This window comes from Peromyscus californicus, unplaced genomic scaffold (genome assembly GCF_007827085.1).
Source record: "Peromyscus californicus insignis strain IS unplaced genomic scaffold, ASM782708v3 Scaffold_12__1_contigs__length_115047231, whole genome shotgun sequence".
Classification (NCBI taxonomy): Eukaryota; Metazoa; Chordata; class Mammalia; order Rodentia; family Cricetidae; genus Peromyscus; species Peromyscus californicus.
Window position 1 is genome coordinate 44,209,874 of NW_026294413.1, and position 135,220 is coordinate 44,345,093.

At 40.4% G+C, this 135,220-nt stretch overlaps 2 protein-coding genes across 8 annotated transcripts; both read right to left on the reverse strand.

The window, feature by feature from the left end:
* Positions 1–3,480: 3,480 nt before the first annotated feature.
* Positions 3,481–47,211, reverse strand: Sugt1 (SGT1 homolog, MIS12 kinetochore complex assembly cochaperone). The gene is made up of 14 exons (XM_052732651.1): positions 46,969–47,211; positions 46,824–46,881; positions 39,540–39,630; positions 37,874–37,943; positions 37,247–37,317; positions 29,238–29,291; positions 28,803–28,819; positions 28,296–28,307; positions 25,662–25,672; positions 22,918–23,014; positions 21,221–21,328; positions 12,763–12,853; positions 7,586–7,767; positions 3,481–3,606 (listed from the first exon to the last, which is right to left on the reverse strand). Exons 1-14 carry the CDS (start codon positions 47,004–47,006, stop codon positions 3,505–3,507), a joined length of 1,002 nt encoding a protein of 333 aa, XP_052588611.1. The 5' UTR covers positions 47,007–47,211; the 3' UTR covers positions 3,481–3,504.
* Positions 47,212–50,725: 3,514 nt separating this feature from the next.
* Positions 50,726–111,133, reverse strand: Elf1 (E74 like ETS transcription factor 1). 7 transcript variants are annotated; one of them, XM_052732640.1, is made up of 9 exons: positions 111,019–111,133; positions 88,524–88,817; positions 73,191–73,371; positions 66,185–66,292; positions 64,287–64,382; positions 61,985–62,068; positions 60,818–61,010; positions 58,212–58,661; positions 50,726–52,840 (listed from the first exon to the last, which is right to left on the reverse strand). In XM_052732640.1, the coding sequence occupies exons 2-9, from the start codon at positions 88,593–88,595 to the stop codon at positions 52,258–52,260; spliced, it is 1,767 nt and encodes a 588-aa protein (XP_052588600.1). In that variant the 5' UTR covers positions 88,596–88,817; positions 111,019–111,133; the 3' UTR covers positions 50,726–52,257. The 7 variants fall into 7 exon arrangements, with proteins under 7 accessions (XP_052588600.1, XP_052588599.1, XP_052588596.1 ...); XM_052732639.1 differs by having other exon boundaries at positions 64,287–64,451; XM_052732636.1 differs by having other exon boundaries at positions 64,287–64,454.
* Positions 111,134–135,220: the final 24,087 nt, after the last annotated feature.

A 135,220-nucleotide genomic window follows, 5' to 3' on the forward strand; every position in this document is an offset into this window, starting at 1 on the left:
TCTTAGCAGATGGCCCATAAAAATGTGTTCTGCTGATCTGGTTTTAACAAAACCATTAAATATAAAATCTTATACCACATTTATCCTTAAGGCCCTGTTCACAACCAGTAAATCCATGTAATCCAATCTCATCTCCATATTTATTCTGCTATAACTGTACTTACATCCAAAACAACTGCTTTGGTAAGCAAAGATTACAATAATGTGATGTAACTTGTAATTTGGTGTGTAGGGAAGAAAGGGCAGAAATAAGATGAATACTAGATTGAGAGTTTACTGAAAATACACCATGCAAATTAATTCACATCTATATCATCAGGGTATTCACAGTAAAATTACACTGCAGTACAAATTCTAATTTGTATTCCATCTGTCACGTGTTAACATTTAATGTCATTCCAAACACTTTTTGTACTGATACTTGGGAGTGTGTGTGTGTGTGTGTGTGTGTGTGTGTGTGTGTGTTGTGTGTGTAGCACGGAATCTATGGGCCTCATTCTCTTTTCAGTATGTGGCAAACCCATCAGGCAACCTCCAGCTCTAGGACCTGTGCTCCAATGCCAGATGCCGTGTAACCCAGGCTGGCTTGGAAATCCCAGATTCTCTGCAATCCCTGTGCTCAGAAGACTGAGGCACGGGAGTTGCAGCAAGTTCAAGGCTAGCCTGTACTCCATAAGAAGATCCTACCTGGGAGAGGAAGAGAAGAGGGGAGACCAAGTCTACACTAACAGCATACACTCTACCACTCAGCTCCACCTCCAGCATCAAACCTGTTCATCTTGCCATTGTCTTGGGTGTATAACTTAGGTCTTCTGCCAATTAATCTTGCCTGTCTTTAATTATGTGTAAATTTGAACATCTTTTCACATTCTAAATCATTTGTGTATTGCTTCCCCTTATTCAGTTCCACACTGCTTCACTACAAATATATTTTCTAGTTTATCATTTTAGACTAATATGTTTTAGAAGGATTTAGAGCAAAAGATATTCTCTAAATAACCCAAGGCTTATCAGAAAATTCAGAACACCATAGTACTTCATTCGCTAAGCTCTGAGAGAGAAAAGGGGGAGGGGACAGCGTGCATCAGATGTGGTAATAGCAGCTCTTGGAAGGTAGAGGAGGACTGGAGTCCAAGGTGACAGTATATTTGACGCTAATTTAGGACACTAAAAGAAGCAAAACATGAGGAATAAACAGGGAAGTCTAAAAAGACAAAGCAATGACTAGGTCCACTGAGAGTAGAAAATAAAGACGTCAGTGAAAGACTCTTACTTAGAATTCTGTGGAAACTTACAAGCTTCCAGGATCTGGACCAGGGAAACAGGAGCAGCACTCTGGAATGGGCACTTTGGGGTAAATCTGGCCTATTTCTCAAAATTCCTCTGACAGATAAATCGAATGTACTTAGGTACATTTTATAATGCTTTTAGTCATACATTAGGAAATCTATTTACTCTAACAAAATCCTGAATCTCAACAATGTAAAGCAAATATAGCTAATGAAAAAGCATCTCTATATAATATAGCTTTAAAAATAAATGCAAAAATAATACCAAATATAAAAAGCTCTTAAAGCTGAATGGTAAAAATGATTTATTTATATTCACAAAATATTCGTTATAATTTCTAAGATGCTAGACATTATTTAATAAAGGAATTAAGACATAACAGGCTTAAAACTGGGTGGCTCAGGCATTAAGACACTTGTCAATCTTACAGACCCCAGGTTTGGTTCCCAGCACCCACATGGAGGCTCACAAGTGTCTGGACCTCCATTTCCAGAGGATCTTACACCCTTTCTGGCCTCTGTGGCACTGGATGTGCACACTCACACACAAACATACTGTACATACATTCATGCAAACATACATACACACAAAATACAAATAAATTTGTTGGGGAAAAAGGCTAAACTCTTGAAAATTAGGAAGTGAGAGAGATTTGGACTTGGAATCTTGTGCAGTATCCTGGCTTATTAAATAGTCTCTGTAGCCAGCCTCCCTTCCACTTAGGATCAACAACACTGAGGAAATTTAACATTAGAACACAATCCAAAGGAGAGACTATCAGAACTCCACTCTAACAAGTAGTCACTTCCACCTTCCCTTTGGCCCTCAAGAACATGGTAGCAGCCTGTGACTTTATGTGGGCAAAAGGACAGATCAAGACTCCAGCATGTGACACCGACAAAACAAGGCAAATATGGTGTGTGGTCCCGTAATACCAGCAGCCAGCACACCGCACACTGGAAGGAGAGGCGGGAGCCTCAGGAATGCAGAGGCAGCTCTCCTATGCTCCAGCGTGCTTCCACAAGCCATTAACAAAGGACCTGGAACCTACTCGCTGAAACTGTATCAACTCTCTTAATACGTCATATCGAACGGCTAAAAGGAAGGAGCCCAAGCCCTACACCTTTACAGCTGAATGAAATGCTTGCCAACATGTTTCTCACTCAGTTCACCGTCAGCTCTGAGGAAACAAGAGAATGCCTTGCCACAAAAATGTCAGTGACACCTAACAGAACATAGACCCACCACTAGGCTATAAAGGCTGTGAAAATGATCCCCAATCTGCAAGTTGACTGTGGTATATATGTACATTTTTTGGTTTGAAAACTCTTTAGTCCAACATTCAACCATTTTGTAACTTTTTCCTAAACAGGTTTCTCTCAGCTCTATTATAAACTCTAAAGTTAATGATGTTTATTCATTTTTATTATCCTCAAAGAATCTACAGATTTCAGGCACAAAATACTAAACACATGCATATTAATTTACACTCAAAGTAGCAAAACACTCAAGTACTGAAGCCAGAGCAGTCCCGGCACAGACGGAAGCAGGACCTGAGCCGCCTGCGCTTTTCTTGGCCTCTGCTACACATTACCTTTAAAACAGCTAAATCTGTGGGTTGTTAAACTCCAGAACCTATGCTTTATTCTGGAATTTGGAAGGCAGAACCAAAATCTTGGTGCAATTACAAATACTTCTCATAAAAACCAAATGAGGAAATTCTCTGTAGTACTTTCTCAATGTTCTCAGTAAAAACTTAAGAGAAAGGTAAATAAACCAACCTTCATAGAAAAATTGTCTTTATAACTCATTCAAAAGTAGCTCTTAAAAGTAAATACAACACTAAAGTTGAAAAATGTATGCCCACAAAAAGTTGCCAGGTCTAATAAATTATTAACAGAATATTGCATCAAAAATAAGGCAATTACCCAAGATGTTATTAAAGATTCTCTACTCCCATAACTAGACAGAGCTGATCTATCTAGGAACAGATGACATTTCATTTGGTTTCAGGACGTGTGAAATCCTTATGGACAGAAGTGATAAGATGTGATCATCACTCTTTAGAATACTTGTAGGAAAGTCATTTCTAAAGCACAAAGAGGCAAAGGGTTTAATCTTTCAAAAAGATATTGTTCAAAATTCAAGAATGTGATAAAGCACACAATGGGCACTCGTGAACAAACGCAATACTGTGATAGCAAATTGATTTATTTAGTACTGTTTCCATTCCATATCATCAGGAGGGTTGATTTCAACTTTTCTTTTACCTACATCAGACCAGTTGGTACTCAAGACTGTACCACCAGACTCCATCTGCAATAAAAAAAAAAAAGAAAAGAAAAGGTTCATTCCTGCCTTCTATATCAAAATGCAACATTTTCCTTAAAATGAACCAAATATACTCTCCCAAACATAGGGACTAAAATAACTCAATACAAACTCAACATTCTTATTTAATCATAGGCTTGCCAGAGAGGTTAACAATTTCAGACACCTGACAAAAGACAACTCTAGAGTAATTAGGTAGGCACATCATGTGCATATACACTGCCATACTAAAGACCATGGACTTGCTAATTAGTAGAGGCATTGTGTGGAAAACTCACCTTAAATGAAAATAAAATTCCTTCCTCTCAAAATGACATAATCTTTTTTTGATGAAGACAGTAAAAGCCAGGCAAAATAAACTTTTACACCAGTTAAACAGAATTTTAAGGGTCCCCATTTAATGCTCCCTCATTGCCAAACACACTCTAGTATACTCTGAATTTTTCTTTTTTTAATTAAGGCACATACAGCAGAGGTACACAGGCCAACATCCTGTGCACTGGTTGTCTACTTATAAGGCAGTGAATATGCAACTCCCCAACAATCCTAACATGTGCATAGAGTCACGCACTTCATTAAAATGTTTTAGTCAGCAATGAACTGCTCTTACAATATTGATGTCATAAGACTACAACACAGCTGAAGAATTCTGGCTGCCTAGTGATAGTGTAGCCATTAATAATAGCCACAATACAGTACACAACTCTAGTTCAAACTCATTGAGCTGCCAGCCATATGAAAGGACAGCTCATACAATTATATACAGTACATAATATTTAACAACAATTAGTTTGACTATTTACTAAGCTAGATTTTTTGTTGTAATTTTAGAATACACACACACACACACACACACACACACACACACACACACACATTCTACTCTAAGAATATTCTGTTACATCTGCAGCAGCCTCAAACATCTTCTATTTACCAAAACGCTTGATAATACCGAGTAGTTCTATTAAGCTGTGGGTACAGGTCAATAGGACAGCATATGCCTGATTTGTATAAACACACTCAATGGTGTTACCTAATAATGAAAATTACCCAACAGATTTCTCAGAATATGGCCAAGTGTCAAGCAATACATAGTATTATTAAAAACTTGAACTGGAGAGACAGTGCATCTGTTAAAGGCTAAAGTTCACACTTCGAAAGAAATACAACTTCCATGCATTTATTATGATAAAAATTCACTGACATGGATCATAGAAGAGTATAATGTGAATTCCTGAAATCTACAATCTTTTAATTGGCTGTATTACTAACAAACACAGGAAGCTATATATCCTTTGAACTGGAAACTCAAGATAACCAATGCCTTTTGCAAAACTCCTTTGAGTTCCTTTGCGTGGGGTGCTATTGTCTTCCTGTTTTTAGATCTTTATTTATCTTCCAAACATGAATGCCAGCACCTCTTGGTGGTCTTTGACTCTTATTTTTAAATTACACTTAGTGTATGTGCATGTACATATGTTTAAAGGCATGGGCATGCCGTGGCACACATTAGAGGCCAGAGGACAACTAGTGGAAGCCAGATCTCTCCCTCCACCACAGAGGACCCAAGAATTGAACTCAGGTGATCAGATTTGGCAGCAAGCACCCTACCCATTCAGCCACCTTGCCAGCCAACTTTCTTTCTTTCTTTCTTTCTTTTTTTTTTTTTTAAGTTTTTGAGATGGAGTTTCTCTGTGAAATAGCCTTAGCTGTCCTGAACTCACTTTGTAGACCAGGCTGGCCTCAAACTCAGAGATCCACCTGCCTCTGCTTCCTGAATGCTGGAATTAAAGGTGTGCACCGCCACACCTGACTCAACCAGTCAACTTTGTTAAGACTCTTAATTACCAGGCTGTATTCTCATACAATCAGTCTTCTATGTAACTACCATTAATACACACTGCACCTTTGCAATTTAAGGACTGCCTCCTTTCCTTTTCTTGTTTGTTTTTGAGACAGTCTTCCTATGCAGCTCAGACTGACCTTGAACTCACAACTCTCCTGTCTCAGCACCCTAAGTACTAGGATTACCATCACATCCACTTAGGAGTTTCTCCTTAAGTCTACTTCTCATTGATGACTAGAACTAAAGAACAGAGTCCTTCAAAGACATGGACTATATTTTACCAACATAAATATCCCTTGGCATCTACAGAGAGTTCAGGCATACCCTTGCATCACACACTACAGTATCTGCAGATGCTACAAGTCTCTAATATAAAATGGCACAGAATTTGCATATAACTTAGGTATACTTTTCCACTACACTACAAATCATGTCTAGAGTACCCATAATATCCAATACTAGGTATTATCAGGGAGCTTATCATGTAGTATCATTTGGGAAATAACAAGAAAAAGTCTGTATAATAGGTACTCAATACAAACAACTCTTCCCCCTAATACTTTCCAATCACAAGCTAGTTGAACCCACAAATGTGGGACCCATGCAAAGATAGACGAATGTAGTTACACTGTAGTCCTAATCATGGTGGCCTGGCACATGGCAGGCTTCATATAAAATGAGTGAATTAAATGTGACAAGCCTTTAAAATCAGCTACTCCTAAGAGGACTCTCAGAAAACTCACAGAAGTGACTTTAGTTTATAATCTGGTCATATTCACTGACCACAATCTTCCCTTCTCTCCATATAGAAGGCAGAATACTGTACGACTTAGAATCTCCTCCTCATTATTTAGTATGTTGGTCTCATACAATTATACTGAACAACCATAAAGGACAGTCCGTTCTGTCTTCCTACAGAGACAGAAGCAAACTCCGCATTTAAGGTCAATGTTGCCACACAGATGGCTTACTTTATGGATGTATATTACTCATTTAACTATCAATTTTCTGTATGATATGGATGCAGATTCTGTAATGTGTCTTTGACCTGGCATACAGCTAGTCTCTCTAGCACACTTTTGAAGTCAATAGTAAGGGTGAGTGTCTTGCCTGAGAAGATTTGAGTAGACAATATTTTTCTTGGCAAAATTCATGATTATATCTTTAAGAAAAATAATTGCTTGGTAGGGTAGTACATGGGTACTTGGGAGATAGAAGCAGGAGGATCAAGAGTTCAAGGCCATCTATGGCCTTGCAGCAAATCTAAGACCAGCCTGGACTGCAGAAGAGTTCAGTTCCCAACACCCACATGACAGCTGACAACTGCCTGTAATTCTAATTCCAGCAGATCCAACCCCCTCTTCTGACCTCCATAGGCATGAGGGGCACATACATGCATATATGCAAAACAAGCACACACAAATTTCTTTTAAGTCTAAATAAATAAACAATTTATACAGTTTTATAGCAGTGAATTGTCAATTAAACCTCAGAACTGGAGACCTGATTCAGGTGATATTTAGCCTGAATTTTCTTAATCAATTGAGAAATTAAGTCATTGAATAATAGATACTTTCTACTAGCCCATACGGTTCTGTGAATTCCCCTTCATTTTATTTTTTTATTTTATTTTTATTTATTTATTTATTTATTTATTTTGGTTTTTTGAGACAGGGTTTCTCTGTGTAGCTTTGCGCCTTTCCTGGGACTCACTTGTCCCCTTCATTTTAAAAGAAGAAAATAATGTATGTATGATTCTACAAGATAAACCAGCGGAAGCTCACTGAGCTACTGGGACAAATTCAACTAAAAATAAATTCCCATTAATGGCTGCAGTCTTAGAATTTCTTAGCCTTCCAACTCCTAACTCCCAAGTGAGTTACAATAAACCACTGTTTCTATTTCTCATCTCTTCTGTAAGTTTTGAACTTCTCCAACCACTACTCTAAGTCTGGAGCAAGAAGAAATGAATGTTCAGCAAAAGTCTACCCAAAAACTCTCCCAGCTATCCAGGTCATACAATGTGGCCCCAAATTCACTACTTAATCTTGCTTTAAGAGTCTAAACTTCACTGTCATAATTAAAAAATATTTGAAAACTGTTCATATTCTTTCTTACAAATGATTTGTTCATGGCCCGTTTCACTTCATCGGAACCATCTGAGTAGATCTGCTGAAATAACTTGTTTAAAGCTGCGTCACCCTCCAGCTTCTCATTCTTCTCTTCCTCTTTGATCTCACCGACCAGCTTATCCCAGTTCCTGGTATAATGAGATGATGATGGATACAGGTTCTTCACATCTACAAAGTGAAAAAGACAGAAGTGATTTATCAGCACGTTTGATTATGTCAAGAAATATGTAAATGCTGTGACCACGGTGCACGGAACATCTTAGCAAGTAGTTTAGGTCACTGAATTTCAAGTTTGCAGTTAGTGTCTCTTTGCTATGTACATCAATAATTAGATCTACATTTCAAAAACTGAATCAGTTAGCATACTGCAAAATGTAGGACTTCCTCTGAGCAAAATAATTCAATAAAGCGTATGCTTTTGATATAATATACAAAATCAGACTAAAAACATTCTGGATGCTAATCACATGGGAAGTGGGTTAAGCATACAGAATGTCTTATATGGAAAGTAAAGGTACTCAAACTGAAGGAAGGGGCTGGAGAGATGGCTCAGTGGTTAAGAGCACTGACTGCTCTTCCAGACGACCTGGTTCAATTCCCAGCACCCATGTGGCAACTCACAACTGTCTGTAATTCCAGTTCCACAGTAAAACACCAATACACATAAAATGAAAATAAAGAAAAAACCTGCAACTTTAAAGAAAAAGAAAAAAGAAGCTGAAGTAAGATCCTAATTCAGACACCACACTGGACTACATGGTTATGGGTAAGGCCAGACTGTGAGAACTGTCTCAAGAAAAAGGAAATAACAGGAAAGAAGGAAAATTAGATGGAAGAGAGAAGAAAACTAACGGTGGTTGAGAGACAGCTGAGCAGCTGTGCAAGCCTAATAAGCCGAGTTCAATTGGCAGAACCTATGAAAAGATAGCAGAGAATGGACGCCACGTCGTTGTCCTCTTACCTCCAAATGCATGCCATAGCATTCAAGCCCTCCCTAATAATTATTCTTTAGAAAAGAAGCAAAGGTTTGAAAAAAAGACAGTATTGGGCCAGAAAACATGGCTCAATGGTTAAGAGTACTTGTTCTGGGCAGGAGAGATGGCTCAGCACTTAAAGAGTACTGGATGCTTTTCCAAAGGACCTGAGTTCAATTCCCAGCACCCACGTGGTGTGGTGACTCACAATCTACACTGGGATCTGATGCCCTCTTCTGGCATACAGTCTATAAAGCACTCATATACATAAAATAAAGAAATAAATTTTTAAAAAGAGTACTTGTTCTTACACAGGATCTGGGTTCTTCTCCCAGTACATAAAGGGCAGCTCAAAACCATTCATAACTCTAGTTTCAAAGCCCACTTCTGACCTCTGAGGGCACTGGGCACACATACGTACATGGGCATATCTGTGAGCAAAACACTCACACACATCAGATTAAAAAAATAAATCTTTTTAAAAGACAGTACAGATAATTATAAAAATACCAGTGTATACACACACACTTTTTAGGATGCTCCATTAGAGGCAATGGCAAAATGCTTGCCTCTCATGTGCAAGGTTTTTACACCAATTCCAAATACTACCCAAAAGCACACCTCATTTTTCAATCTCTAAACCATTTTTAAAATTTTTATTTTATGTGTGTACCTGAGTGTTACAGATGTGCACCCTGTGAATACAAGTGCCTGAGCTAGAAGGTGTCAGAGCCCCTGGACTGGAGTTACAGGTAGTTGTGAGCTGCCTGATGTGAGTCTTCTGTGAGAACAGCCAGTATGTTAAACCACTGAACCCTCTCTCCAGTCCATCTCTCAAGATTTTAATACTGGAAGTATAACTTTTCTATGCAACGATACTCACGTATCTTTCAAAGTAGAAATGCTCTGAAAATAAAATCAACTGCTACACAGTGAGTTAGTTAATGCTCCATCTCCTACACACACACACACACACACACACACACACACGTTAGATTACTTCAATTACTTCAATAGAAAATAGTAAGTAACTCCATGGGACTGCACATAAAATGGGGGGGAAAAGGGGAAAATATACGTAACTCCTGAATGCTGAAAAATAATCCACTTATCCACATCTTAATACACTATCTGAAAATAACAACACATAAACTTATCTACATAACATAGAAAACAACAGAATTGGTGTATCTATTTGGATAGAGGCTATTTGCATAGAAAAACTACTAGCCCAGCAGCTCAAGGAATGCCCTAAGACCAAGGAAATGAAGATCTTGACACATAAATAATTTGAAAATAGACAAACAAAATGACCCAGTAGGTCTAAGAATAGCTCTGTTTAACTATCTAATTAAACTATAATAACAGCCAGAAATGTAAGCCACATACATGATTTAACAGTTTTAGTACTAGGTTATTAAAGGAACTGAGATACACTTTAATTTCGTTTTTAAAACTACCTCTATTGGAGACTGGAGAGATAGTTCAGCAGTTAACAGCACTTGCTGCTACTGCAAAGGACCTGGGTTTAGTTTCCAGCACACATATGGCAGCTCACAACTGTCCTAACTCCAGTTAAAGGGGACACAATACATTCTGCTGACCTCCACATCTACCAGGTACACACGTGCTACACATACAAACATGTAACAAAACCCCATACACATAAAATACAAAATAAATCATTTTAAAAATTACATGTATTTATTTACTTGGGGGAGGTGGTCCTTAGAATTAAACTTGTGTCGTTAGGTTCGGCAACAAGCACCTTCACCTGCCGAGCCATTTCGCTAGCCCCTGGGCTCCTAGGGGCTCCCAGAGACTGAACACAACCAGGGAGCCTGCATGGGACTGACCTAGTCACTGCATATATGTGACAGTTGTGTAGCTTGGTCTTCTTGTGGCACTCCTAACAGTGGGAGCAGGGGCTGTCTCTGACTCTTGTACTAGCTTTTGGGAGCTAATCCTCATACTGGGTCACCTTGTCTAGCCTTAATACATGGGGAGGTGCTTAGTCTTACTGCAACAAAGATATGCCATGTTTTGTTGATACTTCTGGGAGACCTGCCCTTTCCTAGACAGAAATGAAGGGGGAGTGGATTGGGGGCGGGAAGGAAGGGGTGAGGGGAAGAGACTGGAAGGAGAGGAGGGAGGGGAAACTGCGGCTGGGATGTAAAATAAATAAATTTATTAAATCGACACAGAATTTACAAAGAACTCTCTCCCATTTACACACTGAAGATTTTTTTATCTTAATGAAGAGGGTGGTAAGGGACAGAATTTGTATTATCAGAAGTGAATTGTTTAGTTTCCTGAAGGAAAATGGAAAGTGTCTAAATACATACTGGAACCCAGTAACACTAATCCACTAATCTAAATGTTCCTTGTCTAGTAATGTCTTTCTACATCCCTTTTCTAAAAATAGTTGAGAAACTACTAAACATTCATTCTGTTTCTTATGCCTTCATTTCACCAGTAAATAAAAAAATAAACCTACTTTTCATTTACTCATCCTTCATCAAAACAAAACCCAGGAAGACCTGGCAGTTTTATTCAGGGTGTGTGTGTGTGTGTATGTGTGTGTGTGTGTGTGTGTGTGTATTGCTTTAAATATCCTAAATGTCACTTCCCTCTACTGGAAATGCTGTCTTTGTACATTTTCACGTATGACACGGTTAAGGAGCTGGGAACACGAATTTAATTAATTCTAATGGTAACTCCCAGGAAGAATGGGAATGAAGTTTTAATCTCTCTCTACAGATAAGAATGCTGGCCCAGATAGGTTAAGTGACTTGCCCTTATCTACAGTTTCCAGCTTGCAGTACACAGGATCTGACAAGCATATTAATTCCTCACAAAACACAACAGGACAGAAGGGAAAGCATCTTGAATTTCTAAGGGATTCAGTTTAGAAAAACCCTACATACACACACACACACACACACACACACACACACACACACACACACACACACACTATTCAATCTCAGAACAACGTGAATAATTGGACATGGTAGGTGAACTATACTGAGAGTAATCTAAGTTTCTTGCTCACTACTTTCTTTATCAGACAAGTGTGAGAGCAGAGATCATCTCCACTGTTGGTGAATGTGTCCCACAGGAAGCAGCAAGTTACCAGAAACACACCCACACTCTGCAGCCCTGCATTTTAGTCCCACAAATCCACTAGGTGATCCTAGACTATAAAAAGGAAGAAATAATACTGGGCTGCCTATTACATGAGCACTGTATTATACAGTTGGTCACTATATAAACCTCACCCCCCTCACTTCTGGGACTCAGTCTCAAGAGACAGTCTTTGAAGCAGCAACAAGAAATCACCTGTCGCTGTCTCTCCTGGTTTTGCTATCTTTGCTACAGATTAGTTAAAATTCTATTACTGGGTGAAGAAACACTTTTAGTCTTGCAACTTCTATACATACATGAAACTAATTCACACACACACATGCACGCTGGATCTGCTCATAACTGACTTCCTAAATGTTACAAGCAAATGTGTTTTCTACTATAAAAGCGGTAAAAACCTGAAAATAGCTGAGATACATTGTTGGCTTGTTTCAGCCATCAGATCAGAGTATTAAATAACAAAAAGAAATTTCTCCCTATTCAGTAACGAGGCAATTACACTAAGATACAATCTTAGTATCCCCCAGATTAATTATTCCACTAGTAAAAGATGCCTGACTGCTGGCTATATGTGCTTAAAACGGACTTCGACATATAAAGGGCTATATAAAACCAACCCCAGTTGTCTCCACTTCTAGGTATTCCTTTACTGGTTTGTGCCATCTCTATATTAGTAACAGAAATAGTCCAAATGCCCTACTCTGTGAAGTTCTGAAATTCGAGGAAATCATAGATGAGAAATCAGTTGGAGAAACAAAGGAATAAAGGCAGAATAGGGAAGGAAGGAGATGCTCAGCCATGCAAACTACCTTACCATACACTAGGCAGCTCACAAACAACTGTCAATTCACAGACTGACACAGTAAACAACTCCAACTCCTCTTGCCAACATTTGTCTGTGTTCAAGCTTCAGAAATTACAATAACTTTACTATAATCAAAGTATCTTCTCTTCATAAATAATGAAGTAGGAAGAATGCTCATTATTATTTAATTTCACCTACAAAATGAACTTAAAACCTCAGCAAGGCCAAAACACAAACCTGCTGTGAACTGCTTTGGTGTGGTCTCATCTCCTTGCCCCTCTAGCTTTTCCCATCTCACAGCCTCTGGCTTTTTCATTTTAATTTCAATCTGAAAGAAAGACCAAATAAAATCCATTACTCAATGTAAGATACACAAAACAGTAAAAATGCAATTTTCTTTAGTCTCAAAGTTTTATAAGAATTAATAGTGTCTTTGACAGTTTGCCTAAATTATACAAAGTTAAATCTGAAGAATTATGAAACATTTATTTTGTTTCTACTCTTAAAATTTTACCCTTTAAAAAAACAACACACATATCATATAAGCTACAATTAAGTCTTGAAATTCGGGCCAATGAGAGGGCCCAGTGGTAATGGTGTGTGCTGTTAAGCCTGAGAGTCCATGGAACCCACATGGAGGACAGAATTAACTTCTGAGGTTATCCTCTGACCTCCATATGCATGTGTGAGCATGTGTGTGCATGTGCTTGCTCTCTCCAAATCATTTTTGGGGGGGGGGGGGGTGTCTTGAAATCTAAATGCTTTATTGTTCTTCTACAAAAGTGTTCTTAATTATTCCACTAGTAAAAGATGCCTGACTTTAATTTATTGTCAAATTCTGCCATTCCAGGCACATTTGACAATAGCAATAGAAACTGATATTTGATCCAAGGTTGGTCAATGAAAGGGATACAGACTTGGGAAGTCTAACAAACCCTGCAATAGATTCAGACAGAGCAAATGTCTGCAATGCCACCTCTGAGACACCCTGTTCTCAACCCTACATTCACACGTGTGTTTCACTTGCTTCAGAGGAACTTACTCCATTGTCTAAAACCAGTACAACTAATGCTGACAACTGTATAATCACCCATTAAACAAATCATTTCAAGTTGAGAGTCTATTTGTTGAAAAGCTTGGGACAAGAAAAGGTTCAGATTTTAGACCTATTTTTTAAGGGTTTTTGCTTTTAAATAATGTCTTGGGATTAGGGCAAAAGCTAAAACAGATTCACTTATGTTTAGATAATAATTATAGACACACAGCTCCCAAATCATTTTATACAATATATAATAATAGCTTTAGGGTGCATACATTTAAAAATTTTACTTTTATTTCTTAGTTTTGTGTGTGCGTGCATAGTGCATGCATAATGCATGCGTGTGTGCAGTGCTTGCAGGACAGAAGAGAAGAAAGCCTTGTCCCCAGGCAGTTGTGAGCAGCCCGGTAGGGGTGCTGGGTACCAAACACAGGCACAGAGGTTACGAGTACTGGTCGCTCTTTTCTCTAGTCGAGGCTGGGCTTCAGAACTCATCTCTTACTCCTGACAAACTAAATGCTGCCTTGTACAACTCTTCCTGAGGAGACATAAACAAATGCCTACTGACTTCAACAGGGCACTGTGGGACCAAAGATTGCATACAAGTCTAGCTTGGTGAACTAACAACTCCCATTAAATACATGTACCAATTCCTAGTTTCACCTGAAAAACAGCACATACTAGCACTCACATTTACTGAAAGCTACTGTAACTTGAGCATTTGTGGGTATGAACAAAGAGGTCTTTATAAAGCCAAATCTCTTAGCAACATCCTAAAACAAGCTGACCTGAACTTGAGGTTATACTTCATCCATCACTAAGACAGCAGCATGCATGCAATAAACTATTTAAGGCAAGTTGGGGGACAACTAATTTTCTATGAATTCCTTTTTACACTTACTTCAGTTTGTACATACTTATAGTGATATTTTATTTGTGCTGAAATGTGATTTTATTTGTATGTTAATAAATAAAGTTACCTGGGGCTCAGAGCTAATAGCAAGTCATTTAGCAGAAGTCTGGCAGTGGTAGCACACGCCTTTAATCTGATCATATGGCAGGCAGAGTCTGTGTGTTTAAGGACATAGCCAGCTTGGTGACACACGCCTTTAATCCAAGTACCAACCATATAGACAGGCAGTGATGAAGAAGTCATGTGGTTGGGTTTAGAACCAATGAGAAGGCAGAACAGAAAGTCAATAAAAAGAAAGACACACAGGAAATAGGTCTCTTTCTCAGGGGAAGGATGGCAGCGGCTGGTAAGCTAAAGGCTATTCACTAATGCTCTGACCTCTTGGGCTTTTAACTCTTTATTTGGCTCTGTGTTTCTCATTTAATAAGACCGTTTAGAATTACATCTACATTCATACTTTTTAAAATGAAAATGTACAAGTCTTGAGGATTCCAGGAGATACTTTCTAGAATTACTTGCCTGCTCTCAGAAACATTTTCATTGTAACCATTAATAAGCTAACTTATTTTTATTTAAGTAAAATTTCCTTAAAGTTTGAGAAAATGCTGGGCAGTGGTGGCACATGCCGGACACATGCTTTAATCCTAGCATTCAGGAGGCAGAGGCAGACAGATCTCTGTGTTTGAGGCCATCCTGGTCTACAAAGTGAGTTCCAGGAAAGCCACAGCTGTTACAGAGGAATTCTGTCTCAAAAAACAACAAAAGAAGAAGAAGAAGAAGAAGAAGAAGAAGAAGAAGAAGAAGAAGAAGGAGAAGGAGAAGGAGAAGGAGAAGGAGAAGGAGAAGGAGAAGGAGAAGGAGAAGGAGAAGGAGAAGGAGAAGGAGAAGGAGAAGGAGAAGGAGAAGAAGAAGAAAAAACAAAAGTTTTGAGAAGATGGCTTAGGTGGTAAGATGCTTGTCCTCCAAGTCTAAGATCCCCAGCACCACGTACACAGCTGGCATGGAAGCATATGCTTGTAACCCCAGAGCTAAGGAGATAGAAACGGGAAGTGGATCCTGGAGGTTTGCTGGCCAACTAATCTAGCCTATCAATGAGCTCCAGGTTCAGTGAGAGACCCTCCCCATCTGAAAAAGGTGAGTTGAGGAAGACACCAGATGCTGACTTGGCCTTCACACAATGCACACACATACACGTGCATGCACCCTACCCCACCAAACACAATTATCCTAAAACTTTGGTCATCTACTTAAATATTATTCTCTAGAATAGGCTTTCAAGATATCATTATATCTGAACACAGTAACTCTAAGTCATCTGTAAGAACCCATACTGTGCTGGGTCATCAATTCTTAGCATTAAATACCACCATCCACCTCTAAGGACTCTCTGTATAAGAGAACTTATTAATTCTTCCCAATGAAAGACAATTCCTCCAGCACTACTCCTAAGCAATCATGACATTCAGATACTGCCTTCTTAAGAAGCAGTAAGGTCCCTCTCACCAACTACTACAAGCTGGTGGTAGATCTTTCTCAGGGCCTGATGAGCTGTGGCTGTTTCCTGGCAACCTTTTGCAAACCACTGCTTCATAGTTTCATTTAGCAACTAGTTCTCTGTCTTGAGGACAAGCCTTCCCAGCAGTCAATTGGTGTATCAAATCCCTTTGTGTTGGAGCAGTAGCTCAGGCCCCCTGTGAGTAGACTCAAAAATCTACCCTTATTCTTACACTGAATCAATTAATAATCACTTCTTCTTTACATTTTAGTTTTGCTTCTTTTGTGTGTGGTGGGGTGTGCATAGCCATGCACACAGGTCAGAGGACAATTTACAGGAAGCTGCTTCTCCCCACCTCTTCTAACTGCTTAATTTTAATATTTACTGAGTGATAAGAAAGACTGAGTCAGGGCAACATGTCATATGACAAATCTTTGGTTCTTCCCTTCGTTATAAATTATGACTTACCACCAAAATCTTTATTTCATATTACTCTTCTTGAAGACTGCCTTAGAGCAACAACATTCCAGTGTACATTATGCACACTGAGAAATAGTTGGTTATTCAGAAGAATGCATGCTAAAATGTCATCAGTGACTATGGTACATGTTCTGTTGGAAAGATCTTGGAAACACGCTAAAATGTCATCAATGACCTTCTCAGTGCCTTTGTATACTTCTCCATATTTCCTATGGTCTACATGTATTGTTTCACAGCTACAATAAAAAATCTGAATTACGAGGGTAAATAGTAGCATTCACTTAGCATTCACTATGTGCTTAGTGTATTACATATGCCAGCTTACTTAACAGAACCACCTAAGGTTACTATCTAGATTTTATATATATTTGCATGCAGTGTATGTGTATGCGCACACACAAAAGATGATATCAGGTGTCTTGTCCATCACTCTCCACTTTCTATCTGGAGGGGGAGTCTCTCTCTGAACCCAGAGCACAGCATTTTAGCTAGTCTGACAAGCCAGCTTGCTCTGAGGATCCCTACCTCCACCTCCTGTACACTGAGAATCATAAGCAGTCACCACACCCACCTGATTCTATGTAGATTCTAGAAATTTACATGTGGGCCCTCACATTTGTGTGGCAAGCTCTTTACCCACTGAACCATCTTCCTAGCATTACTATCTATAACACTGCCTCCCTCTGCTGTTTGAAAAGGGAAATGATCAAAGATGTCACCATTTGTTTCCCTGAAGATATATAATTCGATTTATTTTCTGTAAAACACAGTAATCTAATGGTTATATATGCTGTTGATATATAACATGTTGATTCCAGGATCAAAACACAACTTCTAACTGTAGGTCTCTCAACCCCGTATCCAGCTGTGTAACTGAATCCAGGAGCCACAAAAGCTTTGGAAACAGCAATGCACAACAACCAAAAGTTAATTCAAAACCAAATGTGTAATAAGCCCAAGGCATTTGGGCGGCCCTGGCCAATACTGCATTGCACAGCATCACTGGAGCCTTGGCTTTAAACACACAACATGCATACTCTGTCTGCCCTGTGCATGCTGTCATAACATGCTACATCAACTGAACACTGCCTGAAACACCTCAGCTGAGATTCAAGAGTATAGTGTATGTTATAACCTGCAGTAATTTTTTTACTGCACACACATTTTATGATCTTAAAAAACAAAAACATAATGGCTTAACTACAGAAAACAAAGACTTTAATACATTCCTACTGTCATACCTCAGCATGTAGTATCAAAAGACTCTATCTTTGGATTTTATTGTTAAATTGCTGTTTGAGTTGCTAACTTGAGTTTCATAAAAACAAACAAACAAATAAATAAATCATTCAATTAATTTTGGCTTGGGATCAGGACAGAATTGCAACCCTTTCTTAAAGGGCCCTAAAAGTACTAGTCATTTTGTAGTATGTATTGATGTGAAGCAGCATTCTCAGAACTGATGATTACAAAAACCAAACCATCAAACAACTCTAGAAAATTTCTAAGATGCTCTATGCATCAAGTAACAACCAAGCTTAATTCTTCATGCAAAAACAAACAAAAACACCTACCTTAAATTTGTTTTTATCTTTAATAAATGGCAAGAGTCTATGTATAACCAAAGAATTGTTTTTAAATACATTTCTTTAAAACTTATTGCTTGCCGGGCGGTGGTGGCGCACGCCTTTAATCCCAGCACTCGGGAGGCAGAGCCAGGCGGATCTCTGTGAGTTCGAGGCCAGCCTGGTCCAGAGAGCGAGATCCAGGAAAGGCGCAAAGCTACACAGAGAAACCCTGTCTCAAAAAACCAAAAAAAAAAAAATAAAAAAATAAAATAAATAAATAAATAAATAAATAAATAAATAAATAAAAAAACTTATTGCTTGAATTATATACCTATATATACACAGGGTCACCCAATATTTTCTCAAGCAAAATGGTTTTAAAAGCCCTGCTTTAGAATACAGTGTTAGAATCTTAAGTTCTTCCATTCAGAACAAAGAAAACTCTAAGTAAAGAAGCACTAGCCTTAGCTGGCAGTCAGAATTAAAATATGCATCCTGGGCCAATACAAACAATTATTGTTTGTTTGAAACAAGGTCTCTCTACATAATCCTGGCTGTCCTGGAACTCACTATGTAAACCAGGCTGTCCTCAAACTAACAGAGATCCACCTGCCTCAGCCTGGGATAGGCATGTGATACTGCTACCCAGTGAACAATTAGTTACTGTAGTGTAAATTTGAGGAAAGCATTTAAGCCTATGAGCTTGTTTTCTTTCTCTATGTAAAACTAAGAATAAACCATTTACTCCATCAATTCCACAGGGTTAACCAGACTCTAATTTAGATTCTTCCATTACACAAGTATCACTGAGCACTACATACACAGGGGGAGGATTACCAAATTTAGCAATAGTGTGAGCATATTCATGCTAAAAAATTATTCAGTTTACCAGAAATACAAACTGTATTGATGTGTCACATATGTGAAATACAAGTTCTTGAGTCATTCATCTCTTCACAAAATCATTCTTACTTAAATTACTTCAAGTGGACATGCAGTGAGAATCTCACGGGCTGGGAACACACCTAAGTAGAGTATTTGTGAGGTTTAACAAGACCCCCGGATCAATGGCTAGCAAAGGTGGGGGTGGGGGGCACAACAACAAAGGACAATATTTGAATTTCAGCTTCTAAAGGCCAAGGCAGGAGGATGACAACTTTGAGGTCAGCCTTGAACTTAAAAACCAAAACCACTAAAAACCAATTAACAAAAAATGCACAATGCCAAACTCAACACTTCCTCACCTGCCTCTCTCATATCTCCCCAGTTTTGTGACTGACTGCTCAAAATTCTATTATTAAACAAATTTAACTCTGTGGATAGGACCAACAACTGAAATACTGGCTGACCCCTCTTCTCACCCTGCATCACCCCACAGAGCACGCTGTCTTGTAGCTGCCTCATAATTAACCAGCTTTGTTCCTGATACGTGAGACAGGTTTTAAAGGACAAATCATTTGGGTCATACAAGTCACATGTTTTACTGTATTTTTCTTTTCTCTTTTTTCTTTTTTTGTTTGTTTGTGTTTTTTTTGTTTTTTGGTTTTTCGAGACAGGGTTTCTCTATGTAGCTTTGCGCCTTTTCCTGGAACTCACTTGGTAGCCCAGGCTGGCCTCGAACTCACAGAGATCCGCCTGGCTCTGCCTCCCGAGTGCTGGGATTAAAGGCGTGCGCCACCACCGCCCGGCTGCTTTCTTTTTTTTAAAGGTAGGGTCTCACTCCTAACCCATGCTGACCTGAAAATCACTCTGTAGCCCAGGCTTGCCTCAAGCTCACATCAATCCTCTCACCCTAGCTTCCTGGATGCTGGGATTACACATATGAGCCACCATATCCTGTAATTTTTATTTTTAATTTTATATTCTCTACTAAGTTATACTATTACCTTCCTCTTTGGAATATTTAAAATACTCTAAAAACTAATTCCATTGTGTATTGTTTTTAAAACATACAGGAATCTAAACTATATAAACAAATTATAATTCAAATATATTCATCATTTCATCTTAATAAAAATAACCTAAATTCAGATTAACTAATAAAATTTAAAAATGCAGATTCATCCTTGTAGTACTTTGTTATAAACTGTATGAGACTGAGTATTTGTATATCAAAACAGACCACACTGAGAAATTCAAATAAGTATCAGATTAAGAAGCTGGTTAGAACTGGAGAGATGGCTCAGTGGCAAAAAGTAGTAAATAAAAACCATTCTTGCAGATACTTCCAGCGCCCACACTAGGTGGCTCACAACTACCTGCAACTCCAGGTGTGAGCAACACACACACACACACACACACACACACACACACACACACACACACACACACACGTGCACGATTTTAAAAATAAAAATAAATTGTAAGGTGTTTGCCCTGCATGCATGGAGACCCGAGCTTAGATTCCCATCACCCATAGACAATGCAGCTGTGTCATTTGGCCTCAATCCCAGAGCTGGTAGGGCAGAAACAGGCAGATTCCAGAGGCTCGCTGGCCTGCCAATCTAAATAAACTAGGGAGCTGTGGTACAGTCAAAGACACTACTACAACAAATAAGGTGAAGGTCAATTGAAAAAGAAGATACCTCACCTCAGTCTCTACACACACATGCTCAGGACAGCATCACACACAATAACTAAATTGGCGGAGGAATATGTCTATTAAATAGAATCCTTTCCTTAAGAGTATTAATCTACATTAATAGGCATGTCAATAACCACATAAGCTAAGTGGATTGTTGTATTAAGTAAAACAACAACAAACTACACCTAATACTCAAAAGTCATTGCTCTTGGGCCAGTGAGATGACTCAGCCAGTAAAGGCACCTGCCTCCAAGCCTGGCAACCTAAGCTTGACCCCCTGGACCCACATGGTAAAAGAGAACGAATTCCCACAAGTTGTCCTACGATCTCCACCCAACCACCATGGCATTCACATATCCACACACACACAAAATTAAAAATCTTTAATGTAATTTTAATATTTAGGGAAAAAAACCCTTTGTTCTTATTTACTTATCCCTTTTAACTTAATGGTATGTGTCTTAAAAGGAGCTACAAGGCCTAGGATGTAGACTTGTGAGTGAGTACTTGCCTAGCATACACAAGTACAAGCCTATTATGTCTAGACGATTACGTCCACCAGTATTTGTTTTGCAGACATTACCTTTTTTATATTACATTTTTTCAACTTGCTTACCTTTGTTGAAAGTACTTTAAACGTGCTCTGCTCCGGCACTACAGGGTGAAGCAACCTCAGTTTCAAATTGTAATCTTCTCCAGAAGGGAGTTTCACCACAGCAGACAACTAGGGAAAACAAAGTGGGCATCAGATTTGTAAATATACATAAAAGGCTAAGTATTTAATAGAAATACAAATCTCAGCAATGCTGCAGATTAAGTGTTTTACATATAAAGTCAGATTTGTGTGCTGTGGGATGTTCTGTATGGCAAATGTGTTGCTGATTAGTCAATAAATAAAACACTGATTGGCCATTGGCTAAGCAGGAAGTGGAGGCGGGACAAGGAGGAGAATAAAGCTGGGAAGTGGAAGGCTGAGGCAGAGAGACACTGCCAGCCTCCATGATGACAAACAGCATGAGAAGATGCCAGTAAGCCACGAGCCATGTGGCAAGGTATAGATTTATAGAAATGGATTAATTTAAGCTGTAAGAACAGTTAGCAAGAAGCCTGCCACGGCCATACAGTTTGTAACCAATATAAGTCTCTGTGTTTACTTGGTCGGGTCTGAGCGGTTGTGGGACTGGCAGGTGAGAGAGATTTGTCCTGACTGTGGGTCAGGCAGGAAAACTTTAGCTACATTTGTGTGTTTTGTTTTAGTGTGTGCTCGTGAGCGCTCATCCTCCTACACCTGCCACATCATGTGGAGGTCACATGACAGGCTTCAGGCGTCTGCTCTCTCCCTTCACTATGTGGAACCCCAGGACTGAGCTCAGATTGTCAGGCCTGGCAAAAGGGGCCTTTACCCACTAAGCCATTTCACCATCTCTGGAATGTCAGATTTAGGTACTTCAAAAGTGTATTAGTTACAGATCTAATCACATATACTTAATATTCAAATGAAGAAAACAATACACAAGAACAAAGTAATAGAGCACATAGTTTTAAAAATGCCTACTCATGTGTAAATTATGTTAATTCTACCACACTACTGCTCTTAAGTATCTATCATGAGGAAGAAAAAGATATTAAATCATATTCATTTGATTTAGTTAAATAGTTAATATGCTGAGTAGTTAATATATTTTAAGACATGTATAAATCTCATACAACTAAACTTTTTTTGTGTGTGGTGGTGGATGGGTGGGTGGGTGGTGGCGGTGGTAAACTAAACCTTTTTAAAAGTAACATATCCCAGAAAGTTTAACCAAAGCATGGATCTTAATTATGTCGACCCAGTTCTGCTTTACCCTGCAAATCTAGCCGAAGATGCACATAAGCCAGTGATAGTGGCGTAAGTTCACCATGTACAGTAAGTGCACAGTGACATGCACTCCAGAGTCAGAGGCAGGAGGATTACAGCAGGTTCAAGACCAGTCACGGTGACATAGTTCAAATGTTAAAAAACTTCAAATGAGTTGGGCAGTGTGGTCTGGCCCTTACCTATAAACCCAGCACTTGGGAGGCAGAGGCAGATGGATCTCCATGAGTTCCAGGCCAGCCTGTTCTACAAAGTGAGTTCCAAGACAACTAGAGAAACCCTGTCTCAAAGAAAAATAATTAAAATGAATGCTTCCAATTTTATTCATTATTTTCCATATTATCTCAAGAAAAAATGGAATATATCTAATAAACTGGTATAAACTATTCTGCAATATACTAAACTTATAAATAGTATTTAACCTCCATATAATAGATGGTTCAAAGATTCATTACCTCTTTTTCTGAAAATTCCACATTTACATCATTCTTCTGAATATTCTTGATCATAAGTGTAATGATTACTTGAGATTCCGTTTGATACCAGTCATACCTATTTAAAGGAATATAGTCATATAATTTCTGATTTTCTTAAAGTTGTTTGTCAAATTAATAGACTGTTAAGTAACAAGAGCTCCACCTTGAGGAAGACAGTAACAAAGCAGCTGTAAACAATGAGGAAAACTAAATTCCTGTCACCTACATCGGCAGAAGAGAGTGGGAGGCAGAGGATCCAAACCTTTCCAGCAGGTACAGACCCTCTCATTTCCTAATTATGCTGTGCTTAAGCTAATACAGAAGAGGAAACTTGAACAGTTACCAGTTCTCTCATTTCCGCCTAACGCTAACATTTTAAAAACAGACTGAGCTAGGCGGCGGTGGCGCACGCCTTTAATCCCAGCACTCGGGAGGCAGAGCCAGGAGGATCTCTGTGAGTTCAAGGCCAGCCTGGTCTACAGAGTGAGTTCCAGGACAGGCTCCAAAACTACACAGAGAAACCCTGTCTCGAAAAACCAAAAACAACAAAAAAAAAACCAAAACCAAAAACAAAAAAACAGATTGAGAATGCTAGCTCAGAAAAATGAAGTGATCAGCTTCTGAATCAATCAGCAGCATTGAGACAAGGGACACAGGTCAACCTGAGTCAACACTCTAAGCTCTGTTCACCCCAAGAGGGGAGCAGATACAAAGAGGAGACACAACTGAGTATAAATTACATAGATCCCCCACAATGCCAGCAAATTATACTCCTTTCTCTTTCACTCAAGTTTTGAGGAAAGACCACTGTGTCTAAAGAGTCATATTTTACATGTCCTCCCACAACAAAAGCTCTGAAAATGTAGGCGTTGTCACTTCCAAACTAGAGTAGACTATAATCTCCCAGAGGGCAAAGCTGTTTATCCTGCATTATTATATGTCTAAATCAAGGGAAGTGCCTGCTTCACAGTATACTTATAAACTGTTTTGAACTGCCACCTCAGCTACTTAGATTACAATAAAAGCATGTTGATTAAAGAAGCGCACTTCAGTAGTCTCAGCAAACACCTCCACAACTCAGTGATAGTGCACAGTTCTACAGCAAACCATCAGGTGTTTCTGTTATCATCTTAAGAACACAAGTTCTTTAACCAGGACTCACAGAGACTGAACCAACACCCAGGGAGCCTACATGGGACTGACCTAGGCCCTCTGCATATATGTGACAGTTGTGTAACTTAGTCCTCTTGTGGAACTCCTAACATGGGAGCAGGGGCTGTCTCTGACTCTTTGCCAGCTTTTGGGACCCCTTTCCTCATGCTGGGTTGCCCCATCCAGCCTTAACATGAGTGGAGGTGTCTAGTCTTACTGCAACTTAATGCCACATCCGGTTGATATCCATGGGAGGCCTGCCCTTTCCTGAATATAAAAGGAGGAGTGGATGGGCAGTGGGGGGGGGGGGTTTGGAGCAGAGGGACAGTGAGGGAGGAGCTGGGAGGAGAGGAGGGAGAGGAAAATGCAGCTGGGATGTAAAAAAAAAAAAAAAAAAAAGATAATAAAAAAATATTTTCTCAATAAAAAAATTAAAAAAGAACACAAGTTGTTTACATGGCTAGTGGATAATTTTTGTGTATGTTTTGTGCATGTATGCATGTGGCTGAGTGTATGCTTGTATGTGTGTGTTGGCCAGTGGTTGGGTGTCTTCCTCAACTGTTTCCTACCTTATTTTTTGAAATGGGTTTATCACTGAACCTGGAGTTCACTAAATGGCTAGGCAAGCTGGCTGGCCAGTGAGCTCCAGGGATCCACTTTTCTCCACCTACCCAGCACTTGGATTACAGACGTGTGCTGCCGTGACCAGTCTTTTTGTTTGTTTGTTGTTGTTTTGTTTTTATGTGGGTAATAGGGATCCAAACTCATGTGCTCAAGCTTGCAGGGTAAGCACTTTACTGACTAAGCTTTGCTATTCACTATTGTGACTGCAGTACTAACTTTGAACTCATGTAGAACATTCCTATGAAAAACTGATTCATATATAAGAGGCAGGACAAGGGCCTTATATTTGTCCTGCCTCTTATACTGTGAACAACAACTCACCTACATGGCACTTGCCTAGCATGCATGAGGCTTTTGCTGGTTCAATCTTCAGCACCACTATCATGCATGTGCATGTGCATGCACATGTACACACACACACACATACTTCACCACCACCAGCATGGCAAATTTCAATTCTGTGTAGCCTACTGCTTCTTTACATGTTTAACAGTATCAACTTAACTGGAAGCAGCTCTCCTTAATACACAGAAAGGCAACATAATATGGAACCAAGCAAAGCAAGTTTAGAGATGAGAGCTATTTGAATTATTTGTTAATACTAATTAGTAGACAGCCTTAAAATGTTATTTTTCATAAAGACCTAACACAACTTTTTTTTTTTTTTTTTTTTGGTTTTTCGAGACAGGGTTTCTCTGTGTAGCTTTGCGCCTTTCCTGGAACTCGCTTTGGAGACCAGGCTGGCCTCGAACTCACAGAGATCTGCCTGGCTCTGCCTCCCGAGTGCTGGGATTAAAGGCGTGCGCCACCACCGCCCGGCCTAACACAACTTTTAAAAATAGAAAATATTTAAAATTACACAGTACACTCTGCCTTCTGTGAAACCAGAGTTTTCTTCTCTTTAAGCACATTACCAGGCACTGCTTTATAAAAAAAGAAACACTTACTTGATTTTTGACTGAGTTCTCTGAGATGCAGACTGATTTGGGCAAGGTGAAAGAGAAAGATTTTTACACGTTAGTTCAGCAGCTATATTAAAAAATTCAAATATTATTAATTCACTTAGGCCTATGGTTCTTTAATGTGGAAAAAGTACAGTGTACAATCTTAAAGCTTGGTAGGCTGCTTGGAAGGAGGAGCAGGAGTTCCAGGCCAGCCTTACACATTGAGACCCTGCCACAAACAACAACAAAACTTTCTATGAAGTATGACTGGGAGAACTGACTTGTGTAGTCTATCCAGTCATAAGATACGGAACTCAGAACTGATCGGGTTAGCATTTGGAAAACCATTTTCAGCCTGATGTGGTAGCAGTACACCCTCTATCCCAGCACTTGGGAGCTAGGGACAAGAGGAGCAGGAGGTCAGGCTCATCCTCAGTGACAAAGCAAGTTCAAGACTAGCACAGGATACATGAGATTCTGTCTCAAGAAAGAAAAATCATTTTTAAGAGACAGTATAACCTCAGGCTTAATTACGATATCAAATGCTGCTCTAAAAACCGGAAAGGACCATCTCAATGGTTAGCTTCAGAAGAACATTTTACTCTATTTAAGGTATCTCTACAACACACCCCGACCATGAGGAAATAAACTGACTTTTACTTCACGCAGTCTCATTCATAGCCTAAGCTGGCTGAACTCCTGATCCTCCTGCCTCTGCCTCTTAAGTATTAAAAGGATGAGACACCATTCCCAGCCATGGCAATGAGAATTCCCTAATCCACATAGCACTGATAAACTATATGTCCACTAGTTAAGGCATGGAATGGTAAAGATGATGCCCAGAGTTATGGGTGGCCTCTGCATTGTCCCTAAATGAAAAAAGAAGCAACCAAAGTGAGCAAAACCATTCCAGAGGTGTGAAGAGAACTCGGAGTTCCAGTTTGCACACAGGAAACAATTACAATTTAGGTTGGAACCAGGACAAAAGTAGACTAAATCAGGGCAGAAGAGATGGCTCAGCAGTTAAAAAAGTACTGACCACTCTCTAAAAGACCCAGGTTCAGTTTGCAGCACCAACGTGACAGCCCACAACCACCTATAACTCCAGTTCCAGGAGATCCAATGCCCACTTCTGTTCATCCAAGGGTACATGTGGTGTGTATACACGTACATTTAGGGAAAACACTCAAGACACATTTTAAAAAAATTCTTAAAAAAAGATAGATGGACAGATGGATAAATGATGGACAGATGAATAGATGATAGATAGACGGACAGACAGACCAGATGATAGATAGACGGACAGACAGACCGACAGACCAAACCACAGCACGACAGAACACACTAAAGCTCTGTATCCTTTACTACTGGACAAATGGAGTTTTGTTATGCAAATACCATTCTGTTGTTCACAGACTGAACAGTTTAGATACAAAGTATCCTCAGATCCCAAAGGTTACATGTAGTAGATGGTACCATTGCAAGAAGCAGGGCTGGCTGGAGGAAAGTCACTGGGGATGAATGCTTTTGAAGGTTACATTGGGTACCCAGGCTGCTCCCTTTTTCTGTACTTCCTGGTCCCCCTGATGTAAGCAGCTGTTTTGACTGATCTCCCTAACCAGATGAGTGACACTGAGTCAAAAATAAACCTTCTTTTTCCCTTTAAGTTGCTTTTCTCAGCTCACAGTACTTCAAGAGCCTGGCCCATACACAAACCCCACCACAAACCTAGCCTAAGGCCTGAACAAAGAACTATCAACAGGTGAATTAGGAAGCCAACCTGTCAAGACCTCTTCAATCAGTTCCTCATTTACTGCCCGGGCACCTAGGATTAAGCGGTGAGCACAGGTGGACAGAGATGGTTGAACAGGGCTTCAATTTTGTTGAAAGTTGTTCTAAACTTTACCTATACACATGCATTGCCTAATGCTCCCAGGGAAATCTGTCTAAAGCAGATTAGTTCTGTTAGACACACTTCATACATGAATACATCTCGCAGAATAAGTTGTTTTCTCAATGTCACAATGTAATTTTGGAAACTTGAGATGGAAATCTTCCTTAAAAGACGAATGAGCATCTCAAAAAGGTAATTATCCATAAAATGAGTTCTACACACATTTCCCAACTCCTTGTGATTTTCTTTCTTGACTATGTATGTGACAACTACTCCTAAGACAGTATGTCATAATTTAACTGCATTATATGAAAGTCTAAACTGATAAAAAAAAAAACCATGGGGCTTGGAAAGATGGCTCAGTAGTTAAAAGCACTGACTTGCCCTTCCAGAGGACCCAGGTTCGATTCCTAGTACCCAATGGAAGCTCACAACCACCTGACAACTCCAGTTCCAGGAATCTGATGTCCTCTTCTGATTTCCACACATACCACACACATATATATTGTACACAGATATACACACAGGCAAAACACTCATACACATAAAAGAAATTAAAAAAAATTAAGTTCACCATATTGTTACTTTTCCTTACAATTACACAATAATTTTTTAAAGATCTGTTCATTTTTTATTTCTGTGTATGTGTGCCTGCCTAAGTGTCTGTTCATGTGAACAGTGTACTAGAAAGCCAGAGGGCGTCAAATACCCTGAAATTAGAGTTACAAGTGGTTGTGAGCTACTTGATGTAGATACTGGGAACTGAACCTGAGTGCTAGGAAGAGCAACGAGTGCTTTCAACTACTGAGTCAGCTCTGCAGCCTTGGCACTGTAATTTAAGATTCTCATGTCCAAAACATTAACAAGTATTAAGAATGAATCAGACAAGTAAAAGCATTTCCAGTGTACTTTACACCTACGGTGTAAAACAAAAACAAAAACAAAAAAAGCCCTATATGATGACAACTATTTAACCTAATAAGTTGTAGACATTGGCAAGGAACAGATAGGAAATAATCACACTAAAACCCCATCAGCTTAGATTACACACTAACTTCATTAAGACAACCCAGTACTTTACATGATTAAAACTTGTAGTTTTATTTCAACAAAATGAATTATTTCAGATAACTAATATTTAAATGGAATTGTTTAATATTTATGAGAGCTCATCCCAAACCCTGGCTTAAATATATTTGATTCATTAAGTTTAACATGACTAAATAAACATGAGGGGTGAATGGACTTACCACTTCAGATTCTGATCCTACAAAACATAAAAAAGGAAGCATTTTCAGATAACAGTATGTTTGTAGGCAAGGCTACAGACATGATTTCTACAACAAACACATCAAGAAAGCTAATTCTATATATTTCAAATGAAGCAAATTGTTTCTATTGAAGCAAATTGTTCTATTTTGCATCTAGGAGTTTAACTTTAGATTCCTTGATTACCTTTTACTGGTAATAACATAATACTTTTGGCAAAAGAAAACCATTAAATTTTCCTTCTGACATAAGAAAGACTAAAACTGAGGGTCAATCAGAAGCAGTCTATTACTGGGGCTGGGGTGTAACTTAATGGTGGAGCACGACTTGCCCAGCATGTACAAGGCCATGGGTTTGACCCCCAGAACCAAGAAAGGTTAAAAAACAAGACTGTGGAACCCACCCAACATACTTACTATTCTGAGTCTCCTGGCACCTTTGAATCCAGATTGCAAAGTTTGCATCTGCACCTGGAACAAAAAAACAAAAACAAAAAACTTGACTGTCAAATTCCTCATGTGAACAATGTAACAGATTCATTCAACCAATATTACTAGCAGCCTACTATTGACTGAAATAGTGCAGGCACTGGGAACTGAGAAGTCTATTAATAAAATAGATACTGCCTGCCCAGAGAGCACAGCAAGCACACTGCTAAAGCTCTAATGCAACCATGGGTTGACCACTGAGTTCTGTTCAACCAGTTCTAACCCCAGTCAGTCTCACTAGTTCCTCAGATGTTTATAATCTACATTTCCTGCATCTACCCCGATCTTAAAGGAACTCTCTCATAAGGCAAAGGAAGCTTGAATGAGATGCCCAAATGAGTTCTCATCCCTTCATCTTGCTCTATCTACCATTTCCTCTGTGATTTTGTCTATCTTCAATACTTTAGGAAACAGTCACATCTCCAAGTTACATGATATCCAAGAAAGTGAACATACATAGTAAACTACATATTTAGAGAACAGAAATGTAAATGAAATCAACAAATTATTTACCTCTGAAGATCTGGAACAATATCTAAATAGTTACTATGCCTAGTAAACAGTGCTAAATATTAAGTGATCAAAACAGGGTTTCTCTGTGTAGCCCTGGCTGTCCCGGATCTAGTGCTGTAGACCAGGCTGGCCTTGAACTCACAAAAATCCACCTGCCTCTGCCTCCCAAGTACTGAGATTAAAGGCATGTGCTGCCACTGCCCAGTCATACAACATTTCAAAACTGCCTGATTTATAAGAAGAATTAAACTAGTCATGTCTTATCAAAATGTTAGTTAGGCACACATGCACTATATTCTTTCTTCTGGGGAACTATTATGTTCAAACACTAGTCTTAAATAACCTATTATTCACACAACCAGTAAAAGCCTCTTACCATACAAGGGGGAAGAAGGCACAAAGCAAAGGATACAGAATATAGAATGCCTCACATCACAAAAATTAGAAAACTAGATTCTTTAGATTTGCAAAGAGCAAATCAACAGCTATAGAATCCATGTGCCCAAACTACGGCAAACAAATTGAAGTATTACTGTTTCCTAGATAACCACCTTCCTAAGTTATTGCTTCTATTTGCATACTGGAGCCTAAAGTCCTTTCTTCTGAGAAATTATGTACAAGAGCAATGACAAAGCACTACAAAGTAAATTTTTAAAACATGTAGCACTTTAGGAGCAGGGCTTGTCAATTTCATCATTACTGACATTTTGGACCAGATACCTCTCATGGGAACAATCATGTGCACTACAAGATGCTACTCAAAGTTTATCTTCAGTAGCCCCCTTCCACTAGTTATGACTATCAACAATCTCTTCAGACACTGACAAAAGTCCCCCTGAAGTAAAACTGTTTCCAGTTAAGAACCTCTGTTTTAAAGAACTGCAGTAACATTCAACCACAGGAAAGAAATTAAATAACACAATTTGGATTATGAAGTTTCCTATAATTTTCTATAAGATTATTTATAAAATCTACCTTTTGGTAGCTTTCCAGCACTCACTTTCTCTATGTAACTAGATCCTGGTTCATACACACTTGCTGTGGAACAATCCTTTTCTACACTATGAATATGTATCACTCTCACTAGTTAATAAAAAGCTGACAGGCTGGTAGTTGGGGAGGAAGTTAGGCAGGAAAACCAAACAGAGAATGATGGGAAGAAGGAGGGCTGAGTCAGGAGGGATACCAACTAGCCAGTCAGCCAGCCACCAAGCAAGCAGGATGTGTAGAAAAAAATGAAGTGCATGAAGGACGTGAAGTAACTAGCCATGAGCCATGTGGCAATGCATAAATAGAAATATGGGTTAACTTAAGTGTAAGTGTTAGCTAGTAACAAGCCTGAGCTATCCATCGAACATTTATAATTCATATTTAGCCTCTGAGTCAGTTATTTGGGACCAGGAAGTCAAGACAGGAAATGTCCATTTATAGTACTTCTCAAAATCATGGTAATTTGAAGAAGCATAATACTCTCAAAACTATTTGTGCCTGAGAATATAGCTGTGTGTCTACAGGAAGCCCTGGATTTGATCCCCAGCACTAACTACATAAACTGGGTACAATGGTGCCTGTCAGTAATGCTAGCACTCCAGATGTAATGGCAGGAAGGTCACAAGGTCAAGGTCATCCTCAGCTCCATAATGAGCTCAACATCAGTCTAGGTTACATGACACTGCCATAAACGGGAAGAACCTGTATCTCACAAGGTTCTCAGACTTAACCCTTTACTTGTCCATACAAAGACTCTGCTGTCGAACCTCCTCTTTTAGCAACCTAACTTAGAATGGACATTCAGTTTTTTAAATTTTATTATTTTATGTGTGAGTGCTCTGTGTACATGTATGGATGTATGTCTGTACACCCTAGCTGTGTCTGGTGGCCTCACAGGCCAGAAGAGGGTGTGGGATTCCCTGGAACTGAGGATACAGGCAATTGTGTATGCTGGATCCCCTGGAAGAGCAGCCAGTGCTCTTAACCTGAGCCATATCCAGCCCCATTAACTCACTTCTGAACAAGAAATCAAATTAAATTTTCACTTTTCCAGTAGAAGAAAACACAGCCAGGCTCTGGGAGAGACTAGTTGCCAAACAAGCAGAAGGACTTCAGTGTGACCTCCAGCATTCATGTAAAAAGCCAGGTGTGACGGTGTGAGCTTGGAATACCAGCAGTGGAGCTCATTGGCCAGGCAGGCTAGCCTAACAGAGCAAGGCTCCAGTCCCATCTCAAAAAACAAAGACAGTTCCTAAGGAATGCTACCTGAGATTAATTACTGGTCAACACATGCACTCAACAAATATTCATGCACATGCCAGGAGGGCAGCTAGATTAAACAGCAAAGAAAGCACATTATTGTGGAATATTATTTTAAGATGTGTTACATTTGTTTATACTGTGTAACGTTTGTTTAATGATGCAAAGATATATTGCATTCTTTTATGTTGCATTTGTTTAACTCTGTGAAGCTGTGTTACTGAGCCTGTCTAAAACACCTGATTTGTCTAATAAAGAGCTGAATGGCCAACAGCAAGGCAGGAGAAATGATAGGTGAGGCTGTCAGGCAGAGAGAATAAATAGAAGGAGAAATCTGGGAGGAAAGGATTGAGGAGTGAGAAAAGGAGAGAGGACCACAGGGGCCAGCCATAGAGCAAGCTATGGAGTAAGAAGGAAAGAAAAGATTTACAGAAATAGAGAAAGATAAAAGCCCAGAGGCAAAAGGTAGATGGGATAATTTAAGAAAAGCTGCAAGAAACAAGCCAAGCTAAGGCCAGGCATTCATAAGAAAGAATAAGCCTCTGTGTGATTTATTTGGGAGCTGTGTGGTGGGCCCCCCCCAAAAGACTAAAAAGCTAAAAGAGTAAATAACAAAACAAACACACAAAACTACATTTTGGCATACCAACGTGAGGCTCTCAAATTTCCACAGGGCCTGAGAAAACTTGAAGGAAAAAAGAAAGACACAGCTCCTTTAAAGAGAAGTGCCCTACAGCAGAGCACTTACACAGCCTTTTTCATGCTAAATAGAACAAAAAACCTAAGTAAAAAAAAAAAAAAAAAAAAAAAAAAAAAAAGGCCTGCCATAGTGCAGGGCACTGGCATTCCATACATGGGAGGCTGAATGCAGTTCTTGGTCACGCACCTCTGACCAAGCCTCAAGCCTTAGGCTTGGCTCTCATGACCCCAAAAGCAGCGGAGCCAGCTGATAGAGTGTCTGGAGGACCTAGCGGTAGCTTAGCAGTTTAAAATTTACTCAGATGGTCAAAAAAAACTAGAGGTATGCAGTAAAAGAGATCCAGACAGAAAAAAAAACCTTTAAACAGGTTCCAGTGTGTTTTACAATGTGTACAGGTGTAAGAAAGAATATAGATATATATAGTCATAGAAAGAGTTTAAAAAATAATAAAGTCTTTAAAGAGACAGTGAAAGTAATATAAAAGAAAAAAGGCACGTAAGATGGGAAACACACAGGGAGTCTAGATCCTATGTAATATTGTGTTGATTTTGAATTTTTTTTGAATGCTGATAAGCAACAACAGCTGCTAAGAGACATGAGACTGAAAGAGGGACTGATGAAATAAACAGGCCTAGATAGTTTAAGAATGCCTTAACTTTAAAATGGAAGTCAAAAAATGTATTTGTAAAATGGAACTTAAAAGATGCATTACTTTGGAGAAGCAGTTTTGCTTCGTTCCAGGTTAATATGGATCAGGTTTGATCAAAGGAGACTTCCTGAAATTTGGCAGGTGATATCTATCAACAAAGGCTATAGATGGTCTTTCCAGGACTTGGCCATTATCTCAGATCTTCTCAGGGACCTCTAAAGGTGTTTCACCCACAGAAAACAGGGAGCAGTCTAGAGAAAACAACATCCACATTCCCAAGAGTTGGGTTGTGGGAGGCTTTTGGTTATTTGGTGGGTCATGGATGTTTGCTATCATTTAAGGAACTATAGGAATATAGGATAAAAAGACAACTACTAATCTCTGATATGTTGCATTGGCATGGATTGTTATATTGATACAAATTTAAGGTTATTTTTGTTATACTGTATATATGTTGCTACTCTTGTTTGTGCTTATGCAGCTCATTTAAAAATGCAATGTATAATTAAGAAATGAGGTTATAATCAAACTTATAGTCAACATTAGGTATGTTTTCAAGGTAAAAAGGTATGCCGGGCGGTGGTGGCGCACGCCTTTAATCCCAGCACTCGGGAGGCAGAGCCAGGCGGATCTCTGTGAGTTCGAGGCCAGCCTGGACTACCAAGTGAGTTCCAGGAAAGGCGCAAAGCTACACAGAGAAACCCTGTCTCGAAAAACCAAACAAACAAACAAACAAAAAAAAAAAAAAAAAAAAAAAAAAGGTATTATTTTAGACAAATGATTTTCAAACACTTCAAAGAACTACAGAATATAGCATTTAAAACGTTTAATAACCTAAGGTTTTTCATGACAATGATACACATCTGCTCCTGGCAGCACCAATTTACTTCATAAAAGAAAATGATGGGCATCAAAGAAACTCCATAGGAGTTTGCTTTCTGTGTGGCAAGATGAGGCATTTGGGTAAGACACTGCTTTTGCCTTGACTGCTTGACATATGTTTTATAAACTGAATATGTAGGACCACAGGAAAGTGACTAAACTTTGCCAAAACAAGGCAGGATGGTCTTTCAGGGTTCCTGCTTCACAGAAGAGTCTTCCAGACATTCTGCAGGACAAAGAGGAAAGGTTCACTGAAAAGTCTGCCAGATACTCTAGGCCTATAGGCTGAAGATGAATGCCCCAACTATGTAGAGGAACTTTGGGTGACTGTCCAGGCAGCCAGATCTCTCTGTCATTTCTTATTTTTGGAAATTGCTTGCAATGAACTTCCTGTTTACTCAGATGATACTATATCCTTCTGGGGCCTTTGATGGAGTTGAAGACTAGATAATAATAATTGCAGTTTTCCTTAGTTATGATAGAAAGTAAGTTAGTTATAAACTTTGGATTCACTAAGAAAGAATAGATAATGGAGTATTTTCTCAGAATATGTGAAATACAAATGGACTGAATATTGTAAATAATTCTTCCTTGATAACTGTTTTCATTGTATGTAGTTTTACTATGTTAAAGTTAAAATCTTTCATTTTTATTTAGACAAAAAGGTTATTTTGGTTAGAACATACTGTATATACGTTTCTACTCTTGTTCAAAGTTTTATACCTATACAGCTCATTTAACAGTATAATGTAAATTTCTAGTCCTTGAAAGCTATTATTACAAACTATTTAGGATAACAAAGAAATGCAGGTTAGTGGTTAGTCACCTATTACAATCAAACTTGTAGTCATGTTAAGTATGTTTTCAAGGTCAAACAGATATATTTTAGATAGATAGGTGGTCTTCAAACACTTCAGAGACCTACTGAATATGGCATTTAAGATGTTTTAATAGCATAAGGTTCTTTTTGTTTATGACAATAAGACATGGCTGCTCCTGGTAGCACCAGTCAACTTCAGAGAAGATGATGGGCATCAAAGAAATTCCATATGGAGTTTACTTTCTGTGTGGCAAAAGTTAGCCACTGGGCAAGAAAGTGTCCTTGCTTCAACTGCTGACAGCATGCTGTCCAAATTGGACAAGCAGAGTATGAAAGAAAGTGACTGCCAAGTCTTGCCAAGACAAGGTAAGTAAGTCCTTCAAAAACCCTCCTTCACAAATGTCTGTCAGATATTTCTAGGCCTGCAGGCTGAAGATGGATGCCCCAACATTACAGAGGAACCTTGGGTGACTGTCCAGGCAGCCAGCTGTTTCTGTCATTCTTAGTTTTGAAAGTTGTTTGCTCTGCACTTCCTGTTTACTCAGGTAATATTATATCCTTCTAATGTTTCTAATGAAGTTGAATACTAGACAGTTATAGTTTTCCTTGTTACCAAATTCAGAAAAGAAACTCACGAAAGAGGTTTAACGTGTATAAGGCTGAGAGACATAAAAAGATAGTTTTGGGTTGGTAATGCAAGCTAGGATAGAAAGAGAATTAGATACAACACGTTGGATTCACCAAAACAGGATAGATAAATGTACTATTTTCTCTGAATCTGTCAAATGCTATGGACTGGACATTGTTAATGTAATTACTGCCTACATATATTTGTATATAGTTATACTTTGCATAGTTTTTCTATGTTAGTTAAAACCTTTGCTTTTTATTTAGACAAAAAGGGGGAAATCTGATATTTTGTTTGTGTTCTGACAAATAAAGCTAGCTTGGAGTCAGAGGGCAGAGCTAGTCACTAGTTAACCATAGAAGTCTGGACAGAGAGGAGACAGGAAGCAATAATGTGGGGCAGAGACAGGATCTAGGTCTTTTTGGTCAGAGGAACTGGAAAGGTAGGAAGCAACTATGGCTGCTCCCCTGCTCCTCTGATCTTTCAGGTTTTTACCCTGATATCTGAGTCCTGATTCTTTATTGATAAGATTAATTAGATTTATGCATCATTACTTCATCTATCTAAAAGATCTGATTGGTCTAATAAAGAGTTGAATGGCCAACAGCAAGGCAGGAGGAAGGACAAAAAGAGGGAAGGAGAAGGAAGAAAAAGAGAGGAGGACATCAGGAGCATTGACCCAGCCACAGAGCAAGCCAGGAAGTGAGAGTAAAGAAAGGTATGTAGGATAAAGTTAAGGCCAGAGGCAAAAGGTAGACAGGATAAGTTAAGAAAAGTTGCGTAGAAATAAGCCACGCTAAGGCTGGGCATTCATAAGTAATAAGTCTCCATGGTTATTTATCTGGGAACAGGGTAGCAGGCCCCCAAAGAGCAAAGAGTAAAAGGAGTAAAAAAAAAAAATCAACCAACTAAAGCACATTGAGAGTTTGCACATAGTTTTTGGCTTCTTCCCTTCCTTCCCCTTTCTTTTCATGTATGTGTGTATAGCACGCCAGAACATGTATGTGCATGTTTGGAGGTCTGAACCGATGTCATCAACCTTTCTCCACTGCTCTTCCTCCTATTCTCTGAGGCAAGTCCTCTCGATCACAGAGGTCACTATTTGGCTAGTCTGGATAGCCAACTTGCTCCAGGAACCCTCTGCCCCAGCCTCCTCAGGCTGAAACTCAAGCAAGCCGCCACCCCATCTGGCACTCACAAGGGTGCTAAGGACCCAAACTCCAGTCCTCTTGCTTGCACACCACGTGCTTTAATGGCTAACCACTGGCCAGACCCTAACTTTAGTTGTTAATGGCAAAGTTTACCTGTGATTGAAATGCTAAAGAAAGGTCAATTTAATCAAACTTTAAATGAATTCAAATTCTAAAATCAACATGAAATAATGAAGAAAAAGGGTATTGGGTTTCTGGGACAATAAGATTTTAACAAAATTTAGATATGGTATTTAAGATCCAAAAAGGATATTCATTTCTGAAAACGTAATTCTGATACTTACTATCTAATTTCTGTCCTTCTGCAAAAGTGTCTAAAGCAGAAGCATAGTCTTTTTCATGGTACTCACACATCCTGTATGAGAACATTAAAGACAAATTAATACACACACATGAATCATGCAAAATAGCCTTCTTTCTAAATAAAGACACTTTTTACTTTCATATGCTGAAAGAGAATTTCAAGTGTATGCTAATAAGCCAGAAGGATTATTTTAGATACTATAATATCATAAAACTCAGTTTTAATACTCAGTTGAAGAATCTGATTTTAATTGTACAAATATATCAATTTCAAAACAATTATATAAAAGAATTAGTTTCTCAGTTAACTAAGTCATTCTTATGAAAATAAGCACTGCTTAAATACAAACAAAACTGACAAGTTTTTGTTTATTACTCCTTGTGGCTATCTAGCTTTGTTGACAGAGAACATCCATCAGTTCCAGCCACACTTTGCAGTTACTTCAGTCATCATTACTTTAAAACCATACATTATCTCATTCTTCAGTTAACATAGTTACATAAGTTAGTATTGTATGGTTACAACATATATAAATAGCTTATAACAAATTTACTCAACAAATCCACACCTACTAGCTATAGTCCAAACCCATGAGTTAATTACATACCCTTTCCTCAGGAAAGCAGTAGGATTATTTGGATTGAGTTCAAGAGACTTCTTTACATCAGCAATACCATCTATATATAAAAAGGTAAGGTTGTTTAGTCAGATATTTACAGATCCAGCATATACTGCACACAAACGTGAATCAGGGCCAGCACAATGGTTCAGCAGAAAGAATACTTGTCATCAAACTTGACAATCTAAATTCAATGCCGAGAACTCACATGGCAGAATGAGAATGGACTCCAAGTTGTCCTCTGCCCTCAATGTGTACTGTGGCATATACAAGCTGGCATACACAGACACACATAAAATAATGTAAAACAAATATATCAGTATTTTATTTTTAACCTCTTAAATTGGTGAAAGACAAATAGTTTTAAATAAGGAGCAACTAATCTAAGATAAGATGTAAGTATTACTGATGGATGATGTCGTTCTGTATGCTGTGAATGTGTTACTCTGATTGGTTGATAAATAAAGCTGTTTGGCCAATGGTGAGGCAGAATAAGGTTAGGTGGGACATTCTAACTAGAGATGAGGAAGGAGAAAGACAGAGCAGAGGAGACACTGCCAGCCACCACCAGGAGAAGCAAGATGTAAAGTACTGGTAAGCCACAAGTCATGTGGCAAAGTATGGATTTATAGAAATGGGTTACTTTAAAATCTCGCTAGCTAGCGAGAAGCCTGCCATGGCCATAGTTTAAAAATAATATAAACCTCTGTGTATTTACTTGGGTCTGAGTGGCTGTGGACCGGGTGGGACACAGGAAAACTTTCAGCTATGTATTACTTTCATATCTTCCTTGTGGTCTTATATTTAGCTTCCCTCTTTAAAAAAAAAAATGTATTATGAAATTGTGTGTATGCCTGTCTGTCCACTAGAGTGCAGGGCCGAGGGTATCAGAGCCACTGGAGCTGGAGTTACCAACAGTTGTAAAGAGCTTTTAACTGCTGAGGCTTCTTTCCAGCCCCCTTTAGCTTTTTTCCTTAAAGCTCATCTGTCATCAGTAAATGAAGCTGTGTCCCAAAGCTCATCTCTTTTTCTCATTAACAATATTTACGTAACTCAAGGCACTGAATTCTTGCCCCACTCACATACACACTCAATATATTAAAGTCACACAACTCAGAAATATATTTTATTAAAAATTGCTAACACAAGGAATAAATAGTGTAGTATACACCAGTGAATAGTCACAATGAATGACATCTCTATAAATTCTCTGCCCACTGAAGAAAAGATATGCATAACTGTTAATCAATGTTACTCAGCAGGTTTCTCCCACGAAAAACCATGTTAAAAATCCTCAAAGATGGTGCTGAGGAGATGGCTCAGCAAGGAAAGCCTTTATTTGCAAACACAAAGACCTAAATTCAATCCACAGCAGCACCCCACAAAAGAACTCCAGGTGTGGTCACTTATAAACCTTGGAGGCTCACTGGCTAGCAGTCTAGCCTAATTGGTGAGCTCCAGGCCAATGAAACATCCTGTCTTCAAAGAGATGGACAGCATTCCTGAGTGCACCCAAGGTTATCCTCTGGCTTCCACACACATACGCAAGTGTGAGCACAGGCACACAGTGACACGTCCACAGAGACTCCATTCCAACATTCTAACTTGGACAAATTTGTAAGTAAACTACAAAATAGTTTGTAAGAAACATTACCACGATATTTCCCAAGAAGAATGTGACAATAAGCTCTCTGACAGTAATACTGTGCATCATCTGGATTCTGTTCCAAAGCCTTAGTCAGCTCCTACAAATACAAACACGTGGAAGGTCAGTAAATAATGTGTAAAGTCAACAGATTCTAATTAAAGCATAACTTAAAATCAAATAACCTGTGAACACAAGCTATTTAGAGAAAAATAAGAAGGAAACAAACTTAGAGCTTGTCATTGTAAAAGGATCACTATTTCCCACATTAAGATCTCAATAAACGGCAATTATTATCATCTCATTTATTCCAAAAGCTCAGCTGATATAAATGGACCAGTTCAGAATTCCTCCTCATTTGAAGAAAGCCCAAATACCATGTAGAACTTAAGGTGCCTAGAAAATGTAAAGCTATCCAACTTTAAAAAAAAAAAAAACAAAGCAAGGCGGTGGTAATGCACACCTTTAATCTCAGCACTGGAGAGGCAGAGGCAGGTGGATCTCTGTGAGTCTGAGGCTAGCCTGGTCTACAGAGTAAGTTCCAGGACAGCGAGGGATGTTACACAGAGAAACCCTGTCTCAGGAAAACACACACACACACACACACACACAAATGGAAACAGAGAAAATTAAAAACAAAACAAACCAACAAACAAAAAACCCTTAGAAGTTAAATTTAGAGTTCATGGAGGTTAACAGAATGAGTTAAATATACATCTGACTGGCCTTCCCTATCAATTCCAGAAAACCAAAATAGATTACAACATTCTGCTCAAAGCCCAGATAAAATCCCAGGATAACTGATTAAGAGTTAGCATTAGAGAGATGAAAATTTTCACTGCCCTGGGTAGTCACAGTAGTCACACAGTAGTTGGACCATTAACAATGCAAGAAAACATCACATGGCAATAAGGTCAATGCCAAGTGCAGACAAAAAGACTGATTCTCTGTTCAATGCACCCACACACTAGTTTTTATAAAAGATGTATTTAAATAGCCACTCACCAGTGGCTTTTTTTTTCAAATCTACTGATTCCCAAAACCAATGTATACCAGGAATCAAAACAGACCTAAAACCAGGATGGGTGGTAGCCTGACTGGCAGAGTACTTGTTCAGCACCAAGTCTTGGGATTCAACCCTTGGCACCTACAAAACTGGATGTGGTGGCATATGCCTGTTGTCCCAGCACTGATGAGGCAGAGGCACATTTGGGAGTTCAAAGTCCTCCTCAGCTACACAGCAAGTTCCAGACCAGCTTGGTTTATATGAGACCTTGTCTGAAAAAAGATTAAACAAAACAACAACAACAAGAAAACCACCAAAATATACCTATAATCAACAACTTCAAAAGCACTGAAAGTATCTAATCCAACCACTAACATCAAACCCTTTACTGTGTCTCTGCACAAAGCTTTCCAACTGATGCCAAGCAAAAGTCTAGGTCCTTCTAAAACGTTCTTCTTGGCAGGACTCCCTACATCCCCACATCTCTAGCACTGTATTACTCTCCCCTCAGCTCATGTCCAACCACAATAATTGACTAGGTGCCCCTCAAATCTATTGCTTCATCTGACTAGAACAGCAGTTCTCAACCTGTGGGTCACAACCCCCTGGGGGGTCAAATGACTCTTTCACAAGGGTCACCATCGGAAAGCAGGTATTTACATCACAATTCATAACAACAGCAAAACTACAGTTATGAAGTAGCAATAAAAAAGATTTTATGCTTGGGGGTCACCACAACATGAGGAACTATATTAAAGGGTCCCATCATTGGGAAGGCTGAGAACCAATGAACTAGAGAGTGTTCTCTTTCCAGAGGGACACAGAAAATTCATTCTCTTACTTCTTTAGTGACAAAACTGTACCAGAGACTAGATTCAAATCCAGGCCTGTCAAATCCCAGAGTAGAACTGACACAAAACAGAAGCGTCTCTCACCACCTCACTGTTTTTTCTGAAATCCCTAAGTTAAGGAACTCTTGTGCTGGGCAGTGATGGTATATGTCTTTAATCTCAGCACTTGGGAGGCAGAGGCAGGTGGAGCTCAGTGAGTTGGAGGCCAGCCTGGTCTACAAAGTGAGTCCAGGACAGCCAGGACTATTAACCCTGTCTTGAAAAAACAAACAAAACAAAAAAAAAAGAAAGAAAGAAAAAGAAAGAAAATCTTATACCTAATTTTTGAAACAATTTTGAAAATAGCAAATGAGCTGGGTATAGTGGCACATGCCTTTAATCCCAGTACAGAGGCAGAGGTAGGTATCTCTGAGCTCCACACCAGCCTGCTCTATAGAGAATTCCAAGACAGCCAGGGCTTACATAGAGACCTTGTCTCAAAAAGTCAATGGGGGGGGGGGGATATTATGACCAAAAAAGTTATCACAGATAATATTGATGTCAAGATCAAATTCAAAAAGTATTTTTAAAACATATAAGACATAAACCAGACAGCAGGTTGAAGGGAAAATATTTTTAATGTCGACTTTTTTTCTATAAATGTGGCTCAGTAGGCAGTGTTTCTCTACTGAATACAAAACCCTTTTACTCTTTTTTGTCCCCTCTTAAGAAAACTTTTTTCATATACTTGTTCAAGTTTTCACCCTCCGACAACTCTTGCTAGACCCTTCCATCTCCCTACCCATCAACTTTCTGTTCTCTAAAACACAAAAAGCATGAAGTTCACTTTGTATTAACTGACAGATTACTCCTGGGCATGGAGCTTGCCCGACAGTGTAGTTGGTATATGCAGTGATGAAACACTGAAGAAAACTGATTCTCCCTTTGCCAGCAGGTATCAGTGGCAAACAGTTTCTTGGTTAGGGGTGGGACCCCACGTCTACCCCCCCCCTTCTCAGTGCTAGGACCTCATCGGACTTTACCCTGTACATCTTGTGCATGCTGCTTCAGTCTGAGTTCTTACGTGCTGTGTCCGGAAGGCACGGTTTCCCTGGAGTCATCACCTCTGGCCTATCTTTTGGCATCCTTTTCCTTTAGATCCCTATCCTGAGCCTTTCAGAAAGGAGTGATAAAGATATCTCACTTAGGACTGAATGCTCGAGTCTCACACTCTGCAGATTGTCCAGTTGTGAGTCTCTATGACAGAAGCCTCTTTTAATCCCCAACATTACATAAAAACAGGCATGGTAGTATATGACTGTAAGGATATAATCCCAACACTAGAAAAGCAGAGGCAGGAGGATCTTTAGTTCAAAATCATCCTTAACTATATAATGAGTTCAGGGTCAACCTGGGCTTCTCTGTATTAAAACACACTTCTCTAAAATTAAAACACACACACACACACACACACACTCCTGAGTGTGATGGCACACGCCTTTAATTCCAGCACTCCAGAGGCAGAGGCAGGTAGATCTCTGAATGTAAGGCCAGCCTGGTCTACAAAGACTTCCAGGACAGCCAGGGCTGTTACTCAAGAAAATGTCTGGGGGAAACAAACAAACAAACAAAACAAAACACACACACCCCCTTAAGAGAAGTTGCTACTATGTAACTACGTATGTAGTAACCTAACTTGCAGCCCCTCCCTTCAGTCCTCTTTCATGCTAAGATTACAAGCATGAGCCACAGAGTTTAAATAGTCCGCTTCTTAAAAAGTCAAGTAAAAGCTTCAGTATTCAAACCACCCTTGTAAATGACTTTTAAACCCACTAATCAGTTGTTAGTTAAGGAAAACAAGTTTTAGTGGTAACAGTTCAGTTTCATAAAACATGCAGCTGACTTGGTAAGGCTGATACTAAAATGAAATTTCCAGAACAAGCATACAAACAAACAAAAAACAATGAAAAATTTACAAGTGGATAAAACCTGTTTTTTAAATAAACAAATTATAATAAAGCCTGAAACAAGATAATGATCTGTGGTCTTAACTATATCTATCTTATGGCATGCTTTTAGAGCACCACTATCTTTGAAAAGTTTAGAGAAGCATGGTAGTGAAGAGAAACACCTGAAGAGGCCATGTCTTCAGTGCCAACACTTGAATCACAGCAGCAAAAGGCTATTAATTAGTGCAGACCTAAGCAAAAATATTGTAAGCATGTCCAAAAATACACTTGCCGAAAGTTGAGTTATGTGGGTTCAGTAGTAGAGCACTTGAATAGCATTAATCCCATAACCACAAAGAAAAAGAAACAAGCAAGTAAAAACCACAGTGAGAAGTATCCCACTAACCAGCACAATAATGGGGAGGGGGTATGTAAGGCATTAAAATTAAGATTTTGGATGGGTTGGGGATGTAGCTCAGTTGGTAGACTGCTTGCCTAGCATACATGAAGCCCTGATTTTGATCCCTAACACAACATAAAACTGGATAAGGTGATACAGGCCTGTAATTCCAGGATGCATGGGAGTCAGAAGTTCAAGGTCATCCTCAGCTACACACGAGTTGAAGCTAGCCTGGGATATGCGAAACCCTGCCTCAATAAACAAATAAGACTTTGAAACTGGGGCTGTAGGAGGAGGCTTAGTGGTAGAACACGCACTTAGCATGCATGAGGACCTGGGTTCAAACTCCAGCAAGGCCCTCCCAAAAAAATTTTTTTTAATTAAGACTAGCTCTTAGTAAATTTTCAAGTATTTAAAATTTTAAGCCCTTTTAAAATGCTACTTAAGGTTCAAAGAACCTCTGTTATGTCTCAATCTGGTTCCTCCTCTTTCCCCAGTCACCTAGCTAACTTCTAAGCACAGAAAAAAGAACATCAATCCATTTAAAACCATTTAGCACGGCTGGAGAGAAAAACATCAGAACTGATTACCACTACATGTTTATCAATCTCAGCTGTGTTCTCAACAAAGCTACTTCCAAGTCAGCTACTAGTTGGTATATCACATATCTCCAGTCCCCTCCCTTCCAGCAGATGACCTTGATCCCTCGAAACCAGATACCTGTTGTTTCTAAGCTTTTTGGCTTTGAGCAAGTTAACCTTTTTACTCTTTACTTCAACTCCCTACTGAGTAAAATATAGCTAATGCCATCAGCAAGTGTTGCAAGCACCATGCAAGAGAGCTTGCCCATCCTAAGTACCAAGTGTTACACTGAGAACACAGAAATAATCAAGATACACAAACTCCTGCTGTCTCACGACTACTTTCATGGCTGATTTAGATTTACACAGAAAAGCTAGTTCCTCTGAGCAGCGTTCACTTCAGGTGAAATCTAAAGAAATAAGTATTCCCAAATAAAATGAAATATAGGTCAAGTATATTTGGGGAAAAAGTAAACTTAGCTAGAAGCACTTGCAACAATGTAGCTCTATAGAGAAAAAAGAAGCTCCAAGATGGCCACCTCACCAGAGACCCTGCAGGCCATTATAAGGAGTTTGGACCTTCAGTGTAAGGGAAGGTCATGGAAAGTTTTAGTAGAAAAGTGACATGATCCAACTTATATTTTAAAACTGTCATTCTGGCTACCCTATCATTAACACAGTAAAACAAAAATTGACCAGAAACAGTGTCAGCTTCCTTTCCCCACAGTCTGGCATTTAGACAAAAGCTAGCATTCCCTCAGAGGCTTGAAGATAGTCCCTACTTGCTAAAAGGAGTCATTCTCATCTCTGGCAAAAGGGACAGATAACTCTTCCATTAACATACAACTGCGGTGCCTATTAGCATGTCTAGGCTCCCCCAACCCAGCTCACAGGCTCCTTTCCTCCCAGGTACCCATTCCCATATAACCAAGAGATCTCTCTCTCTCTCTCTCTCTCTCTCTCTCTCTCTCTCTCTCTCTCTCTCTCTCTCTCTCTGCTTTGCCCTGGCAGTTTGGAATAAACTTTTCCCCTTTTCATCCACAGAGCAGCTATTTTGATTTCTTTACTGCTCTCATTTTCATTCAAACAGAAAAAAATGAATATATTAAGTCCAGAATGCATGGTAGCCACTGGGGTTATAGAGTATTATATGAAATACACTGGAAGAAGCAGCATCTGCCAATATTCCTAGGGCTTTGGGGGCAGCCTAGATCTGTACCCAGCACTCAATCAACATTCAATAATTATTCATTTCCTCCTTTCTCAGTCCTCCCCATATCCTCCATTTTGCCTTTATTTCCTTTGGCAAAAAAACATTTGCTTCCAGTTGTAATCTCAAAGTCACTAATGCTTTGTTTGTTTGGTTTTGTTTTTCCAGATAGGTTTTCTCTGCACAGCCCTGACTGTACTGGAACTCACACCCTAGGCTGGCCTTGAACTCACAGACACCTCTCTTTCCTGCCTCTCCCTCCCAAATGCTGGGATCAAAGGCATGCACCACCACCACCCAGTTTGCTACTCCCCTGTTAGGGAATGTAACTATCTGTTTGACCTGATGATCTCTCGATGGACCTAACAATTCAAAACCAAGCTTGAAACATTCAAGCAACAGTGTAGCTCTACTAGTCTGCTAGCCTCTTGAAAAGTGGTTTCTCTAACGCTCAGGTTATAAAAATGTTTCCTTCTTCCAGCGTGATTCTCTGAAGTGTCAGGCTGGGTTTCACAAATCCAAGGTCAGCCTCAACTCACTAGGTCGCTGAGGATGACCTTGAATTTCTGACCCTCATGCATCCACCTCCTGACTACTGGGTTTACAGGGCCTGGGCCACCATACTTGATATGTGCTAGCGACCCTCTCCAGTCCAGCCAGTGCTCCTAAGCAACATCCATACAAAGATAGTTTGCTCTAGACTTCACCTGAAATAGCCCAAAAGCAATTCATACAATATTAAAAACTTAGGCAGGGCTTAGTGGTGCATCCCCAGCACTCAGGGGACCCAAAGTTTGAGGCCAGCCTAGGTATATAAACGCGTTTTTATAAATAACTGTGTGAAGGACAAGCACAGTCATCTGTAAAGTTTCAGGCACAAGAGGGAAAATGTTCTTTAGTAAACTTAGTCAACTAAAGGACATTTAACAGCACATTTAACATATAAGGGCAACCACAACTATCAAGCTAAAAAATGGTACGTTAAGCCGTATTTTCGCCTTTTCCTTGATCATAAACGCCATTAAAATAAGTCGTTTCAGGCCAACCACAGATGGCAACTATGAGTCCAAGAAATAAATCGGAGGGAAGTGTCCCTACCAGGAGCTGTGGGGTGCCTAAGTCTGGGGAGCGGAAGGGCAAGATCTGTGGCAAAAGGGTCACTAGGGGACAAAGAAATGGATCACGGGATCTTAATATTCGAACTGAGACACACTGAAAATCGTAGCTTTGGTCCCACGAAGGTAATGTTGGGAAGACGCGGGGTCTGTAGGAACCCAACAGTCCCAGTGCGAATGGAGCAGAAATGAGCTCACTCACCTCTAACGCCGCCTGGGGGTCTTCGTCGATCAGAGCATCTGAGAAGCTCTGGAAAAACCTGCCAGGAAAACAACGACTTCAGCAGGGCTCACTAACCAAGGAAAGAACAGTAAGACAAACAGCAAAGGTGGAGAAAAACACGCACCGCTGGGACGTTGCAGGTCCTGCTGCAGCTGCCGCCATCCCTAAGAGCCACTAAAGCTTCGGCCCGAGCGTTTTCTACCTTGGTTACCAGCTCTGCCGCCGCCCAGGAGGGGGAAACTTCTGAAGAAACACCAACAGAGCTTCCGTCCTCGGTAGCCAATCAGCAGCCGCGCAGCATGCGGCCGCGGAAAAGGAAGCGAAGGGCGGGCAGGTGGGCGCGGGGCCCGCTGGGAAAGAGGAGGAAACTCGCTCCGGCCCCGCCCCTACCGGTGACGCGCGCCAAGTCCCCGCCCCGGGGGCGTGGCCACGAGGCCGCCGCCCCGCCGCCCGCCCGTGGGGTTGCCCCACGGCCTGCAGGACCTGAGTGTCTCAAACCCCCCCTGGAAGGGACTGGGGTCCGTCGGGAGAGTTCGCGGGTCAGTTAACGGTGTGCCACGTTAAGCTCCGTTTTCTCGGGTTTTCATCATGGCGACCGCGGGCGGCCGAGCTGGGCATGACGTCATTGGCGGCTGCCAGGTCTTTTCCGGCTGCAGCGCCCGGTGCGGCGCATCCGTTCGCACGGCGGTGGAGCGGGGACCTCCGACGGGCTGGCTCGCCGGAAGTCGCTTTACCGGCGCGGAGAATGGGGTTTTCCGGAGGCGCTGCCAGACCCTAGCTCTCCACACCCCAGGCTTCCTTCCTGCTCGGCCTCCCAAACCAAGAAAAGCCTGTTTTGAAGGCACCGAGTGGATGAAAGTTGGCCTCGAGTGTCTTAGCGGTGCCTGGTGTTCTAACGAACCGGCCAGGCCTCCCCTCCCACCCTCGCCGTCCTTAGAGGCGGCAAGCTTCCTGCGAGGGAAGGCGTGCGAGTGAGGCTCAGCCGAGCAAGTTACAGAACTAAAGTATCCGCCGCACCCACACTGCTGATCAAACTTGATTCAAGAGCTGTTAATATGCTCCGGAAGTCATTGTATTTACAAGTCGATGGCTTCCTTAAACCTGATGTGAAGACCTCAGTTTGGAAATATGAGAGTCAATGAACAAAAAGAAATTACTGTTCAAGCTTTTGCTTACATTATCTTCACTGTTAAACGCCCACTTTTCTCAGTTCTAACTGAAAAAAGTCAAACTTTTATCGTCCCCACTTTCCCCATACAGGCCAAAATCCTCAGCGTGCTTGCCTGCTGGGCAGTCTATCCTGGGCAACTCCACTTTCTGTTAAAAAAAAAAAAAAAGCAAAACACAAAACCCCACCCACCACTCAACCCATGCAGCTGCAATAAGGCACTGGGAGGTGGGGGGGTCGTTTGAAAATACAAGGAAACAGAAGGGTACACGGATTAAGGATGTGCCAGGTCATCAAGAGACAGAGGTATGGAATAAGAAGTTAATTAAAGTGTTACAAGTTTGCAAACTGTAGGCATATCCCATCTGTATTGTGAATGGATGTTGTGAGGGGAAAAGTGTTGATAGATAATAGGTCAAAGAAAGGAACCTGAATCCACTGTTGTCAGAATGGAGAAGAAGGTGTGAGAGACTGAGGCAGAACAGCGCCAGCTGGCCGCTAAACTGAAAGAGGTGCAGGTTTCTGGATGGAGTTAATTGGTGAGAAGATACAGTTGAACTAAAAAACTGAAGCTGAGCAGATTGTAAGGGAAGGTAGAGGGTTTCAGTTTGCATGTTTTGGTTGAAAGTTGTTCTAAGTTTATGTGTACCCAGCAGACACTAAACTATAAAAGAGCAGATGGGTAAAGATGAGAACTGTCTTTTGCATAAACATCTTTAAAGCAAATGTTGGTTTTCTTCAGTTTACAGTTGTCTGTATGGTTGGATGTGAATTATTTCTCGGATACATTTGTTGCAGATACCTTGTGCCAGTTGTCATCTCATTCTCTTAATATCTGAAACAAGTTTAATGTTAACAACTTATAATTAGTTCTTTTGTGTCATATGTAAGACTGCCTATTCAAAGGCTATGGAAATCTTTCTTTTAGATCGTTCACTCTCCACATTTAAGTCAGTCCATATACTTTGACAACTTTTATGAAAGTATGACATAGGAATAAAAGTCCATTTTCTCCTCCATACACATACGAACTAATCTAATGACACTTACTGAAAAGATCATTTCCCCCTTAAATTCAACGGCAATTTTATTGTTCTATTCAAAATTCAAGGCATCTTCTTGGAAACAGAAGTGCCAGACCTGCCAGCACACTCATTTAGAATTTTCTAGACTCTCAAACTGTACCTAATAAATGACCCAGTCTTGCGTATATTTGTTATAGTAGCACAGATCAACTGCTGTCTTTCTGTACAGTGAAAAACTCTACTAACCCAATTTAAAAGGTTTAGGTTAGGGTCTGGTAAGGTGGCTCAGCACATAAAAGCATGTGTTACACAAACCTGGAAAACTGAGTTTGCTCCCCAAGACCAGCATACACACACAAATGGGTGCTGATGTGTGAAAATTAGTAAGTTACCCCTGAGAGAGTAGGGGTATACCATATTAGAGATTGTTTTCTTGAATTTTTTCTTTTTCCAAGTTTAGCAATTAATTGACCAAGTTTCTAATAAGAATGCCTGTTTCAGGGCTCAGGAAACGGTTCAGTGAAAATAGCCGCTTGCCCTGTAAGCCTGGTGACCTGAATTCAGATCCTCAGAACCATGTAAAAGCTGGGAGCAGTAGCACAGGGTCTGTGGGTCCTCCTGCACGTGCGGCCATTTTCTAAAGTATACCTAGAGCCCCAGCCTCACACACAAGAAGTTTGTTTTCTTTGGCTTTCTGAAGACAGAGTCTCATTTAACACAAAGTGGCCTCAGACTCACCGTACAGCTGAGGAGGACCCTGAACTGCTGATCCTCCTGCCTCTATGTCCCCACAGTACTGGGATTACAGGTTGTTGCGCCATCGCACCTACTATGTGAAAACCCTTATAAAAGATCTAACAAGGCTTGCCTCACCAACTGGTGCTCTGTACATCCCAGGACCACCTGCCTAGGGGTGGCACCACCCACGGAGGGCTGAGCCCTCCCACACCAATCAAGCTGATGGAGGCATTGTCTCCGGTGAGGGTCCTTCTTCCCAAGTGACTCTAGTTTTTTGTCAAATTGACAAAACCTGAACAGCAAAAGAGGCGCCTAGGTCATGAGGACAGAGGTCATAACCGAATGGATGATTGCCATTATTTGGAAGTAGATTTGTTGTCAGCGCATTCTCTTGCTCAACTGCTCCTTCCTCTACCACCTTAATATTAATGGACTCCATCACTGGTGTTCTATGTGTGATGTCTAGAAACTGTCCTATGGCATAGCCGAAGGAAAGAGAGCCTCCTGCAACTTTGACCAGGAGTCTCACAGAAACATCGGGTCATCTGGTACCACTGTAAATACTAGTAACTGTGTGTGTGTGTGTGTGTGTGTGTGTGTGTGTGTGTGTGTGTGTGTGTGTGCATTCTTTTAAGAAACATGTCCCAGGGCCAGTGTGATGGCTCAGTGGGTAAAAACACTGCGCAGGCCTGAATTCGACCCAGGAGCCCCTGGTGGAAGAAAAGAACCAACTCCCCAAGGTTGCCCTGTCCTCTGTGCTCCTGCTCAGGCCTGCACATGGACGTGCGCACAGTGTGAGACGAACACTTGACAGGTGTGGTGGCCTGCGCCTGCACTCAGGAGTCGGAGGCAGAATGATCACTAGTTCCAGGGCAGCACAGTGTGGCCCAAGGAGGCCTTGTGTCCAAAAGCAAAAGAAATAAAGACAAACACTTGCTTGAAAACAGAAATATTGAGAACTTTTACATGATTTAATAATAAACAATTAAAGATACAAAAATGCTTAGAGGATTCCAAAATTTAAATTTTTGTTTAAATACAAATTCATTTTGTAATATGAAAACATACAATATTAGCCCTCTAAACATAATGATTTCTCTTCTACAAAAATTTCTATACTAGAAAATTTGCAGAAAACAATTTCTTGTGACATTAAATGTACATTATTTACAGTTGAAAAAGTAATCTAAGACTCTACTTCAGAAACTTGGATATATGTTATCTTTGTATGCAATTTCCTTCCCCCTTCACCCACAGTAAAAAATTTATCGAAATAAAAAGCATTGCTTTTTATAGTTATTATAAAAATTATGCTTTTACAACAACTGACTCCACTACATTAGCTCAGGACTCAGGTTGCTTTCTTGGCCCTTTGAAGCCCTGACTCTCAGAACAGCAGCCTGCCATTTAGCACTCAGCACTTAAGTTTCTAATAAGCCACAGTGCCAGCTGGTCCAAGGATTGATGAACAAAGAACTTAGTATTTATGGTAGATCTTGCTGATAAGAATTTTGTGAGGAAAACATTTTTATACAGTATTCTTTCCACCTATATTTACATTAGAAAATAATCTGGTAATATTCTGAATAATTTTAAAGTACAGATATTAAAAATCATAAAATTTATGATAAGACAGGAACTTGGAGAGCCTTTTTGTGTAGTCCAGTGCATCCCTTCTTTTTACCAGAACGGCAAAGGCTCTAGCAGATGAAGCAGCCTGCCCAGGGTCACACACCTAGCTAGTGGAGGTGCCACTCACAGGCTGCTGCCTTTATAATATCATATCTCTGACACTCAGGTTCAGACATTATCATGGGCACACTTCATTTTGTTGTTGCTTTCTTTTGGATTTTTTTTTTAAGGTTTCATGTAGCCCAGGCTGGCTTCAAACTCACTACATATCTAAGGCTGGCCTTGAACTCCTGATTGCCCTTTGTCCACCTCCCAACTGCTGGGATTACATGTGCCAACACACTGGGCTTACATTACAATTTATAATGTTATTTAAACAGTGCAGTCAACTAAGTGACATCATAATAATTTTAACAGTATAAAATAAGTTTCTTGCATCTGAGTCAAGACTTAAATTATACAAGTGGAATGAAAATACTTCCTATATAAATTTCCTGTTGACTTACATTTAAGTAGTATTTACAAACAATTCAGGAAGCTAATACAGTGTAAAGTTAGAAAAGAAACTTTAAAAACACTTATGATATAGCAACTGAAAAAAATCTCAAGAAGAATTTCTTCATAATATAAAATTCCTGCTCCTTCACAACTGAGTTCTGAAACATACAGAGAAGAGAAACACTTGGGTTTTCCTTCTCCTCTAGAAAAGGCAAAAGTAACTATGTTTCACAATTATAAAATTAGGGACTTCTGTGGATTTTTCATAGGAAAAAAATCAGGTTATTTTCAGACAACCAAAAACAGAGTTCAATTAAAAAAATAACCACCCATAATTCCTTTGGTGTGCTAATTAAAAAGAGTTGGGCTCTAGCAGTTCGTTCTGTTTGATGGCTACCTGAGAGGGAAACCCGTTTGAACTGGACACCACCATCACATAGGGCTGCTGTTCAGTGTCTTCATTTAAATGCTCTTCAAACTTTTCCTCTGCCTCTTGTTTGAGAGTTTTTGTTTCCTGAGCTTTGATGACAGAAGTGATCACAGTGCCAGGTGGGTGTGCAACCAGCTGGGAACTTGGAGAAAAGGTCACCACAGGTGTAGTAGCACTGAAGGACGGAGATGAATCCATACTGACAGCTCCGTTGCAAATGGACTGAACATTGCTTGTGAGGACCTGTTGTAAATGGCTGGGGCTAAAGACAATGGAAGGAGGAGAGCCCGGCTTCTGCGACTGCAGCATGACGTTTTCTTTCAGTACAGTCATGGGCTGTGATGATGGAATGGCTTGTAGAATAAATTTCTGGGACCCGGCACCTGACGACGGGTCTGTGCTGGCTATAACCGTGGTGAGTGGCACTGTCTGGAGTGTTACTGTATGCAACTGCTGGTTGCCAGGAGACACGACCACTGGAACCTGGGTTGAAGCCTGTATCGTCCTATGGAGATCACCAAACAGAAGTGAGACAATCAGCACATGGTACACCTTGTAAAACTTCAATACTTCTTCACAAGTTATTCTTAAAAGTATTCGCATTGCTACTTCCCCTATTTTTAATCACAGCATAATTGATTAACATTATGCCAAACCTTGTTTTAAACATTATACAGGCTGGGTGTGGCAGCAGCACACCCCTATAATCACCACACTCGGGAGGCAGAGGCAGTTCCAGGTCACCCAGGGCTGTCTCTTTAGAAAGACCCTGTCTCAAATGAAAAATCTGTGAATACTGCCACGTTAACACATGTGGGAAAGGCATCAACACACTAAGCAAGGCATTTATGCATAGGCCACTCTAAAGAAAAGTATGAATTTAAAAGGTCTGTTGATTCACCATGCTCACTCCTAACAAACGCCAAACTTCACATAATTGTGTTCAATCTTTTTTTTTTAACATAACAGAAAAAACACTTGATTAACTTTAAAACAAAATCCTATCTTAACAGAACATCTATTTTTTAACAGAGATACTAGGATTTTCATAGCTCATAATTGGTATCAGATCTACATCATACAAATCATGACTGTAATTTCTAAGAGTTCTAGGCGAACAGAGAGCAAAGTTAAAGCCAAGCTTTGGCAAAATAAAATACACATATATTTTAGCAATTTTAGAGGCCAAAGTAATTTTCACAGATATTTTTTCAATATAGGGTCTTTCTATGCTGCCCAGACCAGCCCTGACCCCATCCACCAGTACACAGGATTATAGACATACGCCACCCCACCCAACATAAAACTACAATTTAACAGAAAAAATATTAATGTAAAATCCAATTTATAGAACTAGCAGTAATAATGAGATAACCTTATTATTAAATAAAAAGGTTCATAAATGATGTGATGACTCAATATAATTTTAAAAGTTTGCACTTATATTACAGGGTTTTGTTTGTTTGTTTGAGACTTAAGTCTCTTATAGCCTAGGTTAGTCATTATCTCCAGGTCCTGCCTCTACCACCCAAGTGCTGGGATTACAGGCATATACTACCACACACAACTTAAAGTTTATAGTTATGATTATTGTTATTATAAGTCAGTTGAAAACTGTATCTTGAGTTCAACTGTTCTCTCTGAATTTGGTCAAGTTATTTTGTGAAAGTTACACTTCAAATGGCTCAATACTAAGTATCAACTAGAAAGTTATTAAATATAAGATTTTATTGTGCTAGTTATGTGTGACTGGTCACATATGCAAAGATAAGCAGTCACATGAAAAGATAAGACAAAGATCAAGTGCAACTTAGAAGTTCAGAAGAAGTGGGAAGGCACAAGATGACTCCAGCATCCCTGTGGAATAGTAAATCTCCTGTTCAGATTGGTACCCAAGTCACATTGTGAACAGCAGTCTATGGGAGGATAGTAACAGCTTTTTCATTTTCTTTCTTTTGGAAACAAGGTCTTGCTATGTGGCTCTGGCTGGCCCAGAACCTGCTATGCTGATCAGGCTGGCTTCAAACTTTGAGTGATTCTCCTGAATACTGAGTACAGGCATGTACCACCATGCCCAGCTTTAACAGCTCTCTAGAAGGGTAGAACTAGAAGAGACAAGAGTTAAGTAATACAGATTTAATAGGTGGGAGGGTGTGACTCATAATAAAGGTGTGGCAGTATTAGGCAAACAAAGTGAATTGAAAAAAACAACCTTAGGACACAGGGCTTTCCAAAATACACTGTGCCTATCCTATTCTTCTCATCTGAACCAGAGTATCTTTGGGGAAAGCAGTTTGAGTAGATACCTGACCTGGCCAAATTTTTTAAAACTATATACTTACAGGTTGTGTGTGTAGGAGTATTTGTCTATGAATGCATACATGCCACAAGGCACACTTGTAGATATCAGAAGACAACTGGATCCATCGGGTCTCTCCCTCCACCATATGAGTCCCAGAGATCACTGATGCAAATGCCTTTACCCGCTGAGCCATTCCATTGACCCCTAGATTTCTTTTTGTTTGTTTGCAGATAGGGTCTTACTATAATATAGCACAAGCTGGCTCAAAACTATGATCCTCCTGCCTCAAGCTCCTGAGTGATGAGACTGTAGCTGTGCACCACTGAAGCAGGCAAGCACAGGGATAGCTTAGCAGCCTGGGGACCCTAACTGCATCAGGCCGCACATATACCTCATTTCAAAGAATGGAATAAGTTGCCCCTCTTGGCAACCTTTGGTGACTCCTGTTTTGTCGTCAGTTTCCATTCCAATGTGTCTCAGAATATATCCAGACATGAGCAACAGGGTCCCTAGTCTGATCGCAACTCATTTTGGGTAAATCTGCAGTAAGGCAAACTGTATCCTCCCAATCAACTTTTTCCTACTTACCTTCTTATGTCTATACACAAGGGACACTCATATGATTAGAATAAAATGTATCATAGCATGCACAATAATCAAAGGCTTAGACAATCAATCAAAACAGAACCCTTAGAAACCAACTCCTCTTCCTGGAACCCAAAAGAAAGCCCTAAACATGAGCTACGGTTCTGGGGCACTACAGCTCAAGTAATCCACTGCTCCCTTGCAGCATTTCATGTACTATCTCCTTAAGCAAAACTTCTTGCTACTTTGCCATCTCTGTGTGTGTTTTCAATTCTTTGGCTAAGACACCAAGAATCTGGACACACCTGGTCCAGACAAGGCCACCAGCAACACCACTACTATACCCAGGCAGATACCACTTTTCAAAATAAAGTCAGAGACCTTCCCATACCAAGCATTTACATAAATTTATAGATAAAATAGCATTTGTCGTCTAGTTATCACAAAAGTATATATATATATATAATCTTGCCACCCTGTAAATGCTATGATCCTCATTTACATGTAGGTACTTTGTTGCAGAGGTAGACAGATTCCTTAAGGTAAACAAGTCTGACTTCAGAACCTATGTGCATAACCATTACAATACATACTACTTATATAGTCCTGAATAACCTCAGCTAAAGATGAATACTTACTATTTTCATTTTCAACTTTTTGACATGAATGTGTGTGCTCTCCACACATTGCCCTGTCCCATCAATACAATTATATGATTAGTTCTTCAGTGTGTCCTGCACCCATGCCTTTATCTTCTTCTACAGTATGGCACAGTGTACTGGGAAATTTTGCATATTACTAATTAAAGCTATCTCTAGGTCTTCAATGCTTTTGTGCAATGGTTTTAAAAATGGGCTTTTTTTTTTTATAAGATTGCTATCTCTCGGGAAACTTATATAATACCTACAAAATAAATATATTGACTCATTTGAACAAATTCTAGAGCAATTTTCACTTAAAAAAAAAACATTTGGAGCCAGGCATTGGTGGCACACACCTTTAATCCCAGCACTCGGGAGGCAGAGGCAGGCAGATCTCTGTGAGTTTGAGGCCAACCTGGTCTACAGAGCGAGATCCAGAACAACAAAGGCTACCTGGAGAGACCCTATCTTGAAGAAACAAAAACCAACCAAACAAAAAGCATTTGGAGATTATAATAGTGCAGGCTTGAAATCACAACATGTGGGAAGCTGAGGCAAGAGGATAGTATACCCTGCCTTAGCTACATATCACATCTTTGTCTCAAAACCAAACAAAAACTGGGCAAGGCGGCAGACTCCTACAATCTCAATGCTCAGGAGGAGGAGGCAGGGAGACCAAAAGTTCAAGGCCATCCTTCTATATATATATATATATCAAATTTGAGACCATCCTGGGACACAAGATACCATGTCAAAAGAAATGTAGTTATTAAAGAATAAGCTACCATGAAGTTCCTGCAGCCACAGCAATTTCCAAACATTTTTTTCTTTATAAGTAAATCACCAGTTGTATCCAATTATGTTACATCAGTTTTATCTTCAAGTTAACTACTTTTTAAAACTCCTAAGCTGCTTGTAACTAAGAGCTATCATATTGCTGATTTATGATTCATCAGAATTTCTGAGGCTTATTATTATGTGACATTTAGTTTGTGTTGAAAATTGACTCAGGTGTCAAGAAGTGTCATTTAATGTCACAACCACGTGTACTCATTTTTAGAGTACTGTTTTCATTTTATAGATGAGGAAATATTCCCAATAGTCGATTGATCTGCACATTTAATAATTGGCAAGGCTGGTGGGCTGAAAGGTTTGGCACACATTCTTCCTACCATGTTACCTTGCTTTTAAAGTAAACCTACAGCTTTAGACATTTTTAAAGGATAATTTTAAAGACCTTAAGACAAACTATTAGTGCCTGGATAAATATTAAAGAAAATGGACTTCAAAGTTTACCAGGGACAATTCTGAAACACTTTACCAGGAGTTTACTTTGTTGGTCATTGAACTATCATGAAGTCCAAATCAAAACTAAAATGTATCATTATAAACTGATTTAAAGGAAAACCTGAGATGTTGACAACAATTCCTGTGGTTTACATAAACCCTTTCCTCCCCAACTTGCTTTTGGTCATGGTGTTTCATCACAGCAGTAGTAACCCTAACTAAGACAAAATACAAGAACTATAAATTTCCATTTAATTTTGGACCATTATCTCTTGCCTTATTCTAAAATCAAATGAGAGCAGTCCTAAATTTTTCCAGAAGACCAATCTAGAGATAGGATTTTCTTGGTCAATTGGATGTTCAGCACCTTTTTCAAGTCTGATTTGATTAAACTGGACTAGGAGACTTGGCAACATCTGGCACATTAACACCTGAAGACGAGAAACTGACTCCTGACCGTCATACTTGGGCTTCAGACGTATTCTAAAACAGGTCTTCCCAAGCGATGCCACTTATTCTTGGCAGTGAGTGCATCTTAAATGTCTCAGTTATGACAGTTTATGCTAGGTTTTGGTACACTGTGATCTATGATGCTAAACAAATTGGTAGAGTAACAGCAAACACAGACTTGGGAGAGAGGGAATCAGGAAGGTCAAATAGCAAGAGTTTGAGGATATCCTGGGCTACATGAGATTCAAAAACAAACAAGGTCTAAAAAGATAATTTAGTGGTTAGGAGCATGGATCGCTCTTGTTGGAATAAAATTCCCAACACCCACATCGGGCAACTCACAACTGTCTATAACTCCAGCTCCAAGGGACCTAGTATCTCAAGCCTTCACAGGCATCTGCAGTCAGGTACACAAAAACCCACACAGGGACACACATAATTAAAAATAAACAAAAACACAACTGCTGATAGAATCAGAGACCTGATATAATTTTGCTCCTGAAACAACCTATTGACGAAGAATTCTATCTTCTGAATCCTGACCCACTTAACAAACAATGCCTCTGCTCAGAACATCACACCGTGATGTGCACCGGTCACCGGTTCCTTACCTAATACTCTGAATGGAAGAATTTGCTGTTTCTTCCTGCATGGTGCTGGTTATGGTTGCTTCTCCTTCTGGAACCGCTTGTACTGGCTGTACCACATGAATAGTCCGGAAGAGCTGGGTAGGATAGGGAGCCTGGGAGGACTGCACTGTCCTCACAACCTCTGATGGCTGTCCAGCTTCCATAGGATCTTTGGGTTTTGTAGCTTTAGAATTCCCTGGTTTCAGAATTGTAGCGGCCCCTCCTTTTATTCCTGGACTTGAAGATACTCTTGATCGGTTTGCTTGATTCCGACTGGATGTGGTTGTTGGAGATAAGGAGAAATCCGAAGACTCTATGCTGGAACTTGGATCCTCATCATCTATGTATATGAGATCTTTTGGCATTTCTTTAAACTGATACACCAAGCGCTGACCTTCCACTTTTGCAAGAATACCTCTTTGGTAATAGTACCTAGTCAAAGCAGACAATTTCATCAATCTTACTGAATCAAATATAAATTAAAATCATAGTCAACAAAATCATTTTTTCCTAATCATAAAATTTTAGGGCTAAAGTTTAAAAATAAAGAAATTTGTTGTTACTGCAGTTTATTATTTTGTTTTGTTTTGTTTTTGAGACAGGGTCTCTGTACATAGCCTTGACTATTCTGTAACTCACTATGTAGACCAGGCTGGCCGTGAACTCACAGAGATCTGCCTGCCTCTGCCTCCCGAGTGCTGGGATGAAAGGTGTGCCTCACCACACCAGGCAGAAAGTGAGGAAATCTGTAAAGGAAGGGCATTTATACAAAATATGTACAAACTCATACCAAGATTAAATCCTTATGAGGGACTGAAAAGATCACTTAGTAAAGTGCCTGCTTGCATAAAATCCTGCACTCCATCCTCAGCACCCATGCAAGGGCTGGGCTCAGTGGCGCAGAGCCCCAGTGCTGAGGAGGCAGAGAGACAGGCAGCCTAGCTCAGTCAATGAGTTCTAGGTTCAACAAGAGACCTGGTACCATAATACAACACGGAGAGTAATCAAAGAAGACACCCAAACCTCTGACCTCCACCACAAGCACCCATTCACACACCCACACAAACACATATATACACACATGCAAGTCCTTATTAACAGCCAAATCTAAGAAGAATTCTGAATAGGGAACTGTGGAGAATGACTGGAGCTTCGCTTCTCTTCCTTCCTGTTCCATGCTGCTAATTTTCTGGGATAATCAACTTTACTACACACTTCAAGACATTGTCTCCCCTTCCCTATTCCCTACCTTACCAGCAGCATTCATACAATTTAAATTTAAATTTAACTCAATTGTGCAAAATTTGGTGATTCAAATGTCAGTGGTTTTAATAAAATCAATAACCTAAGTGATTCTTGTAAACACACACCTATGTCTTTTGTGTATAATGTCCTTTTCCTAAGCGGCTCTCTCCCTCTCTCTGCCCTCAAATGTTGGTTATTAAAACCTTTCCTTGGGGCTGGAGAGATGGCTCAGCAGTTAAGAGCACTTATTGTTCTTGAAGAAGACCCAGCACCCACATAATGTCTATAACTCCAATTTCAAGGGATCCAGTGCCTTCTTCTGACTCTGCTTAGAAGAATGAGAAGGGGAAGGGGGAAACAGGGGAAGAGGAAGAGGAGCAGGAGCAGGAGCAGGAGGAGGAGCAGGAGGAGGAGGAGGAGGAGGAGGAGGAGGAGCAGCAGCTGCTAATAAAAGATAAAGTAGTTGTAAGCAAGGTGTGGTGGTGTACACCTTTGATCCAGCATTCTTAAGGTAGAGACAGGTGGGTCTCTGTGAGTTCAAGGCCAGCATGGTTTACATAATGAAACCCTGTTTCAGAAAAAGGAAAAAGAAAAAGAATAGAAGAAGGAAGTTCTAAGTTAAGACGACAAACCATATATCCTCTACTCATTTCTAATTCAAGTCTTTCTCAAACAACATGTAGAATAAGTAATGACACAGTCATAGAAAAACAAAACAAAAATGTGCTTAAATTTCTTCTATCTAATATCAATATTGAAGTATTCATTATTCTACTATAATAACAGATATCTGAGATTAACATTTTATAAATTTTCAGATCTCTTTATAAGTAAAACATAAGTTGGGTTATCTATTTTCTGAAATGCTTGGGACCAATAGTGTTTCAAGGTTTTGGAGTTGGTTTTGAATTATTTTTAAATATTTGCACAGATCTTACCAGTTGAACATCCAAACTTGGAAATGCCCTCAAATCCAAATTGCTTAATCCTCTTAATTGTTGCTCAAAAGTTTCAGAATCTGGATTCCTGACTTTCAGACTAGACCCTGCTGTTTTGCATGATTATTTGTATGAGAACAGTATTTTCCCCAGTTGAAGTAAGATTTAACTTTAAATGTATGCTGATTTCTGTAAGTACCGTGGTTCCTTCCATAAATATAATTCATGGGCTGGGGATGGAGCTCAGTAGTAGAGTGCTTGTCTAGAATACACAAAGCACTGGGTTCATTCCCAGCACTATAAAACAAATAACATAAACATAATCACAGTCCTTAATTTTTAAAAAGTTACCTGTTTTTCAATACCTAGGAGTGACATATTTAACATAACAAAACCCTCACATACCTGAGTGCTCTTCCCATGGTCTCATAGTTCATATCAGGTTTGTTTTTGTGCTTCCCCCACAATCTAGACACTGCTTTAGAATCGACCAGTTTAAAAATGCCTTTTTCTCGTTGTGTCCATTTGATGTATTTAGGACAGGTAGCTTTGTCCTGAAGCAGAGCCAGTAAAAACTCCCAAAGGTAAATTGTGTTTCCTGAAACAAAATCAGTTTACTTTAAAGGAACACATTTTCCTTTAAAAGCACAAACCAACCAACCAAAGGACTAGAAGTCTTACTAGGTCTGTCTTTACCCGCAAAGAAATATCACATCATTCAATTAGCTGATGCAATCCCTCAGTATTGGTGAATACAGTCATAGGATCTAGTAGAGACCTTACTAAGTTCATACATATGTGATGTATGAATGGCAATCTTGTCAATTAGATTCATGATGACCTAGGGGAAACACTGAGATAATTTCTGTCTGCTCTTTAAAAACAATCACATAGTGAAAACATCAAAAGTATATTAAAATTAAAAAAAAGCTTTCAATAGTCCTCTTTATATCAGAACCAGCAGATCAACCATGATAGCATTCTTCAATTTGAGCAAGAATTGCAGAAACACTAGATGTCCAACACACCATAGTACGGATTTACAAACTGAAACTCTGGACTAGCTGAGTTGCTGTAAAACTTTGCTGAATGCATTAATGGAATATTTTGATAGACAAATAAAAAAAAACTGAAATGAATTTCATAGGCAATTTTGTTACCAGTCTCTTTACAGAAATTGATGACAGTATCTTATAAGCACCAGGCAACAGTATGTTCTACTTGGCTCTAACAAGAAAAATGATGAGCTGGGTTTGGGGTTACAGTGGTGTGGCATCTGTAATCCCAGCACTTAGGAGGTGGGAGAAGATTAGCAGTTCAAGATCACCCTCAGCTACTAGGGAGTTCAATAGCGGCCTGGACCACAAGGTTTTACACACCCAAGGTAGTCATTTGGTACATGTGTATCTCTCTCTCTCTCTCTCTCTCTCACACACACACACACACACACACACACACACACACTTTTTGGTTTTAGTTGTGTGTGTAACAAGGAGCAGGAAAGGAGCACAGGGAAGATGGGAAGAGAGGAGAGGGCACTGAACCTGTAGATAAAGAAATCTTAGTACTTACCCTTCCCGTCTTTATTTTTCTTTTTCACCGATATATTTGGTGTAGTGGCTGGGGAATCTGGTCGTGGTGGTTTTGTTTTTCTTCCTGAAATCAGAATAGCTCTGTATAAATATTTGCCCTCAAGATTGAATGAAAATGGGCAGTTTCACTATCTTGTTGTTTATCAAAAATTTCAAGTTCCAAACTTTTATACATGGGTCAAGCAAACTGGTATCTCAAAATGCTATCTAAAAGAAAAATAACTTCAGTAAAAGTTGAGCGTTAAGTAGGTTAAATCACAAATAATGACTTATATGAAATTATACTTCAGGACGAGAGACACAGTCCAACATCAGAGTCCTCGTCTAATGTGCACAAGCCCCAAGTTTGATCCCCAGCACACCAGGGATGGGGGGGGGGGGGGAAGAAACCAGAAGTCACTCTGTCTCACCTGTAAAAAGAAAATGAAGTCCAATTTCAAATGCTGTGTTTTTCCCTGAGATCATCACACTAGTGCTTTCTCTTACATTTTTTAAGAATATTCCTAACACCAACAATCTTTGAGCTAAAAAAATTAGCCATACAGCTGTGTGTGGTAGCACACCCTTGAATTCCAGCACTTGGAAGGTAGAGTCAAAAGGAGGTGGCTCTCTGTGAATTCTAGGCCAGAGTGATTGGGCATGCCTCTTTTGTGGGGGAGTGGTTGGGGCAGGGAGTTCTTTTTGTAAGACAGGACCTTGCTTTTGAAAAAGCTCAGGGCAGGAACTTAAGCAGGAATGGTAGAGAAATACTGTTTACTGGCTTAGGTTCATGCTTACTTAGCTTTCTTAAACAGCCAAGATCACCTCTCATAGGGATGGTATTGCCCATAGTTGGCTGCCTTGCCTCCAACAACAATTAGTAATCAAGACCCACAGACATGCCCAAAGACAAATCTGATCTAGGAAATTCTTGAATCCAGGCTTTCCCCTCAGATGACTTTAGGCTGTGTCAAGTGGACAATTAAAACTAACTAAGGCACTCTCAATTTGTGAAAAGTTCAAGCTTCTCCTTTAACATAATCTACCATTTTTGTCTTCAGCTGCCTACAGAATTCCAACTTTCTACAGTGTTTTCCCGTTGGCACCCTGTAATGGAATCTTTGGTAGACTGGAGGTTTTCAAACTATGCCCTAGGGCAGCAGCTCTCAACCTGTGGGTCGAGATCCTTTCACAGGGGTTGCATATCAGATATCCTGCACATCTGATATCTATATTATGATTCATAACAGTAGCAAAATTATAGTTCTGAAGTAGCAATGAAAATAATTTTATGGTTTGGGATCATCACAACATGAGAAAGTGCATTAAAGGGTCACAACATTAGGAAGGTTGAGAACCACTGCCCTAAGGCATGAGGAGTGGTGATACACACCTGTGAACCTTGCACTTGGAAGGAGGATCTGGGTCATTCTTGGCTACATGGGAGTTCAAAGCCAGTCCAGGATAGTTGAGAGCATTTCTCAAAACAGATGGCTGGAGAAATGGCTCAGCTGTTAAGAGCACTTGCTGCTTATAGAGGACTGGGATTCTCTTCCCAGCACCCATATGACAGCTCAAAACCAGCTCTGGCTCCTGTGGGCATCAACATTCACATGCGCGCATGCATGTACGCATGTGTACACACACACACACACACACACACACACACACACACACACACACACACACACTCAAGCATACATATTTGAAGATAAATAAATGCAACAAAAAACAAAGAGTTGGAAATCTCCTTTGGGTGAGAAAGATCAATAATTAAGTACCTAAGATTTTTAGTGACTAATATGAAGAAATACCTCAATTTGTTTTGTGTTCTCATTTTTTCTTACATATCTTAACTGGTATAGAAACACCCTCTAATAAAAAAGTATATTTGGAGCCGGGCGGTGGTGGCGCACGCCTTTAATCCCAGCACTCGGGAGGCAGAGCCAGGCGGATCTCTGTGAGTTCGAGGCCACCCTGGTCTCCAAAGCGAGTTCCAGGAAAGGCGCAAAGCTACACAGAGAAACCCTGTCTCGAAAAACCAAAAAAAAAACCAAGAAAAAAAAAAAAAACAGAAAAAAGTATATTTGGGCCGGGCAGTGGTGGTGCACGCCTTTAATCCCAGCACTCGGAAGGCAGAGCCAGGTGGATATCTGTGAGTTTGAGGCTAGCCTGGTCTCCAGATCCAGAACAGGCAACAAAACTACACAAAGAAACCCTGTCTCAAAAAACCAAAAAGAAAAAAAGTATATTTGGATTCTCCATCAATACTGACTGGTGACCTACGTAAGGTAGACACTCACCTTTCTTTCTTTTAGGTTGTTCTGGGGATGAGGCTCCTGGGGAGTCTACATTTATCTCTTGCACTTGCTGATTTTCCATCACTTCAGGAATCCCATCTAATGTGACGGACACATGGGTGATTGGAGCAACAATGTCATCTTCAGAGGAACTAAATATATTATTATCTACTGGAAATGAAATCGACTTTAATCAGGTTTGTATTATAAACCAAATAATTTCTTGTTTCTATAAACTCTCTGCCTTTTATTTTCTTTGCCCTAAATCAAGCAGCCTAGGCTGGGATTCCTACACCAGTCTATCTTACCTCCCCTCCCCATGTCTACCTTCTGAAACTCAATTCCTATCTCACCACATTAGACCTCTATACAAATGCTTTATTCTCTAAAAACAAGAAGGACAAATCATAGCAAAAGGTATCTCCCTGTGATTTACTGAGGAAAAACAAAACAAACCACACAAACTCCACAGCATGCCTCTCAAAGTTTCCACAATCTAAACCAACCTACCTTTTCAACCTCATTCCCCACTCACCATGAAGCTTAACACTTTAACCACACATACAAAAACATCTTTCTCTCGGAAAAAAAATACTGTACAAGTTGGTGCTGGTGGTTGAATCTATTCCTTCTAACCTAAATGCCCATTTCTGTCTCCTCTGTCTAATGAAGTGTAACTGTCATTTGGTTAAAACATTCTCTCCATAAAGCTAGAGCACCCACTGCCTCCAGAGCACTACGCTAGCACTTCTTTGTTTTTGGAGTTTATAGTTATTTACACACATGAATGAATTCAAAATTAAACTGTAAGATTGAAGAAAGGAACAATAGTCATTCTTTTTATATCATGCTATTGCCTAACATACTGCTGTGCACATCACAAACATTCAATAAATACCTTCAAGTGACTTAGTAACTATGCTTTTAAGTTTTGGTTCCCCCTTGTCAGAAAGTGTCAAAGGGGAAATACATTTTTTAAAAGGTTAATAATCTGGCAATAAATTTTATGCAACAAATGGGTAGGAAAAATTTCAATAGGTTTTGCCTATATAATACAATTATCTACAGAAATGACTATATTGTACTAGTCTGGGTTCAAAACCAATGAGAGACTTAAAAGATGGCTCAGCAGTTAAGAGCACTTGGTGCTCTTTTAGAAGACCAGGGTTCAGTTACTAGCACCCACATCATGACTCACAACCCTCTATAGCTCCAGGTCCAAGAGATTCAACATCCTCTTCTGGCCTCTGTTGGTACTACACACATGCAGCGCACATGCATACTTGCAGGCAAAACACTGATGCACATAAAGTTAAAAAACAAAAAAAAAACAAGTCCAAGCCCTTCCCCCTGCCTCAAGGCTGCACGAGGTGTCCCAGCATAGGTAGCGGGCTCCCAAAAGCCCCCTCATGCACCAGGGATGGATTCTGATTCTTGCCTCTACTGGATGTGCCTCCCCATGGGAGGGCTTGCCTTCTTGGGGGGTGGGAGTGGAGGGTGGGTTGAGGGGGTAAGGACTGGGGGGATGGGAAGAGGGGGATCTTTGATTAGTGTGTAAAATGAATGAAAAACTTTTCTTAATAAAAAAATTGCAAGTGTGATCAGGGTGCATTGTATGAAATTCCCAAATAATTAATAAAAATATGTTGGGAGAAAAAAGACAAGATTTTGCATAATCTACTATTTCGTAAAGGACAAACTACTTTTTATTCTAAAAATTATTCATCAAATTTTAAATCAGTTAAACAGAATGTTTTAACAAAGGTACCCCATAGCAATGTGCTTGGGACCTGCAAAAGCAAAAAAGCCTCTTCTGTTCTCTTGACATTTACTATCTAATGGAGATGGCAAGAATAGCTTTGCAATGTATACAACAGATACAAGCAATCGTTAGCACTCACTTATTCGTTTTTCATCCAGTATAGGGCCAGGAGAATCCATATTGAGGAGTGCCTCAGCAGCCTCAATGGTCTCAATTGTTTCATCTCCATTATGACAAGAAGCCTCAACTACAATAAAGCAAAAATAATATTAGCTCCAACATATGTGCTACTCTGAAATTCAGTCACAGTGTTCAACTCCTGAATCAGGATATACCACTTAATATTGAGTTTGTATGCATATAAACTATAAGATACAAAACATATGCCATAATACTGAATCTGTGGTGGGTTTGTATAATGTCTCACCCTATGCTGGCTAGGTTTTTGTTTTGTTTTGTTTTGTCAACTTGACAAAAGCTCAAGTCATCGGGGAAGAAGAGGAAACGCAATTGAAAAAACGATCCCATCAGATTGGCCTGCAGACAAGTTTGTAGGGTATTTTCTTGATTAAGGATTGATGCAGGGGTTCCCAGCCCACTCTGAGTTGTACCTCCCTTGAGTAGGTAGGTAGTCCTGGGCAGTATAAGAAAGCAGGTGGAGGTGAGGGGTCTGGAGAGATGGCTTAGTGGTTAAAAGCATTTGTTGCTCTTGAAAAGGACTGGGATTTAGCTGTCAACCATCTACATGGTGGCTTATAGCCACCTTTAACTCAAGCTCCAGGGGAATCCAACACCCTTTTCTGGCCTCTTCAGGCACCTGAAAGCATATGGTGCACTCTTACATTATATGGAGACAAAATATGCATGCACATAAAATAAAGAATAAAGCTTTAAGGAAAAAATGGTAGGCTGAGCAAACCATGGAGAGCAAGCCAGTAAGCAGCACTCCTTCATGGCCTCTGCTTCAATTCCTGCCTCTAGGTTCTGCCTTGAGTTCCTGTCTTGACTTCCTGAATGATGGACTGTAATATGGAAGTGTAAGCCAAGTAAACCCTTTCCTCCCCAAGCTGTTTGGGAGCATGGTGTTTATCACAGCAATAAAGAAGCAAACTAAGACACGCTCTATAGCTCGTGCTAGCCTCACAATTGCAGAAATACTCCTGCCTCACCCTCCCAAGTGCTGGGAATACAGGTGCCACACCAGCCAACTGCCTTTTTATTTTGTTTTTTTGAGGGGACTTTAAAATTATTATTATCTTATATGTGTGATAAGTGTGGCCTATGCCACAAAGTGTGTGTGGAGGTCAGAGGACAAGTTTATGGAGTTCCTTCTTTCCTTCCATTTTTCCGTGGGTTCTGGGGATTGAACACAGGTCATTATGCTTTCACAATAAGAGCCATCTCACCAGCCCTTCTTTGTCTTTTAGTGACTGTGTCTATATTATATAGTTCTGGCTGGCCCAAAATGCATGATGTAAGACCAGGCTAGCCTCAGACTTATAGTGACCATCCTGCTTCTCCCTCGTGAGCTGTGAGATCATAGGCACTCACCACCATGACGTGATTAATCTTCATAATATTAGAAATTTTGAACAAAACCAGTTATGAGACATAATATAATAAAGCCTTCTGTGTACATTCACACCATCAAACACAATCAAACAGTAGATAATCTTTCACCCATGCCCTCCAACCACCCCCAAGTCCTTACTTCCTACAAAGGATCATTGCAAAGGAATTTAAGACTCCATTTCTGTCCATTTGGTTGTTGCTTTGTTATTTTTTTACAGTTGTATGTTTGTGTGTAGGTACACTCATACTACAGCATGCATGTGGAGGTCAGAGGACAAGCTGAAGGAGCTGGTTCTTTCTGAACGCCATGATCATCGGGCACTGGCAGCAAGTGCCTTTACTCACTGAGCCTCTTTCACAAGTGCTATTTTTTTTTTAATATAGGACCTTATTATCGCCTACCCTGGCCTCAAACACACTATGAAGCTGAGACTGGCCTAGAATAGCTGATCCTTCTGTCTCAGCTTCCTAAGTCTTGGACTACAAATCTGGGTCTGCAACCAGATTTCTAAGTTAAAAATTTAACATTAAGTAATTACATAATATTATTTGCTTCTCTCAAAATTCCTTTCAGCTGGTGCTGGAACACAGCAGTAGAGTACTTGCTGCACCATACTCAAGACCCTGGATTCCATCCCAGCACCAGGAACAACCATTACCACAACCAAAACAAGCAACACCAAGAAGATGTGCAGACTGTCTTTAAGGAGGCCAGTTAAAATGAGGTCATCACAGTGGAGTAGGAAATCTGGATGTGTACAGTAATCAGGAAGACTATATGAAGGTAGGGGACAAGACAGTCATCAGTAAGCATGGGAGAAAGAAACCAAGCCAGCCAGCACCTTGACCTACAAGGAAATGTTTCTGTCAGCTAGTGAAGTGGTACTGTGTTACACTAGCCCTGGCAGACAAGGCGGTGTTGTTCCATCCCTTGCCATTCTCTGCCTTCCTTCCCCCACCCCCACCCAGCTTCTCAAAGGCTTAGTACTACCTTCCCCACTCTGGAATAAAGGGAACTAGACCTTCTTCCCTTTCTCATCACACTGCTTAGATGAGCATCAAGGATCTAAGGACTTGAGTGGTGAGAAAATAAAGGGAGGAGGAAGGAACGAGCTACAGATAATCTGGCTTTTAAGATGTGGCTTGCTTTCCGGTGCCAGCCCAAGACTTTCCTATCTCCTAGGAAGGAATCCGTCTATATCTTGTCATTTGCTGTCTTCAAGCCTAAATGCAAAGGAATAATACACTCAACTAAAACAATTCCTTGTCTAAAGTTCCTCGGCTTGCTTTCCTAGTTTCAATTTCCTCTTTGGAGATCAATGTTCTTTATTGATGACTAAACCCAGGAATAAGCATTCTTTCAGAAAACATTGGTTTCCAATTAACACTGAGTAGAACTCAACTCTAAGGCTTGAAGTTACATCAAAATACACTGCAAAACCCATCAGGTCAAGCCAAGTCACACAACAGACACATGACGGAGGTGGTCATTACAGAAATCGTATCAATCACAGCCAGCAATGAAAAGAAACTAGATTCTGACCAATCCAACTCCCTTAGTGATAAAGGAGAAGTAAGCTTAGAGTCACCAAAATGCATTCATTGATTTGTTCTAACAAAGAAGGTAAAAGTGAATCTAGACGCTAGAGATATAGCTCAGTGATAAAGCACGTGCCTAACATGCTCGAGGTAACCCTAACCACAGCGAACACTGAGAAAACAGAGAACCTAAGAATTAGATGTTGCCTCAATACAAATGCAATCTTAGGCACAGTATTTAACCTTTCTAAATTCTGCTTTTTTTGTATTATATTAGAATTAAATGATACACATTTTTTTACAAACTCAAAACGATGGGTTAGGTTGACATTGCTATTTTTGTGATATTCTCACAAAATGTGCATTTCCATATAGAAATGCCATACAGCTGAAATTGAGGGACAATCTACAGAATCCATAACTAGTGTACCTCTGAAGTGTCAAGGTTATGAATGACAAGGAAAGACAGAGCGATAGGTCCAGACTGTTAAGTCTAATGACAAAATGGCACATAAGAATGGGAACAGGTATTCTAGAAAGAAAGCACTGTGTGCAACTGGTACGATCTAAGTAGGACTTGGGCTTCGTTGATAATGTTGTAACCAATGATCATTTCATCTTGACAAGTGTATACTGCTTAGCTAAGATGATGGAAGAAGAATCAAGATAAGGCACATAAGGGAATTGTTTGTGTTGTATTTTTACATCTTGTTACATTAATTTCTTCTATGTGGGATGGAGGGAGGGAGAACACAGGCACCACAGCATGTGTGACAGTCACAGGATAACTTCTCTCCTTCTGCCTCATGGTCCCAGACACTGAAATCAGACCCTAGCTTGGCAGCAAGTAAGTCTAAAATAGATTCATGCTTCACTAAAAAGCCACTTAAAATTGAAAAGTTCTAAGGAAATTATCCAAGCTTATCACATAATAAGCACTCAGCAGCTGACAATCTGTCACCTTTCTGTTTACTATGACAGGGAACTGCAACTTTATTCAGCCCCAAATCTGCCTGCTGATCTTACCCCAGGCACAGCTAGCCTCTATCGTGAGTCCTCAAAACTATTCTTGGTCTAGTCTTTCCAAGTATACAAATAACAGAAACCCAGCTCCTTGCTAGTATTTCCTTGCATGAATCTTTGGCCAAATAGAAGATGCTACATACAATCCCACATCTTTGGGGTAGGGGTGGGGGGACTTGACAAAAATTTAAGCCCTGTTTAAAACCCTTTGGCCTAAGGGCTCTACGCCACAAAGTTACCATCTTTTTAATTATCTTTCATCATCTTTTCAGCATATTGGGTAAAATGATATTCTCATTCCACACTAGATTTGGTTCTTTTCTTCTTTCTGAGATAGGGTATCATGAAGCTCAGGCTGGTAGTGAGCCCCGATTCTCCTGTCTTACCTTCCCAAGTGTCATCATGAATCAGGCACACTGTATATATTTGTTTACTAAACAAGTAACTTGGTCACACATATTAAACATTCGTATTTTTTACTCATTAACATAACTAATCAAATTCTGTCCATTTACAGTTGCTAACTTGCTTTTAAACTCGCTCTACCCATTAGTCATTTGTCTTTTTTTTATTTTGGTTATAAGTTGGGGGGAATCAAAACTGTTTCCAATATCTGCTGAAAAGGTCAATGTTCTTTCTTCTCCTTTCCACACAAAGAAAACCTTTTGCTACAAAAAAAAAAAAATCAAGCATAACTTTTTTAAGTTTTTTGTTTTTCCTATATTAAACATTTTATTCACTTAGGGTCTACTTTGCTGCTTTTAAATTTTTTATGTGTATGAGTGTTTTGCCTGCATGTATGCATTTATGTATACCATATGCATGGTGCCCTTAAGGGGTCAAAAGAGGGTATCAGATCCCCTGGACCTAGAATTACAGACAGTTGTAAGCTACCATGCTGGTGCTGGGAATTGAAGCCAGGTCCTCTGGAACAGCATCCAATGGTCTTAACCTCTAAGCCACTGGTCCAGACCCCTTCTGTATATTTTTTAGGTAAGAATCTTTCTTTTTTTCCTCCCCCACCAAATATCCATGTGTTAACTTCTTAAATAGACAAGCACATGCATCTAGACATATTCAGTTCTAATAATTCAATTATTCTTTCACTGATACCACTTTGCTTTCAATATCCTAACTTCGAAGTTTTAGTATTTGCTAGCATAAGTTACTATGTAAGAAGTTTTTATTGAATGCATATTATGTGTTAAGTATTGTGGCCAAAGCCAAGACAGAGCTGAGAACAAGGCAGTCACCATGCCACCAAAAAACTTCAACTCTATCTATTATGTCTATTTCCAAAACAATTTCTTTTAAGAATCAAGATGCAAATCCTTGTTTCCAAGTAAGTTCCTCAAATATCCTTAACACTTCTGACCAAAATATATGAAAGTAAGACTTACAAAGTTAGGGCCGAGGAGATGGCTCAGTGCTTAGGAGCTGCTCTGGCAGAGAACCCAAGTTCAACTCCCAGTACCCACATGGCAGCTCACAGATCATGGCTCACAACTGGTTAATTCCAGTTCCAAGGGATCCAAACACCCTCTTCTGTTTTCCATAAGCACCAGGCATGCTTATAGTGTACATATATACATAGAGGCAAAACAGTCATACAAATAAAATAAAAATAAATCTAAAAATCATACAAAGCCTCCTTCCCAAAAATATTGGTAAAATGCAGGGAAGTGATGATATACACCTTTAACCCCAGCACTTAGGAGGCAGAGGCAGGCAGATTTCTGAGTTCAAGGTCAGCCTGGTCTACACAGCAAGTTTCAGGACAACTAGGGCTACACAGAGAAACCGTATCTTGGAAAAACAAAAACAAAACAAAATGGTACAAAGGTAAAGCACATACCATTTTCTAAAACTGATGAAGGCATTAGTACACCTCCCTCTTCCATAATCCGTTCTTCCAGTTTTCAATGTTATCCTAGTTCTGATCCTAACGGAAATCCTCTGTAAATCCCAGGGCTTCAGCACACATTAGGTCCTGGCTTACTGTCTGGTTTCCTGTGACACTAGTAAGAAAACAGCATTCCTATCTTCTTCCCGACAAATAGCTTTCACTTGGTTCTCAGGAACGTAGCAGTCGGTATATACAAGCAGTCAGGGAAGACCTGATTCTGAACCAAGTCTTCTCATGTCTATTTCAATGTATTTGGGGGGAAATGGGGGGTCAAGAAAGCCGTATCAACCAGGTGAGGTGGCAGAGTGTGTCACTTTCTTCATCCAGGCTTTAGCTTCTGCAGGTAGTAAAGTGACCCTGGGGACCTCCATTTGGTTTGGGGTCAAGCACATCTCTCCATGGTAGTAATGTACTTAGCAGCCTAATTTCCTTACCTGCACATTCTATGCACACACACCCTTCTTCAAACAATACACCTAGCAACCCCAGAACCCCTTGGCCCCGACTCTACATCAGGCTACACATCTTTTAACAATAACATAAGTTTCTCTACTCCGTAACTATCAAGTAAAGACTATTTCTAGTCAAGTGTGTTTCCAACATATACAGATAAAACAAACAGAAGGCCTATTCATCCTGAACTGGTTTTGGGTGCATGTACAGTAAGGCAAAACTGTGCCTGCCAGTAACCTTTAGAGGACTCACTCTATTTATTATCTTCTGACTATGCATAATTGACATGCATATAATTAAAACCAGATGCATCATGGGATGAAGAATGCATAATAGAAAAACAACCTAATCTATCAATTAAAAATAAAAAAAAAAATCCAAACTACACTTAGTAGCCAGCCCCTCGTTCCTTTAAAACCCATTAAAAAAAAAAAAAGACTCTAAATTTTATCCTGGGGCCCTTGAATAATCTCACTATCATTCTTGATAGGATATCCCTCAATAATTTCTATTATTGCTCTGCTATAGACAAAGTTACCTACTACTTTTGCAAATCTGTGTGAGCCCTTATTTTCAAATTTTTGGATAAAAGACTAAGAACCTGAAAACACCTGATCCAGACTCTGACCACCTGGAACAGTAACACACACACCTGTAAGGGTGATGTCATCGTCATCGTCGTCTATGATTTCCTCTTCAGCAACATCCAATGAACTTTCAGTAATCATGTCATTCGGCTCTTCCACACAGGCTAGACCAGCATAACTATTGAGAATATCAGCACCAGGAACATGTTCCACAATGACAGCAGGAAATATAGCAGGATCGCCAAGCTGCAAGTGATGGGAGCAGAGGTAAAGAGAACAGTTCTGCTTTTGTTGGATACAATTCAAAAACATCCTACTCACTTTTTCAAAAACACTGGACACGCATTTGTAACTTATTTGTTCTCATTTTCTTAGGTGGATACTATACCCAGGGCCTAATGCAGGCTAGGCAAAAACTCAAACACTGATCCACACACCACCCTAGTTTACAGTTTATAGCAATTTAGTCCCTGTATCATCTTACAGGTTTGTGTGGGGGAATGGTAGCTCGAGTGTGTGCACATGTGTATATGTGTGTTTGTCTTAGCTGTTGGAGACAGACTCTCCCTCTGCAACTGATCTTGAACTTACTCTTCTAAACTCTAAGATTACAAGTATATGCCACCATACCTGGCTCTAATACTTGCACTTTAACAATCTTTTTAGTTTTTAAGGATTATGAACCTATAACACCTAACCTTTAATAATTAATCTTATCTCAGTTTCTTAAGAGACGGGGTCTTGAGTATCCCAGGCTGACCTGCTGGCTAGTTAGCAGAGGACAATCGTAATTCTTGCTGCTCCTGCCTCCATCGAAATGCTACAACTGCAAGTGTGCCCCACTATACCTGCTTCTTCATTTTTTTTTTGTTGTTGTTGTTTTTGTTTTTCTGTGTAGCTTTGGAGCCTGTCCTGGAACTCACTCTGTAGCCCAGGCTGGCCTCGAACTCACAAAGATCCGCCTGCCTCTGCCTCCGGAGTGCTGGGATTAAAGGCATGTGCCACCACCGCCTGGCTGCTTCTTCATCTTAATGGCCAGGTTTTCATCAGTAATTATAAAAGTACATTTGAATACAGCATTAGATTAAAAAACAATAAAATAGGCTTTAAAATTATGCCTAAGCATGAACCAGGAAGTGGAAGGCAATGAAATGTGTAATTAAATAAACTCTTACTAAAGTTTCTTTCACAGAAGACCATCTCAGCTCAGTAACTATTATACTGTTACTTGGCAGGAAGCCTTGATTTGCACATCCTTTGACTCACATGAAAACAATTAACTCACATTTTCTATTATTGTCCTCTTTAAGGATGACTGTATTAAAGTTATGAATTTTTCCTACTAATGTCTGTTTATAAAACTACAGAATTTTAGGACAGGTGTGGTGGCGCATACCTTCAATCCCAGCACTCGGGAGGCAGAGGTTGTTGGATCTCCATGTGTTTGAGGCCAACCTGATCTACATACTGAGTTCTAGACCAGCCAATGCTACAGAGTAAGACCCTGTCTCAAAATAACACCAAAACCAAAGATTATGGAATTTCAGAACTGAATGATTTAACTTCATTTAGCTACTTTATTTTACCATTGAGAAAACTGCACCGAGAGGTTTTTAATGCTGTACTGAAAATCAGTTAAGCTACTCCTTTCTGTTTTGCTGTTTTATTATGTTACATAGCCCACGGTAGTCTGGAACTCACTGTGCAGCCCAGTGTCACCTTGAACTCATGGCACTCTTCTGCCTCAGGTTCCCAAGTACAGGGATAACAAGTATAAGTCACTATGCCCAGTTTCCTTTAAATTTCTTATTTTGAAATAATTTCTAACTTAGAAAAATTGAGAAACTACTTCAAAGGATTTTCGTATAACCTTCACTCATATTCCTTTAATCCTGACACTTGAGTGTTTCTATTATTGTTATCTTTTGTGGGTGCTGGGGATTGAACCCAGGTCCTCTGGAAGAACAGCTAGTGCTCCTAACTGCTGAGCCATCTCTCCAGCCCTCAGACTGCCTTTTTAATGCAAAATACTGAAGTCTTATTTCCTAAATGCATTACCTTCTATAAAAATAGACAAAATATCAAAAGCAGGAAAAGAACATTGATATTGTACTATTAACTAATCTACAAATCTGACTGAAATTTCCCTAATCATCTCACTAATGGTCAATTATAGTGGGGAAGGGTAAAACACAAGAGTTCAGAGTTCATTGTAGGATCACAAGCTTCATTTAGTAATTATTATTTCATTCTTTTGTTTTGTTGAAATGGAATCTTACTATGTAGCCCAGATTTGCCTCAAACTCAAAGTCATCCTCCTGCCTTAGCCTCCTGAGTTTCAGTACATATAACCACACCTGTCTAAATGTAGCACTTTTGAAAGAGAATGGGTCATTTGTTATATAGAATAGCCCAAAATTTGTGTTTGGTCATTTCCTTGTGACTAGATCCAGTTTGCACTTTTGACAAGAATTCAAAGAAGTATTGTTGTATACCTTAAAATATATCATGTCAAGGGGCCCCTAGGTACTCATGTGTCCAGTGCTGGGGATACGAACTTTGGCTGCTTAGTTAAATGATATGTATCAAGTTTCTCCACTGTAAAGTTAATTTTCCTCCTTAATATGATAATTACTTTGTGAGAACATTCTGCTTTAAGTGGGAACAGATTCCTGTTTACAGACAATGACATCAAGGACTTTGACATTTTCCTCAGTTGAGTGTACTCCACTGGAATTACTTACGGCTTTGTTGTATACTAAACAGTGTTGATCTTTTAAAATAAGTGTGTTTATACATCTGCAGAGTAAGGTCAGATATTACTTGTATCATAAAAATTTAAGTACTGAAAGCTAATATATCTTGGGTGTTAAACAGATAGTATCTTTACCTTCAAGAATGTTAAACAAGGAAATTCATAAGTGCTGATCTTAAAGCACATTTGGTTTTATTTCAGAATGTTTCTTCCTGTTTCAGAAAAGTTATACAGAAGTAACTGGCTTTTCAAACTGTAAAAGTAGATTTGAAACTGAAACTAGGGGATCAAGAATTTACATTGTGAAACACATAAACACATACATAAGCAGTAAAGAAAACATTCCATTTCCAAAGCAAAATATAAACATTTGACTTTAAGGCCGGGTGTCTAGTCAGAGGACAATGCAGGAGTTGGTTCGCTCCTTCCAAGTCAGTCGCAGGGTTCAACCTCAGCTCAGCAGGCAGTAGCAAGTGATTTCATTGTCTGAGCCACTTCAAGAACCCTCCCTTTCTTTCTCTTGAGAGGTAATCAGTTTGCTTGTAATACAACCTAGTATGAACATTCACCTGCTAAAGCACTTTACCTTCTCTTCTGTCTCAGGAGCTCCACTTAAATCCACTTCTAAAGAGGCTGAACCCAATGTTCAATAAATTTTCACATAATTTCACTGTATTTTGTACAACTCAATGTACATGGGAAGAACAGAGATCATCACCCCAGCCACTGACAGATAAATTGAGTTAAGAGCATATTCAAGGTCAGCCACTAAATCCAAGACAGAGGCATGTCAAATGCAACTCACAGGTGTAGGACTTACACAAATAAAGCCAGAATATTCCTCCCTATGCAAACCTAGATCTGGCAATTTGGACAGAAACTGGCAAGAACAAAAATATTACAAAAAACACCTTAACAATTCTACCTGAACTTATACAGCTCCTACATTTGGGTGTCTGCAAGTGTTGTATGCACAGGCTAGAGGTCTATGTTGGGTGCCTTCCCCTTTTTTTTGTACTTTTTTTGGGGGGCAGACAGGGTTTCTCTGTGTAACAGCCCCCTGGCTGTCCTTGAACTTGCTTTGTAGACCAGATTGACCTCAAACTCACAAAGATCCACCTGCTTCTGCTTCCCAAGTGCTGGGATTAAAGGCCTGCGCCACCATGGCCCAGCTTGTACCTATTTTTTAATACAGGGCCTCTCACTCAGCCAGGAGCTCACAGATCCAGCACAAGTAGCTAACAGTGAGCTCAGGGGCTCCTATCTGTCCCCCCAGTGCTGGGACTATGTGCATGCATCATTACACATGGCTCTTCACATGACTCCTGGGGACCTGAACTCAGTCCTCGTGCTTTTGCCAAATGAGTCATCTCTCCAACCCTCCTATATTTTAAATAACCAGATATTGTTATTACTCTCTTCCTTATTCTAATCTACAAAACTATGGCTTGCCTGGAGAAGACAACTATTCTTTCCACTTTATTCGCAGATCTCAAGAACTCCTTGTCAAATATCACTATTTTCTACCACAGTGCCCTAGCTAGAGAAATTACTGTTACCAGTTTTCTTTGTTCCCTGGCAGAAATCATCCCTGTACACATTATATAGTTTGCTTAACTCAGTTATTTTTATAATTTAACAATTTATTAGGAAAAACTTCAATACCAGGCATGATTTCCTCTTGTTGAGTGGGTCTTAAGTTCAATGAAAGAGCTGTTGGTTGTCACAAGGTATGTGTGCCACTACCTCACCCTTAGGATTATCATGCCATGCTGGTTGCTGTTGTGGTTATAGGTGCTGGTTGCTTCCCTCCTTTGGTACTTTCTGGTGCCATGAAAGCTAGTCCTCAGGGAGCAGGAATTCAGGTGAGTTCTCGCTCAGGAGCCTATAATCTAAAGTGCATGTCTTCAACAGTACCTTCCATCTCTGGAGGGCAACCAAGGTTAATAGCAACAGTGAGCAGTGTTTGGGGGGATCTCTTGAACAGCCCTGACCAACAACTGAAAGAGTGCTTCTCATGCCTGGTAGTTGGGTTTTTGTTAAGTAGTCTTTGGCTCTTGGAGGGAGAACTGTCAGCCTAGATTAAAAAAAAAAAAATTCATGTAAACTATATATGTATTATTTATATAAAGACGTACGTGTATGATCATTTTTAAAGTAGACAGATAATGGTATGATTCCTTATGACTTTTTCAGACATCCTTACTGTTATTTTACCCTCCTGTCTCCTTCTATATTTATCTCCCTCCCTGCTTCCTAGTTAGAGCCCCTCCCCCAATCAGATCATGTGTATCCTGCCATTCCCTCTCTATTGTGCCCCTCTACCCATCAATGATCTCTTTTTTACTATACATATGCAAAGGGGATGGAGAGAGAAGGGGGACAGGGGGCCAAGAGAACAAGAGGCCTCAACCCTCCACAAAGAACCACAGGCAACTAAGGAATACTGACAGTGAAGAAATAGTCTTCCCAAGGGAAGAACGCCACCCCACCCCACCCCCCATTGATTATCCAATACCCAATGGTCAGCCCTGAAAACATGCATACAAGTAACACTATGCAGACTGAGCAGGTTGTATTTAGGAATGTGTGTGTGTATATATACATATATGTGTAACATACATGCAAATGACAACAATAAAAAAAGAGGCCATGAATTTCAAAACTAGCAAGGAGGGCTATATATGGGAGGATTTGGAGGGAAGAAAGGGAAGGGAGAATGATGTAATTATATAATAATCTTGTGTGGTTGTTTTGCTTTGTTTTATTTTGTTTTTGAAACGGGATTCTCTGTGTAGTCTTGGCTATCCTGGAATTCCCTCTGTAGACCAGACTGACCTAGAACTCAGAGATCTGCCTGCCTCTGCCTCTCAAGTGCTGGGATTAAAGTATGTACTACTACCACCCAGCTAATAGAACTCATTCTTATGGAAGAGGTCACAGGTATTTTACAAAAGACATGTACTTTGCAAAGGAGTCATGTAGTTATGTCCTAAGTTTTGTAGTGATAATTGTCACAAGAAAAAAAAATTTTTTTAAGTTGTACCATGTTTAAATATGTAAAACATAAACTGTGCTGGGTCAGACTCTAGAAGCCTGAACCAGCACCAGCTAACTAGATCTCTTTCTTGCCTCAAGAGGTCATTACTCTTCGGCCATGGCATTTGCACGGACCTCCCCACAATCAGGAGGCTAAGGCAGGAGGATCCCAAATGTGAGGTTTGCTTGAGTTATACAGTTTCAGGTCAATTTGGGCTACAAAAAGAGAACTGTGTCAAGGAGGAGAGGGAGAGAGAGAACAAAATGAAGCAGAAGAGGAAGAGATGGGAGGGGGAAATGGAGGAGGAGAGGAGGGACAGAGAACAAGAAAGGAAAAACTGAAGTCAGCCATAAAGCTCAGTAGTAGAGTGTACAGGCCCCAGCTTCAATGCTCAGCAATGTCAGGGTGAAAAAAATGCAGACATAAAGAAAGGAAAGAAAATATTTCCTCTGACCCAAAAGTTTAGTTAAGTATGAAGAATACCTTTAATCTCAGCACTTGGGAAACAGGCAGGTGAGTCTCTGAGATCTGAGAGTTCAAGGCCAGCCTGGTTTACAGAGTGAATTCCAAGCTAGTCAGGACTGTATCCAAAAGAAAATAAAGAAATGGAGAGGAAAAGGAAAGAGGTGCTGGTTCTGTGATTTAGAGGGCAGCACCATATAGTACAAACTTAACAAAGAAAGTAGGAATCACGAGACCTAACGCACTCTCCAACACTGACATGAGTAGTTGTGCTATACAAGGGAACGCAGAGATGAGAAAAAGATAAATACCACTGGTCTAACCAACTGAAGGTTAAAATTTTTAAATGTAGATGGGGCTGGGAGATGGCTTGGTGGATACCGCACTTGTTTTACAAGCATGAAGGCTGAAGCTCTGATCCCCAGCACCCCCGTAAGTGTCAGGTGTGGGGGCCCACCTCTCATCCCCGTGCTGGGAAGGTAAAGACAACAGACCCCGTGGGCAAGCTGGCTAGCTGGACTATTGAAATAGGCAAGGTCTGAGTTCAAATGTCAGACTCTGCTTAAGCAGAAGAAAGTGAAGAGTGATGAGGAAGATACTCAATGGCAACCTTTGGTATGCGCGCGCACACACACACATGCATGCCCAGACATATACATGTGAACACACATGTATACCACACACACATGAAAAATAAATTGTACTTATAATGAACATTTTTAAACTTGTCATTATTCCCAAAATAGTCTAACAACTATTTCCATAAATTTTACAGTGTATTAGGTAAATTAATCTAGAAATGAGTTTAAGGATATGGGAGGGTGGGTATGGGTTTTAAGTAAATACACAGTTTCAAATGGGGTACTTAAGGTTATGCTACCCAGAAGTCCTGGTCTGTCCCCCCATCAGATATGAGCAGCAACTATATATACTTCACCGTGTGACACAGTGGCCAGTAACTGAACCCTAGCTTGAACTGACTCCAGGGTCTGTGTTGTTTATCTGCATCCCACTCATCAGTTGCAAAATGCTGGCTTTATTAAACTGAATGCCTATCTCCTTGGCTCTGTTTAGAAACACGATGGAAGCTGGGTGGCTGTAGCACACGCCTTTAACCCCAGCACTCGGGAGTCAGAGCCAGGCATCTCTGTGAGTTCGAGGCCAGCCTGGTCTACAGAGCAAGATCCAGGACAGGCTCCAAAACTACACAGAGAAACCCTGTCTCGAAAAACCAAAAAAAGAAAGAAAAAAAAAAAAACACGATGGTTTAACAGGCATTTAGAGTGGTGATGTCTTTAACATTCTCTTCCCTAAGGTTCTGTCGGTCTGCTACACATTGTTACTTTCTCTCGGGATCACTCCTGATTTATACATAGAGTCTCCTCTTGCTAAGGTAACTTGAGTGTCTTATTACAATCATGAACATAATAATCCCTAATAACAATCTATAAACATTGTCTTCATACCCATAGATAAGTATAATCTTCACCCCTCATCAAGAGACAGAGACCACTACAGAAAACCACAACCAATCACAACGTGGAGCTGTGGCGCTCAGTCCCAGTGGATACATCTACAAAACACTCCTGCTCAGGGAACACAGTGGAAGAAGGAACAGGAAGAACCTACGAGCCAGAGGATCAGACAGTTTGCTGAGGTGTTTCGTCTCCTCATAATGCTATGGCTACACCGGTGCATAAAGTCTCGCCAACATGACTGCCCAAACATAAGCTGAACAAAGGACAACACCAAAAGACACGCCAAAGTGGACGGGGAACCACAGACCACTGAAGCAGTCTGGGAGTGGGAGAGGTATGTATGCATGCAATGAAAGTAGTGAAAAAATTAAGGCCATGAATTTGAAGGAGAGCCAGGATGGGTATATGGGAGGGTTTAGAGGGAGGAAAGGGAAGGAAGAAATATTGAAATTATACTATAATTTCAAAAATAAAATTTGAAACCATGGGTCTACTTCAAAGTGAACACTTCCCACTTCTTCAGGGTGCTATCAATTCCCACACAATAAACAACTCATGTGTTCACAAGAATACAAGGGGCTAGAGAGACCTCTCAGTGGTTAAGAGAACTGGCTGCTCTTCCGGAGGACCCAAGTTTGATTCCCAGCACCCACATGGCAGTTTACAACTGTCTATAACTCCAGTCCCAGGGATCCAATGCCCTCTGTGGCCTCCGTGGTAGGCACTCATGTACGATACTGACACGCACACAGGCAACACACACACACACACACACAGAAAATAAAATACAAATAAGCTGAAACACAGGAGAAGTGAGAAGCCTGAAACTACAGAACACATCATCTCAGGTGACTACAAGGTGTTGGCCTCTATTACCATAAATGGAAGGAAAATGAACACTCCAGTAACTCCAGCTACAGATCTGGACTCAAACTGCCTTTTATCTGGATTGACTAGCAACTGACTAAAGTATGAGTCATCAAGAATCCAAACCTTCGAAACCACACATTGTAAAATTCCTCATAGCACGGTGAGCCCTGCACTCTACAGAAGCAGAGACCGGGACTTGCCGAAAGTTCAAGGCCAGGATCCACATAACAAATTTCAGGCTAGCCAGGGCCATGAAGGGAAGATGGTATGAACAAACATACAATTTCACACGTGGAATTATCTAAGATTTAGATTTTTAGAGTAAGTAAAAACTTCTGACTTGAATCCAGGTGTTTGGACTGCCACAATAAGTACCCAAAACTAAGTGCCTTCAACAACAGAAACATATTCTCCCAGCGCTGAGGACTATGTCAGAAGTGAAGGTGTTGGTATATGGCTGGTTCCTTCTGCAGACCTGCTCAGTTCCCCCTGACTTCTTTGGATGTCTTCATGCTCACCCGACGTTCTTCCCATGTGTCTGAATCTGAGCTTCCCCTTCTGTAAGGACTCACCCTAGAGTAGGGGCTCACTCCATTCATCCTAACTAATCACATCTGCAATGACCCTATTTCCAAATAAGGTCACATTCTGCGGTAATATGGGTTAGAACATCAATAGATGAAGAAGGGTAAGTTAGACAAATTCCACCCCTAATAGGACTCAGTTCAAATTAGCTTTAAGTCTACTGTTTGAACACAGGTTCCCTCTATCCAGATTCCAAAAGCTTATAAAAAATGAAATAAAGGCATATGTAAATTTACTGCTGGTTTTAAATAATAGACTTTATTCTTTATACTTGAACTCCTGTTTTTTGTTCTACATTGTTTAACCTAACTCCTTTCCAAGACTGATTTTAGAAAAGAGCTTCAAAAGGTCAGAGCAGTGAGCACAGCGGCTTGCTCCTGCAGTCCTAGATACCAGGGAGACTGAGGCAGAGGATTACCTGACCACAGCAGTTTGAATGAAGCCAACCTATGCAACACCAACTCAAAAAATAAATTAAAATTTAAAAGTGATTTATAAAATGATGAGACTACTAACAGCCAAAGAAAATCTGTAGTTTCTTTTATAAAATTTCTACTTTTTTGTTGTGTCAAGATCAAACCCAGGACTTTGATCATGCAGGCAAGTGTTATACCTCAGCTATACCCCTAGTCCTGATGTTTCCTTAAAGAAATAAAGTGACAGTATCTCTTGGGCCCTGTTCTAGCACTATAAAGAGACACCATGACCAAGACAACTCTTATAAAAGAAAGCATTAAAATTGCAGAGGTTTAGTCCATTTTCATCATGGTGGAAACATGGCAGAACTCACGGCCCTGGAGCAGTAGCTGAGAGCTGCAGCCTGATCCACAGGCCAAGAGAGAAGAAGTAGGGGGTGAGCTTCTGAAACCTCAAAGGCCACCCCAGTGCCACACTTCCTCCATCAAGGCCACACCTACTCTAACAAGGCCACAACTTCTAATCCTTCTAATACTTTTCAAGCCACTCTCTGATAAATCAAGGGCATCCTTATCTCTATGACAAGTCTTAGACTAGCCTGTGCTACATGAGCCCTTTTCTCAAAAAAAAAAAAAATTAATACTCTCCAAACATGTCTAAAAGATTTCCTCATTTAAACAATTAAATTAATCATCTTTTCTACCCTCTTGAAGCCAGTCATATCCTTGGAAATCTAAGGATAAAACTTACAGCATTACACATGCTTAGTGGGTACTATAACACTGATCCATATCCCAGTTCTAGGTGTGATTTGAGAAAGAGAACTTCACTAAATTCTAGCATTACTTAACCTTGTCTCTACATTGGGAAACACTTTAAAACAGCAAATGAATACCAGATAATTCAGAGTATCTGAGGATATGGCCAGGGCCTATAAATAAACTTCCCCAAGTGGGTCCAATTTGCACTCAGGGTCTAGAAACCCTGGTAGAAAGAAATACACAAAACTACATTGCCTAAATTGGGTCAACTCTTATCATTCACGCAAATCTCTGATACTAGAAATATAAACAGATATGTTACAAGGTCTTTTGCCACTTGGCATTTGTAAATGATTTTTACTTTGTTTGTGGAACAGAACTAAAGCAAACCACAAACCCTAGGGACTGGAGAAGAAAAATTTCCTGGAATCAAAACTATCAAATCAGTTTTGAAGCATCTGTTTCTAGCAGCCAGTTTCACTATAGTGAAGAAAACTGAGTTTCATAGGTTTTCTAACTTTACTGAAAGTCTTAAAAGCTCAAGCGGCGGGGGAAAAGAGCTTATTATGTACAGGTAAATCCTAGAGCATATGTTAAAAGCAAAATTTCAGCCAACATTTCAGCAGCAATAATAAAAATCAAACCAAGGACAGTTCCTCCAGGTTCAACACTATCCCCGGAGTTCCCCTTGGTTGTGGTTCTTCACATATGTCATGAACCATCAACTGAAAGGAGAGGTGAAGGACCAGCGGGAACAGCAACATACATGCTTCTGCTAAAAGATTTCTTTATTTCCCTCACCACAGCAGGCCCTGCAGTCCGAGATGGCGACTTAAAAACTCTGACTACTACTTCAGTGCTGTTAAGTTTTCAACAGGCTTTCAGATGTTAAAAAAAAAAATACAAGAGCACTCACATAACTTGTCTGCCAAGTTTCCCTAACAGCAGCTCTCAGTCTGTTCCACGGTGATTGTGAAACATCCTGCCACAGCCCTCTAGAAAACAGCCCACAGCCGAAGAGCAAAACATTTTCCTCAGACAAAAAGCAGGGTAAAAAATCCTTTTGAAATTTCCTCAATGCAGATACTTCTTTTAAATAACAAGTTCAAGATAAGCATACTTTCAAGTAATTAGTATATGTTTATATCAAGACAGACAGACAGACAGAGAGACATACACTGCACACATACCCCCAACCAGATTGGTGCCTCATTCTTGCCATCATCTTGAAAACCTCCTTGAATCTAAGACTTCTCCAGTAAACATACACACTAAACAAACATAGTACACTTAAGAAAATAAATCTTTAAAACAAATTCCTGTGCCCTGCTTTCCAATCAGACTAGGGGCCCAGCCCAAAATTTCAACCTTGAAGACACCACTCTGAAGACCTCTGATTTAATCATGAAATGACTTCCTTCATCTCCAATTCTGAACAAACCAAACACTCAGCATTTCCTGCTATCACAATGAGCTCTGACAGTATTTTGCCATGTGCCAATTGTACTACATATATGTATGTGACAAGTTGGTATGGAAGTAAAAACTCCACCTCTCACTGGGTATTTGAACACATTCGGACAAAAAACAATTTTTCTGAGTATGTTCAAATTATCCAGGTTCTCCAAGTTTTTCTTTTTTTTTTTTCTGGGTCTATTTAAAAAGAAAAAAAAAGTAAGATTATCTTTAAAAATTATTATAGCGTTTAACACGGAACTAAATAACTTTTTATACTGCAAGACATATAATAAGTAATCAAGAAAAATACACGGATGAAGTCGTTCAATATTTTACCTAAATAGAAACAGGAAATCGCCTTTGGTTTTTGTTTTTCTTTTGTTGCTTCCTGGGAACTAGGGACTAACCTCTTGTGTGTTAGGCAAGCATTCTACCACTGATCCTCATACTTGTACCTCCCAAATTCTGGGATGATAGGCCTACACTGGTGAAATAAACAGTTCCCAGAACTGGCTTAGGGCCAGGGAGATGGCTCAGTGGGTTAAGGGCCCTGCCACCAAGTCTGACAACCTGTGTTTGACCCTCAGGACCCATATGGTGAAAAGAGAGAGCCAACTCCTATAAAATGTTGTCTGGCCTCCATATCTGCATAACGGTGCATAAACACTGGATGGATGGATGGATGGATGGATGGATGGATGGATGGATGGATGGATGGATCGATGAATGGATCGATGGATTGATGGATCGATGGACGGACGAACCATGTATTTAGAAGCACAGCAAGCCAAGTTCATTTTACACCTGCCAGCTCTAGTATTTGCCATTTATTTCATTTTAGTATATTTTCCTTTTTTTATTATTTCTTTTATAATTACATCATTTTCCTCTTCCTCCTTTCAAACCCTCCCATATACTCTTGCTCTCTGAAAACATACATATAAGTAATAGTATACAGATTAGGCAGGATGTATTTGAGAATATATATATATATGGTGGATTGAATGAGAATGGCCCCCACAGGTTCACAGATTTGAATGGTGGCCACCAGAGAGTAGCACTGGGTTTGAAAGCATTAGGAGGTGTGGCCTTGTTGGAGGAAATGTGACACTGGAGGTGAGCTTTGAAGTTTTCAAAAGCCCAAGCGAGGCCCAATGGCTTTCTCTTCCTGCTGCCTGCCAATCCAGGTGTAGAACCCTCAGTTACTTCTCCAGCGCCATGTCTGCCTGCATGCTGCCACGCTTCCCACCATGATGATAATGGACTAAATGTCCAAAACAATAAGCAAACCTCAATGAAATGCTTTCTTTTATAAGAGTTGCCATGGTCATGGCATCTCTTCACAGCAATAGACCACTGACTAAGACAGTACCCGTATATGTATGCAACAACAAACAAGTAATGAAAAACAGAGGCCATGAATTTGAAAGAGGGAAAAGTTTTTCTTTTTTTTAGTCAGAATAAATTGTAATTTGGCCATGCACCCCAAAAAGTAAGGCTCAATAAAGGTCACCTTAAGGGGTTTTTGTTGTTGTTGTTGTTGTTGCTGTTAATTGCTGTTGCTGTTTGTATGTGATACATGGTAAACATAGATGAGCATGTTTAAAAGCTAGGGTTATATCCTTAGGTTTAATTCCCAATATAGGAGAGGGAGAGAAAGGGGGGAGGGATCCAACCACAAGAAAATGTATGTTATGATTCCATTTATATAAAATGCCCATAATATGCAAATATACAAAGACAGAGAGCAAAGTAATGGTTTCCAAGGCTTAAGTCGGGTAGATATAGTACACCACCCTTTGAAGTGGGGATTATCTTATCACATACCAAATCTATAAAGTGATAATGAGAACAATGTAAGAACTACATAGAGAGACCCTGTCTCAGAAAAACAAAGCACTAACAAAGTAATAAATAACAGAGCTGGGTGGGGGTTAATACCCTTCCCAAAGACATAAAAAAACAAAAGCCTAAGATAAATTAAGTACATCCAGCATAGTAAGTGGACAAGCATTATTGTGCAGTATACCTCTAAGTCTACTTATCACAATAAGAACATGGTGTTATAACGTAAAGTGTACTTGTGGTCAAGAGGGTGAGAGCCAGTGCAGTAGAGCAGGATGGTGAGTGGCTTAGGGCTCCATCCTCTGTGCCACATCAAACCTCACCACACCAAGCCTGGGACCTATCACGTGACCTTTTATCTGAAGAAGCCATAGTCAGCACATTATTTTTCAAGCTTTAGTACTTACACAAACATCCTGTGTCTTAAAACAATTCAAAAACACTTTCTCCTCCGAAATACTGTCTTCTATTGTCTCTAGATTAAGTTTCTATCGATATTAATATGCTTTTAGTTGTGATCTTTTTTTCCCCTCAGTTGACTCTCTTGATTTTAAGGCTACTTAGTCCAAATTCTCACCTTTTGTAGGTATATTTATAAATTTTGTATTGTATCACTTTGGTATACAATACAAACAGCTAAGAAACTGCAATGTCCTGCCAAAACTAAGAATCAATTTTATTATTTGTAGTAACTATGTTTCTAGAATAAAAACAGACATTAAAACTGGTCTACTTAAAGTTTTGGGACCAGCCTATACATCATCCTTATGGAGCACACTTAAAACCCACTGCCTCTTAAAAGATTCTTAGCAAACTAACTCTACTCAACCCATTAATTCCCACGCCATCTCTTATATCCTTGCCTTTTTTTTTTTGGTTTTTCGAGACAAGGTTTCTCCATGTAGCTTTGGTGCCTGTCCTGGATCTCACTCTATAGTCCAGGCTGGCCTCGAACTCACAGAGATCTGCCTGGCTCTGCCTCCAGAGTGCTGCTGGGATTAAAGGCACGCTCCACCACCACCCAGCTCATCATTGCCTATTTTAAATTAAGTGAATTACCAAGTTCCAAGAGATTTTGTTCTAGCCTTTACACACTGTGGGCAGATCAGAGGATCAAAGTTAAATTTAAATCCTTTATCTCAGTATCTCTTGAGATCTTAATTCATATAAAGGCAATAATTGACACAGCATATATTCCACATATATGTATGTATGTATTACACACACACACACACACACACACACACTTCATGAACGGTAACTTCAAAAGTCTTCATTCAATTCCCCACCAGATGACAAATCCAGGTCTGGAAGAATTAGGAAACTTCCTCAGGGTCATATTCTTTGGACTGAGAAATGTGATTATGAGATGGCCACATTGTTTAATCTACTTGAAAAAAAAATAGCCCATAATTAAAAGATTAATTATAGATATTGGTATGTTCTCTAGAACTTTTTAAAGTAATTTGAAATATTACTCGGGGTAGTTACTTTTGGTCTCACTTTAGAAAAACAAGATGAACCACAAATAATATTTCCTTGTTACCACATCAAAACTAAGGGTAGCATTTACATACAGGGAATTAACTGGTACTTAAAATATGAAATGACATTACTGCCAAATATTTAATTTCTAAATTTTTTTCCAGTAAGTTTTCCTACTATCAAAGTAAGTAATATTCTGATACTAATGAAAACTTGTACTAACCCCATTTTTTCTGGCTCACCTGCTGCTCACCCTCCATGACGTTACTTGCAAATTCAAACACTAGGTCCTTCTGTTGGGCAACAGCAGCCATAGTAAAGCATTCCCCTTAGATCCACATGAGAGAGTCCCAAACAGGTCCAAGTCTGGAGCAGTGGGGTGCAGTGCCGGTGTGGTAAAGCCCCTCAGGCAAGTCTGTGCAGTTCCTGCAGACCCAGGCCTCTTCAGAGAAAGGAGTGCTTCAGGTTTCCTTGGTTCGTTGACATTCTAGCAAACTGGCACTTTTTCTGAAATAATTCTCTTGGTCTTCTCGGGCCTGAAAAGCAAAAGCTTATGTTAGTCGTGAAAATGCAACCGCCTGGCTAAAATGTAACAAGTGGCACAGCACGGTGTCTCCAAGTGTCATTGTTGCTCTGAAGTAAAATCAGCATGGCTAGTAAACACAGGGCTTTGTTTTTAAAGACATACTGTCTTTGAAGACTTCATTCCTGAGATAAAATCTCCCCTCATTACTTTTTCTTTCTTCCCCAAGCTATACTTGAGTTAAAGTACTGAGTGTGTGTGTGTGTGGGGGGGGGGGGGGGGTGTCCAGTAATAATTAGGAAAATTTAAATCCCAGCAGAGGATATATAAACAGTTACATTCTTTCCACTAACCCAGCAAATCACCTACATACACATTAACCACCACTCTCTGAATAATTTCCTAACAGACTCATTTGTCCTTAACAGCAACGTGCAAGCGCCATCCCCGACCTCATATATATATATATATATATATATATATATATATATATATATAGACAGTTAAAGGTTGTAAACGCTGTTTTACGAGCTTTTTAAAGTGAGTGGAAACTAAAGCCTACTTTTCTGTCCCTGGAAACCTGTGCTGAGTGAAAACGCTGGGCGTTACCAGACTGACCCTGTCTTCAGGGGCTCCTTTTTGAATGCACTGAAATGTAGCCTTATCTCTAACACAAGCAACAGGAAGGAAACTGCACTTGACCACGTCACGTCAAGTTAGAACATGCAAAGGGCTGCACTTTACAACAGCAGAAAAACAGAAACGCAACTGAGGAGCAAAAACAACCTCACAGAGTTCTGAAAATGCCTGCTAAACGCATTTGTATATTAGTGTTTTTAAAAGGTAAAGCTACCACTAATAAAATTAGAATAGGTGTTAATCACAATCCCCGTATTAAATATTAAACGCTTATGGCCATAAATGTAACATGAAAAGTTGAGGCTTTAAATAGTCATATTTTTTAAAATCTAGTGATTTGAAACAGCTTTTATAATACTAATATAAGTATTTCAAAACGATGACAGCCTGAAGTAAAGGATGGTGACTAATCCTAGCAATTTAACCATAAAGAAACAAGTTTGGGAATAAAGGGACATGGTGAGTCAGTTTCCTGGAAAGCTTACGTCTAATTAGCAGGAACTAGCCAGGTCAGGTAGACTATTTCCTAATTTCTGTCAAACCAACTCCCTGTATATTCCATGTTTTAGAGATCAACATAGATCACTGTGATTGTCATAATTGGAAATCAAAATAAAATAAGGATTAGGAATTCAAATCAGATTTTTTACCCACTAAACTCAATTCCAAGCCAATGGTGTCCAATTCTGACCTACCTCAACCCTTTCAACAGAGATTTAACGATAACATTAAGAAAGTACTTTTTAACACAGTCTGATCGTTTTTTGAGCATAGAGAAGAAAAAAAATATTTTCACGTTTAAATCAAGCACAGGTGTATCAACATAGATATATACTTGGCCTTGTACAAACATTACTTATTGTTGCCCTTCAATTATTACAGAACCCAATTCCTCTATAGTAACTGCCTTATATGTTCCCCTATACAAGATAGCTTTGTCTCTGCCTCCTTTCTTAACTTCCATTATTCCCATTCCCGGAACCCATTATTCCCATTCCTGGAAGGTTCCCTCCCATCTCTGAATCTTATCTTCCCATTCTTCAATGTTTAAATCACATTTTGTTTTTCTGAGAAAGGGTGTCATGTAGGCCAGGTTGGCCTCAAACTGACTATGTAACCAAAGGTGACTTTGAACTCCTGATCCTCCAGCCTATACCTCCCAAGTTCCTTCATAAAGTCTCCCAACTTCATGTCTCACCCCATAAAGACTGCTCCCTTCAGAATCACAGCACTACTGCCTATACTGCCAACTTAACACAGTGTCTCACATTTTAAATTGTTGTCCCCTTGATTCATCCCAATAAATGTTCCAGTGCTTGCTGTCCGAAAACCAGTAGGCAAGCAACAGAGAGAGAGAGAGAGAGAGAGAGAGAGAGAGAGAGAGAGAGAGAGAGAGAGCGCAAAACCTCTCCTGGGAAAGAACCAGAGTTTTAAATTTCTTCTGTACCCACCAAACCTGTGTGCCCACACTAATGATAAGAAGGCTCATGTTAATGACAGATACTGTTTTAAATACCTACCACTGAATATTCAAACTATTTCTACCTATATTCTTGATTTAGCATTGAAGTACTTTTGATAAAGAGGAAATTATTGTCAACTTCAAACCCAAGAGCAAGAAAATACAAACAGGATTGAGGGATGCTTGTGACATGGAAGTTTTTCTGTAAATGGGTAGGTTCAAGGGTATTCTAAAACCTGGTCTTATTAAGCACAAAGGACCCATGTGAATAATCTGTATAAAGTTCCAAAGTGTACTTTTCTCAGCCACATCTCCACAGTGCTACTGTGCTTTACTAACTGACCTTTGGAAATTTCAAAAATAAGGACAAGCAATGAAAATAGCCTGACCTCATAACACATGACTGACAGCCTGTAAAAATAACCCCAAATGGCTGCCCCAAACCACCACCACTCATTCGCAGAGGTAGGAAAGAAAACTTAGCTCCCCCCAGTTTCTGTTCACATGTACAGGGAAGCTCATTAACTCAAATCAGAAGGCAAGCATTTTCTTTAGTCTAATTAGGTCTCTGACGCTCTGTGCCTTCCTCCTCCTCCTCCTCCTCTTTCCTGTGTAGGTATGCTGTGGCTTTGAAGTGGTCCCTGAGGAAAAACCTTTCTGACTCTTAAACCAGACATATCTTCTGTGGATGTCAAGGGTACTGAAACAACATGGCTCAGCTCTATTCATTTTATTAAGTGACAAATCTGATACCTAACCCAGAAATCAAGTTTTCATTAAAGAGGGGAGGTGCCCAGATCTTTGGGTCCGTGAGCACAACACAGCCAACACTAGAATCTCATTTCTCAAATCAAAACTCAATTACTGTAATACACAGTCCTGCTTCGAAATCCACCCATTCCTTTTGCCATTACAGTTTAAAACACAGATTTAAGTAAATGTATATATCAAATTTAAGGGGGGGGGGAACTCCACTTTCTAATTTTCTCCGAATCCAGCCAGTAAACTAGCATATCAAGTCCATCTCAGAGTCTCTGAGTCATTGTGTCTAAAATGTCCAAAACAGATACCACGATGTTTCCCTAAAGTTATTTCAGTTCAGAAAAAGATATGGGCATTAAGATTGAAACAAAGGAGTCTGTTCTACCCTAAGACAATCTAAGAACCTCAGTAAATGTTAAACTTGTTTCAACGCTAGGCATGGAGGTACAAGTCTGTAATTGCAGGCCTGAGTTTGAGGCTGGCCTGGGGGACATCACCAGCCCTTATCTGAAACAGCCAAGCAAACAGTAATACCAAACTTGTTTAAATTTACGCATTAATGAGTCATATATTCAGGAACAGTGCCACTGTAATAGTTCTCCAACATGTTTTCACAACATGATAAAGCAAGAAGGAAAAAGGAGAAAACTCTTCACTCACCATAGAGTCACATGCTGCTTACCTTATTTACACATTTTTGAGAAGTAATCCAGTCGGGCATCCAAACAAATTCCCAGACTAGCTCTAATGCCTTTCTCCTTTGGAGAGCTATACCACAGAAATGCTTAGAATTAAGATTCCTAAGCTCTCTTCACCAATCTTCACACTTGAGGTAAAGTCATAAAACAAAACAATTACATGAACTCTAGCCTCAGACCACCTGGGTTCTGCCTCTGAAGTGCGGCCCTGAGCAAAGTTTCCATACATTCGATGACTGCTCGTTCTGTTCAATGAGCATAATAAATGGCAACAAAACCTAGAGCTGGGAAAGTCATCTGTGAAATACTTGTGCAGCTAACCGACTGCAGGCCGTGGCAGGGCACCTGCCTGGATAGACACTGGCTTCAGTCCCTGCCCCTGCTTAAAGAAATAGCCAAATACATGTGCAGGATGTCTGGTCTATGAGCTGAACTCAATAAACATTAGCTTAATTATAGCTCTGAATATAGTGTGCAAAATATGCAACAGGTGCACCTCAGATCCCTAATTATTTCTTAAATCCCATTTCTATAATCACTGAGAGTCTTTCTCCACAATTACTGGCTCAACTCCAACACCATAGCCCATTAGCAACAAAATCTAGGTTGACTCCAGCGCCTTGCACTCTGGTATCCTTTTGATAAATCCAGTGTATAAAGGGTAGGACTTTAAAACTTCACTTATGGGACTGGAGAGATGGTTCAGCAGTTAAGAGCATTGGCTGCTCTTGTAAAGGAACCGGGTTTAATTCTCAGCACCCACATGGCGACCATCAACTATCTGTTAACTCCAGTCCAGTAAGTATGACAACCTCACCATCTGGAGCACAGATATACATGCAGGCAAAACACTCATGTACAGAAAAATAAACAAATATTTTTTTAAGAACTTAACAGAGTCTAGTTAGGATCCTATCTCAAACACAGTGAATAACAATTTTAAACACAAAACACTGGTTCACATTAATGGCTACATCAACTCAATTCAAATTGTTTTTGTATAATTTATTATAAAATATTTCAAATATAAAAAAATATGAGTAGAAACCTGTGGTGATATATTGTGTCCCCCACTGTATTGTGCACCCTAATAATGCTTATCTGAGGATCAGAGGAAAAAGCCAGCCACTAGAGTAAACACAGAAGTCAGGCAATGGTAGCACACGCCTTTAATCCATCCAGATCTCTGTGAGTTCAAGGCCACACTGGGAACAGAGCCAGGCCTGGTGGCACACACCTTGGATTCCAACACTAGTTAACCATAAAGGTCTGGAAGTCCGTACAGACAGACAGGAAGTGACAGAGTTTGGCAGGAAGAGGAAGTGATGTAGCTGGGAGGAGAGAGGAAGTGAGATTGCAAGGACAGAAAGGCATATAGGCGTGGGTATACAGGAAGTAGCTCTCTCTGGAGACTGAGGTGTCAGTGAGGTGAGGTTGGCTGTGGCTTGTCCTATTCCTCTGATCTCTCAGTTTTAACTCTAATATCTGGCTCCAAGTTTTTATTAAAATAAGACCGTTTAGCAATTCATCTTACAGAAACCTGCCAAAATCAATCCTTCATTGAATATAGAACATAAAATATAGGATTTCTTGAGAAGCATTTCAGATATAAAAATATGAAAATCCATTAAGATTTTTGTTGTTGTTGTTGCATGTTTTTTGTTGTTGCTTTGTTTTTTTCGAGACAGGGTTTCTCTGTGTAGTTTTGGTGCCTGTCCTGGATCTCACTCTGTAGACCAGGCTGGCGTGAACTCACAGAGATCCGCCCGGCACTGCCTCCCGAGTGCTGGGATTAAAGGTTTGCGACACCACCACCCAGCAAGATTTTTTAAGCATACTTAATACATTAAGATTTTTTTTTTAAAGCTAGGTGGTGATGGCACATGCCTTTAATCCCTTCACTCTAAGTTCGAGGCCACCCTGGTCTACAGAGTGAATTGTAGGGCAGTAATAGAAACCCTGTCTTGAAAAACCAGGAAAAAAAAAAGATTTATTTATTTATTTATTTTTGGAAATTACTATAGTACAAACACATTCTGTGGAAAATGATAAATAAGGAGACTCAAACAAACACAAGGTTTTAGACTAGATCATTCTAGCTCAAGATGATAAAGGGCATCAGCAGAGGAATGGGCTAATTGAATGGCTAACCAATTATTCAGATGACATTTGTGTTTATGGACACAAGCTAGCAAGGCTAAATGGAATTCTGTAATAACTGTACAACAAATACCTGAACAGAAAGTATTCTTACATCAAGCCATAGCCAATAAAGAGACTTTTGCAAAAGTCTTGAAGTATTCTAAGAAAAGCAAGGGTATTTGGAAAAATGCATCAGAAATTAAAGAACACAAGATTAAAAGGAGAGGCTCCACACAAAAATTAGAAATCAGAAGCAGTAAACCTGCAGCCTATGATCCTGGAATTTGTGTGGCGGGCCATAGCTGGGCTTTGTTCTAATCTGTTTTCAATATGTTAGAATACTAGGCAACAGAAATGAAAATCAAGTCCGTTGTTATCAAACTCAACTGCACAACCTTCCTGAGCTCCGCACACTATCACTCTAAAAATTTTGTAGAATCACAGGTTTGAGAGTTGCAACACACACACACACACACACACACACACACACACACACACACACACACACACACACACACGCTTATGGCTAACTGAGGACTACACATTCATTGAAAAGGTAAAGAATTTGGACCTAAAGCAATCCAACCTGTCTAAAGACACAGGCAGTCGCCTCCTGCCCTTCTATCTATACTAATAGAACTTCATTAATGTTTTTATCAGTAGAGTATCGGGGGCTGAGCATACAGCTCAGCATGCACCCTTGCATGCACAAAGACCCGAGTTTAATCTCCAGCATCATCAGAAACCAGCATCCCCTGCCGAAGTATTTAAACACACTAGTACAGCTATTAGCTGAAATGTCTTGGTAAAATATTCTATGCATCCTCTTGATACTTGGGATCACTTCTAACCATGTATTTAGTTGGGACTGAAAGAAAGGTTTGCAGATTTCTCCTTGATTGCTTTAAGCCTTAGTTTTACTATTACTGTTGATACCCAAGTCTACCATACCATATTCTTACTTTACAGCTTCACCCAGCCTTAAAAGTGAGGAGCAAAAAAAAAATAAATAAATGATAAAAACTTGTAAGCCTTTTTATACCACTATCACAACTTACTAACTCATTAAAATACTCTCAGATAATGTTTATTGATGTTGTTCATATTCTTCAAGTGTAGTATCACTGCCATCATTTATATTAACAAATGTGAACATAGGGATCAAAGATGACTCAGGAGTTCAAAGTGCTTGCTACTTGCAGAGGACCTGGGTTTGGTTGCCAAAACCTGCTACAGGCAGCTCACAGTGGCCTGTAACTCTAGTTCCTGGGAACCCATCACCCTCCTCTAGCCTCTGTGGGCACCAAACACATGTGTGGTTCATATACATCCAAGAAATAAACATAAAATATATAAATCTTTAAAAAGTTAATGTGAACACGGGAAAAGAAACACGCCACAATGTAATTACCATTATGTACATAGAATTGAATTTCCCCAGACAAGAACAATATTAGTCTAGTTACCCCACAGGAAGGGGGAAAGGAGAATAATTTTATTTATTCAAATTCTTTAGATTTTTTTTTCTGTGCTTATGAGTGTTTTGCCTGCCTATATGTATGTGCACCACATGAATGCCTGCTGCCTGTGGAGGTCAGAAGAGGGCATCAGAGCTCCTGAAACTGAAGTTATGGATGGTTGTGAGTCACAATGTAGGTGTTGGGAACACCTGGGTCCTCTGCAAGGACAGCAAGTGATCTAAACGCTGAGCCATCTCTCCAGCCCCAGGACAAACATTTTAAAACAAACCTCACTCTGAAGATCTCTTTAAGCCATGTGTCACAGACACAAAATGGGGGAGGGGCACACGCTAAAGCTCAAAGTAAACAAACCATATCTCACTGCATCAGGCCTTTCATCATTTAATTAGAAAAGTATACCAGGTATGGTAAACTGTAATCCCAGCACTGAGAAGGCAGAGGCAATCAGACCTCTAAGAGTTCAAGGCCATGGGGCTGGAGAAATGGCTCAGCAGTTAAGAGCACCGACTACTCTTCAAGAGGACCCGAAGGGTTCAATTCCCAGCACCCACATGGCACTCACAACTGTCTGTAACGCTAGTTCCAGGGGACCCAACACCCTCACACAGACAACCATACACACCAAATACTAATACTCATAAAATAAAAATAAATAAATTAAAAAAAAAAAGAATTCAAGGCCTACCAGGTCTACATAGCAAGTTCCAGGCCAGCCAAGGCTACATAGTAAGACCCTGTCTCAAAAAAGCAAAAATAATAAAATGCTAGGGGCTGGAGAGATTGGAGAGATGGTTCATGAGTTACAAATGATCACTGCTATCCTAAGAGGACCAACGTTCATTTCCAAGCACTGCTGTGTGGTATACTCATCTACATAAACACAAATAAAAATAAAAACCCCTTTAAACTAAAATAAAATGCTTAAAAGCAAGTCATGGTTGGTACTGGTCTGTAATCCCAATATTTGGGAGTTAGAGGCTGGAGAGTCTGTTCTAGTCTAGCTTAGACCACATGAGACCCTGTCTCCAAAGAACAAAAAACAAACCTTTGATATCATCCTAAGCTTTTAAAAAATTAACCTTTTAATTTTTTCAAATACTCAATGGAATACAAAATTGTCTCTGTGAGGGGAGGAATAAAACCAAGTTTCTGAGCCGGGCAGTGGTGGTGCATGCCTTTAATCCCAGTACTCGGGAGGCAGAGCCAGGCGGATCTCTGTGAGTTCGAGGCCAGCCTGGGCTACCAAGTGAGTTCCAGGAAAAAGGTGCAAAGCTACACAGAGAAACCCTGTCTCGAAAAAACCAAAAAAAAAAAAAAACAAAAAACAAAAAAAACCAAGTTTCTGTAATTTGTACCATACCGCCTATATGGCCACCAGCTTGGTTTTGTTTGTTTCTTGGAGACAATGTTTTCCCACGTGGCCGTGGCTGCCCTGGAACTCGGGGTCCTTCTTACCCTTTTCATCTGTCTCTGAAGTGCTGGGACCTCAGATGTACACAATCACTCTTGCCTCCCATGTCTTTTAAGTAGCTAGCCATTCAGTATAGCTACTTACTACTGGGCATTTGTTCATTTAAATCAACCGTCTTTATGTTAGTCATTATTTAATTAGGAAAGGAGGACACTAGACATTTTAAAATTGAGAAACACCACAGGGGAGTGAGGCATCCATAACTTTACCCAAACTGATTTTACTTTCATACAAATACGGTACAAATGGTGGCTTTGCATATGAAGCCTCAGACAAGGTTCTGGTGACCGAGGCAAAGCTGAAGCAGGTCTTCCCCCAATCAAATTCACCTTAGCTTCAACTATGTTCATTTTAAAGACATCAGTATGATCAAACCAAACTGGCTGACTTTCTACACTTTTGCCTTTCTGCTGACACCCAGAGGAATAGTCCAGGACTCGGAGGGAGGCTGCCATTACTCCCCACACCTGAAATTCCAGTTCTCTCACATACTTCTCCACTTTCCATTATTGGCCACTCAGCCTGCCTGGTATCAGGTTACAGTCAGGCAGCATTTATGGTACCTGAAAAGCCAACAGATCTCATACCTAGACCTGTTCATACCTGTGGTCTCAGGATTAACTCTTTCTGAACATGTTCTGAAACCGTGAGAATTTAAAAGAGAAACCGTGAATGATAATCATAAATTTAGTCATGAAAAAATTAAATTCCTTTTTTAAAAAGGCTAAAAGTTATCACCAAAACATTAAACCATGCTTTATTATGCCAATTAACCATCTAAGGAATTTTCTTCTGTTCAGGACCTAAAACCTGAACTCTGACAAAAAACATCTACCCAGAGAATGCAAACATGTTAAAACGTCCTTATCAGCAAAACCTGTTCAGGCAATTAAACATTTTTCTCTACAACAAACAAGAATTAACTTGCAAGAAATCTGTATTCCACTTCTGTGGCTGTCTATTCCTCTGGTTAATATTTTTATTTTAGGAAAACCAGGCTCTAGCACCATGGTTCTCTCATCTGAGAGGATAGCTGATTCCCACCAGTAACAGGCTTTGGCACTGACTGAGTGAGGAGAGCCAGAGAATGGGCTTAACCTCCAGAGTCAGGTGCCGCTCCACAATAATCCCAGCATTTGCAAGTTAGACACCAAGCCTGGGGTACAAATTGAGATCCTGTCTTTAAATCGAGTGGGGGTGGAGGTGGGGGTGGACTCAGTCAGTAAAGTGAGCTCAGTCTCCAGAACCCACACCATGTGTGGTGGTGCCTGCTTGCAATCCTGGTGCTGAGGAGACAGAGGAGGATGATCCTCGGTGCCTGCCAGCCAGCCAGTCTAACCTAATTGAGCTCCAGGCCAGTGAGAGACCCTGTCTTATGGCTGGGGAATCCTTATAATCACCCTCATGACTAACTGGCACCTCAGCTTCTAAAGTCAGTGAAAATAGAGCATCTGTAGCACCAAGACCACAAAGACTGGAGATGGGAAAGCAGAGGCATGGGCTTAGTAGTACAGGACACACAGCTGAATTACTGACAGTGGAGCAGTGGTGGACACCTTGAACCCCAGCACTTGAGGCAGAGGCAGGCCAGCCTGGTCTACAAATTGAGTTTGAGGACAGTCAGAGATGTTACACGGAGAAACCCTATCTTGAAAAACAAAAAAACAAAAAATTTACAATTATATTTAAAAGTACTGAGTGTTTAAAAAGCATGTGTATAACTCTATTTTCCTATTTATACATCTTAGAAACAAACTTCATTGTAAATAATCTTAAGATTTGTGACATATATGGGCTAATTTTTTAGGGCTTTCACCTTTTAAAATATAAGGACTCAATTTTTAAATCACTTGAATCCATGTCAGCTACACTAATTAAAGCCCAGCTCCTTAAACAATGGGGATCCCGGGACAGAGTGTGAAGGTCCTAAACACCCTGCAACAGTAAAAGATCCCTTCCCTCCACATTTGTTTCTGAGACAGGGTTCCACTTAGTGTGTAGCCCCAGCTGGCCTGGAACGCGCTATGCAGCCTGGGCTGGTCTTGAACTCAAAGATCCACCTGCCTCTGCCTCTGCCTCAGCCTCCAGAGTGCTGCGATTAAAGGTATGCACCACCACTGTGGGAGATAAAAGGTTCTTGGATATCCCGTGACCGAAATCAAACTCAAAACCAGATGTGTAATGAATCTAAGATGTTTCAGGAAGCACACATCCATGCTGCATCACGGAATTTCACCGCAGCTTTGGAACACACAACATGCCTCCTCTGCACCGTGCATGTCACTACACTTTGAGATGTTGTGAACACTGCCTGCAACCTTAGCTCAGACTCAAGACTACTGTATGTTATCAACTGCAAGTATGTTATCAACTGCAAAATTTTTTTAACATGTTTGTGTTCTTATAGAAACATAGGTTTAACTATCGAAAACAAAGACTTTTAGTGTCTAAGTATCAAATTAATATATACTGGGTTTGTTTTAGAATGTCTGATTTTTAAAATTGCTACATGTGTTGATGATTTGAGTTTTATTTAAAAAAAAATGTTCACTGAGGTCAGGGAGATTGCTCAGCAGGTAAAGGAACTTGCTATCAAGACTAATGACAACCTTTAATCCCTGAAACCTAAGGTGGAGAGTACCAACTCCTGCAAGTTGTCCTCAGACCTTTACACATAAACCATGGTGCATACTTATGCACGTATATGCATACACACACACCAGTAAATGTTTTAAATGTTAAAAAAAGTTCAGTAAATTTTAGCTTAGGATTAAGACAGAATTCCCAACAATTTGGAAATAGCCCTAAGCATGCTTCTGCCATTTTTGGACCATGTATTTATATGAAGCACTACTCTAGGCTTTCTTAATTATAAAATCAAAATATCAATCAACTTCAAAAATTGTCAAAGATGTTTTATGTCCCACAGTATCAAATATTCAGCCAAGATTTAATTATTTCATGTGAAAATAAACAGGTAATCCTCATTGGCATGTAAATTTGTCTTTAATAAATGATAAAATTATATATATATTATACACACACACACACAAGAATTGTTCTATTTAATTTTTTACATTCATTTGGTGTGTACAACCTGTGTGTGGTTGGGGTGTCAGTAAACAGCTTTGCAGGAACTGGTTCTCCCCTTTCATTATGTGGATCCCGTGGAATGTACTCAAGTTGGTAAGCTTTGCAGCAAGCATCTCTACTCACTAGACCTTACAAAATAATTCCTTATGATTCCGTATCAGTAAATGTTTGCTTTGGACACCTATTTTACATATGCATATAATCAGGGGTCAATGTAAAAATTCTTATGAAAAAAGTGGCCGAAATTAGAAAATTTCCAAGAAGTCCTAAAGTGCTTCAGTGACAATGGCTGCGGTTTTCTCCAGTAGGAAATGGTTAGCTACCCTCCTTTGATGTCTATCTAGAGCTAATCAAAAGACCTCAGACATCTATGTTCAGAGGCACCTCCACTATGATGGATTCAGGAGTAAGCGATTCATGAATATTGACTGAATTTACCTAAGGGCAGTACTGTGGAAAATACAGAAAAGTAATGCATTGTCCTTGGTCCAGGAAGTTTACAGTGTAGTTCAGGAAATAAGATGAAGACAGCTAAACCCCAGAAGGCAGTATTTAATTGTTAATAAAGCAGGTCAGTGATGTATCCTTGCAGCCAATCCAGGGGTTTTCAAACAGGGCTCTAACAACAGAGTGTGGTCCCTATGCTCTTGCAGCCCAATGCAAGTCCAGGGGTTTTCAAACAGGGCTCTAACAACAGAGCGTGGTCCCTATGCTCTCACAGCCCAAGGCAAGTCCAGGGGTTTTCAAAGAGGGCTCTAACAACAGAGCATGGTTCCTACGCTCTCACAGCCCAGGGCAAGTCCCACTAATCTGGGACTACTGTTTAAAATGACAAGAATAGCTGTGACCAGCACTGCACAGATGATGTTAAAACTGACAGCTTCGGTTCCCTGGTGTAAGCTACTCTCCTTTAACCCTTTGTCGATGGCAAAGAAACTCTCAACAAGTTTCTAAAGTCTTGGATTATAATGGCAAAAAAAAAAAAAAATTTAAATAAACAAAAAACTCACTTAACTGATGAACTGCGTTTTGTTCTCTGTCTCCGAGAACAAAGGCAAGCAGAGGGATGGTAGCGCACACCTGAAATTCCAGCACCGGGAAGGCAGAGGCATGAGGAGGCAATTATGAGGCCAACTTGGAGCACATAACCAGCTCCTGTTTCTATGGCGCTGCATGCCTACTCTCCCAGCCTAGGCTACACAGGAAGTTGAAGGCCATCCTAAGTAGTATACTTAGACCGTATCTCAAATAACTTCAACAGCAGCAAAAAGCTAAGCGGGTGGTGCTGGGCATTCCCCAGACACTCGGAAGCCTGGCAAGAAGACCAAAACTGAAGCTTGAACTACAGAGTGAGGTCCGGGCCAGCCTGGCAGGCAACTCACTGAGACCCAGGCTCAAAATCTGTAAAAACAAACAGTTAAAAATACAACCAGTTTAAAAGAGGGCTGGATTCTCTGGCAGAGTGCTTGCTCAGTATGTGTGAGGCCCCAGGTCTAATCCCCACTATCGCCAAATAATTCACACACTAATTCATTTTTTTAAAGTTATGAGAAGAAAATGGAAAATGACAAGATTTTCTCCCTTCCTTCCTTTCTTTTTGAGACAGGGTCTCACTGTTTAATCCTGGCTGGTCTGGAACTCACTATGTAGACCAGGTTGACCTCAGAGTCACAGAGAGCCACCTGCCTCTCTGCCTCCTGAGTGCTGGGATTAAAGGTGTGCACCACCACACCCAGCCAAGATTTTTTAAAACATGACTATTACATTCTTTGTACAGGCTGTTCAACTAAACACCAAAATAGCCTTCATTCGCTTGGATGCAGGGACTAGCTGCATCTATGCCTGACTATATGTTATCAAGTTGAATTAAGTATTTTGAATAGATTCAATAAAGCAAGATGATATCCATGGCGGAATCCATTTTCTTCGCTACTTAATCCGCCTGCTATCACCAGCATCCAGGAAAGCTTCACTTCTAAGGTCGAAGCTCAATGGAGGGTGCTGAGCACTCATCTTGCATGTACAGAACCCTGGCTTTGATTCCCAGCCCCACAGAAAAAAGGAAGGAGGAGGAGAAGAAGAAGAAAGGGAGAAGGAAGGAGTGCTCCTTTTAATTATTTCTTACAAATAAACCACAAAGCAAGATGTAGAGAGGACAGAGTCTAGTTCCTTAATCAGCTTGTTGGTTTGATTCCAGAATAGAGCTATCAAGTGGATATATGCACCTATGCTGGACTTAGGTAAAATCTGAGTACTGAATATACAAAAATAAAGGCAACCGAGGCATGATCTTTGTCCTTGGGCAGTTTGGGGGAGATAAATACTTGTGAGATGAAGAAAACTTTAAAAAGTGACATGGGGGCTACTTCATCAGTGACAACTCCCATCTTATCTTCCCAAGCTCACAGACTGTGAGAGACAAGGAGCCAGGGTGATGCTGACATTTAAACCAAAAAAGAGGCGGGGCAGTCCTAGGAGAGGACAAACTTTTCCACTGGGAAATGAGATCATCTCACCTCCTGGGTTATCTTCAGCAATTTTTGTGAATATGGATAGATTTTCCACATTTATGACACAATGGAAACCAAGAAAATGTTAAAAGGCATACAAAAGAAAATGCAACCATCTACTCTGCTACAATAAGATCACAAAAGTACCTTTTTTTTCTTTAAACATTTTCCTCCATTGTTTGAAATTAAATACACTTGGTAAGGTTTGGCATAGTGGTGAACACCTTTATTCTACAGGGACAAGTGGGTCTCTGTGAGTTCGAGGCCTGCCTGCTCTACAAAGAGAGTTCCAGGACATGCATAGCTATGTAATAGAGAAACACTGCCTCAAAAAAAAAAAAAAAGTAAATAAATAAATGTACTCATAAGTCCCAAGTCTCAATAAGAGGTCCTGCCTCAAAAAACGATGGCTCTGTAGTGCAGGGGTTGTGGCCCATTTGCCTAGGAGGTGTAAGCCCTGGGTTTAGTTCCCTGCTCTAAAAGTAAAAAGCATGGCTCCTAAGAATAACACCAAAGCTGACTTCTGCCCTACATGTACATGTACATTTCACACACATGAGCACACATATGAACTCCTGTGCATGCATACACAAAGTGGACAGTTCCTTAGGAACAATATCTCTGGCTCCTAAGGAATGCCACTCAAGGTTGGCCCCTGGCCTCCACATGCATACACATACACACACACACACACACACACACACATACATATGTGTGCGCGCATGCACACATACACTCACATTAGGATATACTTGAGCTTAGGATGGTAGCACATGCCTATAATCCCAGCACTTAGGAGGCTAAGTCAAGAGGATCACGAGTTCAATGCCAACCTGGGTACATATAGAGAAGCTCAGAAAACAAAACAAAACCACAAAAGGAAACATCTTTTAAATGTGTAAAACTTGTATTTTGCCAGGCGGTGGTGGTGCACGCCTTTAATCCCAGCACTCGGGAGGCAGAGCCAGGCGGATCTCTGTGAGTTCGAGGCCAGCCTGGGCTACCAAGTGAGTTCCAGGACAGGCACAAAGCTACACAGAGAAACCCTGTCTCGAAAAACCAAAAAAAAAAAAACTTGTATTTTATTATCAAGTCCTGTATCTAATGTCCAATGGCCACCATATATCCATAAACTTCATGTAACACAAAGAAGCCTACCATACCCCTATAATCACCAAATATAAAAGTTTAATGAAACAAGCTTCATGCTTAACTGGACTCCCTGAAGGGAAATTAAAGCAGCAATTGTACATCTGTGTCTGTTCCTCTCTTCGTGGTTTAACTGACAGGAAGCAGAGAGCAAGATACGGCATACAAACGTCAAGTACTTCCTGCCTTCTCTGCTGCATCTTACTTTATAAATAGTTCAATTGCCTATGTGAAAATATAGTAAAGTACATCAGAAACATAAAAAGGACAAAGAGACAATAAAAGTATTTCGGTGCTGAGATCTAAGAGTCACACGAAAGAACATGTTCAAGCCCTTTGACGTATTCCTAGGGATGAATACCAAAGATCAAAACCCTGTGGCCAGGCTCGGTGGCTCAGGCCTGTGACCCCAGCTACTCCAGAGCCTAAGGAGGACTGCTGCAGAGCAAGAGGAAACTCAGGCAATTTAATAAGACCCTGTCTCAAAGAAAAAAAAAAAAAAAAAAAGGACTGGAGCTACTGCTAAATGGTAAGGCACTTGTCTAGCATGCAAAAGGCCCTGGGCCCAAGGGGTAGAAAAAAAATTTTTTAACCACATGATGAATAAAACAGCAGAGCATGTCTTCAAACTATTTTCTTGTCTCAAGAGTTTGCCTCCTTCATGAGTGACATTTGCTATCCTCCCTAACCCTAGCTTTACATATCAAGAAGACAGGGGAGGCAGAGGCAGTTGGATCTCTCTAAATTTGAGGCCAGCCTGATCTTCGTAAAGCGTTCTAGGTCAGCCAGGGCTACATAGTGAGATTCTGTTTTTAAACAAATAAATAAAATAGATAAGCCTGTAGCTCAGAGGTATACAACATGGTGAGCAAGATATAACACGACTACCTCTAAAAATGACTCAGTTACACAGGACTGAATAATTTGCCACTTTGATCTTTGGGGTTTGGTTATTTGTTCTATGGTAGGTTCTCATACAATCCAGACTGTTTTCCGACTCTATGCAACCAAAGGATGACCTTGAACTTCATATCCTCTAGTCCACCTCCAGACAGGTACTCTATCAACTAAGCTAAACCCAGACTGTTGGTTATTTTTATATGTCTTTTGTAAGTCTTGGATTATTATCTGTGACCCAAACCCCCAACAAACTACCTCCACTTTCCCAAGGAACAAGTCAAAAACTTGGTTCCTGAAATTTATTTATATATCTTCCATCAACTATACATAATACCAAGCAAAACTGTTCTCAGTAAATAATTTCAGCTACTTCGAGCTATTTTAACCTAACTACCAATTAACTGAAATAAAAACAGGTGCTCAGTTGTTCATCACGCCTTCCAAACTAACAATCTTTACGAATGATCAGAACTCATCACTCATGCCTCCCGTTCTAAATAAACATGGGGAGGCAAATGCAGCTATCTCTCCTATTAATATTGGTCAATAAATATAATCTACCTCAACAATAATTTTATCGGACTTTAAAAAGGGCTATTCTAGGTCACTGTCTAAAAATAACATTATTCATATCACATAAGCCCATTGAGAGAGCACCCTGTGGCTTTTTTTCCTATGAGAATTTAACATACACTTACTATTTAGGTTTAAGTAAGGCACTATGTTCCTAAAGTACAAAATTGTATAGGTTGGTATGAATATAGTTTCATTTTTACCTAATATTTTCAAATGGAAGGCTAAAACTCATTCTTTTCAATGGCCATTAGTGCCTTAATCTTAATTAATTCTAGTGAATACCCCCAATTTAAACCTGAATATTGGGCTGGAGGAATAGCTCAGTGGTATACCATTTACTTAGCCTATGTGAGGCTGAAAAGTGTGGGAGGGAGACAGGGACAGAGAATGAGAATAGAAAGGCTAAGGATATAGCTCAGTGGTAGAATGACTTGCCTAGAATGTGCAAGGCCCTAGGTTTGATTCGCAAGCAATACAAATAAATAATAAAATCTGTGTGCATGTATATATCTGTGTATATATATGTGTGTGTGTGTAACATATGTGTGTGTATATATATATATATATATTCTAACATTTTCTAACAAGCTTAAGAAAAATTTTAAATAAATACAATGTATAAGGAATCTTTAAGCATCCAACATTCCCTAGACTTAGGTGATTAAAAACATATTAAACCACACTAAGCCAATTTATAATTACTGGACTTTCATTATAATAGATATTTCAGATGTACAAAGTAACTTACCTTCAAAGATGACTCTCACAAATAGCTTTCTGACTTTGCAGAATATATATAGAATACATTTCCTATGGAGGCTTTAACAGAAAGACTAAGTGTCTAAATGTAATAGTCTCTTTCAAGCCTTCCTAAAATACTTCTTTAATTCAAACTGAAACTTTGTTTTTCTTACGGTGCTAAGGATTGAAGCAGGCCACCTGCATGCTAGGCAAGCAGTCTACCATAGAGCTGTTACCCCTGGCCTCTCCAGTCTGAAACTACACAGCAACTCAAAGTTCTTCCAATTAAGAAAACAATAAAGAAATGTAAACTAGGTGTGGTGATGCTTGCCTGTAATCTCAGGACTGGGAAGCTGAGGTGGAGAATTCAAGGCTAGCCTGAGCTAAACAGGGAGATCCTGTCTCAACAGAAAAAAAGAAAGAGCCAAACAACTACACAAGGGGTGGCAGTGGAGAGATGACTCAACAGAACACTTGCTGCTCTTCCAGAAGACCTAGTTCAGTTTCCAGCACCCACGTTAGGTGCCTTACAACCACCAGCAACCCCAGGTCCTAGGGTACCAGACACTTCTTTTTTATAAAAAGGAAAAAGAATTTTAAAAGCAAGAAGAACTTAAAATGTACTGAGAATTGACCTACTATAAGTTTATTTAAAGGTTCATTTCACCTATTGTTATAAAGCACATTAGAATGACTGATACCACTAACTCCTTTTCTGTTCAAATTAAAGCCCGTAGACCGGTAAAGCAGCAGCAGCTTCCTCTGCCTTCGAGCTTCCCTTTTTTCTCAAGGCAGAGACAGAGAGACTCAGGCCTGACACTTTCACTTTCCTTGAGAATGCTGATTTCTTCATCGGGTGCCCCAAAAATACAAAAATACTCCATGGTAAAGTCACATTTGGCATAAACTTTAGTAAAATTAAATTCCTGCCACGTGACTTTTGTGGATATGCCATCATCTACTTATCCAACCCCTAATTTTTGAACAACTGGATCATTTCCAACGTGGCACTATTGGAGTGATTCTCAAAAGGTAGTTCCCAATCCACAGGAACCTGGCAACCTCCTCAGCGCTTCATTAGGTCAAAACGAGCCTCACTGTACCAGCTGAGTGTGGGTTACAGCTACCTTCTCACTGCATTGGCCGGCATGTGTGGTGTTGCTGCTGCCAGAGGAAAGGCGGCAAGAGCTTGCCAGGCCTCAGAGTGAGGCAAGGCCACGGCCACACCATCCCACCTGCGTTTTCACCAGCTAGCTTGTGAGAGCTGACCGTTCTGCAAGAGTTTTATTGTTTTCAGTGCACGAGTGCTTCACCCGCGTGTATGTCTGCATGTCTTCGCGCCACCTGTCTGCCTGCTGCCAGCAGAACCCAGAAGGGGTCAGAGCTCTTAGAACTGGAGTTACAAATGGTTGTGAGCTGCTAGGTGGGTGCTGGGAATCAAACCCAGGTCCTCTGGAAGAGCAGCCAGTGCTCTTAAATGCTGAGCCATCCATTCAATCCCAGCACTGACATTTTTAAAAGGCAATTTCACCTAATGCTCTTGATGAGCAAATAAAAGCTATTTATTTTCTTAAATTATCTGTTCCCTTAGTCTTTGCAAAGTCTTCACATATCTCAACAAAAAAGGTTAATCCTACAGAACTCTTGAACTCTTGGAAGGGTAGTAAAGAATATTTTCAAACTAGAAGTACTTCAATGCCATCAACAAGAAAGACTAAATACGCTGGTACAAAAGAGAAGGCAAAGGTAAGCCGAAGAAAAAGTAACTTCATTGAGTTGAATGAAATAAGCAAATCACCATCCAGGCAGTGGGACTGGGTCCTGTGCTCAGTGCATGAGTTGGCTGTTTGAAACCTGGGACTTATACAGGGACACTTGGCTCAGCCTAGGAGGAGGGGACTGGACCTGCCTGGACTGAGTCTACCAGGTTGATCTCAATCCTCGGGGGAGTCTTTTCCTGGAGGAGATGGGAATGAGGGGTGGGCTGGGGGGAAGGGGAGGGGGGCGGGAGGGGGGAGAACAAGGGAATTCGTGGTTGATATGTAGAATTAAATTATATTGCAAAATAAAATAATTAAAAAAAAGAAATAAGCAAATCACTAGAAAAAATGTGATTCTACTTACACAAAGTTCAAAGGAGTAAAACTATAAAAGAATTATCATAAAAGTCATACCAGGCAGTGGTGGCACACACCTTTAATCCCAGCACTCAAGAGGTAGAGTCAGGCCAATCTCAGTAGAGGCCAGCCTGGTCTACAGAGTGAGTTCCAGGACAGCCAAGGCTACACAGAGAAACTCTTGTCTCAAAAAACAAAGCAAAAAACCAAACATCATCAACAACAACAAAAACCTCCTTTTATAGTTTTACTATACAAAGTTACATTTTGACTATACTGGACCATGTGGTTTCTCAACCTAGAAAATAACTACTTTTAGTTACATTTAGATTTTTCAAACTGTACCATCCAGCTTTGCATAAATATAATGATTAGTTTATAACTAAGCATCTAGCATATAGATGATGCATCATGTAAAGCTATCTTACTATCTTGAAAGTTTGTGGCTTACAGAAGATAGGATGATATATCCAAAGAAAACACAAAGTAAAAAACTTAAAAAAAAATATTCTATGTAGTCCTGACTGATCTGGAACTCGCCATGCATTACCACACCTGGCCAAAAAAAAAAAAAAACCAGCACTGTGGCCCATGTCATTCCAGCATTTAGGAGGTAGGGTCAGAGTTCAAGTTTATTCCCTTCCCTACTACACAGTGAGTTCAAAGCTTGGAACCAGTGTCAGCACGTATTTGAGCCATAAATGAAGCAGCTGAACAATCTTCAGTCAACAATTCTAATCTTAAAATTCAATTTACACTTCCCTTCAACCTTATAAAGAGAGAGCGGCAGGATAACTATCAAGTCAGTCTCCCTGCCCCCCTCCCCACACCTCCCTTTCTGCCTTCTCCGTAAGGCCTACCTTTTAATCACAGTAAGAAAGGGACAGTCAAGCATGGTAGCACATGCCTGTAATCCTAGCACTTGAAAGCTGAGGCCGAATAGAGTTCAAGACTAGCAGCATAGCAAGACCCTATCTCAAAACAAACATGAAAAGAAACCGATATACATGACCAATGTCTATTTTAAATGTAGCAACTTCTCAATTTTAAGAAATCAAATTCTTCTTTTTAGTAAATATGTTCTTAGTTTGCTTATTTGCCCCCTTGATTTTTCTCTTATGGATCACTAGCCTTAAAAAGAAAAAGAAAAAAGTAAGAAGGTGTCATTAGATTTGCTTTGTTTTGTTTTGGTTTTTTCCAGGCCAGACTTGAAGCAAATACAGCCTTTGCTTAGTCAAAGGCCAACCAAACCTGCAATATGCAAACAAAGATGACGGAAGGGCTCACAGCTCAACTGTCGAAATGTCGGCCTTTCTTACAAGACCACGACACTGAGATCTGCTGCCACAAGACCCTTCCGGAGATTAAGAAGTAATACCCCTCTTGCCTTCCCTTTCAAAACGACTCAGAAAGCTAGAGCCAATCCTCAGCCCACTAGCTAGAAACTATCTGGGTCACTAATAAATGACAGTGAATTTGATTTCCAAAAATTCTTCCTAATCATTACATGCTCAAATTTTACTTTTACCCAAATGATAGTTTCATGAATGTTTTAGAAGTAAAATATTGCTGTACAGCCAAATATAACAGTTTTAGGGATGACAAATAATTCAGGAAAAGACTGAGCCACCTCCTGTTAACAAAAGGTTTTTAATTTTTTTAATTAAAAAAAATTTTAAAACCAGTAGTAAGAGGAAGGCCTCACTCTCCTGTTCTCTACACAAAACTGAAACAGTACCCAATTCCTTCAGCTACGGTTTCACTTCTGAAGTTGCTACCCAAAGCAAGTTCATGTGAACATAAGGCTGTTCCTCTCGAACGCTGAATGAATCAGTCCGGCTGTCTTCCTCAGCACTGAAAACACGCTTCTACCACCGAAATGTCTGCTCACTTTAGAGTGCCTCTGCTTAGGTTTTACACCTCTCTCTGGTTTTCAAAATGAAATAGTGTAATTCATTAACTTAAAAAAAGAAAACAAAGCAAACAAAGCATAGAATGGTCTGTGAGCAACACTTATGACTAAATTGACCCAAGATTTCATACTTAATTAAAAACCGTAATAAAGCCACTGTTCCTGGATTTTTTTTTTCCCAACATCTGAAGCTCATGAGCAATACAGTTTACTGAAGAGTCACTTCTCAGCTGGTCTGACAAAGACAATTAGATTTATTTTAATTAAAACTTGATCTAGTTTACTTTACGGGGGGAGGGGGGAGTTTCTTTATCTGAAGTTAGAGGAGGGGAAAATGCCAAGCACATAAACATACAAAATGCTGGAGGGGAAGAGCTAGGACTTTTCAGCCTTTGAATGCTTTGTTGCCTGTAGTTGTGAAGTGTAATCAGGCATGTGACTCACTACACATATTTTATCAGAGTTAAAGAATACATTCAGCCATGTTCTGCCACAGGTAAGAACCGCCTCCGTTTATTAGCCCCAAAATAGCCAGAAGCAAACAACAAAATCACAAGTTACCTTTAAACTCTGTCTTCAAGTTTCGTCCTCTGGGCTTGAGACTGAAAAGCAATCCGGCAAGTTTGGTGCTGTTAAAATGGCTCCTGGAGATTGGGGAAGTGGTGTCTGCTTCAGCTTATGACTCACACATGAAACTAAGTGTTTCTAAGGGCGGCACGCCCATGTTGCTGTGGACCCAATTATTCTGCTAGGTCAAACACGCAAATGCACAGGTAAAAAGCGGGGAAGAGGCATGCAACCGACCGGAGAGAGAGAGACAAGAGCCAAGGAGCAAAACCTACCCGTGTAAACTGCCACATGCTAACTGCCGTATTTCACAATTAATACTATAAAACAGAATGGCAAGCTATAAGAAAGTGAAATTAACCATCAAATAAATACAACTACTATAAAAGGAAGAAAGTAAGAGGATGAAAAGAGAGAAGGAACTCTGTCTCTTACCGTAGCAATTGAAAAGGTGCGTCTAGCCTAGCTACTCATTAACTCTCCTAGGACGGGATATATGGCTATGTAATCTGGAAAAGCTAGCAGACTGTAGCACCAGATGCAGACTTATAGCTTCTCTAAACAGATAAAATTCACTAGAAAATCCAAAGTTCAGTGGAGAAATAATTGTCAATTAATGTGGCTAAAATAACTTAAAAATTTATGTTAGAAAGTCCAACACAGCAAGACGATTGTAAGTAGAACTGAAAGGTTGATAAAATACTTTTTTAAAGTTACCAAGGAAATCATAGTTCATTTCCAAGAGAGAGCCACAGCTTTACCCGTGGAACAAAACTTTCTGCATCTCAGTACCAGGCCCCCTTCTCCAACACTGCACTCTACACCGGCTAATCCAACCAGCGAACGGCTATAGCAATGTCCTCCAGAGCACCATCTGGTACTCAAGCCACCAAAACGTCACCACACCGTTTACCCTGGCCCCTCAGTGAGCACATTTTAATTTATTCAAACAAATTAGTTAATCAAGGTGGCCTATTTATTTCACTGAAGAGTTCCTTTTTCCTAAAGTAATCTCTAGGGCTTAATAAATTATTTTTCAATTATGAAAAAGAATAAATCACTTTTGACTACCAAATGTCCTATTAGCTCACTTAATTCAGAATGAATATTCAGAAGCCATACACCCAGGAACAAGGTTCTCTGACAGTTAATGGAAGTCCACTGTTCACTGGAAAGCCCCCAACTCATTTCCACAGCTGAAACATTTTGGGCAATATCCGTGTAAACCCAATTTGATTTTTAAGAGGTAATTAGAAATAAAAATTATAAAAAGTAAAAGGATGATATGAAAATAAACAAATAGCAACATTAATTTTTTTAATGACAAAAAATTTTACAAAAATACAACCTGGAACGGGGGCCGGGGAGAGGACTTTGGCAGTAGGTGCTTGCCTCACGAGCATGAGAACTTGAGTTTGGTGCCCATCACCTAAGTGAAAACCTGGGCCTTGGGTGGGGATGTAGCTCCATAGACAAGTGCTTGCCTGGCATGAATAATGGCCTGGAGTTCAATGCCTAGCAGAGCAAAAGACAGGAGATAGGAGGACTTCTGGAGCTCGCTGGCCAGCTAGCCTAGCCTAATCTAGCCTGCCTCAGAAACAAGATGGGTGGCTCCTGAGGAACAACATCCTGTGTTGACTTTTGCCCTACACATGCAGGTGAGCACACACAGGAACATAGAAAGTGCTTGGAACAGAGTTCAGTAACACACGCCTGTAATTCCAGCTACTTTGGCTGAGGCGGGGCAATGCAAGGCTGAGTCAAGCCCAGCAAGTTCAAGAACAGCCTTAGTTACACAGCAAAAGCCTTTTTTTTTTTTTTTTTTTTTTCAAGACAGGGTTTCTTGAAAAGTTTTTTGGAGCCCATCCTGGAACTTGCTCTGTAGACAAAGCTGGCTTTGAACTCACAGAGATCCCCCTGGCTCTGCCTCCTGAGTGCTGGGATTAAAGGCGTGCACCGCCACGCCAGCCCGCAAAACACTTTCTTTAAAACAACAACACCACAGGATTGAGGGTATGTATGGCTCAGTGGCAGAATACCTGCCAAATATATACAATGCCCAATCCACAACACTGAAAAAAAAAATCCTTAGGGCTAACTCTAGTACAGCAAACCATATACCAAGCATGTGTGAAACATGGGGTTCACAATGCACACACACACTCAGGTTTGACACCATAGCCATCTTGGGAGGTCAATTAAGTTGTGCACACATGTCCCATAGGTACATTAAAATATACTATCCTGAGGTTAGGATTAGTATGTTTCCAAAATAGTGAAAATCAGGCACAGTAATGCGTGCCTAAAATCCCGACTCAGCTAGCCAGCACGTTTAAGACCAGCTTAAGCTATTTAGACTGGCAGCTTAAGCTATTTAGACTGGCAGTACAACTCAGGTCTGCGCGTCTGCACATCAAGCATTTTACCAACTAAGAATTGCCTAAACCTGCAACTACTACTTTTATACATTGTCGGTAGGTAGGGAAAATGATATACCTACTTTAGAAGACCCTGGCGGTTTCCTAAGAAGTTAAACAGACATATATCATATGATATAGTAATTAACTCTTACAGACAGAGCTCAGTTTTTGAGTCAGGATTACACTTTAGGCAAGCAAACTTACAACTCGCTATGGAACTCACTATGTATGGAACCCAGGCTAATTTCAAACCCATGGCATTCCTCCTGCCTCAGCTCTTTTTTAAAAGATTTAGTTTATTATTTTATGGGTATGAGCAGTTTGCCTACATGTATGTCTATACACCATGTGTATGCCTGGTGCCCGAGATGGTCAGAAGAGGACATGGGATCCCCTGGATCTGTAGTTACAGATGGTTGTTAGGTACCATGTAGGTGCTGAGACTCAACCCTGGGTCCTCTGCAATAGCAGTGAATGCTCTTAACCACCGAGCCTACTCACTAGCCCCTCAGCTCTTTTTGAGACAAAAACTCACCATGTCTGGGAACTCACTCACTATGTAGAACACGCGGTCCTCCTGTTTCTGACCGCTGAGATCACTCTTATCTAACAGTGAGCTCTATCTCTAACGATAATTTCACTTAAAAGGCTTATGGATATAGCTCAATAGTAGGTTGCTTTCCTGGCATGCCTCAGTGAGACCCTGGTTCGAATCCCTAGCACCACAGCAGGTAAAAATGTGTACACACATACCCTAGCTGTCCTTTCTCTACCACCAACTACAGTCTTGCTGCAAAACAACTCCACCAAAGACAATGACCTTGTTTCATGAAGGGGAAGGAGGAGGAGATGGGGGAGGGAAGGAACAACTCTGAGCGTGCGAAGCAAAACAAAAGGCCAGGCTACCCAGTGCTCAGCCGTAATCCCAATCCTGGAGGCTGAGGTAGGAGAATTTCAAATTATAGATTAGCTAACAGAAAGCTTTAGATAATGACTAATGTTGACTGTCAATTTGATTAGCGTGAAACACCTCAGAGATTAGTGAAATACCACGGAGGTCCAGAAACAGAGCCCAAGGATTCTGATAGAATCAATGGAGCTCTCTTTATGTATTCACAATTTGATGGCATTAGTTAAAGGTGGTAAAAGGTAAGGCTGGGTGGGGCCTAGTTGGAGGAAGTAGGTCACTACCTGTCCTTGAGGCCATATTTCAGCTGGCTTCTTCCTATATTCCCCTTTTCTCGGCTTCCTGTTGCCAAGAAGTCAAGGCCAGCCTCCAGCCCACTCCTGCTATCCTGTTTTGTCCAGGCACACGGAGTCAAGCAACCATCAACCGAATCTTCTCAAATCATAGGCCAAAATAAACCCTCCCTTCCTTCAATTGTTTATGGCAAGTATTTAGACACGGTGACCCAATTACCCCATCTATTAAAAAAAAAAAAAGCCACACTGTTTATCATGGCATTCAAAGCTTTTGACAGCTGAGTTCAATGTTTCTTTTTCCAGGCACAATCCCCCACTCCATCTCTCTGCCCACGTATTTCCCTCTCTTTTTCTCCCACACCTACATACCAAACATGCACTAAGCATGTAAGTCCACATGCACACACACAGAGTCCAGACTTACTGAAACCTTCTGGGATTGTGGAACGTTCTTCCTGCTCCTGTTTGTTCACCTCCTTCTGTGTTTCCTGGGACTGACCGCCTCAGTCCTACCACCCAGTCCATCTACTAAACATCCACCGACTCTCAGTCTAAATGTCTCCTCTGCATTAAGAATCCTCTCAGCAGACCTACTTCCAATTATTGAAAACACTTACCATCATAAACCTGAGCATCTTAGAGATCCTCTCTCAAGTCCAGTGGCTTTTCAGTTCTATTTAGCACTGAGATTCTTACAAGAGCCTTCAGGAAAATACATTTAAGGCTGCTGTTTTAATAAAACCTCACTGATCCACTTTTAAAATAAGAAAAGGATGCCAGGCATGGTGGTGCCTATCTGTAACCCCAACACATAAAAGACAAAGGCAGGATTGCTGAACTCGATATCAACTGAGCACACAGTGAGTTAGTTCCAGGCCAGCAAGGGTTCAGAGATGCTGTCTTAATTTTAAAAAGGAGGGGCTATACATAGAAATTGCTTTCTTGATGTTAACAGACTCAAAGTTAATCACTGATGGTAGGCACTCACTCATTCACCATTTAAAAATGTTCACTGAGCACTGAGTTTGGGTCAGACACTTTTCTAGTCCCTTGTTGTACACAGTAACCAAAACAGACCACTGTTGATAAGGGATTCTTTAGGGCCTACCTGAAAAGGATCTTGGGAAACAATAATCATTGTTGCAAACTTAACCAAGAGGTGATTCCAACTGCGGATGCCATTCAGATGTAGTTTCACTGCTTGAGCAAATTAACGTACCTCGAACCTGAAAAGGAACTACTGATTTATCAAATACCTACCCATAAAATGAACCACAAAGTTTACTTTAGCTGGCAAAGCCAGCAACACACATTCACTATCCTGCTTGAGATACATCAGCTGTCCAGCTGTATGTCACAACAAGCTGGGGTACTTGTGGAAGACCAAAAGAATACAGAACAAGCAGCAGAGAGTAGTTATTAATGCCAGTTATAGGACTAGGACATGACCAGTTACAGAAACTCCCTATTCTGTTAAGAATACCTTTCTATAACACACACACACACACACACACACACACACACACGCACGCACTCGCAAATATCTTTTCTCTTAGTTCTTCATCATGTAACATAAGATGTACTGACTTTACATCAGTATTGAAGTATTGTTAATTTTCTATTATAATTTAAGTTATAGAATATCAGAAAAGTAATACATTTTGAGGATCATTAGCATATATTCCAGGAACACGTGCATGACATAAAGCTACAGATAATATAATGATACTCTTGGGACACCCCATCATTTAGAGATGGAGGAAATGATAAAGAGCTTATGAGGGAGGTTGAGAAGGAATAGAGAAGGGGGCATGGAACACGACACAAGACTTATGCTGTCAGCATGGAGTCCAAATAAAAGTGCCCCAAAAAGAGAGAGATGAGTGAGTACCAAATGCTGATCACAGACCAAGTAAGATGAGGTCTGAAGATAAATAACAACTGGTTTTAGCAACATGGGCATCACTATTAATTTTGAAAAAAATGAGGGGGGTGGAGTGCTCAGTGTCTAAGAGCACTTGCTCCTCTTAAGAGGACCCAGGTTCATTTCCCAGCAGTCACATGGCAGCTCATAACCATCTGTAACTCCAGCTCTGGGAAATGCATGCACATGGGATACACACACACCTACAGGCAAAAAAAACTCATACACATAAAATAAAATAAATGTTTTTTAAAGAAAGGTTTTATGTGTGCTATTTTATAAGTGTTTTCTCCTGATTGAAATATTTCCTCCTTGAGAAGAAGGGAGCTCATAAAACTCCTAAGAATCTCACAAAGCACAAGAAGCTTGTAAAAATTAGAAGTCCCTGAGTCCCGCTAACTACCTGAAGTCAGTGTGTGTAAACCACTGGGAAGGAGGAGACCCTTTCATGGTGTGGCTGCCTAGGGGTCCTGACTCATCCTTGTAGGGCGGTGCGTTCTCAGTGATTCAGCTCCTAGAGACTCACCCATGATCCTGTAACCCCAATAACTCACTGGTTCACTGAGCCAAACTTGGGTGACACTGTTTCTTTGTTCTGTATTTGTCCTTTCTAGCCAGGATAAGCAGAAACAAAGTACCCAGGAAACGTCACACAACAAGGTTCTAAAATCGAAAAGCCTGATTAGAGAAATTTCAGAAGAATGAGAGGTGAGATTAAAGATAAATTTGGGGGGGGGGTTGGAAAGATGGCTCAGCAGGTAAGAGCATTTGCAGCTCTTGCAGAGGACCCAGATTTGATTCCCCGCACCCACACGGTGGCTCACAACTATCCAAACTCTAGTTCCAAGGGATCCAGCACCCTCTTCTGACCTCTGTAGGCACCAAGAATACCCGAAGCACACTTACACATATGCAAGCAAAACATTTGTACACAAAAAATAAAATTACTTTTTTAAAAGATAGTTATTTTGTTATGTTTATAATCATGGGAAGGTTTTTCTACTTAAAGAGTTGGGGAGAAGGGAGTCAAAGGGGCTACTGTTTAACAAAACAATTTTTCTACTGCAAAAAACACCCCACTGTGCTTGCAGTAATTTCATACAAGGCTTCTGCATTAATAAATGGTATGCTTTTTGAAGACAGGTATTTTACTATGCATCTTATACAACTATATATATTTGTAGACAATTTACTTCATACTACTATAGGATTTGAAGAGTTATTTTTGAGGCAGTATCTGTCTTACAGGCAAGGTTGGATTGGAACTCTCTGTATAGCAAGGCGCGCCTCAAAATTTGCTATCCTCCTGCCTCAACCTCACATGCACTATTAACCTTTCCTTTCCTTTTCATATGTATATATTTGTGTGTGGATACTCAGGTCCCACAATGCACACGTGGAGGTCAGAGGACAACTTGTAACAGTCAGTTCTCTTCTTCCAGTGCGGGGGTGGTTCAAACTGAAATCCTCCGGCTTGAAGGCAGGAGCCTTTGCCTGCCCATTCATATCTCTGGGCCCTCCATCTCCATTGTTTGAGAGAGTCTCCCTCTAAATCTGAAGATAATCAATTCAGCTAGGCTGGCTGGCCAGTGAGCTTCAGAGATGTGTGTCCTCCTGCCCCCCCCACTTCCTTTGAAGACTGGAATTACAAACACATGACACCATGCCCAGCTTTACATGTGAGTTCTGGGGATCCAAACACAAGCTCTTACTTACACTTTACCAAGTGAGCCATTTCCCCAGGCCCTTTGTTTTCTTTTGATTTTTTGCAGTACCATGGATTGAACCTAGGGCCTTGTACATGCTAAAGGAATGCTCTACTAATGAGCTAAATCCCAGTCCCATTTTCTCATTTTGTTAAATACTGGAATAGCATGGAGATCTGGTGAATTTTGAGATTCATTTCAGTTCTGACATTTGATTCTATACCCTTTCTAAATTCTCAGACTGGTATTTGCAGAACGAGAACAAAAATCATATTAAGGACATGCTTAAAAAAGTCTCAGGACCTGCAAGATGGCTCAGCAGGTCAAGGTCCTGCCAAGCCTGATGAGCTGCATTCAGTCTCTGGGTCCCAAAGGGTATGAGGAAAAAACAACTGTACAAGTTGCCCTGACGTGTGAGCAGCATAAATACGCATCTCTACACTCTTCTTTTGAAGTTGTTTTTAACATTTATTATGTGTGCATGTGTGTGCACAGGAGATTTGAACTCGGGTCCTCAGGATGCACAGCAAGTGCTTTTAACTACTGAGCCGTTTCCCCAGTCCTTCCTTCACTAAGTTTTTTGATAACTGGCAGGAAGCTGTTACTGGTCAGTAATGTGAATTTTATAAAATCTTCAAAAATGCAATCATGCCAATTATACTTTATTTACTAATAAATATTTTTTAATTTTTTAGATTTGTTTTATTTTTATATGCACGAGTGTTTTGTCTGTACATGTACCACACATGCACCTGGTATCCACAGAGGTCAGAAGAGGGCGCTGTATCCCCTGGAACCAGAGTTACAGTCAGTTATGTCATGTGAGTACTGGGAACCAAACTCAGGTCCTCTGTTAAGAGCAGAAAATGCTCTGAACCACTGAGCAATCTCTCTAGCCTCTCTAAATGTTTGTTGTTTTGGTTTTGTTTAATTTGTATTCTTAGTTTAGTGGTACAGAACTTTTTGGGCATGTGTAAGGGCCTGTGTTCAATCCTCAGCACTGCAAAACAAAACAGCATTAAAATAAAAACTACACTATTAGTCTAGAAGCAGTCTTTATCTTATGACACAATATTTAAGCAAAAACAGGCTTTCAGCTCAAGTTTAAAAAGAGACATTGTCACATCCAACCTTGCTTTATTTCTTTTTAAATTGTTTTTTTGTTTCTTTTTTTCATTAGTGTCTCACTATGTGGCTTCCAACTCCTTATGTAGCCCAGGCTAGCCTTGAACTTTTACAGCCAACTGTATCAGAGTACTAGGATTTTAGGAGTTTGTACCATGCCTGGCAAAATTCTATGTTTTAAAAAATAAAAAGCAAAACAACTACCTTTGTCATAATATAAGGCATAATTAAATTTAAGAGAAGGCAGACAGACATCTTGTTTTAAGTCAGTCTAATTTCAACTATTGCTTCTTTTGTTTGGTATTTATTATTTGTGTGTAAAACAAAGATGGGGGGAGGCTAGAAAGATGGCTTAGTGGTTAAGAGCATTTGACTGCTCTTCCAGAGGTCCTGAGTTCAATTCCCAGCAACCACATGATAGCTCACAACTGTAATGGGATCAGATTCCTTCTTCTGGTGTGCATGAATACAGAGCACTAAGATATATAAAATGCATGAGTAAATAAAAAACTTTTTTTAATTCTGTTTAGAGAGAAAAGTGGTATCATGACCTTAATTCTCATATAGATACATTTTATGCTAAATTCACAATTACGATTTATTTCATTGACTTTTTTATTTAGGGCTCAATCCCAGAAGCCTTGGGTCCTTAAGACCAAAAAACCAGCAAAAACATACAAATAAGTGCCTTCAACTGTTATCTTTGTTCTTTGATAAAAAGAAAAATAGGGGAAATCTTAGGCCGTCTTCTTTTCTTTTCTTTTTAAGAAATAAAACAGGTTTATTTAGTACCTTACCAAGAATGGCAGGGTAGCAGTAAGGGAGATCATATCTTCGGCTACACCTTGAGGGAAGATGGCTTGGTAGGTAAGAGGACTTACGGTGTAAGCCTGAGGACATGGTTCAGATCCCTAGCACAAACATAAAAGAGACTGGGCCTCACACCTATGGCCCCAGCCCCAAGGAAGAGATAGGAGAACCAGCCAGTCTAGCCTAAAACACATGAGAAATCTTGCCTCAGGGAAATAAGGGGGAAAGGGACAGAGAACACCTGACCTCTCTGGCCTCCACACCCAAGGGCATATGCACACACAGAGAGAAAATTAACTCTTCTTATTACACAACACAGAGAATTTAAGAAACAGCTGTTTGCCCAGTAGCCTAATGGTTAAGGGCATTGACTTCAGGGTGGATGAGCACAGTGTGAGTCCCAACTCTAGTTGTTCAATCTAGGCCTACTTAAACTTTAAACCTCTGTTTTAACTTCTCTAAAGGCAACGGAGACCATCCCTATTTCACAAAATAATTCCCTTAGATCCCTTATGACAGAGCCAAGACACACATGTTCCTAAATACTTAACAAAAAAAGGATAAAACAATTACATAATCCAGCCTCAGCAACAAAAAGGAATGATCATTAAACACAACTTAGATGATGCTCAAAAGCATTGTACCAAAAGAAACCAGGCCGGGCGGTGGTGGCTCACGCCTTTAATCCTAGCACTCCAGCACTCGGGAGGCAGAGGCAGGCGGATCTCTGTGAGTTCGAGGCCAGCCTGGTCTCCAAAGCGAGTTCCAAGAAAGGCGCAAAGCTACACAGAGAAACCCTGTCTCGAAAAACCCAAAAAAAAAAAAAAAAAAAAAAAAAAAAAAAAAGAAACCAGTATTAAAAGACTATATACAGTATGATTCTATTTATATGACATTTCTTGAAGACAAATTAAATTGATTAGAAAAAAAAACAACAACAAAAAGAACAGCTCAGTCACTGCTAGTGGTGTGGATTGAGTAGTGTAACCAACCACACAGCATGAGGAGTCATCATGCAATCTGAGTATGATAGGTTAACCTATGCTAATCAGACATTACCTGAAAGGGGTAAAGAAGATTCTACTATAATTTATATATATTAACCCATGCTCATTTCTAACACATATGCCCACAACTTTCAAATTTCTATCAATATCTGATTTCTCAATTCAAGAAGAATGCATATTTAAGGAATTTCCCATAAGTTCTACGATCTATAAATTGATTCCTACTACAAACAGAAGAGGTGCCAGGTATAGTGATGTATACTGTGATCCCAGCAGTGGGAGCACATCTTTGTGAGTTCCAGGCCAGCCTGGTGTACACAGTAAGTAGTTCTAGACCTATGCAGTGAGATCCTGTCTCAAAAGCAAACAAACCAAATAAAAGAAAAAGAAAAAAAGAAACAACCTTAAGCGGGCTATAGACATAACTTAGTGGTTGAATCCTTGCCCAGAATGTGAGGCCCTGAGTTTGATCTTCAAATTCAAAACCAACTAACAAAACAACAGCAAAAGACACTTGTTAGGGCTGGAGAGATGGGTCAGTGGTTAAGAGCACTGGCTGCTGTTCTAGAGGATCCAGGTTCAATTCTCAGTACCCACATGGCAGCTCGTAACTGTCTCTTAACTCCAGTTCCAGGGGATCCGGATATACACATAAAATAATAAAATAAAAATAATTTCAAAAAACTCCACTTGTTTACCAGTACCTACTGAAGAAATTTCAATCCATATTTTTCCATCTTGACTTTGGCCTACCTTATTGCAACCTCATCCTTACTCACCAGCTGAGGACATGTCAGGCTTTGCCTCCCTCCTTGCATTAACCATTCTCACTCAGTGAATCTCCTGTGAGATTACAATTCCATTACTTCCCTTCTCGTGCTCCCACAACCTTCTGCAGAGGACCTAACAGATGCCTGGATCATTCATGCAATCGTTCATATACTTAGATGTTGCAACACTACAAAGCCGGTTGCCCAGGCCGGTCTCACGCTCACTATCTAGTGACATCCTTGAACTCTTCCTTCTTCTGTCCCCTCCTCTCAAGCGCTACGATTGACCGCAAATGGAGGAGTTTTCCTTCAGAGCTCTTGCTGCCTACTTTGCTGAAACACCTGCAGAACACTGTACCTTACATCAACCGTATTCATGCCTTGCTGGTTATTTCTTTTCGTCCAATGGTATTTCTACATCAGAATAGTTGCTTAATAAATATTTGCTAAATGATTCAGAAGTTGAACTAAACATTGGCTCAACAGAAAACTTGTTTTTTTCTTTTTACCCAATACGAACTATTCTCAGGTAATTTCTATTGAAGTTGAAATTAACAGACCTCTTTCTCACTTTGCTGACTTGGTCTACACTGAATGCACGGGTTGCTTAGGCTGGGTCTGCTAGCCCTATATGGGGAACAAATCCCAAGCCGTAAAGTTCTGTATTGGCTGGGTTTTTGTTTGTTTGTTTTGTTGTTTTAAAGAACAGCTTTCTGGATTAGACTCAGTGTTTGTATTTCAATATCCCTCCATAGCAATAGACTCGAATAACATTGTAAAATTTGAGAGGAAGAGACAGGAGAGGGAGGGAAAAGAAAAAGAAGAAACACTCCGGACTAGGACAGGTCACCCGAAAGTGGCCAGTCCCCCCCCCCCCCCCCCCCCCCCCCCCCCCCCCCCCCCCCCCCCCCGCCTTTTTGTCCTCACGGCCCTTTCAAGCTTATACTGACACAGCGCTACAAATACATGTTCCTAATGAGAAACAGGCTGGTAAAAGTTTCAAGCAAGGGCTGGAGAGATGGCTCAGAGGTAAAGAGCACTGACTGCTCTTCCAAAGGACCCGGGTTCAATTCCCAACATGGCAGCTCACAACTGTCTGTCACTTCAGTTCCAGGGGACCTGAAACCCTCACACAGACATACATGCAGACAAAATACCAATGCACATTAAAAAAAAAAAAGTTTCAAGCAAATGAATATTTGGTCTGTGGAGATGGTTCAGTGAGTAAAATGCCTTTGGCAAAAGGAACTCAGTTCAAATTCCCAGCAACAACAGAAAAAGCCAGGCGTATGGCACACCCCTGTAGCCCTAGCCTTGGGGTGTGGGGCAGAGATGGGGCTCCCAGAGCTCACTGGACACTGTTAGAGTTGCAAGGACCAGCTTTAATTGTCAAGTTGGCACGTTCTACAATCAGCAGGGAAGCAAGCCTCTGGGATGTCTCTAAGAGTTTCTTGATTAGATAACTGAGGTGAGAAAACACAATGACTGTGGATGGCATCCTGTCCTAGGTAGGCATTCTGGACTGGACAAGAGTGGTGACGGCAAGCTTGTCAGCAGCATGCATGACTTTCCTGTTCTCTGCCCGTAACTGTGGACACAGTATGATGAGCGGCTTCAAGTCCCTGCTGCCTTGACTCCTCCACAGTGAAGCCCTATGCAGCAGCTGAATGAGAATTTCTTCCAGAGGCCTGTAGCTTGCATTTTCCTGCCTGGCCCACAGTCAGGGCAAATCTTTCTCACCTGCCAGTCCCACAGCCACTCAGACCCAACCAAGCAAACACAGAGACTTATATTGCTTACAAACTGTATGGCCGTGGCAGGCTTCTTGCTAACTGTTCTTACAGCTTAAATTAATCCATTTCCATTAATCTATACCTTGCCACATGGCTCGTGGCTTACTGGCATCTTTACATGTTGTTTGTCATCGTGGCCGCAGTGTCTCTCTGACTCAGCCTTCCACTTCCCAGCTTTATTCTCCTCCTTGTCCCACCTACACTTCCTGCCTAGCCAATGGCCAATCAGTGTTTTATTTATTGACCAATCAGAGCAACACATTTGCCATACAGAACATCCCACAGCACAGGCCCATTGATTTGAACACTCAAACCTCATTTGTAGTGCTGTTTGGGGAGCCTTAGGCCTTGTTGGAAGAGAGTATGTCACTGGAGGTGAGCTTTTGAGAGTTTAAAGACTCAGGTCATTTCTAGTTTGCTTTCTCTGCTTCATGCTTACAGAAAAGGATGCAAGCTTTCAGCATTCTGCTCCAACCATCATGTCTGGGCTAGCTGCCTCCATTCTGCTATCGTGGACTCACCCTCTGGAACCGTAAGCCAAAATAAACTCTTTCTTCCTTAAGTTGCCTTGGTCATGGTGCTTCATCACAACAGTAGAAAAGTACCTAATACAAACTGGACCCTGAGATTGTGAACCAAATACACCTTTCTTCAGTAAGGTGCTTTTGTCAGGCTATTTTACCACAGCAACAGGAAACAAAATTAAGACAATAATAGCCAAAATGGCAAGCTCCAGTTTCAATGAGAGACTCTGTCTCAAAAATAATGATAGAATTACAACGGCCAGCATGGCACCACAACCCTAAGGGTAAATAGTGATACACATATCTTAGCAGTAACCAACAACTCTCTAACTGGGCTTAAGGCCTGCTCAACAAGAAGAAAATCATGCTTGGTGCCAGAAACCTAGCCAACTACCCATGACTAGTAAGGTCATGGATCCTGTAGAACCTACAACCACCATTTTGCTAAATCAGCATAATTCCTAACTGCATTCTAAATAGTAATCTTTACACATACAGATAGTTGTCCTTACCCATCATCAAGGAAACTTCTCTATGCAACAGACAAAGACCATTACAGAAAACCACAACTAATCAAAATGCAGAGAACAGTGATCATATAGTGTCCAGGTCCAAGTGACGCACCTACGGCCCAATTCCTGCACCTAAGGCTCAAGGAACTTGGTGGAAATGGGGCAGGAAGATTTTAAGAGTCAGAAAAACAGGAAGTTTTCTGTGAGGTTGTGTCTCCTAGAAATGTCAAGAAATCTATACCCACGAAGTCTCAACAACATTGTTTGCCTAAACAAGACCTGGACAAGAACACCACCAATAGGCACGGAAGGAGAAAATTTCACAGGGCCCCAGCCCTAGACAAAGAACTATAGACAACCAAGGAATACTGAGAATGGGATAAATAATTTTTCCCGGGAGGAGCCCCCCCCATTGGTTACTCAATTCCAAGTGGTCAGCCCTGAAATCATATACATACAAGTAACATTCTATGGATTGAGCAGATTGTATTTATGTATCGAGGAAAGAGAGCGTGTGTGCAACTAAAGGAAAAGAAGCCATAGATTTTTAGAGAGAGAAAAGTGGTACATGGGAGAGGTTGGGGGAGGAAAAAGAAATGGAAAATGGTGTAATTATTGACCTCTGGCCTCCACATGGGAACACATGGGCAGGCACACTCACACTTGCAAATATGCATATACCATATACCACACACACACACACACACACACACACACACACACACACACACACACAAATAATATAGGAATATCAAAATAAGATATTTAACCTAGGTTTTACTTACTGATGTTTCATAATGCTATCTATATGAATAATGAAGCCTTCCTTGAACTTAAGTTTTACTACAATAACAAAGGAACATTAGCTGTAGCTAAACTGTACTGCTCTTTTTCCATACGGAGCTCAAATCATTGGCACAAAGAAACCGTAAAACATAAAAGCAACCAGGTGTAAGCACCTGTAGTTCCAGCACTGGGGAGGTAGAAAGACTGCAAATTTGAGGCCTGCCTGGACTACATGGAGATACCCTATCTTAATCAATTTTAAAGGCATTTTAGATGTAATTACTTTGGGGAAATAGATCTTGGGAACATGCCAAGTCCTCCATTTTCCTTATTTTAATCTACCACACTACAGTCTATAAATTTGTTCTTTTCTCTGAGCCTGTATATATTATCCTCTTTGTAGAATCTACATTATGTGGGACCTAAGCAGGCACTCCCCCATTTTGCAGGTTACAGAGCAACAACTCTGGAAAGTTATAAAGTTAGAAAGCTTGGCAGAGACAGAGCAGAAAGAAAACTGGTCTCTTATTGTTGTCCATGAGACACTCCATGAGAGGTACAGAGGTATCAGGGACGCTGACAGCAAATTCAAATACTGTGGTGGTTTGAATAAGAACAGTCCCATGGGCTCACAGATTTGAATGCTTGATCACCAGGGAGTGACACTATTGGGAGATGTGGCTTTTTTGGAGGAAGTGATCACTGGGAGTGGGCTTTGGGGTTTCAAACACTCAAACCAGACCCAGTGTCTCTCTCTCACCTGCTGCCTGTAGATCCAGATATAGAAGAACTCTCAGCTCCTCCAGCATCATATCTGCTTTATGTGCTACCATGCTCCCTGCCATGAAGATAACAGACTGAGTCTCTGAAACTGTAAGCCAGCCCCAACTAAATGCTTTCCTTTATAGAGTTGCCATGGTCTGACTTCTCAGATAATTGGGAATCAATCTACCTCAGGACCCAAGGATACCACTCTTGGGCATATACCCACAGGATGCTCAATCACACCACAAGGACACTTGCTCAACTATGTTCATGGCAGCATTCTTCATAATAGCCAGAACCTGGAAACAACCTAGATGCCCCTCAACCAATGGATAAAGAAAATGTGGTACATATACACAATGGAGCTGTAAAAGACTCAGCTGTAAAAGACAATGACAGCATGAAATTTGCAGGCAAATGGATGGAACTAGAAAATATCATCCTGAGTGAGGTAACTCAGACTCAGAAAGACAAACACGGTATTACTCACTCATAAATGGATACTAGATGTAAAGCAAAGGATAACCAAACTACAACCCATGGTTCCAGAAAAGCTACCTAACAAGGAGGACCCTAAGAGGGACACATGGATTACACTGGGAAGGGGAAATAGATGAGATCTCCATGAGTGAACTGGGGATGGTGCGGGGGAAATAGAGGGTAGGGGATGAGGGATGAGAACATGAGGGAATGGGATGGTTGAGCTGGGGGAGGGACAGAGTGGGAAAGCAATGAAAGAGATACTATGATAGAGGGAGACATTATGAGGTAAGGGAGAAACCTAGGGCTAGACAAATTCCCCGGAATCCACAAGGACAACCCCAGATTAGACTACTAGCAATAGTGGAGAGGGTGCCTGAACTGGCCTACCTTGGTAATCAGATTGGTGAATACCCTAACTGTCATCATAGAGCCTTCATCCAGTAACTGATGGAAGCAGATGCAGAGATCCACAACCAAGCACCAGGCTGAGCTCCTGGAGGCCAGTCAAAGAGAGGGAAGAGGGATTACATGAGCAAAGGGAGTCAAGATTATGATGGGGAAATCTACAGAGACAACTAAACAAAGCTCATAGGAACTCATGAACTTTAGACCGACAGCTGTGAAACCTGCATGGGACCAGACTAGACCCTCTGCATAAGTTGTGTAGCTGGGTCTGTTTAAGGTGCCCCTGGCAGTGTGATCAGGATCTATCCCTGGTGCATGAGCTGGCTTTCTGGATCCCATTGCCTATGGCCGGATACCTTGCTCGCCCTTGACGTAGAGGGTAGGGGCTTGGTCGTGACTCAACTGAATGTACCAGGCTTTGCTGTCCCCCCATGGGAGGACTTACGCTTTTGCAGGAGAGGGTGAGGGGAAGGTGGGGCAGGGAGCAGGAAGAGGAATGAGAGGGGGATCTATGGTTGGTATGTAAAATGAATGAAAAAATTTTTTTAATTTAGAAAAAAAAGAGTTGCCATGGTCATGGTGTCTCTTTACAGCAATATAACACTAAGGCATGCCTGTCTGCAGGAAGCCATGCTAGCCTCCTACACTAGAATATTTCTTTACCCCAAACAGAACACTGTACATGAAAACTGTTGTTGAATGAGATGCTCATTAGCTTCAGAACATCTAAGATTTGCCTGTTTCAGCAACAACTTTGAATAGATCATTGAATTCCTCTTCTCTAGAATATTCCTGAAAGGATCTCTGAGTTACTCATGACTTGGGAGAGGATTTGTCATAATCTCCGTTAGAATAGCTTGAGATGTCGTTAAGAACAGCATTAACAGGTGCTCATATTTCCCAGATTGCATACTGGGGTATGAGGTTGTGCCCATCTATCATTTGGTCCAATTACCAATGTCTTCAGCTCTGCTTCCTTAATCTAGTCTCAAAAGGGCAGTCAGTGTAGTGCATATAAAAGATAAATCAGATCATACCACTCTCGGACTTCAAAATCGTTCCACAGTTCTTCCTTTCACACAAAATTAAAGTCCTTATTAGTTCTGACCAAGACTGAAAGCTCCTACCAATATGCCTCTGTGATCTTATCTGAGTACTCCCTGCCTGTTCCCTGACCCCTCCTTGCTGTCCCATGAACACACCAGGCATTCTTCTGACTTAAGTCTTTGAACAAGCTGTTCTCACTGCCTAGGGAGTTTTTCTGCTAGATGTCCACAGTTAAATCTTTCGCTTCCTGTTGTAAATCAGCTTTGTTCATTTTTCTGTATTTACAACATGACTTTCTTTGCCTGTCTTTTAATCAAGAAGTAAAATCATAGCAGGGTGTGGTAGCTCAGACCTACAATTCCAACACTGAGGAGACGGAGGCAGTAACACTGCCTCAAGTTCAAGGCCAACCTGCGTGACAGTCCAAGCTTCTGTCTCCATAATAAAGGTCAGAAAGATGAACTCAAGCTCACCATGCAGTAACCCAGGATCAGCTTAGTGACTGCACTGGCCGTGGGATAACCAAGTTAACAATGAGAGGCTCCAAGTCAGGTACCCCTTCCTCTCTTTTCATCTCTCCCTCCTTTCCTTCCCTCTCCGCCTCCTTCCCCTCCCTACTCCCATCGTTTTGAGATGGCATATCTCTAGGTAGCCCTGGCTGTCCTGGAACTCCGGATGTAGACCAGGCTGGCCTGCTTGCCTCTGCCTCCTGAGTGCTGGGATTACGGTATGTGCCACCACATCCGGCGGGCCCGCCTCTCTCTGCTGCAGCCACTTTTGTCGCTATTGAAATAGGAATGCCTCATGGAGAAAGGGTTAGCAATGTGTGTAACACTACCCTAGAATACGTGTCTGGTCCCGGCTAAGTTGGCCCAAACGGGATTACTCAGTCAAGCAACACAAATACGTGATTATTATCTAGCTGCTCAAAAATTGTGACTTGTCCTATGCCGTGGCGCACACACCCACAAAAATAACTAAATACATTATGATTTGTCTATAGTCACGTGGTTAGAAAATATAAAGCCTGATTTAAAAAGCCCATTATCAAGCCAGAATCTTTGACCTTTCTATAACACCTCAAACTTTTAAACCCTCGAAAATATTTTCAATTTAAAAAAAAAGTGTGTGTGTGTGTGTGTGTGTGTGTGTGTGTGTGTGTGTGTGTGTGTCACATGCCATGGCACACATGCATGTGGGGGCAGGGGATTCAAGAACAACTTTCTGGGTCAGTTCTCTCCTTCCACTGTGGGTCCCTGGGAGTGAACACAAGTTTTCAGACCTATACACTGTCCCTGGTTAGTTTTTTGCCAACGTGACACAAACCATCATCATTTGGTAAGAAAGAACTTCAGTTAAGAAAATGCCTCCATCAGACTGCCTGTGGGCAAGCCTATGGTACGTTTTCTTGACAGATGATTGATGTAGAAGTTCCCAGCCCACTGTGGGCAGTACCACCCCTCAGCAGGTGGACCTGGGTTGTATAAGAAAACAAATTGAACAAGCCAAGAGGAATAAGCCAATAGGCAGTGTTCCCCCATGACCTCTGCTTCAGTTCCAGCCTCAAATTCCCTTCAAGATGAACGGTGATGTGGAAGTACCATTCAAATAAACCTTTTCCTCCCCAGGTTGCTTTTGGTAATGGTGTTCATCACAGCAAGAGAGACCTAACTAGGATACACATAAGGGCTGCTATCCACTGAGCCTTCTCACCAGCACTAGTTTGAACTTTAGGATTTAGTTTACACAACCTCAGGAGGCCTTTCCCGTATTTAAGGGCAGCTGCCCTCTTTTGTGGCACCTTCTAGGTGGTTGGCTGTGTCTCGATGAAGCTGAGTATCTCTTTCATTAGCCACTGGCTGTCAGCAACTCACTGAAGTGAACAGTGAATGCAAGCTTCACACTTTCTATGAGAAGTGCAAGGCCACAGAAGTAGTTGTTGGTGCTCCGGGTGAAGAGCAGGGGCGTTATGTGGTCCGAATCAATGGTAGAGCCACAAACACGGTTTTCCTATGAAGCAAAGTGTCTTGATCAGGGGCAGAGTGTGCCTGTTGTTGAGTGAGGGCCTCTGTTATAGACCAGCTGTTTTCAACCTGTGAGTCATGACCCTTTGGGGGGTCTAATATCATATATTCTGCACTTCAGATACTTATAATACAATTCATAATGGTAGTAAAAATTACAGTTATGAAGTAGGAATGAAATAATTTTATAGTTGGGGGTCATCACAGTATGAGGAACTGTATTAAAGAGTCACAGCATTGGGAAGGTTGAAAACCACTGTTATAGACCAAGGAGAACTGAAGTACAAGTCTGTCTGAGTTTGCATTGTGGATGTCAATCTGAGTGTTATTGTTGTGGGGGGAAGAAGGATATGCTGGGACCAACAGATACTAGGGTACGATATTACTGTGCCTTGGCAGTTGGGGCCCAAAAGAGCTAGCAGAATCCAAAAACTTTTCAATCTCTCTAAAGATGATGATGTCTGCCAATATGCTATCAGAAAGTCCTTAAAGAAGTTAACAAGTCCAGAGCCAAAGCACCCAAGATTCAGCGTCTTGTTACTTCACATGTGTGGTGGTGTGAATGAAAATGGCCCCATAGGCCCATAGGGACTGGCACTATTGGGAGGTGTGGCCTTTTTGGCCTTTTTGGCACTACTGGAGTAGGTGTGGTGTTGTTGAAGGAAGTGTGTCACTGAGGGCAGGGTCTGAGATCTCAGAAGCTCAATTCAGGCCCAGTGTGTCTCATTCTCTTCCTGTTGCCTGCAGATGTAGAACTCTCAGCTCCTTCTCCAGCACCATGTCTGCCTGTGTACCATGTTTCCCAACATGATGATAACAGATTAAACTTCTGAACTATAAACCACCCCCAATTAAACATTTTCCTTTGTAAGAGTTGCCATGGTCATGGTGTCTCTGCACAAAAATAGAAACCCTAAGACAACATGTCCTACAACACAAATGCTGACATATTGCTCTGAAAAAAACAACACACTAAGAAAAACGAGGAGGCTGCAGAATACACTAAACTTTTGGCCAAGAAAATGAAGGAAGCCAAAGAAAACCACCAAGAACAGACTGCCAAGAGATGTCAGCTGTCCTTGTTGAGATCTTCTACTTCTAAGCCTCAGTCCAGTCAAAAACAAGTCTTTGAATAACAAATAATGAAGACATAGGAAAATATGCAAGAATAATCTGCTAAAAAGATTTAGAATTCTGACAGTTATAATGAAGAAGTTCCCAGAATTCACGTCCCTTTCTGCCTCTGCTATCATGTCTGCACCCCCTTCAGTCCTCATCCTTTGAGATTCTGCTGAAGTCCGTCAGAAGTGTGGAAGTACAGAGAAGTCTTTAAATATATATATACATATAGAGAGAGAGAAAAAAAGGAACTCCAGACTAACCAGGGCTGTAGAGCAAGACCCTGTGCCAAAAAATAAACTAACAAAAATTTTAAAGAGATCTGAGCTAGGCTTAGTGACCCATCCCTACAATCCCAGCACTCGGAAGCTGAGGCCTGAGGATGGTGAGTTCAAGCACAGACTGGACTACATGGCAGTTCACATCAGTCTGAGCTTGGGAGGTCTTATCTCAAAAATAAAACACTAACAATAAAGAGATTCAATACTATGTACAAACAAGATTATAGTTAAAATGACTTCAATAAAAATATTTCTATTCTCTTTCTCCTTAAAAAAAAATATCAGAAGCAAAGGTCTGTCACTGACTGACATTAGCCAACAATTTCACACTCATGCTAATCTTTTTAAGATTTCTCTATCACAATTAGACCTAACTGTTAAAAAAAAGATCATAAGAAAACACAAATCAACATTTATACAATAATTGGTAAGGAATGTCTTTCTAGATATAATACTAAAAGCAGAAAAAAAGTAAAGGAATGATATTTGACCCTACAAAATTTTACAAATACCTTTGTTGGTTTTTCCAAGACAGGGTTTCTCTGTGTAGCCCTGGCTGTCCTGGAATTTGCTCTGTAGACCAAGCTGGCCTTGAACTCAAGATACCTGTCTCTGCCTCCGGAGTGCTGGGATTAGAGGCATTTGTCACTACTACCAAGCTGTAATTTTACAAATATCTTTGTTTTGTTTGGGTTTGGTTTTTCAAGACAGGGTCTCTCTGTGTAGTTTTGGTGCCTGTGCTGGATCTTGCTCTGTAGACCAGGCTGGCCTCGAACTCACAGAGATTGGCATAGCTCTGCCTCCGGAGTGCTGGTACTAAAGGCCTGTGCCATCACCGCCTGGCTCTTTATAAATATCTAACCTAAGCTAAACCAAAGGAGAAAACAACAACAACAACAAAGTCTTGAATACATGTATTTCAAGTAGCTTATACATGTGAACATCCATCTAAAATTGGCAAACTCTGTACTTCAAAAACTAAAAACTAGGTATTAGAGATGTGACTCCATGGTTAAAGGCACTGACTGTTCTTGCGGAGGACCCAGGTTCAGGTCCCAGCACCCACATGGCAGCTCATAATGAGCTGTAACTCCAGTTCCAGAGGATCCAATCCCCTCTTCTGGTCTCTGCAGGCACCAGGCACACGTGTGGTGCTGCAAAGCCACTCACACACATGAAGTCAAAAAAGAAAGAAAGAAAGAAAGAAATAGCCAGCGCTCATGGCGCAAGCCTTTAATCCCAGCACTTGGGAGGTAGAGTCAGGTGGATCTCTGAGTTTGAGGCCAGCCTGGTCTACAGAGTAAGTTCCAGGACAGCTAGGGCTACACAGAGAAACTCTGTCTTAAAAACCAAAACAAATAAATGCATAAATAAAAATAAATCTTCGCAAAGCTACACAGAGAAACCCTGTCTTGAAAAACCAAAAAAAAAAAAAAATAATAAAATAAATAAATAAATCTTAAAAAAAAACACCCCAAAATAAATAAAACAAATCCTAGGGCTGAGGGGTATGCGGCTTAATTGATAAAGTCTTTACCACTCACAATGCTGTGGATTTGGTACCTAGCACTGCATAAATCTGGCACAGCAACACACACCTGTAATCCCAGCACTGAAGAGGCTGAGGCAGGATTGCAGCAACTGTGAGGCTCACCTGGATTACACAGTGAATTCTAGGCCAACCTAGACTATTGAAGAAGATTGTCTCAAAAGGCCAGATGGTAAGGAGAAAAGGCGGCGAGCTGGGAAGACAGCTCACTGGCTAGGACCTGAATTCAGTTTCCGGCACCACCCTCCAACCCACAGTCAACAAACAAATAAATGCAATTAAAAGTAAGTACGATAAGCACATACCCTAAAATATTAATGGTAAAATCCAGAAGGTAGGCATGTGAGTGCTCATACAATTTCCACTTTGCTATATGTTAAAATTTTTTCATAATAAAATTAGAACTTTAAAAACCAATTCATCAAATCAAATTATCTTAATAAAAAAAGAAAGTATGGGACACGAATATACTTCCCACAAGAAATGTGACCAAGCACAAGAAAAGATCCTCATTCTGACAGTCTCAGTGTAAGTACACAGAACAGTACCATGTTTCACCCACTAAATTAGCAGAAAGTCAAATGATTACAGAGGGCAAGAGAGAAACAAATGCTCTCATTCTCTCTTGAGAAGAGCAAAGAATATCATTCCAGAAGGCGATTTCACAGTCAAAATACCCCAAAGTGTTTATGTGTTTTACCAACAGTTTCAATCCTAGAAACTCTTTCTAACAAAATATATACACAAAGATGTAGAAAGATCCATGGCATTATTCAAAGTAATAAATTTAAACACAACTGTTGCATCAATCAGGAGCTATTAAAAAAATTATGTCCCATTCTATGGAATGTCTCATTATTACTCAGTTGTTAAACATGATTGTCTCGGGGTGGGGAGATAGCGTGGTCGGAGAAGTGTCACTATCCAAGCATAAGGACCTTATCAGACACCCAGTTTCCACGTAAGAGAAAGCCAGATGCATCTATGCATCTGTAACCCCAGTGCTGATGGGTTGGGAGGAGAAAGACTCAGTTAGGCCAATCTAACTGAATCAATAAGCTCCAGCCTCAGTGGGAGACCCTGTCTCAAAAAATAAGGTAGAGTGGTTAAGAGCATGTGCTGCCCTCCCAGAGTGCCAGAGTCTGCTGGTTCCCAGCCACACTCCAGATCCACAGGGCCAACACCTCTGGCCTCAGAGGGCAACCACACTAGCGCTCATGCTCTCTCTCTCTCTCTCTCTCTCTCTCTCTCTCTCTCTCTCTCTCTCTCTCTCTCTCTCTCTCACTCTCACTCTCACTCTCACTCTCACTCTCACTCTCTCACACACACATACACACACACAGAAAAAATAATAAAACTAATTTTTTAAAGAATCCTTTAAAAAATACTAAGATAAAAAAATAAAAAGATGACACACAATATTGACAGTCTATACACACACAGAGACTACATACATGTAAACACCAAAAGAGTGACTGTCTATATAAAGTGGCATAGTTATGGAAAGGTGATAAATTCAGGTGACATAGATATTAAAATGGTATAGGTGAGTGCACAGTCAGCATTTATACAAGTATGAGCTCTATCTGAGAGGTGAAATCAATGGTCAACGAAAGTCAGCAATAGTACGCTTTGTTTAGTCAGATTTTGATCTGTATTTGTTATCCAGTAACTAAGCATCTACTCTGTACCATGCACTGTTTCAAAACACATCAGTTTACCTGTAGACTGTGATGAACCATTCAGGCATGGTCCCTTGTCCATATAGGAAGAAAATTAATAGAGTGACCCAGAAAGTGACCGAGAGAGTCTACCTCAGAGATAGCAACAGTCTCTGTGGAAAGATGACCACTGATCTGAGTAATGATGGGGCATTCCGATACAGAGGCTGAGAAGGAGGGTTATTAGCAGAGAGATTACAGTAGTCCAAAGGCAATGGGGTC

What these genes read in the sequence shown, in the direction of transcription:
- Sugt1 (XM_052732651.1), bottom strand. Translation starts at nt 47,006, where the DNA reads ATGGCGGCAGCTGCAGCAGGACCTGCAACGTCCCAGCG. An exon ending in AGAAGGACAGAAATTAGATA is followed by an intron (nt 29,292 to 37,246) that starts GTAAGTATCAGA and finishes TTTTTGTTCCAG; the next exon opens with GTGCAGATGCAAACTTTGCA. An exon ending in TGGAATTTTCAGAAAAAGAG is followed by an intron (nt 21,329 to 22,917) that starts GTAATGAATCTT and finishes TGTTTTCCCTAG; the next exon opens with TTGTCTGCTGTGGTGAAACT.
- Elf1 (XM_052732636.1), bottom strand. Translation starts at nt 88,595, where the DNA reads ATGGCTGCTGTTGCCCAACAGAAGGACCTAGTGTTTGAATTTGCAAGT. An exon ending in CGATGACATCACCCTTACAG is followed by an intron (nt 66,293 to 73,190) that starts GTGTGTGTGTTA and finishes GCTTTATTGTAG; the next exon opens with TTGAGGCTTCTTGTCATAAT. An exon ending in ACCATGGGAAGAGCACTCAG is followed by an intron (nt 58,662 to 60,817) that starts GTATGTGAGGGT and finishes TGCTTTGACTAG; the next exon opens with GTACTATTACCAAAGAGGTA.